This window comes from Ahaetulla prasina, chromosome 3 (assembly GCF_028640845.1).
Source record: "Ahaetulla prasina isolate Xishuangbanna chromosome 3, ASM2864084v1, whole genome shotgun sequence".
Lineage (NCBI taxonomy): Eukaryota > Metazoa > Chordata > Lepidosauria > Squamata > Colubridae > Ahaetulla > Ahaetulla prasina.
Window position 1 is genome coordinate 174,415,265 of NC_080541.1, and position 144,179 is coordinate 174,559,443.

The 144,179-nt window shown below is 36.1% G+C and overlaps 1 protein-coding gene and 1 long non-coding RNA gene across 4 annotated transcripts; one reads left to right on the plus strand and one right to left on the minus strand.

Moving 5' to 3' along the window:
- Positions 1 to 39,454: 39,454 nt before the first annotated feature.
- LOC131196308 (uncharacterized) lies at positions 39,455 to 58,909 on the minus strand. Of its 3 annotated transcripts, XR_009154693.1 has the most exons (6): positions 58,596 to 58,909; positions 52,803 to 52,867; positions 50,898 to 50,940; positions 45,368 to 45,467; positions 44,657 to 45,005; positions 39,455 to 43,618 (listed from the first exon to the last, which is right to left on the minus strand). It is a non-coding gene; the product is annotated as an uncharacterized LOC131196308 (long non-coding RNA). The 3 variants fall into 3 exon arrangements; XR_009154692.1 differs by lacking the exon at positions 45,368 to 45,467 and having other exon boundaries at positions 58,596 to 58,904; XR_009154694.1 differs by lacking the exons at positions 45,368 to 45,467; positions 52,803 to 52,867 and having other exon boundaries at positions 58,596 to 58,903.
- A 2,778-nt stretch (positions 58,910 to 61,687) lies between these two features.
- PIK3R3 (phosphoinositide-3-kinase regulatory subunit 3) lies at positions 61,688 to 105,393 on the plus strand. The gene is made up of 10 exons (XM_058178925.1): positions 61,688 to 62,590; positions 91,018 to 91,129; positions 92,350 to 92,448; positions 94,836 to 95,016; positions 95,792 to 95,917; positions 96,935 to 97,077; positions 98,321 to 98,497; positions 99,325 to 99,393; positions 99,911 to 100,081; positions 100,726 to 105,393. The coding sequence occupies exons 1-10, from the start codon at positions 62,485 to 62,487 to the stop codon at positions 100,922 to 100,924; spliced, it is 1,383 nt and encodes a 460-aa protein (XP_058034908.1). The 5' UTR covers positions 61,688 to 62,484; the 3' UTR covers positions 100,925 to 105,393.
- Positions 105,394 to 144,179: the final 38,786 nt, after the last annotated feature.

Sequence of the window (144,179 nt, forward strand, 5' to 3'; positions counted from 1 at the left end):
ATGGATTACCTTCTATCTTCTTGAGATAGAAGGAAAAAGAAAATGCAAGGGGAGAAGTAGCTGGAGGAAGGCAAGAAGAGTGGGGCTTACTATCTCCTCAAACAGCCCCTGATAAAACTCTGGACTCTCAAGGAATTTAAAATAATTTGAAGCAGAAAAAAATATCTCACACATAATTGCTACACTCATAGTTAACAGTCTAGCCAGGAAGTTGTGCTAGGTTTAATTTCTGTGCTACTGTGATTATTTCTTCTGTCTTTTATTTTTTTGTACCCCTTAAGAATTTATCTTCTCAGCCTTTCGATTTTTTTTCATGTTTGGCATGCTTTACAGTTCTTTTTACAGAGAAGCTAAGAATTTTAGGTGCCAAAAGGTACACCCAAAAAAGTGGGTTTAACTTATCTGCAAATATTTACAGGACTACATTTTTAAAATACATGTATATCCCATATATAATAATGTATCTGCCACCTGCAGATAAATCAGTTGAAAATGAAAACATATGAAAATGTTGACGGTCAACTTGTCCACAGATGGGCTGATACATGAGTATGTCTGTATAGTAACCTATTTTCTGATCCATAATAATAAATTGAAAATCTTCCCTAAAGTCTCTTTTTAAAGTCTGGTAAAATACTCACTTATAGCAAACCAGCAGCCTCACATCTTTTATCAAGAGCCAGTGGTGGGATTCAGTCGGTTCGCACCACTTCGGGTTGTTAACTTTCTCAGCAGTTTGGTAAATTGGTTGTTGGAATAAATCATTAGGGCAGAGAACCGGTTGTTAAATTACTTGACTCCCACCACTGCCAAGAGCCTTACATTTTCTTTTGTAAATTTTCTTTTTTAAATCAAACTCTCACTTTCCCATAACCAAAACAATTCCATAAAGACTCTTCTTCAATATTGAATTTTGCGGTTTGGATATTAAAAGGTTTTCATGTTATTTTCCTCATTTATTCTTTGTTTTAAAAAGTTTTATTTCCTTTATTTCTTGTGTGAGAAACAAGAACACATACTTTAATGCTGTATGTCCCAGGACATGATATTTATAGGAATTATTTCACTTTTTGGTTTTTATCCCTCCAGAAAAGTGGAATAAATTGTGACAACCCTATCCTTTTCAGAAACCCTTCATGTGAAGCCAAGTGGTAACAACAGGAAATAACAAGCAGGAGGTTGTGCTTCCAGGTTGTGAAGGCTCTAAAGACTTCTGAAAGAGGTTTGAAAATTTAGCCTTCCATCCTATCAGCTCAGCAGAGCCTATTGCATCCATAAAACTGGATAACAATATTAAAATGTTTAGCTGACAGGGATTTGAAATTGCGTAAGGTATTTCCACACCTATGACTGAAAACTACTGTCCTGTTTTTGCTCTTTGCTCCAACAAAATAGATAAATAGAAGATTCACGAGCATGTGACATCATGATCTTCTGTTTAGAATTTTTACATTTCTCCCTTGATGTTTTTAATATGTTGAAAAAGTAAATATCCTTCTCAGTTACTATTTTCCTTCTTTTTATCTAATCTGACATTATTTACCTTCTTTCTAAGTTATCAAGCAGATCAGAGGTGGCAGCAAGATTGCCTATATCAAGCTGCATTTTGCTGGTCCAGAATTAGTTTTAATTTAACTTACCAGAGTAAAAGAAAGGGGCCATTTCCCATTAAGGTAAACTGAATTCAGAATTCAGCAATGAATAAACACAACAAAAGTTTATTTCCTCTCTTCCATCTTTATGACTTATCTCTAAAAATTTGCAAATCATGTGCAATCTTCCATCATTCCCTACTACCATTACTAAACAAACTCTGTTCTGTTGCAATATCCTATAAATCTTATTTAATTCCATAAAAAAAAGGTCCTCCCCATTCCCAAGAGCCACCATAATTTTTCTAAATTTAAAGGGCTCAAGGACATGTTTCTGAAACTTCTCATAGGGCTTTAACATGAATAGTCCTTTGGTATATTTTTAATTAAAATGACATGGTTACAGGATACTGGCTAAAATATACCAACTTGTTTAAAGAAGACTGTCCTTGGAGAAGTAGAGCCAATACATTCATCTATTGATACAGACATTGATTTCCTTAGACAAAATGAGCATCAAACACATCAGTCATTTGGGGATGGGGGTAGGGAATGGGAAGAGAACTTATGGATATCTTGCAGTGTAGAAATTGAAGGATAAAGCTACCCAGAGACTTTTAAGTAATACCCAAATAGTCAGCTCTTAGCCATTAGTAATATCCTAAATGCACAGACACACCAACAACCATTATAGTTTATAAAAATTGTGGTTCTTCTTGTTTCTCTTCTAAAGTGTGAATGCTAATAAACAAAGACTGTTGGTGATGTTTTGTGTGTTTATTTCATGCTTATACTTATATATATTGTTTAGTATGTGTTTGACAAAATAAATAAATAAAATAAAATAAATATGTGAGTACATACAGCAGGACTGGAAACCAATATTATTAATAATAATCTTCTGGATAATAGGTATAAACAACTTGGTACACTACACACGTTTTTGTTACAATTCAGTATATTTGGAAAATAACATCTGGGGCTGCAGTAAATCATCAATGGAAAATTGATAATTTGGATATAATGTAACTTCATACTGGATGTAACTCCATATTCTATGGGACCTACCTTTAACCATTAACTGTGACTAACTATAAAAAGATAAACCAATGGCAAAAAGTCCCACATGTCAAAAGCCTAATTATCTGTAATGGGATGTGAAAATAATTTTAGGAGAAAAAAGGAATGTCTACAGTCAGGACAATGGTCAGATAAGAGATACAGCTAGTCCGTTTAATGCTAATTGAACCAGTGTGAGGACACTGCACTAGTTGTCATTCATAACTTCCACTCATTGAGTGCTGCTGTAAATTCAAATGGTCTCTAAATGAGTGGTTGTTTAATGATATCTGTATCTCAGTCCAAAAGAATGGGAGGTGGTTTCTATTTGGACTACTTCAAAGCAGTGGTGGGTTTCAAATTTTTTTACTACCGGTTCTGTGGGTGTGGCTTTGTGGGTGTGGCATGGCTTGTTGAGCATGGCTTGGTAGACATGGCAGGGGAAGGTTACTGCAAAATCCCCATTTCCTTTCGATCAGCTGGGACTTGGGAGGCAGAGAATAGATGGGGGTGGGGCCAGTCAGAATTTTTACTACCAGTTCTCTAAACTACTCAAAATTCCCGCTACCGGTTCTCCTGAACTGGTCAGAACCTGCTGAAACCCACATCTGCTTCAAAGGGTTGACGCCATCACAATGAAAAACAGTGAGATTGTCAACCCTGAACCCTGACAGAGATATGAGTCCCTTCATACATTTAAAGCTATAGCACCAGAGATTGTTTTTGGACAATAGAGACTTCTGGAAACCTGAAATTTTGCATCTTTGTTCACAAAAATCTGAACTGATTTCAAAATGGGGTGCATATCTAACTCATATAACTTATTCATATCACTCTTTTCTTGGTCTTGTGATTTACGCCTTGATTAATGGGCCCATACAGATGTTAACATGTTAAGATGAATGACTTCTAAATCAAGCCATGTTCAAAGTACAATTAATTGTGCTTCCACTTTTACTGAAGGAGGAACAATGGAAGTACAGGGTTCTTGTTTAAAATGCAATTATATAGTGTGGGGCAGATATGAGTTGCCCATGAGCATTTATTTGCATTCCTGCCAATCCTGAATCCAAAATTATTTGTGGAACAGATCATCATAAGATTTGTGTTAAGTTACAGAGTAAGGCATAATCAGAGCATACAATTGTTCACTTCTGTGAGTACCGTACAAGATGATGACTCATATGCTCTGGGAGTAGAGGATATTGTACCTTTACAACTTACTTCTGTTGTAACGGCTTCTGTTACCATTATTCAATAGGCTGAATACTAATCCATTTTGGGATGAAGAAAGTAATGGAATCGTATCAGAAAATGCTATAAAGAACAGTAAATTGCTCCCATATGAAGAGTTACTGAAAAGGAAATTGCCCTAACTTTTTGGCCTGGTTGGAATCCTTCTTCCCAGGCTGGCCACTAGGAGGAGTATAAGAAGGCCTTGGTTCAAGATGAGCCTTTTTGGCAATGCGGTCATCATGCATTGGGTTTCAATACTTGTTGGTCTGGACTGGAGTATTAGTTTATTCCAGGTTCATGAATTTTCCTTCTCTGTTGTCCATGCCCCAACCCAGGCACATGGAAATTTGGGATGAATTGTAAATCGATGGAGTTGGAGTTAGAAATTTGAGCAATACAAGGAAGTATTTACTTTCTGAAAGTTAATATTAAAGGCCCTGCTGACACATATGCTGAATTGGAATTTATTATATGTTATAATAAATGTTTCATTTAGCTCATGCCCATGCTGGATTACAAACTAAAAAGGTCACATCTGTCTAGTTTACTGCTTAATAGCTTAGGCAAATAGTGGTACATTTCTAAAGACAGGGTGAAAGGGTTTGGTGGGTTTTCTGTATGAATTTCTTTTCTGTTCTAGAAGGCTTGGTGCAGATATCAAATAGCAAAAAAGTAGAACACAGGAAGGCAAATGAAGAGGCACAGCAGATAACTTATGCCAGCCACTGCAGAGCAGCACAGAAATGGGAGGAATGTCTTGTCCTCCTATAGGTAGAAGATACACACCAGTGTTGGAAGTTAGATCAACATCACATAGCTGCATGACTGCTGAGAGACAATCGCTCCCCATATTAGTATATTTATTTATTTATTTATTTATTTATTTATTTATTTATTTATTTATTTATTTATTTATTTTATTAGATTTATAAACCGCCCTTCTCCCGAAGGACTCAGGGCGGTGTACAGCCAAGATAAAAAGAGACAATATACAATTAAAAAATAAATTAAAAAACTTATTACACAGTGTGGCCGAAATTAAAATAATTAACATCTAAAAACCCCAGTTAAAACTAAAAATTTAAAATTATAAACTAAACAATTAAGAAAGCCCCGCACGAACAAACAAGTATGTTTTCAGTTCGCGGCGAAAAGTCCGAAGGTCAGGTATTTGTCGTAAACCAGGGGGAAGTTCGTTCCAAAGAGTAGGGGCCCCCACAGAGAAGGATCTTCCCCTGGGGGCCGCCAGCCGACATTGTCTGGCGGACGGCACCCTGAGAAGGCCCTCTCTATGGGAGCGTACGGGTCGGTGGGAGGCATGAGGTAACAGCAGGCGGTCCCGTAAGTACCCAGGTCCCAAGCCATGGAGCGCTTTAAAGGTGGTAACCAAAACCTTGAAATGCACCCGAAAGGCAACAGGAAGCCAGTGCAGTCTGCGCAGGAGAGGTGTCACATGGGAGCTACGTGAGACTCCCTCTATCACCCGCGCAGCTGCATTCTGGACCAACTGAAGCCTCCGAGTGCATCTCAAGGGGAGCCCCATGTAGAGAGCATTGCAATAATCCAGGCGGGAGGTAACAAGAGCATGAGTGACTGTGCATAGGGCATCCCGATCAAGGAAGGGGCGCAACTGGCGAACCAGGCGAACCTTGTGAAAGGCTCTCCTGGAGACGGCCGCCACATGATCTTCAAGCGACAGCCGTGCATCCAGGAGAACACCCAAGTTGCGCACTCCCTCCTTTGGGGCCAATAACTCGCCCCCAACAGTCAGCTGCGGTTGCAGCTGACTGTATCGGGGTGCCGGCATCCACAGCCAGTATAGGCTGCTGGTAGGATTAGTAAGCATAAAGTGTTGGTAACAAGTCAGCACAGCGAATCAGCACAGTACTGACTTCTCAGTCCCTGCTTCCAGAACCTTTTGTAAAGCTTTGTTGGTTATTTATATCAATTTGCTGCACTATATCATTAGCCACTGCTATGGGAAAAGGACTGGCGCTACTATTATTAATGGGGTTGTATTATTTATTTATGACTAGGCTAGCTACTAGTGGTTCATTGACTTTACTGATCCTAGCCATACACATCTGCAAAAGAATCACTATATGTGATGTATCGATATAATAGATATAAAAAAGAATTTATTCCAACACTTGTTCTTGGTTTACCCACAAGAAGTAAAATCTGCAGCCGAGTTCATACATTTTTGCTCCTTTAAAAGTGGAATATAGAAATGTATAGGTCTTGTTGACCACGTGCACTGTTCCTATTCTTTAATGTTGTACTATGTAGGAGTGCAAAAATCTCTTTAATGTTTCTAAATATTACCAAATGGGGGGGGGGAAAGTATTCTGAATAATGACATATTGTTTTAATATTTATCAGTGTACAATGTGACTTTCAGGGATCATTTTCTGAATTAGTTTATGGCTAGCCAAATGTAATGCTCAGGAGAAAATTATATAAAATGTGGTCAAAGATTTGGATAAAGTATTTACATGTTAATTACATCTATCTATAACAGATAATTTACAGTTAATTACTAGGGCTATGCAGTTTTGCAGCTTTGATCTCCAAAAAGAGCTTCAAAGCCTGCAGGAGTGCAAACATCGTATCTGTGTTTCTCAAACTTAGCACTTTTAAGGACTTCAATTTCCAGAATTCCTCAGCCAGTCTCACATTCTGAGTATGGAATTCAAAGCACTTCACAGCCATAATAACTGGTACAATCATAATAGGAATTTGGTAAATCCATCCATTGGTACTTTGATTGGATATTTTGTACACAATTTTAGCCAGTTGCCTAATGGTTAACTTCAAGGCCCTTTGTTTCTTTTCATAGTGTTCTTTGCCTTTAAACTAGGCTTGGACTTGACATTTTTTCAAACAGAGCACTATCCTCGTAAGCTAGGCAGAAAACACTGCTACTAGATACTTATCTCTTATTTGGAACATTATTTAGACTAGAAAATAACCCTTAATTCATCACACTTCTGTTTCATAGCATCCAAACATTGTTACAGCTGCCATTCAATCTCCATTCAGCACCTCCATTGTTATTTAAATCCTACTATTCAAATACTTAATCTTTGGTTTCTGTTCATGCAGGCCTTACCTAGAGGATTTTTTTTTAGCAAGAAGTATATGACAACATCTGCAGGTGCATCCGGGTGGAGGTAGAATAGTGTCTATGATTGACATCATGACTTCTTTACTCTACCCCCCCCCCACACACACACACACGATATGTGTGCTGGACTATGCCTAATAAAACATGGATAAAGACACTAATCAGGTGAAGCTAAAGCCAAGCAGATTTTCATTGGTCTTGTTTTGCAATTTGGTAAGTTAAACAGAAGAATTCACTATTTTGAGGATCTATGGCATTGTGAATTAGCAAATTCTTAGTTGACGTCTGATCATTTTATTTGGAAATCATGTGAATTTCAATCAAAAACTCCACAAATACATTGTGAAGCAGTGTGCCAATATATTGTTAGAAGAGTGCTGCCCTCACACTGGTTGGCATTGTTGCCTATTCCTCCTATCTTCTTTCAATCCATTCAGGTCCCATTTTAGAAACTTTTAACTGTTTCTGGGATGCAGATGACTATATCAATACTCTTTTGTTGTCAACTGTGGTAAGCCACAGAACAGATTGTTGAAAGAAAATGGTTTCTTTCTCCTTAGGTATGTTCAACTTCCATTTGTCCTTTGCATGAAACTACCCATGTTCCATCAGCCAGTTCTAAGAATAAACATTTTTCAGTGCTGAAACATTTCCCAGTTCCTGCTGGACTCAACCACTTTAGACAAAATAACTACTTGAACCTTAAGAAGAGCCTACATGAGCTTTATTGAATTTTTAAAAATGATGCCATTTGTATTTCTGAAAGGATATTTACACCTCATTCCAAGGAGAATATATATATATATGCAGAAGGTAATTCCATTACAATTAGTGAAACAGTACAGTATCTTTATTTCTTTATTTTGTCCAGAAGTATCCTATCGCAGATTTGACAGTAAGAGAGCAGTGATTTATAGCAACTTATAGAATCACTCAAGCATTATTGTAGCAATAGAAAGCCTGTCTTTATTACGGTTATGTCAGAGGATGCTATAAGATGCTATAATTTACTACTGAGAAAATGGTTTCAGATCCAAATTCCTGCTTTTACACATAACTCTTATACTCACGCCAATTCTGTGAGGCTAAAATGAGAAGAGATGCTGCAATGAATCGGACTGAAGACCTTTCTAAATGACAAATACTTGCATGCAATAGTTGGTTCAAGTCCCAAGCAGCTACCATTTAAAAGCCACTGCTTCCTTTAATTGAGTTTAAATAACCATGGTAACGGTGAGTAATCATTGTTTTATTTTTATACGGCTGCTCCTCCAGCAGGAGTTTAGCAGCCACTCATTTTCTTCCATGGATTTGTCGTCTTCTCTTTAAAGGTCAAAGTTGGAGACATTGCCATATTTATGTGTGTGTGTTTTATTTAGATGCTAGATTTATATCCTACCTTCAATTCAGGAATTCACATCAGTGTATATATGGCAGAATTTCCCCCTGTTTTTCCCCACAATATTAACCCCGAGATATTGGTTGGAATAAAAGCGGGCAGCCCATTAAGCTTCTGGACCGAAGATGGGCCTGGATCCTGCTTCTAATCCAACAACCCAACCGCAACACCACACTGGCTCTCTTGTGGGTAGTGAATTGGTTTGGTAGCATTTTTTCTTACGACTCATCCTGAATCCCCCATTATTTAACTTAACTGGATGATCTCAAGTTCTGCTATTAGAAGCAGGAGGGGGGGATACTTCTCCATATCCTCTTTCTCTATACCAAGTGTAATTTTATGTATTGCTTTCATTTCCTCTCCCTCTTGTATTTTGTCTGTACCCAAACCCTATAATCTCTTCCCATTTAAGGATTAACAAGAAAGAAGCAAATACATTACCAACATACACAAACAGCACAGTATTTAACTGGATCGAGCAATTCCAGATTCAGTTTAGTTCTTTCACAAGTGTCTTCCTTGAGGATTAGTACCATAATCTGAACTGCTTTCTGAACTAAAGAATCCACTGCAGTCATTACTAAGAAAAGGAGGGGAAAACCTATTTTCATTTGTGTACTCTGCCCCCCCACCCCCAAAGAAAATACACCTGAATTTGAGCAGCCAAGGCTTATTCTCTCCGGCATCGTTGCTGCTGCTTGGCAATGGTTTGTTGCAGTTAATTGTAAAGGCTGCATGGCGGAAAGGTGCTCCGTGTTGGGGAGGGGAATTCATCCATAAGGCTGAGCTAATGTTCAGAAATTCAGCCTCTCAAATCTTTTCTCCTTGCCAGAAGGAGATATCTTGGAAGCAAACTTAAGAGCAGCTCCTGCACAGATTGGGGGAGGTGGGGAGGACAGCAGAAAGCAGGGAGAAAAAGAAACTGTGTTTAGTTAAGGACAAATTGTTCTCCTGGCATTTTTCCCCCCCTCCTCTCCCGCTGAATTTCAATCAGTTGTTGTGGGGGGGGAGGGAGAAGAAGAGGTTCTTTGGGTCAGTATGCAACAATAAAGATGAATGCCTGCAAAGATGGGTTTGTGCAGCACGCCCTTTGTTTTCCTGAGTGCTAACAAGGAAGCAGCCAGGAGCACAGACGCCTCATTAAGGGAGTTTTGCACAAGGCCAGGAGGGGAGGTCGCATTGCAGTTGAAGATGACATCACCGAGTTGGCAGCAGCTAGGAGAGTGCTCTAATGCCAGCAATCGCAGCGAAGGAGGTGGGCAGCTTTATTCCCCACGGTACATCGGAGCTAATGGAGCGAGCGCAGAGCTGAAACCTATTCCTCCGATAAGAATGAACAGCGCAATCCCCATCAATAAAGAGAAAACAGCCTTTTTGGAATGAAGTCAAGAGAAATCGTCATCCTTCACTCAGGCAACGGGTGGAAGGGGGGAGAGGAGAGAGAGAGAGAGAGAGAGAGAAAGAGAGAGGAGATTGGTGCATTCTCAAGGTTGAAAATAAAGTGAAGAGGGAAAATAACAACACCTGCCTTGTCCCAGAACAAAAGGGCTTCCACCAAAATTGCATCCTTCAGCAGCCACACATTGGCAAAAGGAGATGCCAAATTTGGCTAAGGAGTGAACAGAATTTGGATTACTATCCAGGCACGGTCTACCCCACACTGGTTTCTGCGAGATTCCTCCAAGCAGAAATAGGGTAAAAGAACCAGTTTTCCATTGGAACCCCTAGCAAGCTTTTATGGTACATATTTCTTTCTAAATATACATCCTGCAACTTGCTCTATGAAAAATATGCAGTTGAATTACCAAACTGCAAGCACACAATTTTCTTTGGGCTTTTAAAACTGGAGAAATAGAGTGACAGTATCCACACAGCTATTTGATGGACCACATCGGGGTGAAATCCAGCAGGTTCTGACAGGTTCTGGAGAACCGGTAGCGGAAATTTTGAGCAGTTCGGAGAACCAGCAAATACCACATGGCCAGAGTGGGGTGGGAATGGAGATTTTGTAATATCCTTCCCCCAGGAGTAGAGAGGGAATGGGGATTTTGCAATATCTTTCCCCTGCCATGCCCACCAAGCCCCACCACATCCACCAAGCCATGCCTACAGAACCGGTAGTAAAAAAAAAATTGGATTTCACCACTGGACCACATGCTTTGCAGGAAGAAGAAACCAGATCCATCTCCCTGTCTCCAGTTGGGGGGAACATGTTCAGAAGATGTTGTAGAAGAGACCCAGATTATGACATATTATGATTTCTTTGTGCAATACAGATTTCATTGATTGGATCCCAGACAGACCATCCCCTCTTGAATCCTTTTAGAACAATTAAAATTAAGTCAAGAAGCTCTGCCACCATCACCTCACTTCCATTCTGATTTATCTGAAAAAAGAAACTGCTCTATATAACCACTTCAGATAACTGCAAACATCATTCTATATACAGTCTTACAATGGCTGCTCATTCGGCAGGCTTAAACTGGCTACTGAATTACTTGATGCCTCACCAGATGTTTAGTAAAGACTGGCTACAACCACACTGCTGCCAGAAATGTAATTCAGAAGTTGGAACATTAATTAATATGGTTTGATTTTGTCCAATTATTATGCAGTTTGGGTTGACCATGAAATGGATCGTTAATATGTCCTACAGCAATTGCTAACTGTTAAAAACAAATATGCCCTTTGGGAGTTATTAACAAAAATCAAAAAATGGAATTTTTGGTCATGGTTGCTGTCTAAAGAGAGTAATTATGCAGCACTGGAAAGATAAATTTTCACTTGATTTGTAGTGATGGATTGTTGGTAGGTCTTTATCAACATTTTTTTGATAAAATGCAATCAAGTAGACAAAATTTTATATAGGATTTTTGAGTTGTACCATTTACTGCATATAGCGGTTCCAGGTTTCCTCCCTTCCCTCCTTTTGTTACTATAGTTATCAACTTTGTTGATCTTTGAATGTTGTTATATGTATCTATAGTTTTGTTTTGTTGATTAGTGTAATAAAAAAAACTTGTTACTGAATTTATTTATGTAATATATGCCAACTTGAACCAATGTAAAAGTTTACAAACATAACAAAAACAAACAATGAAGCGCTACAATAATAGAACAAAACAATGTTATACAGGTAGCCCTTGACTTACAACTGTTCACAGTGACCATTTGAAATTACAACAGCATTGAAAAAAGTGACTTATGACTGTTGTTCACAATTACGATCTTTCAGCATACCCATGATCATATGATCAAAATTCAGATGATTAACAACTGGTTTATATATATGACTGTGGCTGTGTCCCAGGGTCATATGTTCACCTTTTGCAAACTTCTGAGAAGCAAAGACAATGGGGAAGTCAGATTCACTTAACAAGCGTGCTATTAATTTAACAACTTCAGTGATTCACTTAACAAATGTGGCAAGAAAAGTTATAAATGGGACAAACTTAACAAATTTCTCACTTAATAACATCAATTTTGGGCTCAATTGTGGTCTTAGGTTGACAGATAGTCCTCGACTTACGACCACAGTTGAGGCTAGAAACTGGGAGACCATAAATTGTAGTCCCATCTTAGGCACTGAGCCAAAATCTAATTCTTGTCAAGAAAACTGCAGGGGCCTGTCCAAGTAGTCTCTGAGAATCAGACACAATTGAACAACCATAAAAAAAAAACATACAGAGGGAGCACAATCACTTTGTTTTCAAAATTTAAGGTGGGACTGCACAATCACAAACAATCCATGTGGGCTGATATTGGCAGAATGGTAACCGTGTAACTGGAAATGAAATGATAGCCCTAGAAATAAAGGCAAATATTTATGAGGGGAAAAAATCAGCATTTGAGCCAAATTGTATATTTAATCTAAAGCCAATGTAGCTTATAGTTTAAGCTTATCTGATATCTGATTTTTTTTCCTATTTGGAGCATGGCTTAAATCACAATCCCTCCCCTCAAAACAAACATATTTCAAAACCACATATTTAAAGTTGACAATAGGATTTATTTAAAAAAACAATTTAATCCAAGCATTAAAAACATAATTTCAATATATAATTAACACAAATATAAAGAAAACATCAGTTAGTTTTTAAAAAAAATAAATTTAATCGTTTTTAATGAACTGAGAGATACGACTTAAAAACCTCCTAGTTCTCACACTACTTCACCAAATCATCCTTAAAACCAAAGCAGTGAGCAAAACCTCTGAAGCGGATCTTAACGCTGGCATCACATGAATGTGGGTGGACCTCATGATAACTTTTAGTTAGCATTCAGATATAGCATACTGTGCAAGCAGATGTTTCCACTTTGAATCCCTAGCTAACAACTCCAGTCAAAGGAACTGGATGCTAGAAAAGCAGTATGTCGGAGACCTTGGGAAGCTACTTTTGTCAAACAGTTTGATTTGGTGTGAGACAGTTTTGTATCCTTTACTACTGGGATAAGATAGCTATGTCTGTTACCTCCTCTTTTGCAAGTCTGTAATAGATCCCTGCTTTACAGCCTGTAGTAATATGAAAAATGATGGGGAAAAAATCATTAGGTAGATAATTTAAAACCGCTAGCAAAAAAAAAATCCAGACAATTACAAATGATTACCAAGAGATACCAAAACGTTATCCTTTTACTTATGTTTCATGACCATTTGGATATTTGCAGCCCACATCTTTTTTTTTAAGTTTTTTATTTTTTCTTTTCTTATACACATTTTAAATGTACATTCTCTTGTCCATAAATAATCATACATATTTTCTCTGAAGAAAACACAAAGATAAAACATTTAAATTACATTTCAATTACATTTGGAGTTCCTCTTCTACCCTTTCTTTCCCTTCATTTCACAACAAACCTTCTTCTCCTCTTTTCCCTCCCTCCCTCTTCGCCTCTCCTACCTTCTTCGTCCTCCTCTCCCTCCTCCTTCCTCCTTCCCCTTCCTCACCCCCACTCCTCTCCTCTTTCCCTCCTTTCTCACCTTCTGTCCTACTCTTATCCCCTGGCCTATGCTATCTTCCTCTCCTTCTCCTTCCCTCCATCCCTCTCTCTCCTTCACCTCCTTTATCTTACCCTCTATTCCTCTCTTCTTTCTTTCTTCTTTTTGTATAATATTTCCCTTGTTTGGTAACTGAGCAACTCCAATTTTCTAATATTATATGCTTTCTTTTCAGTTTCTTTTCTATTTTACCCAATCTATCATTTCATAACTGTACATTTATATTTATAATCTTTTTTCCTCACCCCCATCCCCCTTTTCCATTTACTCTGGCAATATCTGGATTTCTATTTCTTTTTTTTCTTTTTTTTGCATTTATATCCCGCCCTTCTCCGAAGACTCAGGGCGGCTTACACTATGTCAAGCAATAGTCTTCATCCATTTGTATACTATATACAAAGTCAACTTATTGCCCCCCAACAATCTGGGTCCTCATTTTACCTACCTTATAAAGGATGGAAGGCTGAGTCAACCTTGGGCCTGGTGGGACTTGAACCTGCAATATTGCAAGCAGTTGCTGTTAATAATAGGCTGCATTAGCCTGTTGCGCCACCAGAGGCGCATTTATTTATTTATCATTTCCCTCATTTAATTTTCCATTATTAACATTGTTTATCTATCTATAGTCTTTTATTCATATCTCTTTTCTAACCATACATAGAATCTTTCCCATGTCTTGAAATACACCGATTCCTCTTTATCTTTTATTCTTAGAGTTACTATTCAAATTTGCAGCCCACATCTGATGATTTCTTGTTTGTTTATACCCCATCAAATCAGCCACACATTTCCTCCATTATGACCTGTCTAACTTGTTCCTGCAATGGTGCGCCAATCACCACTTGTAATATTCACTTTGCTGCTGTCCTCCTTATCGTTCCTTCTACCTTTCCCAGCATTAGAACCTTTTCCAGAGACCTGGGTCTTTGGGTAATATGTCCAAAGTGTAATAATTTGAGCCTGGTCATTAGTGCCTTGAGTGAGAATTCTGGGTTGATTTGTTCAATGATCCATCTATTTGTTTTCCTGGCTGCCTCCTCTCTGGAGTCTTTTCTGACACAGACATTCAAAAGCATCAATATTCTTTCTTCAAAGTCCAACTTTCACTTCTATTCAGATCTAACGGCTCTAATTAACTGATCCCTCAGCAGGAGCAAGCAGAGTACTGTTCTTTAATCAGTTAAGCAGCTTAGAAGTTGTAGCACTGGAAATATATGTTGTTTGTGTGTTTGTTTGTACATTTATAAATCTAAATTCAGTGACCATAATCATAGCTTTCAGTGACCATAAATCACTGAATCTCCCTTTGTGGTAAGGTTTGCCATGACATGCAAACTGTAGCTTATTCTTCTTACAAGCCAGAGTCAGATGCAAGCTTTTGGCTTCTAATTTATTATTTATTAATTTGGCTTTGTTTGTGTGTCACAATAAACACATATGGGAATCAGACACATGGTCCATTTAGCTATTTTTCTTGACAGGAAGAGCTAAGCAACTTATTCATGGGAAGCCAAACTAGTATAACTTGACTTACTATAAGATGCAAAAAATAGGCTTTGTGGCTTTCAGGTAAAATAACACAGCTGCAGAATGCAGAACTACAACCAATTGATGTGGTACACAACAAATTATTTGTATTAATCAACTCAATGTCTCTTTTCTTTTTTTAAGCTATAATATGGATAAAATAAACCCATCATTGGGATCAGAGTCTTTTCCTTTGTGAGATATTCATGAGTAATAGAAGACAATTATCCAGTCTGGTGTTCCAAGAATTCATTTCATTAGCCAGCACATCAGGGGGAAAACCTCACATGGTCTTTAAGCTAAACATCAACCAAGCATGCTGAATGCAGCTAATATATAACTCAGCTGATTCCCTGCTGTCACACACCTCATTGTATCCCCTCCTGAAACAATGGACGGAAACTCAGTTCAGTGCAAATGATCTCGGCTGAACAATGTGTCTCTGGATTAGCTGCCAGCACCAGTGGGTTTGACCGGTTGCTGCTGCCAGTCAGTCTGAGATCTCCATCTCCGGGTTGCTCTGAGTTCAGCTTTGGAAACAGAGGAAGATTAACAGATTAAAAGACCTTTGCATTGTGTAGACAGTCAACTCAATAGGCAAAGTGTTACAGATTTTCTATCATCCTGCAAAGTCCAGGACTTCCTTCTCTGAGCATGTTTAAACATCAAATCCTTGACATGTTCCCTGAATTGCAAAATATTATACAATCTACGTAGGTAGTATTTTGCAGTCAGTGATTGTTGAACATGTGTGTGTGTGTGGGGGGGGTGCAGAGCTATATGTAATGTATAATGATATATTTGTTGTGATTATATTTTCTCTAATAAACTTAGAATAGTCCAGGTATTTCCCCATCCAAGTACTGATCGTAAGGAGACCTTATTAATTTCATTGCTTGCTTTCAGACAATTTTTAGCATCAAATACTGTTTGTGCTGTTTATGGGGCCAAAGAGTCACTGTTGTAACTTTCTAGTGCAATAGTGACACAGACAAGACATAGTAACTTTCAAACACCATATTGAAAAATTTAGTATTAATTTTAATGGTAAATGATTTTAGGAATGCAGCGTGCTAGTCATTTAATAGTACTATTTTCTCCAACATCAGCAAAATGTTGAGGCTGATCTTGAAATTCAGGAATAGGAAGACATCCAAAGGAGAAAGTTTCAGAAAAATAAGTGACTCAAGTTAGTCTCACATACATCAGGCAAGTGCATATTAATGTCATTAACAATGACATTTCTAAAAAAATTAAATATCTCCATTATTTTATCTTCTGGTTGAAATCAAACTGCCTCCCTGCCTGATTTCATTTAGAAATTTTTTTAAAAAACTGAGTTCTCCTGCAGAATATTTGCAGTTGAAAATGACCCTATCAATGTGTGTTCGAAGAGTTAATATGATTATTATTAAAGTAATCACACTTTCATTCTTTCATGAATTCTTTTTCTTTCGTGAAAGTGATTACTCATCATATTATTCTGAGGAATTTATTGTGGATTTTTTTTTCCATATGAGTAACTGGGGTAACATTTTGCCTACATTTTGTAAATTACCAAGAATCCTATGGATTGTGGCAGGGGGAAAAATCAAATGAAATGAATGAATGAGTGAACAAATGAATAAAGTGGTTGGAATAACAGGTATATGTTTTATTGGAATACTGGCAATAACATCTGACAAGTCATAGCTGACTTCAAAAGAAAATGGTTTTAAAGTATTACAAGATTCATTTAAAAAAATAAACAGAAAAATGAGGGTAAAGTTTAATATTACAATAAAAGCTCAACTATTTAGATTAGATTAGGGGGAAAAATGCCACCATGGAAAACAACCAGCTTCAAGGAAGCCTTAAAAGTGTAGAAGATTTTCTTCAGCAATTGTTCAAATGAGAAAAAGAAAGTTAAATACCACACTCTGGCAAAATAAATATAAATTGATAATAAGGCAGGTGAAATAATGTATTGAGACATATTGCAAAAAGCAGTAACAGTAGCAGTAATTTATGATTTTTAAAAATATATTCGAAGCAGGAAATTGGCTATGGAGGAAGTTGCACTACAGCTGAACCAACTCTGAAATAGATATTGCAAATAATGACTAATCGATAAAAACAAAATTTAAAAAATAACTATTCATAAAATCTGGATGACATCCACCTAAACCTTCTTAACTTAATTTGAAACTGCTGAACTTCTAACAGAAATATGCAGCTTAGCCATGAAATTGGCACCTTTGTGTGAGAATTGGAAAGTAGCCATTACAATACTGATTTGATTTCTTTTTTAAGAAAAAAAGCCAAGGGAGATATATATTTTTAAAAAAACAACAGTCCTGTATATTATATATTCTGATATATTGATGAAAAGCATTGATAAAGTTGTGAAATAAGTTTGATGAAAAAAATTGTTTTGTTTTGAAAACTGAAGACTTATTTGTCTCACAGAACTTTTTTTTTTAAAGAAAGTATTAAAAAAAACAATATATCTAGTGCAGGGGTCTCCAACCTTGGTCACTTTAAGACTTGTGGACTTCAACTCCCAGAGTCCCTCAGCCAGCAAAGCTAACATCTAGTGTGATAAATCTTTGCTGGCTGAGGGACTCTGGGAGTTGAAGTCCACAAGTCTTAAAGGCACCAAGGTTGGAAACCCCTGATCTAGTGTGATAAATCTTGCCTGGGATCCAAAATTTTGCATGTTTTGCATGGCTTTTTAAGTTAGATAACTTATAAAGATATCACTGTGGTGTGTAACCACAATGTATCAGGCCAACATGTGAATTTAGCTAATTATATTTTTCAGGAAACCATGTCCAAGAAATCATGCCCTGGTATTTATGAACTCACAACCTTTGGACTTTGAAAAGGCCTCTTAATGATGTTTTTGTTCTATATCCTCTTATCTAGTTGTTTCTAGGTTTACACAGGAGTCTTTGGTGAAAGGACATTATAAAAATGTTTTCAGAAAACCAAGCAGGTAATGCTAGGCCATGGATTGTTTAAGTGTGGTTCACCAAATAAATCACTAATAATGGGAGTACGCTGACAAATAAGATAATAATCAGGAAGAAATGGAATTCCCAAGGATATCTTCAATTTTGTAAATTAAATTCTAGAATTAAGAGTTAACAGTGAGGGAGCCAAGATTTCTGATGAGAACAAAGGCAGACTGCCAAAGGCTTTGAAGATATCTCTTCAAACTGGATGACTGGCATTGGAATTCTGTGCAGATGTACTAAATCCCTCCCATGTAAAAGATTGAAGTTTGTTAAAATAACAAACAAGGTTTAATGTAATTAAATATAAGGGTGTATCAACATACCACTCGATTTTTATCCTGCTTAACTATTGGAATTGTTTATTACAATCACTTGAATTGGACTGAGCATATGGGTCAGTTGGAATCCATATTTGGAGACATTCAGATAGCCATCTGTTTACTTGAACTTTGTCTATCTTAATTTGTTATACTGTGGAGGAATTGCCTGGTTCTGCTTGGACATTTATAAAGTCTTCCTTGGAGAGAAAGTGATTCTTGTGCCTCAAAAAATGTTTTTCTTTAGGAGGGAAATAAAACCTTCCAATCTAGAAGACAGGACTGTCTTTGGGCTGCAAATACAAGTACTGGATCCCTATTTCAATGCCAGAGAATAGCAGTATAGATACCGTCCATCCATCAAGTTGATGAGGTCTTTGCTGACACATCATCTTCTCTACCACAGCAAAGGGAAGATATTGGTCACTGCCATGCTCTTCAACAATCCTTTGCCATCTTCCCCGGCCCCAAAAATAGGCCAGAACAAACAGCGCAGTTGGGCATTCCTTCCAGAAACATATGTTTAAGCAGATTGTTGCTTACCAATTCCATCATTCTTGGGTGAAAATTATTTTCTAGATCCATTTCACTTGAATTTCAAATTTAAGTTTGGAACAGAAACTGCTCTTTTCATCCTGAACTTTTGCTGTGAGAATATTTTGTGTGATTTTGCCCTGCTAGGCTTTCTTCTTACACAAGAGTTGCTCATCTGTTTTTGAAGATTCTTTGGAAAACCATGGTGCCTAAGTTAAAAAGAAAAAGAAAAATCTTAAATTCATATTCCTCATATGATATTGTGTAACCTACATAAAGAAAATATTACCTATTTTTCTTACATTACATTTTCACTCACAAGATCACTTTTAGAAATGGTGTTCTAAATGGTATACATGTTGTAAAGAATAAAGTAACACTTATGTTACTGTCTAGAATTATGATACTGTTATTGGTATTAGCAAATACATGGAATCTATTTCTTTACACTAAACTGGAACTAACTTGGCAAATATTTGAACAACAATAAAATAATTAAATAAAAATAAAAATAAAAGAATAATAATCAGTAATAATTTGTAGAGTTATTTCTTAATAGAGCCATGTTACAAACATCTACTTCTTATTGAAAAGCATTTTCACTATTTGAATGATACCAGATTGCTTTTGGGATTCCATGTAATTTGCACACCTGAATTTGCACTTCCCCTACATTAAAAAAAAAACCTACATGTTTCAGTTGGAGCAACTCAAGACAGCAGATCTCCACCTTTCTTGAGCACATGATTCCCAACAACATTAGCTACTCTACAGTTGCTATGGTATCCAAAAACGAATTGAATTAGAAAGACATCTCTGTGAAAAATAAAAAGGAACCGTTCTTTGTCAGAAAATGTTTTTCCCCATTGGCACAGCATAAGACTATCAGCTGTTTTAACCATTACTCTTGGATAAGTTCCAGGTAGTAGGATTTTTGAAAATTCAAATTTTAAACAGTAATTTTCAATTGCGTGTACTATTATTAGACCATTCCAAAAATCCCAGTTCATGTAAAATGTGAAGTTAGCTATTAAATATGTACTGCATTCATATTATAACTGATTATTTATATAATCCAGAATTACTTCAGAAAAATCAAATTTTCTCCTTGCCTGAGACTAGAGGGAAAGTATTTTTTATATGACAGTGATATTACCTTGCAAATATTGGCAGTATGAAATGACACTGGTATAAGACATTAAGTAGGTTTTAATCCCAGGAAAGAATCTTCCCTATAGCTATATATCATGTTGCATTTTTAACTTTTGGTTTAATACCAAATCCATCTTGTTGATATTCTAGCCTATAAGCAATGAGTCCAAATATTATTGAAGTCCATCTCTCCTTTGGATCAAAGGTGAAGGACCTCAAGTAGGCAGATGTTGCTGTTTGATGATGTTAAAGATACGATTGCATTGTATGGTTGCAACAGGTAAACGTCTTTTTTCCCCCAGAAGTACTACAGCTACTGGCCTGGTTGCTCAGCCAACAGTGCCAAGTCCTGTAGCCCATTTGTTGCCAGATGTCTAGGAACTCCAGCACATAGCACTGTCCTTGTTGAGCAATGTGATGATTGGTCCAGTATAGATCAGTATAAATTATGTCTCACCATATTAAGTTTGGAACAGAAACTGCTCTTTTCATCCTGAACTTTTGCTGTGAGAATATTTTGTGTGATTTTGCCCTGCTAGGCTTTCTTCTTACACAAGAGTTGCTCATCTGTTTTTGAAGATTCTTTGGAAAACCATGGTGCCTAAGTTAAAAAGAAAAAGAAAAATCTTAAATTCATATTCCTCATATGATATTGTGTAACCTACATAAAGAAAATATTACCTATTTTTCTTACATCACATTTTCACTCACAAGATCACTTTTAGAAATGGTGTTCTAAATGGTATACATGTTGTAAAGAATAAAGTAACACTTATGTTACTGTCTAGAATTATGATACTGTTATTGGTATTAGCAAATACATGGAATCTATTTCTTTACACTAAACTGGAACTAACTTGGCAAATATTTGAACAATAAAATAATTAAATAAAAATAAAAATAAAAGAATAATAATCAGTAATAATTTGTAGAGTTATTTCTTAATAGACCCATGTTACAAACATCTACTTCTTATTGAAAAGCATTTTCACTATTTGAATGATACCAGATTGCTTTTGGGATTCCATGTAATTTGCACACCTGAATTTGCACTTCCCCTACATTAAAAAAAAACCTACATGTTTCAGTTGGAGCAACTCAAGACAGCAGATCTCCACCTTTCTTGAGCACATGATTCCCAACAACATTAGCTACTCTACAGTTGCTATGGTATCCAAAAACGAATTGAATTAGAAAGACATCTCTGTGAAAAATAAAAAGGAACCGTTCTTTGTCAGAAAATGTTTTTCCCCCTTGGCACAGCATAAGACTATCAGCTGTTTTAACCATTACTCTTGGATAAGTTCCAGGTAGTAGGATTTTTGAAAATTCAAATTTTAAACAGTAATTTTCAATTGCATGTACTATTATTAGACCATTCCAAAAATCCCAGTTCATGTAAAATGTGAAGTTAGCTATTAAATATGTACTGCATTCATATTATAACTGATTATTTATATAATCCAGAATTACTTCAGAAAAATTAAATTTTCTCCTCGCCTGAGACTAGAGGGAAAGTATTTTTTATATGACAGTGATATTACCTTGCAAATATTGGCAGTATGAAATGACACTGGTATAAGACATTAAGTAGGTTTTAATCCCAGGAAAGAATCTTCCCTATAGCTATATATCATGTTGCATTTTTAACTTTTGGTTTAATACCAAATCCATCTTGTTGATATTCTAGCCTATAAGCAATGAGTCCAAATATTATTGAAGTCCATTTCTCCTTTGGATCAAAGGTGAAGGACCTAAAGTAGGCAGATGTTGCTGTTTGATGATGTTAAAGATACGATTGCATTGTACGTTTGCAACAGGTAAACATCTTTTTTTCCCCAGAAGTACTACAGCTACTGGCCTGGTTGCTCAGCCAACAGTCCCAAGTCCTGTAGCCCATTTGTTGCCAGATGTCTAGGAACTCCAGCACATAGCACTGTCCTTGATGAGCAATGTGATGATTGGTCCAGTATAGATCAGTATAAATTATGTCTCACCATATTATGTATGGGAGAGACACTCTTCATCTGGCTCCTCTGATGAGACCTATCCAGTATGGTTGAACCTCTGGCATAGCTCTCATCTTCTTCAGAGCACTTAACCTTCACAACCATATCAAGTAATGTCTAACTGGTGGGTTATTATTTTGGTTCATCACACAGTCAGCCAGATGTTCAGACTGGATTTGGCATTTTTGTCCACCTATTGAGTCTTTCCCATGGACTTAGGAAAGGCAGATGTTGTTGTCTGATGCTGTTAAAGGTATTGTTACAGGATGTAAGATGTTTCAAATAAAGCTACCTTTTGCAATTAACCGATGGTGATTTTGTCAAGGCCAATGGAGTTCAAGTGATGTTCCAGATGTTTGAGGATTACACCCCCAAAGGTGTCTATTAATACTATATTTGCTTTCTTTTTATAGTTTGTGATTTTTTCCCCAATTCTTTCTCTTCTCTTCTGCTGTTTCCAGGTACTACATTCATACATCTAGACTTTGTTTGTCTTTTTTATCAACAATTATTAAATCTGGAATGTGGCATGACAGATGCTTGAATTTTAAAGTCCCAGAGTACTTTAACTTCTTCACTTTCTATTACTGTATCTATTTTGTTTGCTTTGTTGGAGGGCTTCTGTAGCTGCTCTTTTCAAAGCAATTGGGCTGCCTGGGGAGGAGATTTTAAAGGGATGGGCACCATCAACCCAAGAGCTAGCTACTCTCAGATAGACTGGCCTTCCCTAAAGCTAGCTTACTTCTCTGCCATCTGTTTTTTGTTCCTTCCAGGCCACAAATTTCTGTTGTAGGTTGTAAAACTCTGTAGCACAGACTTTACTGACTGTATTAAGGAGGCTATTAGGTCTATAGTTGATAGGCTCATCCTTTTTCCTTTTTTAATGTATGCAGACAATGACTGCAAACCATTGATTCTAGGGGGTTTGCCTACAGGTGCCTATGCAGGTATAGACTGTATTACTGCCAGAATGGGGGCAGTAATCTGAATGCATGCAAAGTTAAATTCAGGAAATATTTATCATCCCATCAAGTGAATCAAAGAGAGATGGAGCTATTCATATTTTTGTTCGTAAAAAGTGTGAATGATAGAAAATAAATAACAGAAAAAAAGGAAAAGATCACGGTCTAGAATGGATTTAGAAGTTATTTATTCAAAGTTTTAGTCCTATATAACAGCAGTTTGACTTATGTGCAAGGAATGTTTCCCTTTTCTGTTTTATGACACTTAGATAACAGTAGAAACTGGATAAGAACAAATTATGATCTGATATTTTATTTATTTATTTATTTATTTATTTAGTCAATCATATATAAGATAACAGGTAAAAGTATAAACATAATTTGGATACATGAAAAGAATAAGTAAAAAAGGAATATTAGGACAGGGACGGTAGGCACGCAGGTACACTTATGTACGCCCCTTACAGACCTCTTAGGAATGGGGTGAGGTCAACAGTAGACAGTTTAAGCTTAAAGTTTTGGGGGTTTGGGGAAGAAACTGTAGAGTCAGGTAGTGTTGTGCCTCGTCCGCTTTCCCCGCAGCCAAGCCCGTCTTATCTGCTTCCGAACGCTGAGGAATGTCCTAGCATGCCTCCCGGCCCCAGCCCTGGCTCCATGCCCAGACAGGCCGAAGAAGAAGTGCCTCCAGCCCCCAGCCCTGGCTCCATGCCCAGGCAAATGGAGCAACTAGACCCCTCCTCCTCCCCCACAGCATGTGAGCCTGAGGAAGGTCAATTACCAACAGCTGCAGACTGGAGTGACCCTCGCTTCAGGAGAATTGATAGGCGGCGGCAACAGAAGGAAGGGAGGGGCAGGCCTGGATAAGTGCTGAGTCATGGAGCCACACCCCATGGCCTATATAAAGGATCTGCTTTCTGGCATTCTCTGAGTCAGGCAAAGTCTAAACATATCTTGCTGAAGTCACTTTCTGGTCTCCTGCCTGCCTTGAGAACTTTGCTAGGACTTTGGCAGAGCTGCAGAGGCACACCTGATTCGGATTTCCCTGACCCGGCCATCAGCGGAGGAGTGGGACACGATAGGTAGTGCATTCCAGGCATTGACCACTCTGTTACTGAAGTCATATTTTCTGCAATCAAGTTTGGAGTGGTTTACCTTGAGTTTGTATCTATTATTTGCTTGTGTATTGTTGTGGTTGAAGCTGAAGTAGTCATTGACAGGTAGGACATTGTGATAGATAATTTTATGTACTATGCTTAGGTCAGATTGAAGTCTGCATAGTACTAAATTGTCTAAGCCCAAAACTTGGAGTCTGGTGGCATAAGTTATTTTATTGAGAGCAGAGGAGTGGAGGACTCTTCTTGTGAAATATCTCTGAACTCTCTTGATTGTATTTATGTCCAATATGTAGTGCGGGTTCCAGACAGATGAGCTGTATTCAAGGATTGGTCTAGCAAATGTTTTGTATGCTCTAGTTAGTAGTACAATATTACCAGAGAACACGCTACACAAGATTAGGTTAACAACTCTTAGTGCCTTTTTGGCAATGTTGTTACAGTGAGCTCTGGCACTTAGATCATTTGAGATAAGTACTCCAAGGTCCTTGACAGAGTGAGGGTTGTCTATAAGGTCATGTCCATCTAATTTGTATTTTATGTTTTGATTTTTTTTGCCAATGTGCAAACTAGAGCATTTGTTTGTTGAGATTTGAAGTTGCTACTTGTTAGACCAATCTGCCACATAGTCAAGGTCTTTTTTAAGGTAGTTGCATTGTCTGTGGTGTTGAATAGTTTAACATCATCAGCAAAGAGAACACAGTTGCTTTTAATATGATCGCAAAGGTCATTTATGTAAAGTATGAAGAGTGTTGGACCTAAAACACTGCCTTGGAGAACACCACTATTAACAGGTACAGGATTTGATAGAGCGCTTCCTATTTTGACCACTTGTTGCCTGTTTGACAGGAAAGCAGCTATCCATTTAGTAGGAGTCCAGAAATGCCATAGGATTTTAGTTTTAGAAATAATTTGTCATGTACCACCGAATCAAAAGCTTTACAGAAGTCAATGTAAACTGCGTCTATTGCTTTGCCCTGATCAAGATGTGTAGTCCATATGTTTTTGCAATGTAGTAGTTGTAGATTACAGGATAATTTTTTTTAAACCAAATTGTTTGATAGAAAGTAGATTGTTTGTCTCTAGGGTAATAGATTGGTTAATGACTGATTCCATGACTTTGCAGGTGATGCAACATAAAGAGCTTCGTCTGTAATTTTCAACTAGGCTAGGGTCTCCCTTTTTGAAGATAGGTATGACCTTGGCTTGTGACCATAGGTAGGGGTTCTGTTTATGCTTAGGGGTTCTGCAATTGTTAAATATCCTTGTTAAATGTAGATACTGAAATTCTCACAGCAATACTAGTACAAAGTTTGTAGAAGAGAAATTCCTTCTATTGCATACACAACAGTAAAAGGAAGCCCAAGGCAGGACTCTGATAATATCAGAGAATTAGTATATATTTTAGAAATTGAATATGAACATCTTAGTTGTAGTGGCTTCTGTAGATGCAGAAAAAGTCTTTCTTGCAGATCAAATGTTTGAACAGCCTTTGGAAAGAATTGATTGTTCTCTGTTTCTACTCAATTGGATCAGAAAGTAATATTTTACTCTCTCAGCTAAGATCATTATATTAGTGTTATTTCTTTACCTATCAGGATATATCTTAAAACTGTATGAGGATATATTTTATTTTCTCTTATATATGATTTGGTTTTACAACTATCATCCTATAACGTTAGACAATCCAAGGAAAGTTCAGATATTTAGGTAGCTAGAATTTAACATATAACCTGCTATTGTAGGCAAAAGATATTATAATTATAATTAAACTATAATTATCAAGTACCTTTACCTAAACTTGTGAATTCTGAATTATAACATGATAAACTATCAGCATATTAACTAATCTAATAAATTTCTCTTTCAATCATATGGTATCTATGGAAATGTATATTAAAAAACAGGGATTTGTCTGTTGCTCGAAGTCTTGTTTAGTGCCTTGAAATAAATATTCCCAGACATCTTTGTTAGCAGAGTTAAAATATTTTAAACTGCATAAGAGAGATTTTTATTTATTTATTTATTTATTATTTAAATTTGTATACCGCCCTTCTCCCGAAGGACTCAGGGCGGTTCACAGCCAAGTAAAAATACAATACAATACAAAGATTATTCCACATATATCATAAGAGCTAGTTGAAAATTCTTATAAGATTATGGAAGAGAATAACTGTGGTCAGAATGAATACTACTTTTAAACTAATTTATACTTAAGTTATTGATACTTAACCGCGTTCTGTGCGCCTTTGGTGTTTAGTCATGCCGGCCAAATGACCACAGAGACATCTTTAGACAGCACTGGCTCTTCGGCTTTGAAACGGGGATGAGCACCGCCCCCTAGAGTCGGGAACGACTAGCACATATGTGCAAAGGGAACTTTACCTTCACCTATACTTTAAAAGGAATTCCTATGATAATTTCTTTTAGATATTTTAAATAGTTTGAAAAATATTGAGCATGTTTTTTAATGGAACAGCCATATATCCAGGGTTTTTTCCCTTTTCTTTTTTCTAAACTTAGATTTCCTTAAGAAAATTAGAGGTTACTTTCCTACATTTCCATTCATAATACTGAGCTTATATCCTTTTTTAATGTGGAATGTTAATAATATTGTATGTAAACCAATTTGAGGACAAAGGCTTAAGTTTTATCTGGCTTCCATGAGAAAATTATTCTTTAAATTAACTCTAATTAAAATTTTGTAAGATTTTTTTATTTTATGTTATTTTTTGTGGAATTTGGGCAAAAAAAGAAGAATCCATGAGTATTAAAGTTTCTTAAAGCTTGTGAGTCACTACCTAAATAATTTGGTTTATCAAAAAAGCTAGTGCAATAAATGAAAGCATTTGCTGATCCCATAATTTTGATCTAGTATGGTAGCAACCCAAAAAACTTATTTTAAAATAGAAAAATTTTGGCAGAATCTAGCTACGTAACAAATAAAGACTATTACTAAGATCAAATCTAATAAGAATTTACAAAATTTTTGAAATCTATTATAGTGAATCACTAGCCTTAAATGTATAAAAAAACATTAGACATTTGCCTTACAATGTTAAAATGCAATTAGTTAATTAAAAATGCTATTTTGTGTTTACTGGACATCCCAGAAGAAGTTTAAGAAAGGCTGGTGATCAGACTTTTATGCTGGAGATACAACAAATTGAAGGGTATTTAACATATTATTTGAAACTATACTTTGGTTTTCCCATCCTGACTTAATGTTTGTATTCTTATAAATAAGATATGGAGAAGAAAATTAATATTTAAGAATATAAATATAAAGTTAAGTTGTGTGCCAAAATTTGGAATTTCTTAGTTTAAGAGAACTGGGGTAGAGTAAAGATATTAATGTGTGGCTAGAATGAAGCTACATCCTAGATACAGCTTTCTGGATTGAATAAATGTATTTCCTTTCACATTTTGAATTGTGCCTTTATAGACTCAGTTAAAAAACTTGAGCTATATTATTCAGTACAATCAAAATGTAATCTGTTGTTCACATAATGATTTGCTTTAAAATGGTATAGCATTTTCTGTATACATGGTAATATATTTTGTTTTACTTTGATTATTTTTCCCCAATATTTCTAGTAATAAATCAATGTAAGTTAATAAAAAAAGAATAGACTGGATTGTCATTCTGATCCTTTCCATGCCTCAGTCCATTGAATATACTGTTAGTTATGTTAAAAAAGCAAATCAAACACAGATCCTTCTTGTCACAATTTACTACAGTTTATGCCACTAGCTGAGGGACAAGTGGTATGGCAGAAAGTTGGCCTTCTCAGTTGAAAAACAAAGTTTGGGAGATATGCATCAGAATCTTCTTCCTGAAGCAAGTTTTAGCAGCACTGCTAACTAAAACCTTATTTCGGGCATTTGCTGAGTACCCAGATTGTTTTCCTCCTTAAAGTACACCACTAAATTGCATATAGACACTCGGTGTAGAGGCAGTTTTCAACATGTAGGGTGGGACTCAAGATCAAGATCCATTTGTTCTATGTAACATAGTTCCTTTTTAATAGTGAAATATCATAGTTTGGGATGTGGGGATAATTGCTAGTTGGGGACTGAATTGATTAAATTATTAGGCTTATCAATCTTTTTCATTTCTGTGTTTAGCCATTGAAAACAGCAGTCAGGATTTTTATTTGCTATATTTGTGTCATGATGAATCAGGCATAGGGATGAAGGTAGAGGAATAGCTTTTCTATGATGGCATGGCCATGGTTATAATTCCAGGTTTCATTTTCCTTGGAATGAATTAATGGAATCTTAATGCAGGGATCTTAATGGAGGTTTTTTGTGACATGTTATTTTTTATTTACACCAAGTATATTTTGCAATGTGAAAATATTGTGTTATTTATTTGCAATGGACTCTCTGAGGACGTGGAATCATATGATAAAATTACCACAGTGAGCAGTGAGCTGGGTTTTGGGAGCCATTTGATGGTTTCCTTTGGGGAAAATGAGAAAAATCAAAACCCATGGATTCTGACACTAATTTTTCTGGTGTGCTCTAAGGGACCACAAATGCTGGGAAGCATATACATACTCATCACAGCAATATCCCTGTAACAGTTATCAGCTCCTCGATTTTTCAGATGAGTCTTTGTTTCTAAAGATCGTTTCAAAACTGAAATACAGTTCTTTGTAATATACTGCAGATGTATATAGCATTAAAACAAAGAAAGGATCCCACCATATGTAGTAGATAGCAATGTATAACTCATGAGTAATTCCATTACAGTAATATCCTAAGGTCCCTAAGCTGATTGCTAATTGCACTAGAAGGGAAGGGAGGGAGAGACCTTTTATAGATACAAACTATTGTGCTTATAATACTCTTTTATCTACTTTCAAAACAAAAGCATGATCAAGAGAGGCTGCATGTATTGTCCTCAATGCGAAAATTTAAATTCCACAGAAGGTCTGAAACTCATCCACGGCCATTACCCTAATTAAATGCTTCCTGGTTCATCTCTCTAATTGGTCCAATATGTGTCTATCAGAGTCAGTTTGGTCTAGGCACCAGGCTAGAAACTAGGAGATTGTGCGTTTCAGTCCCATTTTAGGCATAAAAACTGGCTGGGTGACTTTGGACCAGTCGCTATCTCTCAGCTCAACTCACTGCGGGGTGGGGGGTGGTTGTAGGGAAAATAGGAGAAGGAAGGAATATTAAGTGTGCTGAGTTATTTATAAAAATAATAAAGATAAGAGTTTTAAAACATTTTTTAAAATAGCTGCAATAAATAATCCAAACTCCAGCACGGTAAAAGCTGTGCTTGGTTCTCTCTAGGAGAATTCCTGCCCCAAACATTAGAAGTGTATTTTGATTTAATCAGTCACAAATAGATTTTCTCTGTGCATTAAAAGTAGTGATTACAGCTATCTTTGTTACTCTTCAAGATAATCTTTCCTAGAACTGCTTAGAAGCAAAATGCAATTGCTTAAAATTTCTTACAGAAGAAAAAAATATTTAAAAATACTAATTGCCTCATTTTGAATAAGTGGGTTGTGTGCGTGAATTTCTCCAATTTCTCTCATGATAGAAATAAATTTAATTTTCGCTTTACTGTTTATAATAATAATATGATTTATATATATTATAGGTGGTTTGTATAAATAGCAAATATTTTATATTTAATTAATTCAACCTCATCATATATAAACTGACATCATTATTCAAATCTATCTTCTGCAAAAAGAAATGTACATAAAAATAACTTTCCATGCAGTTTGATTGATTAATAGACAGACAGACAGACAGACAGACATAGATATCTCACAATGTGAAAGCAGGAAAATGAGAATTGGATGGGACTGGATCAATCTATCTGGTTTTTTTTTATAATGATTATTTCCAAAAAAAATTCCATATAAATACAAAGCTTATATAGAGTACACACTCTATATAGCTCAATTTTCTTCAAGGATGGTTGCTGCAAGGAAGTATTCAGCTTCTTTGTCATTTCTAAAAATAGTGTGTTCAGTAACTCTTGCACATCTTTGACCTCTTCCTTGGAAACAGGTCTCTCAATACTGATTGCTAGAGGACATGAACATAAGAAAGTTTCCTATAGCAATTGGTTGGCCAATCTGGGTACAGAACCTGAGTGAAGTAAGACTTTGACAACATGTCTTATTCTAGATCCAGTACAACACTCAGAATTAACTCTTGGTTTGTCTTCTTTCCTGTCAGTTCCATTACTAACAGTAATTTATCTAAAGCGGTTGTCTCTATCAAGCTGCAGTGTCATTTATTCAATCTGAAGATGGCAAAAGTCACCAGTTGTTAGATTTTCTCTTTTGGATGGTAACCTTGATTTTTTTTTCAATTTCAAGTTCATGCTTAGATTTCATTTTTGAGGTGAAGGAGGCTAACAATATGGTTGAAATTTTTAGACCTCCAAAACTTGGGATTTTTCTACGATTTTCTCAGAGCCAGTTCACATTGTCTGCTTTTTAAACTTGGATACAAAATATACTACTTTTAAAAGGCACACATGTACAACCTTGTTAGTTGTACATGGTGGCCTATGCATTTAATTATAATAAGCATTCCATGAGAGAGAAATTCAACCATCCAAGTGCACACTATTCAGAAATGTGGTATAGTAAATACGTTTTGACTGCTATTTCACCTTTTGTACAAATAGTTCTAAAATACGACATCTATACCAGGGGTCTCCGACCTTGGTCCCTTTAAGACTTGTGGACTTCAACTCCCAGAGTTCCTGGGAGTTGAAGTCCACAAGTCTTAAAGGGACCAAGGTTGGAGACCCCTGATCTATACCCTGGTCTTGGTCGACTTTTATCTTGAGTTCTATTTGCCATTCAGCTGCAGAGGTTTTCTTTGGTACCATAAACAAATGTAGAGTTGTGTGGTGTTTGGTGCTCTCCGATCTTGATTGTTTTCTTCAGACATTTAATTACCCAAACTAGGTAATAACATCAGTGCATCTAGTGGTCATTACCTAGTTTGGATAAAGAAATGTCTGCAAGAAAACAACCAAGCTCAGAGGATACCAAAGGATCCCTCATTTTACCCTGAGCTACAAATATTTTCCTTTAAATGTAGAGTTACTGTGTGGATGGCATATGAAAGCCATGTTTTTTTTTTCTTTTCTCTCTTTCTTTCCTTACAAAATAAGGTTTCATACGCCCATTTTTAATTAGTGATGTTAAAATATTATAAGAACATCTTTTCCTAATTGCCAATGCACAGATACCCCCACGTATTCAAACAGCTGAAAAGAGGTATGGATTATTAGTGGTAGGTAATGCAGCACTGCTCCATTTAAAAAAAAACACCTATTCTATTAAGCATTTTAAATGAGATAAAAGGACAACAAAGAATGTTCTTTCTGCGCCAACTCAGTAAGCTCAAACTGCCCAAGGAGCTGCTGATCCAATTCTACAGAGGAATTATTGAGTCTGTCATTTGCAACCACTGTCTGGTTCGGTTCTGCAACCCAACAAGAAAAACACAGACTTCAGAGGATAATTAGAACTGCAGAAAAAATAATTGCTACCAACCTGCCTTCCATTGAGGACCTGTATACTGCACGAATCAAGAAGAGGGCCGTGAAAATATTTGCAGATCACTCGCATCCTGGACATAAACTGTTTCAACTCCTACCCTCAAAACGACGCTATAGAGCACTGCACACCAGAACAACTAGACACAAGAACAGTTTTTTCCCAAAGGCCATCACTCTGCTAAACAAATAATTCCATCAACACCGTCAGACTATTTACTGAATCTGCACTATTATTAATCGTTTCATAGTTCCCATTACCAATCTGTTTCCACTTATGACTGTATGAGTATAACTTGTTGCTGGCAATCCTTATGATTTATATTGATATATTGACCATCAATTGTGTTGTAAATGTTGTACTTTGATGAACGTATCTTTTCTTTTATGTACACTGACAGCATATGCACCAAGACAAATTCCTTGTGTGTCCAATCACACTTGGCCAATAAAAATTCTATTCTATTCTATTCTATTCTAAAAGAAAGAAAAGAAAAAAAGGGTAGATAGTCAAAGGAAAAAAGAGGGGGGAAAGAAAGCACAGTAAAATAAGTAAAGTAAAATAAAGTAAAATAAAGCACAGAATAAATAAATAGGGAATTTACAAGCATCACAGAATTAGAGTATTTTTTTTACTATTTCATTGATTGGTTTTTAAATGACTGTATATATGATATCATTTTCAAAACTGCAGGTCTTACTTAAATGCAAACAATTTATGAATCTCAACAACAGTAGTCAGAACAATATAAATTGAAAAAGATCAACATTATAGTAAAGTATATCCAGGCTACTGAAGATTTATTCAAATTTATCAGTTCCAGTAGAGCTGAAATATTTAGAAGAAACCCAACTTTGGGATGTGGTACAAACCTATACAATTTTTTATTTGTATAATAAAGAGTTTACTCTAATTTAAGCTTGTAGCAAATTGGCAGCAAATGTATCTCTTTCAGAACAGATGTGATATCTTTGTAATAGGTTACTCCTTTAGTAACTTAACTCAGCATTATGTATCCGCTAAAGTTTCCAGGTTGCCATGCTTGATATGAAATTAGAACCAAACCATTTATGTTGCTTAGGTATGAAAGTATTTTTTCTTTATGTAAAGACAACAATAGCTTACGTGTATAATACAAGCAATATTTTTAAAGGCATTCTTTTGGGGATATGTCTCTATATAAAACATTTTTTCCAACACACTTCCACATGTGTTGAGGCTACATGTCCCTCAATCATTTGAAATTCTCAATCAATGTGACCAAAAGGCCTTTTCTAGCTAAGGGATTTTGAGAATTGGAATCCCAGCATACTTATAGGACATGAGATTAGGCAAGATCAGTGATAATACTAGATCCATGATTGTACAAAGCCAAAATTCAATCAGAAATGCCACAAGAGTGAGAGGAAATATATAGATGTTCACAATTTCCTCCATATAAATGATTAATCTTGAAATAAATAAAACTCCTTGAGAATATGTTCCAAGTTAAATTGTCAGATTTCTCAGACATAATCTAATATGGTCTAATCTAATTCAATGCCTGACTATCTGAAATTATGCTCATATATTAGAATAAGAGTTTGAGGATGTGCTAGAAAACCAAAAAGCCCCAATTCACAGAGTTCAATAAAATTCAAGTGCACATAAAGTTTAATTCTCATGCTATTGCTGAATAGTTAGTTAATGATTTTGAAGCAATTCAGTAAATAGCATTACCATTAAGTAGGGAAACAATAATCAAAGGTAGATGACATTAGATATCAATTATTTCAGAAAAGAGAGGGATGCTAGATTTGTCACTGACAGCCCTTTTTATTCATGTATGTATGTATGCATGCATGCATTTATTTATTTATTTGTTTATTTATTTATTTAATGGGTGACAGGCACTAAAGACTACAGAATGCAAGTTCAGAAAAGGTAAAGGAAAGGAGGGAGGGAGGGAGGGAGGGAGGGAGGGGGATGATGATAGATAGATAGATAGATAGATAGATAGATAGATAGATAGATAGATAGATAGATAGATAGATAGATAGATAGGCAGACAGGCAGAAACCTCTGTCTGACCAATCAGGAAATATTTTTTTTTTTGTAAAAGCAGACAGTGATGGCATCTGCTCTGGCTTCTGTTTTACAGACTCATACTTTGTTCAGAAAGTCCCGCTAGGAATTGCTGATCATGACCAACACATTTTTGCTATGTGCCTATTTCTGCTGCTTCAATGGAAGCCAAGTCAAGGATTAGTTCTGAGGATTCAGCAATATTGAAAGCTCTTCTCTGACACAGCAGAACAAGTTCACTTTACTCAACAGCCAGCAAGCCTATCTAATACATTTACAACCGGAACAGCATCTATGTAAATAACTGCACAGATGCAATTATTCTAACTTTTCTGTAGCTGTCTGCATTGATGTATTGGATCTGGCAAATGTCCATTCTATTTATACATAGATTAGATAAAGGGAAACCTTTTTGGGGAGAAAATTTCTAATGATACTGGTTACACCAAAGAATGTTTTCTATTCTGCTGAATGCCACAGCCATTAATTCAAAGATTACAAAAGTTCTATGGTTAATTTGCATTTCAATAGATTACAAGTGGAAGACTTGATTTCACTTATTATGAATGTTCTTAGATACCTGATCTTTAGTATAAGATGGAATGATATCAGGGCAGATTTAATTGGGAGTGCTATTCATTTATAGGCACCACAGAGGCAGGGACATTTTCAGTCGAAGTGAAAAGGCTGAAAGAAGTCACAACTAAGCAAGAAAAACCTGGAAATGTCACTGTAACTTTATATTGAAGGAAAGAATCATAAGTTATTGCTCAGTGGTTACCATTGGTTTTAGATTAGAGAGATGTCCCACACAGCAATAGGACACACTGAGTGATTGCCATACCCTTTCAATGTCAGTTGACATACAGTTCCCAAGTTAACAGCTTATGCTGCTGCAATGTTCATAAAATATTTGGGTTTAATATTCAGTGGGTTAACCAAGGATAACATTAACATGACTGGCTAGCCAGTATGTGCAGTCTTTTTTGTTGCGGTTGAATAGACAAGAAAACAACTCCTTAGGCTGTACTGCATCTACATATTGATTTCTGTTTAAGGACACTTGGCATCCCTTAGACACCAGACTTTATCCTGCATGAATGGCCTGATTCCTTTCTTTCACGTCACTAATGTCCAAACTACACATCCTTTAGAATAAATGATGGTGGTAAATGTGTTTTTAATTAGTTTGCCAATGAAAATCACAATTTGGTGGGAAGGATGTCAGTGATTAATTATGAGCTCTATAGCATCCTTTCCCAATCTACCGGCTATGAATTCTGAAAGTGGCTGACCCGTTATATTTGAAGAGCCCTGTGTTTGGGGGAAGGCAGCTCTAGATTGCTGCACTGTCAGAGCCCATCCCCAGCTCAAAAAGAACATAAACATCATCACAATTCAGAAATTGATTGGAACACATCAAAAGTTATATTTTAAGTAAAGATGTAAAATGAAATGGTTGACAATGTCGCTATAGGAGCTGATAATTTTTTTCAAAATTATGCAGGCTTATAATTCATGTTTACACGTTTGTCATTGGCTGGTAGTGAGAGCATAATAGAAAAATAGTGTATGTTGAAAGTAGCAAAAGGAAATGTCACGCAAGTCTGAAATAAATTGAAGATTGTGCTGTTTTATAGAGCTGCAAAAATAGCCAAATAGCAAAAAGTTTCACTGGCAGAATTATATAAAATTGTTTCTAATTAACTGTCTCCCACATAATATTGGACTTTTAAATGCTGACTAAAATGTGACAAAGATTCCAATTTACATATATCTTTCTCTTGCACATTAGCTAAATTTCAAAAATTAAACTTAAGAATACTAAATTCTCTAAGGAGTTGAAATATTAAATATGACACTTAGGTGAGTAAAATTTAAAATACAAATATTCTTTAAAATGGTAGAAAATATAAAAATAATTTAAAGGCTAAAAAGCTATTTAAAACATTTTTAAAGATTACAAAATACTTAGAATGTTTTGAAGAAATATAAAATTTTGACATAATTATGTGTTTCCCTTTTATATACCTGTAATACATTGAAATAAGTTACAGAAAACATTATGGATATTGTGCTCATTCAAGGCTTTGAGTTTTCCCATTCACATTATAAAGGAAATCATAATTCACAGAAATAAGAACCACCAGGATGTAGTCTGATGGATTCAGAAGAATCATTCAAGGGTTTGAGTTTTCCCATTCACAGGCTATTTGAAGAATCAGTCCAGATATCACGCTAGATCAGACTAGCTTTTCCTAATTCAGTTTTTTAAATATGGGTATCATTTGGAAAACCACTATTGCAGAAACCCCATTGCCACTCTAGAGCATGAAAAAATATAATCTCACTATTTCTAAAACTATTTTCCGATAGGACATTGATCTTTAACTATATGGGCTTCCTTCTGCCATTTTCCCATAATTACTACTGATGTTTGGGAAAGAGTTTAGCAGGGAGGACAAATCATGAAGAAGCTTTCCTAGACCTGGTGTAATTAAGCTAGGTAGATTATGTCTCAGACAAATAAATCAAAAATTATTTTGCATTGAGATTCCTTCTAAATTAAACCAAAATTATTTTTATTTAAAGGGATATTTTGCCTTTTCCAGAAAAATAGCCACTCAAGGTCTTGACCTATAACAGTCTTCCAAGCCTGGTACCCTCTGTATGTATTGGGCTAACAGGTTGTATTTTACATTGTCCACTCATCCTTTCTAACATAACCTTTCATTTGACTATTGGACCTCTTCCATTTTTGCTTGGTTGACTCTTGCATTAGCCCTTCCTCCCAGCTATCCTCAATTGACTGGTTAATATTCTCTGGCAGTAATTTCCTTCCCATTTATATCACCAGAGAGGTCTGTCCTCTCAAAGTGCAAGAAATAGAAATCAGTACTCAGAGGGGGAAAGACCATTAGCCTTGAACCCCTCAAGCTAACTTTATCCCCATCTCACTCTCACCCTGAGACAACTTGAGGACAGTTCCTTCTATGTTACAGAAAAATGATTCAACTATCTTGAAATAATTAGAAACAGAATCAGGGTGTATTATGGCCTTCCCCAAACTGGTATCCTCCAGATATGTTGGAGTTTAACATCTGTCACCAATGCTGCTTGGCCAATAGGTTGACAAGATACATTCTAACACATCTGGAAGGTATCAGGTTGCAGAAAGCTGAGATTATGAAATCTCAGTGAAGCATTCACAGGAGACTTTCCCAGCTGACTATGACTGTAAATTGTAACAGAAGTTTAGAATGTCTCTAATTACTTGTGACTCTTAGTGGAACTGTGATCCTGAAAGATAAAAATGTTAGGAGGTACTCTTATTGTTTGAGAAACTGTTAGAGTCCAGCTATGTTTAAAAGATTAAAGAGGGAGAGGGAGGAGGCAGGATGTCACTCTTGCTACTTTCTCCCACATTCAATTGTTTCTCATCACAGCTTTAAATTAAGTATTTTAATATAATTTTAATATGGAATTCATCAATTCTCTGCCATTTCCAGGTAAAAGGGATAGAAGTTCATCCACGAGTATGGCAATAATTGTTCTAAAAGTGAGCCCATCTTATTTTTTTTTCTAGCAGAGAAGAAAATAAAAATAAATTATACTGAACACCTGAACTAGAGAATATTTGCAAATAATCTTAGCTTATGTAGGTATTATCAGTTTGAAACTCTTATCAGGAACATTAAATTCTACTCCCTTCCAACACTGTTCAGATGACAACTTCCTACACTTGTGCATTCACTCCAAATGCCTGTGGAAAAGAATTTCAATCTTCCACATGAGCAAAGACCCTGATAATTGAAGTTCCTAACTTATGCACAAGCCAAAAGGCATGTACAGCTGTATACATGAAGGTTTCTTTACTGCAGGCAGTTGTACTCAGACATGTGACAACATTCAAGCAATGTCAGCAGGGGTCAGTCTTATCTGGAACAAGTACATAAATGGACCTATTTAGATTTTGCTGTGGGAGAACAGCAGTGATGGAATGTCTCCAATTATTCTTTCTGTCAGCATCCCTGCAATGACTCCCGGAATCCCGTTCCCAAGACTGAAAGAGCTTCAAGGATCACATTCGAAAATCTCATCAAATCTCACAAGGGTTCAGCTTTTTCAGTCCAAACCTCAGCAATGAAGTGATTTTTTTAAAGCATTGTTTTAAGATTTCACACTGCTGTTCTCTACTGATATTTAGTGAAATGATTTATATTCAGCTTTCAGGATCCTATCATCATTTGTGCCCGACTCCAACATCTGTCCTATGAAGAGGAATACTCTTAGGGCTGGGTGAAATTTAAACACCAGCCACCCTTACTTTCCAATAATCAAATGATTAGGAAATGTCATTCCCCAGATGGAAAAAAAATATGCTAGCAGCTAAACACATTTCAAAACTTCAAGCTGAAATAAGGACTTTGTCTTTTGGCAAAAATCTAAAAATGGAAGGATGGCAGAGGTGATTAATTATCTTTTTGCATTCTGAGGCAGTTACTGTAAAAAAAAAAGTTTAAGAAACAGTTTCTCATAGATTGATCTTACTGCAGATTCAGCACTTCAAGGCTATATCTGGAATTGTCAAACAGATGAAAAGCCACATTAACTTATTTCAAAAAACATTCCAAAATTCCCTTCTGACCCCTGTGGTATGCGTCTTCCTCAATTTCAGGTCCTCTACCAGAGGCCTGGGAGCAGGACCTTCTACAGCTCAGTATCTTAGCTGTTTCTAACACTGCACTCTTCCAGACAGAGGCCTCCGACTTCATTCCTGAGATCCGTTGCAGCTATTCTCCCAGCTTAGGAGTTACAGGATTACAAGTGGTGTAGTTTTGTATACCAGTTCATTGGTTTGAATTATGGTGGTAGTAGGGATTATCGTGAGGACTCTATTGGCATCTTCTAGCATACTGATGGTGTTTCTCCACTGAGCATTGGTACTGGTCTTCTGCGTTGATATAGCTAGTTTATCCATGATCTTATGCCTCATATGAGCAGCTGTGGTCTTTAACAGAGAGGATGGCAGTAACATTCCTGCTTCAGGTGTTGGCTGCACATCCAGTTGTTCTTCCTGATCTTCTTGAATCTGGGATGTATGGTATAGTTGATCCAGCTCAGGGGTGTTAAACTTGCGGCCTGTGGGCTGGATGCGTCAGGCGCAGGTCATGCCCAGCCCGGTTTAGCAAAGCGGGAAGTTGCTATACATCATGTGATATGATGCTGCAAGTTTGACACCCCTGATCTATCTCCAAGTTGTGGGAGCAGCTTCCTGTTCACTATGTTGAAGCTTTGGGTAGCTAGCTGTTTCTGACTTAGCATGGATGCAGGTCTTCTGTCCATTCATAGTTCCCTCATACACTTTATATATTTTCTCTCATAAGGTCTGATATTGTAGTAGCATTCCATCAATTACAAGTTCTATTGTCTCATCGCTATATGGTTTGTCCCAGTAGCCCACTTATGAATCAGACTGTACTGTTCCTCAACATCTGATGCAAACCTTGTTAATCAAAGCAATGTCTCAGCCAGCATGACTCTCCTTGTTCATCTCATTCTCATGTTTGAAGTAGGCAGGTAAAGTGTTAGGAGGTCTTTGCCCAAGGACCTTTCCTGGTAAATTAGGTACCAACATGGTATCCTACATCAAAGGTGGCACTGTAACCACTATGCTACCCAGCCACCAATATAGTTAGTGTGTGTGCATGTGCGTATGCGTGTCCTCTATGTAGGTGAAACTTTGGGAATATTAGATCACATAAACAAAGCAATAATCATTTGGAGATTTATTTCAACAGTTATCGTAGTTCAAGTTTCAGGCTGTTTCTCCAAGTAACACAGTATTCTTTAGTACATAAAATGGTAGCTGTAACAAAAGCAGACAAAGCAACTCTCCATACAGAAGAGCATGAAGCAAAGAAGCAAGTTCCAGGGATGAATCTAGAAACAGGAAATGTAGAAGACACTTTCTGACCCATGCAAAAGAAATAAGTAACTAAACTTTCTGGGGAAGGAAAGGACACTATCAGAGAAAAGATAGGATTTTGAATCTGTAGAAATCAAAGGGAATATAGCTGCAGCCTATGAGAAGGTAAGGAGTCATGATAATTGGTGACTTATTGATACAAATGTGTGCCAATTGGATCCATCAGCTCATGAGCTATGCTACTGGCCAAAAACAAGGACCAGGAATGTACCAGAATCACTTACAAGAATTATCAAAAACTGAAAGTTATCCTTTTCTGTACAGACAAATAATACCACATAAAGTAACTTTTATTAATTTATGGCATTTCTACATTGCTCATCTCACCTAAGTGACTATATAATTGTATAACATAAACCTTAAAGGTCTAGGAATAAGTTCAAGAACCTAAAGGATGAAATAGTGTTCTCATCCATACTTCATAAAAGAAGGCTGAAAAAGAAAAAAAGGAATACTGAAAATGAATGACTGGCTATTCAAATTATGTTGACAGCAATTATTTGGTTCATGGTCTCAGTTATGAATGATGGATTGCTGGCATGAGATGAGATGTAGTTCACATAGACTAATAAAAATATGCTTGGAGAAAGCTTGTTAAGTTTGCTCAGGAGAGTCTTAAATTGAAACCTGTGGGGTTTGAAAGACAAACATTCTGAACAAGAACTTTGGACAAAGACTTATGTAGAAGAAATGGGAGTGTTGCTGTTACTATGGCTCACTAAATCTCTCAGTGAAAAAATCAGAAAGAACATTGGCTCATAAAGTTCATGGCCTTCATTTTTTTATACAATAATGCTCATAGTATGGGAAATAAGATTTAATAGTTATAATAGAGTCCTTGTGGGATGACTGCTGTGATTGGAATATGACAATTGAAGTATGAAGTTTGTTCAAGAGGAACAAAAGCAAAAGAAAAGAAAATGCATTCTTTTTAAAGGGAAACATACTATTCTTTAACCTGAGTATGGTAGAGATAGATCTTGGATTTCAAAAAAGTAGATGTTGATCAGCTCAGGTAAATAGGTAAACATCAGGAGAGATTGGAGGAACTGAATATGTACAATGTTATAAGATTCTATCCTGCAATTGTATTTCTTAACATTTTTATTCACTGGATGGGTAAAATGGGTGGGATAATTCGTAACTTGAAGCTTGAAATAAAATTCAAATTCTTATTCAAGAGACTTTTCTAAAAGGGCTTGCTGTAGCATGTTCATAAAAATATATTTTCTATGCCTACATGAATTCTCTTTCCAAGCAATCCCATCACTGTAGCTTGGGATGACAGTGATTTCCCTGCCTTTCTTGGCATATTTACCAATTTCCTTTTCACTTCCTCATCAACACCTCACCTCAAGTGAAAACTTAGTGTTGCCCAGCTAAGATTATTTTACTTATATAATGCTGCAGAAGTATGCAACTGCAACTTATGAAAATAATGAAGCAAATTCTATGCCAAGGATAAGAGTGAAGTATTTTAAGATGACACTTTGTCATCCAATTTTCAGATTAAATTTTCTTCCCATAATGTCCTAAGAATTGCCTAATATAAATAGAGATAGTGGAAAATACAGATGCTTTCATACAGGCCAAGTAATGCACCTTTTAATACTTGAAACAGTTTTTTCACAAATAATAAAAAGTAATCACACGTATATCCACACACAAAACATATTCAGCAACTTTCAACAAATGTTAGTTATGTAGAAGAATGAATCATATATAGTGGAAATACAACATTTCTAAAAATGCAAAGGTTTAGGGAATACCTTATTTATCCTTTATTATTATTATTCATTCATTTAATTTGTACAACTGCCCATCTCACATTTGTGACTCCGGGTGGCTCATATAATTAAAACAACCATTGCAATGTCCTCTTCAAAAATACTTTACTTTTATATGAATTTATAAACTATTTTAAAACTACATTAAAACCATAAAATACAAGGACAAAGCCATGTCTTCAGAGTTTTTTTTAAAAAATAAAAGAGTTGTGGATGATTTAACTAATAATATTTCAGAGTGGGCACTGCCAGTAAAGACTCTTTTCCTGAATCCCGTCAGATGGCACTGAACCCCTAATGTGTCTCTTCTGCTAGACCTGGTGAGATAGGTAAAAATATAACTCAGAAAATAACCTGGCCCCATACCATGAAGGGTTTTATGGATCATTACCATAACACATTATCATTGTATTGAACCCAGAAGCAAACTGGCAATTAATGCAGCTCACAGAGCAGAGATGTAACATGCACTAATTAAGGAATCCACATAATTGCCCATGTCAGTACATGTTGCATCCGCTGAAACTTCTGGATACTTTTCAAGGGCAGCCCCATACAATAATCCATTCAGGATGTGACCAGGGCATGAATGACTGAGTACAACCTCCTGGTGCAGGAGACAGGAATCAGTCGTCTCCTTATAGGATTATCTGTGACCTGGATGGGCTATTGAAGCAATGCAATCCAAATTAGGGTAGATCTATGTGGAACTATTTTTCATTAGCATTTGTGGTTTTCTCACTAATTAATTTCTAATTAGTAGCTAATAATTTACCTTGCTTTGCCTGTTTGCACATAGAATTCAATCTGAAGCCATTTTCCTAGTTCTCTCTTATAGACTGCACATGTTGATATAGTTAAGTGCACTTCAGTGTTCTTTTTCTGATAATGAACAATACGATACTCCAACACAATCCCCCAGAAATGGGGTGAGATGAAGTATGTCTTTTAAATATCAAGATTACCTAGTAAAGTAACCTGATGTTTTCCATTTGTCCCATTCAGCACTATATAGCTAATTCTATTGAAATCAATGTGATACACTTAGAGTTCAGAGTTTGGATTTTAACAAGTTATTGTGCAGTTTTAGACTGTTGTTTCTCATCCGCATAAACCACATGACACTGTTGATTTAGTAGGCATATGGTATTTATCACACATACTTTTCTTTAAATGCAATACTGTATCAAACACACTATGGTTATGCAATTAATAAGTGGGGAGAATCACACTTACCAAAACCTGCTGCAGAATTATATTAAACCTGTGCAAAATTGGCCTAATTTTAGGTTAAGAGTTCCACCATAATGTTGCCGATTTCTGTTTCAGATACCCAATATTTCATTTTATTTCTCCCTTGCTATATTGTTTTCTGATGTATAATCAGAACCATTAACCATAGAATGCAATACTATGGTACCTACATATAAACTCTTCCCAGTCCAAAACCTATATTGTTTGAATTTTGATTGACTAGAAAAAGTGTTTCAGAGACCTAGATAATAATTATGAGGTTCTTCAAGAGCTATTAGGTTTTTCAAGAGCTTTTACCATTCCAATTCAAAAGGGTAATGTATTAACCTACTTATTTTGATTAGAATAGGAATAATTCAGAATAGCATAAGAATAATTGTTAATATCCAATTCTTGGACTAGGAGCTATTGTTATTAAAACCTACATTTCTATGTCGGTATATTAATCAGCACTACAATGTTTATATTGTCTTTCCTCACAGACAACAACAATCTCATGATTACTTAATCCAATCTAAACTTAAAGCTTGTTTGTGGTTTCATAATCCTTTGAACTAATTTTAAAAACATCAGTTCCCTTGGGGTTTGAGAGTTTATTAGTCAAACGAATGCATTTATTCTATAGTAATGACCTTTCTTTGCCCTTGGCCATAGTGAGAAATGGTCAAGCTGAACCTGTAAATAAAACTGATAAACCCTCAGATGAACATCTATGATTGGAGATAAGATTGGGGCTTATCTCTATTGATGGGGACTGGTTTATATATCTCAGTCTTCTCAATCCAATGCCTTCCAGATTTTGTTGGATTCTAGTTTTCAGAATTTGTAGTCAGTGGACTTTCGGCTGTTCTTGTAGAAATTCAAAGAAATTAATTCCAATGTCCATGATTCTTAGCTGGATAGCACTATAAATTATGATAGGAAGGTGCAGCATTGCAAAATTTCAGAATCTGGAGAATGATATCAAAAAGAAAGTCATTTTATAACACCATACTATACTTATAAGCACAGGGGCTTCAAATAAATCTTGAACTTGAGTTTACATAGACTACTCAAAATAATTCTGGACAGTGATCAGCTTTTAAAATAAATTGTGGAAGGGCAAGTTTACATAGAATCAGCAATGCAGAATAGTTCCAAATGTGTAGGGACATGACTCTGATTTCTCATTGATAGACTATCAAAGCATTTGAAAGAAATGTTTTGCAACATGCCAAAGCACAAACAGAATAATTCTTTTGACATATTAACAGAGCCATGTATTGGCAATCAAATGCTGCCCTTGGTCATTCCCATTCTGATGTGTATGTACAGCTATTTTTGAACCATATTTGAAGCATAAGAATATATATGTGTATGTATGTATATATATATGTGTGTGTGTGTGTGTAGTGTGTATGTGTGTATGTATATGTGTGTATGTGTGTGTATATGTGTGTGTATGTGTGTGTATACACACACATATATTAAAAGTTTTACAGAGAACATGAAAACTAAAACAAGTAAAACTAATTACAAGTAAAGTAATAAAGAAATGAAGAAAACAGGCAACAGTGCAGACAGAAAGAAAAAAAAGGAACAGTAAGAAGCTTGTGATTTCCTTTGCGGCAAATATAAATACAATTACAAAATTAACCCTTAATCTATGGTTACAAAAAAACCTTTCCCTCTTTTGTCTATTATCCAGACTTTTTTTCTAATCAGCAAAACCAAAATATTTTTTTCTAATCATCAAAACCAAAAAAAATGCATTTTTCCATTTCATGCAAAAAGTTTATAAAAGGTTTCCAGTCAAACATAAATGTAAATACTGTTTTTTTCTCTCTAATCAAAGAGGTTAATCCATGTCCACGGGAAGAGGGAGGACTGGGGTGGGAAACAAGTAACAAAAAGAAGTTATATTTCAATGACACAAATTCTCCACTCTTTTTGTGAATGTGTTTTGATGCCACGTGACATACATTCATGCATAAGGGCATAACACTTACTTGTAACTTTATTAATTTACATCCCAGAATTTCTCTGTTGCCTAATCTTCAGGCTTTAGGCTCTAGACAGTTTACATCACAGGAAATAAAATGTCAATACAATTACAAGCTATCAGGTTCTGCAGGTCCTGAAGCTGAGATTCTTCATTAGCAGTCCAGCATGTTGCAAAGATTTGTTTCCTATGATTTGCACAGCCCTCTTAAACAAACCTTTCATGTAATCAGAGACAAAAATTCTAGGACCAGGGCACTCAGTTTACACCTGATTCTGGGTTTCCCATCAAAACATAATTTATTCAGAAAAATATTTTTCAGCACGCTCTTCAGTCTTTGGATGTGCTGTACTCTTCTGAAGAGAAAAAAGAACACATATTTTCATGCAATTTACAAAAGTGAATGCAAGCACTAAGTATACTTTAGGTTCTCCAACTGTGTATTAAAATTTGATACATCCAACTGAATGTACTAAATGTATGTATCATATTTTTATATAATGGCTAGATTTCAAAATGATGTTCCTATTTTTAATAAAAAGACAAAATCAGAAAGAATATAGCCAGTGAAATAATTTAATTTTGCAAAAGGCTATATTTCTTTGCAGAATTTTAATCTGAATGATAATCAAGCTCAGATCTGCAAAAAGTATTATTTCTAGTACTGTTGTTGCAAGTTACTGTTTAAATTTTAAAATAAAGGGAACGGGTGTCAAACCTGCTTGTGAAAATTATTTTTCCTCCATTTCCAGGTGAAGAAAGTCTCCTTACTATAGCCCAGAAAATATCTCTGAATAAATGTATCTTTTTCAGCCATGCTGTAATAAAATTTATTTTATTAATTGAGCTATTATGGTTGATATATCTTGAGTTACAAACTAGCATTTTGCAAACTAGTATTTTGCAAAATGCTTGCAAACTAGCATTTTGCAAGATCAAACCATTATTAGTATAAGAATAAGCAACATTTTGGAATGGTGGACATATTTGGAGTGTTCAGTGCATGTTATAAAAGCTTTCACAAAAAAATATCATTAAGAAGCTGGCCTGTTCAAAAAATTGCTGTTATGGTTATAGCCAGTTAAAACATTAATTGATTAAGAATCAAAATTGTATCTAATCTATTTCCCCTTTCTTTCTAACCTACCTTTGTCTTTTTCGCTGGGCAAATCATTATGTTAAATGTATTTTTTGCAAAGTCTAGGCATTTCTAAATAAAGCGTGGACTACAACAGCCACCAAATGTTTTAATATATTAAATATGCTTATATGTTGGAAGCAATGTATGGTAATTTGTTTACAGCTTGCTCTAAGCTGGCTCTAGGCTTTACAGTTTGCCTGGTTTCCTTTTTAATTATTTAATTAACAGAATCTAAAAATAAAATTAAGATCAGGTAGGGTAAGGTGCCAAGAAAAATCCTTTTGGGCACCATTCATTATCTCTGAATTAAGCCTGATATATAAACCCACTTTTTCTGTCAGACAATATGTCTCACACTTACACTGAGTATTGTTTAGTAAGTTTCAACTGTATTCTTCCTTCTCCCCCACTCCCAGGGTTACCATTGTGATAAGTCATATCTAATATCTTATATTTCAAATGAAAGAATTAAAGTTTCATTAAGCAACTGCAATTTTCACCTCATGTTAAGAGATCCTCTGCCTCATTTCCTGACTGTTTCTTAGGAAAAGAAAGCCAAAAAAAATGCATTTTCTACAGATAGGAGAAACCTTGTAACATTTTTAAAATGTACTAAAAGAATGACTGAAACAGGACAACTGTGCATTGTAGAATAATGGGCCATTTTGAAAGATCAAACTGAAAGAATGCTACTGAAAGCAATATGCTACTTTCAATGTAAGAATTGTTTGTGATGTATGCCTCTGAATATTTAGTTCAACATATTATGAAGTAATGTGCCCTTTTTTTACTTTTTTAAATCCTCAAGGCCTTTTTTTCTTAGATTTGTTTATTACCCACTTAGATCAGATATTTAGCCTTCTTGTTAGAAAAGATGTCAAAATAATAGATCTGTCAGTGGGATCTGAATGGCACTCTTCTCTTCCAAGGCCTTCTTAATACTTAATACTTTGATAATACTTAAAATCAAACTCTGGTTTGACCTATCACTATAATCTCAGTATTATCAAATTATGGTACTCAAAATATAACTGAATCTTTATCACAGCATTTCAAAAGTAGGGTTCCTACTTTCCATTCCTAAATTTGGGTCACATCTCTTAAATGAAGCATTCTAAATGGCATATTCTACAAACTGAGAAACATGATATAGTGGTGAAAATGTCAGATTAAGGCCTGAGAGATTCAAGGGCCACCTTTCTCTTATAGTCACTCTCTTAACTCAAAGGTGCTTTTTTTCAAAAGTCAACTGGACTTTCTTGGGTTTTTGATTTTTTTTTTAAGATGTTTTGCTTCTCATCCAAGAAGCTTCTTTAGCTCTGACTGGATGGTGGGGAATGGAAGGATTTTTATCAGGGGTGAAATCTAAAAAATTTTGCTTGGTGTGGCTTGGTGGGTGGGTGTGTCCTGTGACTGAGTGGGCGTGGCCAACTAAATGTCACTCACAGCCATGCCCACTCAGTCACAACCCCCCCACCAAGCCACGCCTACAGAACCCAGTAGGGAAAAAAATTAATTTCTATTCTGCCTTTTCCCTTTTTGCGAGATGTCTGCAGCTGCAGCCTCTCTGCCCGCTTGCCACCCACTCACCACCTGTTCTCCCTTCACCTAGGGTCGGGGGCCGGGGCCCAGGGATGCGCCATTCCCCTAAGCCCCGGAGCTGCCACCTGCCTCAACGGGGTCGGGGAATGCACCATTCCCCAACTCCGGCCTTTCTCTGGAGCTACCATCCACTCACTGTTTGCTTGCCGCCTGCTCACCCTTCGGTTTTGGTCAGGGGCCGGGGCCCAGGGATGCCCCATTCCCTGAGGCCCCGAAGTTGCCCCCTGCTCGCCGCCTCCTCAACCGGGTCGGGGAATGCACCATTCCCCGACACCAGGCTTGTCCCGGAGCCGCTGCCCGCTCTTCCTTCACTACGCAGCATTACTTACTTTCCTCCAGTGGCTGGCTGCCAAGAAAGCAAGCGTCCAAAAGTTATTGGAGTTTCTCTCCTTGAATATGCCACCTTGTTCTATGCGCTGGCTGCGCAAGCGCATACCCAACCTGCCGCTGATAAATAAATGAAATAAACGGTGTGCGCTTGCACAGCCGGAGCATGGAACAAGCAGCAATGGCGGCAGCATATTCAAGGAGAGGGACTCCAGTAACTTTTGGACGCTTGCCTTTCCTGGCAGCCAGCCGCTGGAAGAAAGTAAGTATACGCTGCGTGGTGAAGGAAGAGCGGGCGGCGGCTCCGGGACAAGCCTGGTGTCGGGGAATGGTGCATTCCCTGACCCGGATGAGGCAGGCGGCCAGCAGGGAGTGGCTCCAGGGTCTCAAGGGAATGAGGTATCCCTTTGCCCTGACCAAAGGCAAAGGGCAAACAGGTGGCAAGTGGGCAGCAAGTGGGCGAAGGAAGAGTGGGCGGCAGCTCCAGGGTAAGGCCAGAGTTGGGGAATGGTGCATTCCCTGACCCGGCTAGGGCAGGTGGCGGCTCCGGGGCCTCAGGGAATGGGCCCTGGCCCCTGACCTAAGGGCGAGCAGGTGGTGAGCTGCCTTCCCAGTGTTCTGGTATCCAGCTTGCGAAGGCTGGACTGCGGGCCGTGGACTGGTTCAGGGGCGTGGCCAGCCAGCGATTGCTACCGGATCTCCGCTACCTACTCGCCTGATCCGGTCCGAGAACCAATCTCCGCTACCTACTCGCCTGATCCGGTCCGATCCGGTAGCATTTCACCCCTGATTTATATTCCTTGCACCCCTGATTTATATTCCTTGCAGACGGCTGGTCATTTGCATTCTTTTCTCAAACTGAAGTTTGAGAATGGTTCCTGTAGTCTACAATTTTTCTGGAAATCCATTCATACTCCCGCACCATTCAAAGGGTGTTCATCCCAAAAAACATAGCTAAATATCTATGGAGATTCTCAGTCATCCAGGTCATGGTTGAGAAAAGGGAAAAAAGGCACTTTTGAGACAACCATGACCTGGATGACTGAGACTCTCCATAGACATCTTTTAGTCCAATATATGTCACAGAACTAATACACCTACACACTTTATACACACATACAAATATATGGTTTCTACTCATATATAGAAACATATATATGGTTTCTACTCATCCAAGCCTTTTTGTTGGATTAAAATGGGGAAAAAGCACTTAAGATTCTATCGCTATTAAATTCATTTATTAAAAATTCATGCAAAAAATCAGGGTTTTTTAGATATGAAAACACAAAATAATGCAATTGGATACATCAAAGAAAGGCATTGATGAAACCACACAGTCAAATAAACTCTATTTAACGCTTTCTGGAGGACTCTGGGATCAAAGACTACAAATAAAACAATAATATTCCATGTGTGTGAAAATCTAACATATTCCAAAAACAGCAGGAATTTAGGCTTACAAAGATCCCATAAAACAAGTGATTTCTTTTTAAAATGCATCTTATCTTAACATGCTAAATTACTGAGAGTGTGGATAACTTTTCAAATAATTTATCTATCACTGATTATGCTGTCATGGGACTAAAGGAAATTACATATCAAAATGGAGAATTTATATAATCAGATTATTCTCTCTATAATCTATAAAAATATGGGATAGTACATTTGCTATTGTTCAAGATATTGTTCAAGATTTTTTGTTTTAGAAATAAAGTACTGTGATTTATTTCATTTGTTACCAAACATTCCAAAAGTTCCTTTAAATTATAGGGGGTGGATTCATAATGTATAAAAGGTGAATTGGAGATGAAAATGTGGCTGAGGAACATGACTGGCGTAACTATTATTCATGCTTTAGTTAATCTGGACTACTGCAATATTGTCTGTGTAGGACTGCTCCTTTATAACAACCTAGAAGCTTCAGCAAGTCCAGAATGCAGCAGCTCAAGCAGTTATGGGCACAAATTGCTTTGCCTGTGTGACTTTGTATTATGAATTCAGAATGAGATATTACCTTTAAAGGCTTTTATACCTTAAGACCTGGTTCTTTTCAGGAGTTCTTACTCCTGATAGCTTCTGCCCATCTAAAAAAAAGTGACAGAACAAGACCTTCTTGATCCCTATATCTGTAGTGGATATCTCGAGCAATCACAGAATTTGGTCTTCTCAGTCACAGACCATTTCTGGAACACTATTTTCCAGTGAACCCCAATTCATGGATTTTTCCTAAACTGGTAATACATGGTTTTTCAGCAAGCCACTGGAGTCTGATGTGTTTAATTTTTCCTTCTTGCAGGGGAATATTATATGTATTTGAACCATTTATTACGCATTTATTACGATTTTTTAAAAATTAGTTTTATGTTTTTAATCCAATTACTGTATTCAGGTCTATAAGCCTGTCAGAGTTGGGTGTTATGACCAGAATGGCACACAAGTCAAGGAAGGAAGGAAAGGAAGGAAGGAAATAAGGCATTCATCTATTTCCCTCTCTTGCTACTGCATTAATGAAATAGCCTTAAAAATCAATCTCATTCTTGCTAATATAGGAGTAAGTCTGGGTGAATTTAGCAATACTTATTTCTGAATAACATATATAGGATTGTATTGTTAATATCTATTTTGAACAACACTATTTAGCATTTTAAGTTTTTATGAACTGCATGAAACATCACCTCATTGTACAATCTGCAGCCATTAGTACTTCTCCAACTTGGAAGAGGATATATAGTAGCAATATTGTATAATCTGTATTGGAATGAAGTGATGTATAATGATACATGTGTTGGATTAGATTGAGAAGATCATTTTAGCCTCAAAAACTCAGGATTACTATTTCTCAACTCAACCTACCTCATAAGCATGCTATTGTGGGATTAAAATGAAGGAAGATCCCCATAAAAAAACTCTTTTGAGTTCTTGGAAAAGAGAATAGGATAGAATGACGATTAAAATCAAATTTGGAAAATTTGAAAATAGACCCTTTCAAAATTCCAATGAAAACCTGTGATCAAAGTAGACTGTCAAAAAAATTAATTGCCCATGTTACTTACAACTTCCATTGACAGTATAACTGATGGCAATGCTAGAGATTGCAATTAAATTGTAGCTGCTAATAAATACCCACACCTACATCCTACCAGGCATGCAATAAAGAACTTGTTCTTACAAAACTCACTTTTTCTTTCCTTCTTTCCCCCAACTCCCATCTCTTTGTGGTTCTAGGTGGAGGAGAAAGAGAGAGATAATGCCGTGACATACAATATACAGAAAAGAAATATTGGATAGAGTAGGTTATTGTTACACTGCTTCAAAAATTTTCATTTTTCTTTAATCAGTGCGTTTATTTTCACAATTAGAGTAGGTATATCTATACACAGGAAGGACATTTATCATAGATTACATCAATTGATCTCATTCTGAGGAAGTTTTGCTTTCCTCTCTAGTACTGTACTTACAATGGTTTACCTGTCTAGGTCAAAGTAAAAAGATTTGAGTTTTTGTTATATACATTTTTTCTACTAAAAATGGGAGGCAACCTGAGTCAGAACTTTTTCAAGAACAAGAGAATTTATGGCTTATATGTATGGCTATCTTTTTGAAAAACTGACATATTAGAAAATTGTGAGCATTCTGTATATAATGTGTGTAATCCACAATATTATTACACCTAAATACAGTTTAGCAAAGGTTATATATGCTTTAGTTAACACTAACTAATTAACATAAAGAGATTTAAATTAATTTTACTTTCCAGTTTTAACTATTTTAAAGGACAATTAACTCTTTTCACACATGGGAAATTTCATTCTTTGGATAAACAAGGGCACCAAAGAAAAGCATTTAAAAGGCTTTATTCGGTTTTCCATTCTGATGTTGGTGATCGACCTACTAACATGATTGATTATATGCCATCAAGTCAGTGTTAACCACATAGATTTTCTCCATGACAATATGTCTCTAACCAGGTCTTTCAGCAGTACACCCATAACTTCTATAGCTGAATCCATGTATAGTATGTTGCTGCTAGTTATCCTCTTCTCTTCCCTTCCATTTCCCCCAGTATCAGAACTTTCTCTAGGGAACTGGGTCTTTCAATCATGTGCCACACTGACATTAACTGTTATCCCACTGTTAGTTTTCAGATTCTAAATGTGATCCACCTAGCTGTAATTTCAATAGACAGTGTTTTGCTATATGTATAAATGCCATTATATTTTGGGCTTTATGAATTCCCTTCTGCTTTACCAGGCAGGTTACAGATCCTAAATTTCCTCAAGAAGCTAGTGTGAAAATTAGAGAGCTTAAAGACTTGTGAATCTAAGCCCAAGGCATGCAAAGCATGATTTATGACTTAAGGTATAAAAACCTAATTGTAGTGATTTACTTAACAAGCTTTGGTTAAAATTAAACTCTGTTTAACATAATATACAAATGTTGGATTACTTCCCTATGAATTCACTGCACAGCTTGTTTTCTTCTATTGAATCTATGCTCTATGAGCTTGCCAAAGCTAAAATAGGTTATTGGTTATCATATTCTTGTAGTACTATCCAAAAGGAATCCAAAATATGTTCTGCATATTCTGTTAAAAGTTCTTCTGGCTTTTTCTAAATTACAGTCATGAAAATGCTCAAGCCTTTAAAATTTAATGTCACCTCAAAGTAAAAATTGTTAGATGAAAGGAAATGAAAAAGAATTTGAGTTCTCTTGTTGTTGTATCAGAGAGCAGGCAGATTGTTGATTTTATTGATTTTATATCTTTTAAGATCATCATCATCATATTATTATAGAAACCCAAAGACCATGGACTTCTGCAGTAACAGAGCATTCCCTAGTAAAAGAAATCTGACAAATTTGGGCTGCGTAAAATAGAAGAAATTATCTATTAACAAGATATTTGGATATTATTCAAAATTTACTTGGATGCATTTACACTGATAAGAATTTAAATTTACATATTCTTAAATGTTACTGGTATTGTAATTATAGTATCACCATAAAGTATAGTAAAATATACTGTAAGGTTTGACCAGAACTGGGAAGATTCAGAATTAAGTCTACTGTAGCCATGGAAGCTCACCTGTCTTTAAGCCAACCAGTATCTGTGCAATCTCTTTCACGGAGCATGTATGTCACTTTGAATTCCTGTGGAAAAACAGGATGTGAAATACACACACACACACACACATTCTATTATCTTTTCAGACATATATACCTATGACTACATATATACATATACATATACATATACATATACATACATACATACATACATACATACATACATACATACATACATACATACATATATATATATATTTATATATATGTAGGTCTTTGGTTGTTCGGGTTTTCTCCTGTGTAAAATTGGAAGTGTCTTGGCGACTTTTCGACGAAGTCTCATTCGTCATCTTCAGGCTTCAGCTTCATGCTTCTGGGAGCAATGTGTGATCACAGCTGTTTCTTCCTTTTTAACTGCTAGTGGGGGTTTGAACTGATTGGGTGGGAGCTTGGCTGTGCTCTGATTGGATGGGGTTTTTTGTGCTCTGATTGGCTGGGGGTGTGTCCTGTTTGGGTCGGGGTTTGGTTGTGCTCAGTTTAGTCTGTGTTGCAGGGGGATTTGAGCTGGTGAGCCGCATTGCTGTTGTTTGGCTTCGTGGTCGTGCTACATCTTCATAGTGCGTGTCAGTCTGCTGCATGTATGGATTGGAGGGGTTTGAAATGGCTAATGTTGCAGCTGCGGTCTGGCTTCTGGTCCTTGGTCGTGCTTCATGATCAGTGTGGGTTTGGGTCTGCTTTCTGGGTGGATGTGCGGTGGTGACATCCTGTGTGGACCTCGTGAGTGTGGGTCTGGTGTCATTCCTCATGTTAGGGACTTGTTTGTCAATAAAGACGGGTTTCCAAATGGCTGGTAGGCGGGAGGTATCATCCCCAGCCAATCAGAGCACAAAAAACAAAAATCTCCAGCCAATCACACCCCCAGCCAATCAGAGCACAAAAAAAACCCCATCCAATCAGAGCACAGCCAAGTTCCCACCCAATCAGTTCAAACCCCCACTAGCAGTTAAAAGAAAGAAACAGCTGCGATCACACATTGCTCCCAGAAGCACGGAGCTGAAGCCTGAAGATGACGAATGAGACTTCATTGAAACGTCGCCAAGACACTTCCAATTTTACACGGGAGAAAACCTGAACAACCAAAGACCTACATACAAACACGCGTGAAAACCTCAGAATATATATATATAGGACCAGAAGCCAGACCGCAGCTGCAACATTAGCCATTTCAAACCCCTCCAATCCATACATGCAGCAGACTGACACCCACTATGAAGATGTAGCACGACCACGACCACGAAGCCAAACAGCAGCAGTGCAGCTCACCAGCTCAAATCCCCCTGCAACTCAGACTAATCTGATCATAACCAAGCCCCCACCCAAACAGGACACATCCCCATCCAATCAGAGCACAAAACCCCCCCCATCCAATCAGAGCACAGCCAAGCTCCCACCCAATCAGTTCAAACCCCCACTAGCAGTTAAAAAGGAAGAAACAGCTGCAATCACACATTGCTCCCAGAAGCACGAAGCTGAAGCCTGAAGATGATGAATGAGACTTCGTCGAAACGTCGCCAAGACACTTCCAATTTTACGCGGGAGAAAACCTGAATAACCAAAGACACACACACACACACACACGCATCTATGACCATCATTTGTGTTGTAAATGTTGTATCTTTGATGTATTTTTTTCTCTTTTTTCTTTTGCTTTTATGTATACTGAGAGCATATGTACCAAAACAGATTCCTTGTGTGTCCAATCACACTTGGCAAATAAAATTCTATTCTATTCTATTCTATTCTAAATCCTTTGGCCGTTGCCATGAAATAAAGTTCTCTTGAACTTTGTGTTTTTACTTTGATCAGACATTTATAGAAGTCTAATATCCATTCTACGTAAGAGATGAAAAACTGTAGCTATTGCTAAAAATACAACCAATAGAAAATTAACTACAGTGAAAATGACCTGACCTAAATTCAGTGAACATTTCTAGGGCTAGTACAGAACATTTGATATGTTCATAATAGAAGGTCAACAATGATTCAATGCAAATCATGTCAGTTTTCCTATTATTTATTATATTTTAATGAAAAGGACATATTATTACTAGATAAGCAATAAATACATGACATCTAAAAATATCAACAGATTGTGATAAAAAAAATCAGCATAAAGGCACTTGATCTTGCATGGATGAATCGTATATGGAATTCAAATGTAAGCTCTTAAGTTTATGTCATCCTGCTCTTTCAGCAAAATAGCTTTTATTATAGTTACACATATAAGTAATAACAATAATCAGTTAGAACTAGATGTAAAAAGTAATAAAAATAATGTAAGTTGAATCCTTCTGTGGAAAAATGAGGCCAGACATTGAGCGGTGGGGAAGTGATGCCTCTGCTTTACTTTCATCTCATATGAAGTAATCTCCACCTTACAAACACATTTTCTGCCTAGTAACTAGTATCCAAATTAGTGTAAAGCAAAATATATTCAAGTAATGATTAGCATTATTCTTTCTATCTAGGATGCATAGTCTACAAGAGCTGTGGGAGTTATAAAAACAGTCTTAGAAAGATATCAAACTTGCTTAAGAATTTTATATGACTGTTGTATAAATATATACTGAAGTCCATATATTAGAAATCTCATCAATGTTATCTAATCTCAGAAATATCTTTGCATTAACTGGCATCTTCTTATTAACTGTAGTTTTCATCAGAGAATGACAAGTAAATTTTAAATTTAAATTTTAAATTTTTTAATCTTTTGTAATTTTATATGGGGTATTTTAGGTTGGTCAATCTGACGGTTTTAATTCGGCCACTATTGAATAGGTATTTTAAATTGATATTTTTAACTTTGTATATTTACTGTTTTTTATCCTGGCTGTACACCGCCCTGAGTCCTTCGGGAGAAGGGCGGTATAAAAATTTAAATAAATAAATAAATAATAAATAAATAAATAAGTAAAAAAACACTGAAATAATTTTTGAAGAATGTACAAAAAGACTTAGTAGCCAATCACAGATTCACTAAAGAGTAAATAATGATACATAATTTATTTAGTGGAATTATTTTGACTCAAACTCTGAACTTTTAAGCAATTCGCCTATAAAGTATCAGTTTAGTATAGCAACATAGTTCTTTTAATAACTTTCTAAGTGAATTATTTAAGCAGTAGTTTTAAACTTCAAATTCTCTATTGCCATGATTTTGAAAAGTGAACGTAGGCTTCTAAATATTCAGCAGAATATTTGCTCACTTTAATCATACATCAAAACTTCAACTTTGGATTAGCAAGAGGCTTATTCACTCACTATATCTTGCTGCTTTATGTTTTCAGAAATATATGATTGGAAAAAGTATGGGTTTCTTAATTTTCACAGCAATAAACTATAGTGCATAAAGAAGCAACACTTTCAATGTTTTAAGACACATGTTAATTAGGCTTTGTGTCTTGGATGTGGACATTTCTTTGCAGATAACTTGAACAGAGATGTACAGAGATACATTCTGTGAATTTTGCAAATATTTCAGTCAGGCATTTTCAGACTATAAAATTATAAGCTACGCCCTACCCTATTCAACGCCACTTTGATTCCAACTCTTGCTAAATAGATGCATTCAATCTACAATCTGCTCCATTATTCTTCAGAAATGTGCAAGACTCCTGTTTTTTTCTCAGAGTTAATTTATTTAGATCCACCTTTACTTGGTCATAAAACATTCTAGTATTAAATTGAGGTTGATTAGATGTTCAGCTTGCACCTTTACTTTTGGATTAGCTGCAACAAGATGGCAAAGTGTATAAATGCTGCATAAAGTTGCTAATTGTGTTGTAAATGTTGTACAATTGTGTTGTAAATGTTGTACCTTGATGAACGCTGAGAGCATATGCACCAAGACAAATTCCTTGTGTGTCCAATCACACTTGGCCAATAAAAATTCTATTCTATTCTATTCTAATCATGTTTATACTTATATCTGTTATCTTATACACACTTGACAAAAAATTAATTAATTTTTTTAAATGTATTCAAATATGCTTTCTTACAGTTACTATTGAATTCAGTGAAATTTACTTTAAAATAAATAAATAAATAATAAATAAATAAATAAGTAAAAAAACACTGAAATAATTTTTGAAGAATGTACAAAAAGACTTGGTAGCCAATCACAGATTCACTAAAGAGTAAATAATGATACATAATTTATTTAGTGGAATTATTTTGACTCAAACTCTGAACTTTTAAGCAATTCGCCTATAAAGTATCAGTTTAGTATAGCAACATAGTTCTTTTAATAACTTTCTAAGTGAATTATTTAAGCAGTAGTTTTAAACTTCAAATTCTCTATTGCCATGATTTTGAAAAGTGAACGTAGGCTTCTAAATATTCAGCAGAATATTTGCTCACTTTAATCATACATCAAAACTTCAACTTTGGATTAGCAAGAGGCTTATTCACTCACTATATCTTGCTGCTTTATGTTTTCAGAAATATATGATTGGAAAAAGTATGGGTTTCTTAATTTTCACAGCAATAAACTACAGTGCATAAAGAAGCAACACTTTTAATGTTTTAAGACACATGTTAATTAGGCTTTGTGTCTTGGATGTGGACTTTTCTTTGCAGATAACTTGAACAGAGATGTACAGAGATACATTCTGTGAATTTTGCAAATATTTCAGTCAGGCATTTTCAGACAACTATAAAATTATAAGCTACGCCCTACCCTATTCAACGCCACTTTGATTCCATCTCTTGCTAAATAGATGCATTCAATCTACAATCTGCTCCATTATTCTTCAGAAATGTGCAAGACTCCTGTTTTTTTCTCAGAGTTAATTTATTTAGATCCACCTTTACTTGGTCATAAAACATTCTAGTATTAAATTGAGGTTGATTAGATGTTCAGCTTGCACCTTTACTTTGGATTAGCTGCAACAAGATGGCAAAGTGTATAAATGCTGCATAAAGTTGCTAATTGTGTTGTAAATGTTGTACAATTGTGTTGTAAATGTTGTACCTTGATGAACGCTGAGAGCATATGCACCAAGACAAATTCCTTGTGTGTCCAATCACACTTGGCCAATAAAAATTCTATTCTATTCTATTCTAATCATGTTTATACTTATATCTGTTATCTTATACACACTTGACAAAAAATTAATTAATTTTTTTAAAAAAATGTATTCCAAATATGCTTTCTTACAGTTACTATTGAATTCAGTGAAATTTACTTTAAAATAAATATACTTAGGGCATAGATTTGGGTAAGAAAAAGTAAATATGTATACAAAGGAAGCTGCATTTAGAAGTCTCTCTCTATGAACTCAGATGACATTTACTTATGAAGAAACGTGGCCAGGATTATTTTAGTTGTCTCCTAACTATCAATCTATTTCAGACCTGTAGGGGCAAATGCAGAATATCCTCTTTCCTCTCTTTAGTTATTTTAATTGAGGATATTGTTCCCTCCAATAGCAGCCTATTTAAGACTCCATTATCTATGATTAATCTCTCTATTTTTGAAATCTCATAACACATTAAAAAAATCTCTCAGTCCCAGGACCGGAGTTCAATTGAAACCATAGTGGGATTTAAGATTATCCTGCTAGAACCAAACTTGTCACTTTCTGTAAAGCCATATAGTTTTATCATCATCATCATCATCATCTCTGTTGTCAAGGGCACCGGGGCTCCTAGGATGAGTGTGAAAACGGTGGAAAGCGAGGCTATCGTGTAGACGGGGCCATCTGACATGAGCTTGAAACCGTGGTCCCCGTCAACACTGCCCTCCACTCACCATTCAGGTACTTTCGTATCTCTTATATGGGACGGTCCGAGCGGGAAGGCTACCAATGTCCAGAGGAGTATTCAAATTTCATGGCTGCCATTCGACACGTACCACTTGGTCTATTTGTTCGTGTTGCTGCTGAAAGACCTTTGGGTAAAACGGGGCAGAAAAGAACTGATTGAGGACAAGGGGAGATGGGCTCCGTAAGCATTTTCGCTCCTACTTCTACGCAACCCCCCGCACCTTCGTCCTCCTTTTCGGTCCCGCTTAGTAACTGAGACGGCCAACCAATCCTCAAACTACCAGCCGGCTTCCCGGCCTTGCCATTGGCTGCTTCTGTTGGAGGCCTTTTAGCGAATCCCCGAGCTCGTTGCTTCTTCCCAGACAAAAGACAGGCGCGGGGGCTCTGGCAAGCGGGGCTAACTAATACGCGCTCTCCCCCTCCCCCTCACGACATTCACTTTCCACCGCCGCCACCCCGCCGACCTGGCGTCCATCCTGGAAGCGAGCCAGGAACGCAATATGCAACTTTGCCTTTTCTTGAAATAAGGAGAGCAGAGAGGAGAAGTGAAAATGCCCACATATATTCAACAACAAATAAAACCCCTCTCCTCCCTATCAAATAATGCTGTTGCTCCATAAACTATAATAAAGCAAGCAGGCTCTCTACTGTCACAAAGAACTTGAAAGTTTTAACAATGTATCTAAAGCTATTTAAATATCTGCTTAAACAACTAATCTCCACCTCGATCATAAGATATCTGGACTTTAAGATACCTAAACTCTTTGCTTATTAACACTAAACTAGTGGAAAGGATAGCAACAAGCCGGTCCTGGAATTGAATTTTTCACAACTTTGTCATTGTTAAACTAAAGCAGATTCTCATCAAGAGACTTTGGTATAACCTTAGTGAAGTGAGGATATTAGCTAGATGATATGTTAAATCTGTTACTAATTAGAAACCTAATTAGAAAGACTGCAGGTGTCATTGACTTTACTCCAGTTGTAAATAATGGCATGATAGGCCAACACTTCCATCATATATATTCTGTATAAACATGAAGCAAAATAAATATACATGTACCAGATGTAATAGGGCAGATAATTCTTCCATATGATAACCTTATTACCACAAATAATCCTGCAAGGCTTCGCTATGGATCACAAATATTACAGTGAGTGACCATGTCAATAATTCATAATGTGCTCCAAGAGAATTGTAGTTATGGGTGAAGGGGAGCATTCTGATTCTACATATACAGAATACATCACAAACATAATGGATGAAAGTAAGTGTTATTAGTACACTATCCTTCAGTACTATATAGCCATTCTTCCAAATATTGTCTTATGATCAAATCATGATGATTAGATTTTGAATTTTAAGGGACACAGCACTGAAATTTAACAAACCTCAATATCTGAATGGGGAGATCAACTTTATATATATATAAATATATATATTCAACTTTATATATATATAAATATATATATTCAGATTCTATGCTGGAAAGTATTTTAACTAGTATAAGGTGAACATAAACTTTTTATATTTTTGAAAATCATTAACATACTCTGCCAATTAATCACACTACTTGAATTTGACAACAATCCAAGCAGACAGCACTATCATAATGAGACCAATCCTACATCTTTAGAGTAACCCAACTGATGAGAATAAGATTTATTTAAAATAAGAATATCTCTCTGAGCAGTTGTATAGTCCCAAAATTTCTGTAAATCATCCAACTGTCAGTTACACATTAACTTTAATCATAATTCTGAAATACACTGAGACACTGGTGAGGGTCCATGTATTTATAAGCATGTATCATAAAGGTATAAAATAATTAAAGACTGACAATATTTTCACTTGACCAACCCTTGCTCTACACAAGACATACATTTAAACTTGAAGTTTGTTAGAGGTAAAAGAAATACCAACTGTTCAAAGCCTTTTCAACTTCAACTACTACCATCACTAGTCATGAAAACCCAATTGACAGTGTACTTTTCTCTTTGAAAAACCATCTTCCCTCTATTTATGCATTGAGATTTACTGGTATACCTGTGTGGATTGTTACACAAGACTTGAATAAAATACACTGAATCCTAGCTTCAGTTTTGATAATCATTCTTAAACTAAGTACTTAAGAATATTAAAGTGCTTAGTTATTAGCTTGATACCCAGTGGACACTTTTCACATTCTGAACTATCATATGTGCATCATTCAAAGCTATTCATAAAGTACACATGTCTAGAGTTTCCATATTTTACATCAGTCATTCAAATGATAGACTGTTGAGGGTAGTATCCCTCAACACTATATATATACACACATACTATCATATAGTATCGAGAATACACACAGAATTCCATACTGAAATATTATGCACATTCCAGGTTCTCCCTGTTCTTTGTGTATATTAAAGAGCTGTAGAGTCACCCATGCAACAGAACAGCATCATCATCTGCAAACAGTCCCAGCCCCAGCAGCAGGCACACAACCCCCAAATATTGTCTATATAACCAACCGAAAATGCAGGAAATACGTGGTGAAAGATAAAACCTACCATTTACTTTGCTACGCGTTGTCAAATCATGACAGGAATCAAGTGGACCCTTTGGGGAGGGGGGGGATTTGCATCTTTTGTGTGCCGTCTGAGAAAAAAATGGGGGGGAGCGGGAAGAAGGGTCTCCTATCTCTGAATATTCTGGCGGCTTTACAGCTGAGCGGGCGGGGGGGGGTATACATTCACATGGCGCAAACCGGTGATGGAGGGGCATCTGCTCCAGCTGGAGGCATAGCTTCCTCGCACCACTGCCACTTGCACTATATATATACACACATATATATGAAATCTCAAAAACAATTAGAGGTAAAACTGGAAGCCGACTCTCCCCGCTTTCTAGCAGCTTTTGTTTCATGGCACGGCCAAGGTACTTCGCCAGAAGCATCAAAAAAAAAAAGAAGAAGAAAAGGAAGCCCTTCGGCTCAATCTCCAGCCCGAGCACGAGCGAGTTAAACCGAGGGGGCGTGGCTTCGCTCTCGCTTGGCCCTCTCTTTGCCCACCTCGGAGGCGGAGCTTATCCCCGGCATAGAGGCGGTTAGCGACGGTTGGGGCCCTGGGTGCCTCTTTAAAATGAAACTGGCCGGGGTTGGGAACAGCCGAGCAGCAAAGTGCGCGCGCGAGCTGAGCCTGGGCTGGCTTGGAGCGAGAAGCCGGTCAGGAGCCGCTGCTTGCAGCAGTGAGCGCCGCCGAGCGCTGGGGCTTCGAGGGGGACAGAAGCGTCGCTGAACCGGCGGCGGTGACGGCGAGCTTTGCCCCTGAAGGGGTAGAGAAGCGAGGCGTGTCTGCCCGCCGGGGCTGCCTTGCTGGCTTTAGGGAGCACCGAGAGGGTTTTGTTATAGACCTGTCTTAAAACTTTGCTTTTTAAGAACAAGCCCCCCCCACGCCCCACTCTCATCTGCTAACTGCCTCCAAGCAGCTCCGTTCCCCCAAATTTCGATCTCTCTCATCTTAAAACATTCTCTCTTTTTGTGTCTGTGTCTACCCCCCCATCTTTTATTTTGGATCTGCGGAAGAAGCTGAAATAAGCGGCTCCGTTCCCTCGAAGCAAAGGGGGAAATTGAAAGAGGGGGACATTTCTTTTGCTTCCTGAGAGGGGAGTGGTTTTCCTGAAGAGGAAGCCATCGAGCTATTCTTAAAGAAAGTTTCTTCTCTACCCCCTCCCGGTTTTTTTCCCTCTTTCTCTCTCTTTTTTTGTACATGCTTCGGGGGGCTAGGCTTTTTACTTCGTCCTGTGCCAGACTTGTATATTTTTTTTAAAAAAAGTAAAGAGTCCTGGCAAAGAGAGCTCCCGAGCGATCGTCGCCCACCTGCCTGTTTGTCACAATGTACAATACAGTGTGGGATATGGATCGCGATGATACGGACTGGAGAGAAGTGATGATGCCGTATTCCACGGAGCTGATATTTTATATCGAAATGGACCCTCCAGGTAAAGAGCAGTTTTTACTTTGCGTTCAGGTTTAGAGTCGTGGTGCTTTTTTTTTTTTTTTTGCCCCAGTGTCAGCCATCTGCAGAAGTTCATTGTTCTCTTTTCCCCAATGGTGCAGGCTTTAGCTTTCCTTTCTGAAGGTGAGGGGGGGGACCTATGCTCGAATGGAAGTCTGTAAACTTTTGCTCTTCTTCTATTGTAGTGACCGTTTTCAAAGGACTATATTTTGTAAAGGTGGAAAACGCTCTAAAATTCCAAAATCTAGGGCATCCGGTTTTCCTAAATCCTTCAAAATTCGATTTAGTGGATTTATTACCTAGATTACATTATAATCTAACCTGCAGCCTTTTTTTAAAGAGTTGGTTGATGTGCCAGCTAACTAAATATTTAGTTGTAAACATTTAATATTGCTTTTTTCTAACACTTTCTGTTTTTAGTTTTCAATTCTATATTGGGTGTTCTGGGCAAAAAATAATAATATCTGGTATCTAATTTGAAAATCTGTCCCACTAAGTTCATTGGGCTTTTAAGACCAAGTAAGCATGCATATCATCACAGTTTAAGTATCTTAGAACAGTTAAAGGCATTATAACATTTAATGTTGAGTATTTCCATTGTTTGAGAACTTACTTTGCTCTCACATAGTGCTTCTTTTGTGCCTAGGAAGGAATAAGATACAAGAGGAGCCAGAGGTTGGTAATGTGTTTAGAATTATGATTGTGAGAGTTTCACAGTTCTTGAAGCTTCCACTTTGGTGAAATCCTCAATATGAAAAATATATCTCTATACATTTTCTTAAATATCATTTTTGTTTAGGAAAATACAATATTGAAATAAATTTAAATAGAGAAAACATTCTTGCCGTTACTTGGTATTGCACGGGTGGTGCAGAGGGGGGGTCATTATATTGTAAAGCAAAAGTAATAACAGAAATCCTTGTGAAGCAGATGTAATAGCATTATACTATAGACTTTAACCATGGTGATGATGCTTGTTTCTCCTTCATTCATTTCTCTGGAGAAAAGTATTCAGTAGGTTACTAAGAAAACTTAATTGGCTGAATGCATGTTAATAAGAGAATTTTCAGGTATCCAAAGTTTATAAAATTAGTGCTTCAATATTTCAGTGAGTTTAAGCCTCTGATTCTTATAATAAATTTTCTGGGTTTGTTTTTTTAGAATAGTCTTTTATACACTGAAAAACTCCCACTCTGATTCTTTCATTAATATAGTATTATAATCTCAGTGTTTGAGTCCCATTGAATTAAGAAGAATTTTCTTAAAAGTAATCGTATGTAAGAATTCTGCTGATAACTAAATGTACTTAGTTTTTCACTGATTTCTTACATGCCATGAACTTTGCAGGCTATTATCTTTGTTTTATTAATATTTGGAATTTGATAGTTGTGGTTCAGCATGGCAACAAAATTAGGTACTATAGCAGTTTAGGATAGCTCAGACTGTCAAAACTCTAGAAATTTATATTTTAAGACATTATTTTTAATATATCACAATGCATAACTGAGATCTGCAAATGCATCTAAGTAATCCAACAAAGCTAAAATTCATTGTAAACCAGACTGTTACATTCATAGTCTTTCTGGGCTACTAGTTTTTATAACCTAGAGAGAGAAAAAAGTTGTATTTCTTTGAAATAAAATGCAAATGAAGCAGATTCTGCATGGGATAATTTTGCAGTGTGCACTTCAACTTGAAGATGTCTTAAGGGATAATACAAGTTTAGATAGCAGAATGTAACAGCTGGTAATGGAGAGTGGCATTAAAGTACTAGTTATAAGTTCATATTTTTAGCTGAGAGCAGGTAATACTGCTAAGAATAGACCAAGCAAATGATTAGAAAGATTGTTGCAGTTCTGATAGGCAGCGTGGTATATCTGTATCTATAGGTGTATTCTTAATGCCCTTCAACTCCTTATGCTCTCAATTTTTTAGATTGCTTGAATTAAAAATGGGGAGCTGGCACATTGTAATGTGAAGCTCCAGCCTGTGGCATCATATTTGTTTAGAATAATTTCTCTGAGCTGAGTGGGTATTCAGAGGACTAGTAAAAATGATAGATAGTACAGCTCAGTGCTTTGTTTGGAAGTTTGCTCACCTGTTCAGGAAAAAAAGACAAAGATAGGTTGGATGGATAGAGAACATTCTGGGGGATAGAGGAATAGTGTGGAGAGCAACTTCATTTCTTTCTGTTCTGGTAAAATATATGTTGTGTGGCTGATTATGAACAGTGTTACAGTTAGCTATTTAATGAATAGACAAACTCCCCACCCATATTAATCATTTTGTGAACATGTCTATAATATGCTCTCAGAAATTTATTTTTCCCCAAAAAGTTCATTATGATCCAGTTATTTGGATTTAAGCATTTGTCTGTTGAATGCAAGTCTTCATTTAAGCTTTAATTTAATAATACTTTTATTTGTGAATGTAGAGCTGTATTATTTTTTTCAAATATGAGATGCTTTGGTGGGAGGGGAGCTTTTGTCAAGAAGGTGTTTCATTATAAGGTATATAACTGGACCCTAGAATCATGTACTCTGTTTTACTGATTTGTTTAGAAAAAAGTTTGTGATTTATAACAGAATAGTTTTACTAAAGCTTAACATTAGACTTCTTCAGAAAAAAACACTATATTCTGCATTTCAGAGGACTTTGTTGAGTGTTTACTAAATGTTTGAATAGTTAATACCAGCAAGTTCATGGAAAATGAGATGCAGATCCTAAAAGGTTTTTTTAGGTGGATAAGTCTGATAAAGAGAAATAAAAACTAAATGCATAGAATAGAGAAAATAATATTCGAAGTATTCAGAATGACTATTTGTGAGAATAGGATATTTGTCTGTAAATTATCCTTTAAAACATGCATGTTGAATCATTTAAAATTAAAACTTTTTAAAGCACAGTTTAAACAGATTAATGCAGCACATGAGTGGAGAACAAGGACACACTGAGTAATTCCACCCCTGATGTCTTGGTTGAATAATTGTTCCTCTGATACCTGTATGTATGATGCAATCATGAAAACCAGAAAAAGCCATATTAGGGGTAGACAATTTGAAATGGCCCCATTTCTCTGCTTGATCATTGCCATCCACTTCAGATAATGCCGGACTAGGGCTTTATTGGATTTAAATTAATATAGTTAAGACAACTTCATCTTTTTTTTTAAAAAAAAAACAAGTTTATTATAATGTTCCTTATTGTTGTTTCTTCTACCATTCTGTATAAATTGTTTGCAAAATGCAAGACTGAAAAAATGTAGGCCCAATAGTAGTTATTTCCAGGATTTTTCTAATAGGTGAAAACTGTTGTGTATTTTAATTGAAGATTTTGAGGATGAACAACAAATCCAATGGATCTAGTCCTGATAGAGAAGCTCCACTCATTTCAGCGGACTAAAAAAATGCAGAACTTCAGAACAGCAATCTGCATTGCTGATGACATAATTTACTTATTTACAAAAGCAGTATGCCATTTCAAGTACTGACACTAAACAGCTTCCTACAGTACAATGAAATAAATACAGTAGAATACAAACATAATTATTGAATGAGAAGATCAATTATAATATTAAAAAAGTAATAAAATCTGTTATAAAAACTTACCAGGTAACACACCTATAATTTAAACATAGCATAAAGCTTATTCCATAAAAACTACATGAAACAGCAGTATTTTAACTTCCTGAATTTTAACAGGAAGGGAGCTGTTAAAATTTAAAGGCAAAATGTTCCAGATGTTGAAGGCCATCTCAAAGGAGTAGCATTTTGGGGAACCTATCCCACCTCTATCCCAAATGGCAGGGAATTATAATTTCAAATCTGCTTGTTGAAGTCAAATGAGCAGATTTTACATGATCTGTAAAAGTTCAGAACCAAAGCCATATAAGTCACTAGACAATCCATGACCCATTGGATTATCATTTCAGAGATATTTCCTTATCTAAATAGAGAAACAGAATTACAAGAAGAAAAAAAACAATGGGAATGGAAGCCACTTTTGACTGCTTGCTAGCTTGTCTGCAGCTGACTGCCCTAAAGCAGCTGATGTGGGAGATTCCTTCCCAATCTCCAGAGAGCTAATGTGGGACTGACATGATCTCCAGAGGCGGACGGAGGACCCAGTTCACCTGGCCTCCAGAGAATTAGGGTGGGACTGATTTACTGAATCTCTGGGTGGCGACAACACAGCAGCACCGAAGCAATTTGAGCTTTGTCAAATTTCAATTCTGTGGAAGTCATGGTCCCAGATTTCAAATGCATTCTATACATTAACTCATTTGAGGTACCTTGATTCTAAAATTGTAGCTGTATGATGCACTGTACCACCTTATTAAAGATTACAGACATGAGAATTTGAGTAGTGCGTAGATTAGATGGTACTTGGAAGCAAAACTGAAGCCAGTGTAGTTCCCATATTAAAAATGCAATGTGGCGGTAATAGCTCTCCTCTACTAATTATAAGCAGTTGCATTTTTTACCAGCTACAGTCCCTGATCCTCAAAGCTAGTCCCATACAGAGTGAACTGTAGTAGCCCAATTACAAGGTGACAGGGATGTAAAATATTGTTACTTATGCTTCCCATTCCAAGAACAACCTCAACTAACATACCAACTGAAGCTAGCAAAGGCTTTCTTGCTCATGGTTTAAGCAGGAGCTTGCTGGAAGTTCAGGAGGATTTCTATTGCAGATCATCTCTTAGGGAGCGTCAAACCTGCCCAGAATTAAAGATGGAATGGAATACATACATATGTACATATGTGCTTATTAATTACATATCACCCAATGCCAGCTGATGACCTCTCTAGCAAGTTCATGTAACTATTAAACAATGTGAGAGAGATCTGAACTCTAGATCACCCCACATTGCAGTAACCAAGAGCTTGGCTTCTCTTCTACCATGCTCCTGACTGAAGCCCCTCACTTAAGAAGGAACAGAACAATGCCTCTGATCCCAGCTAGTGGTATTGAAGGCTGCTCAGAAATCCAGGAAGACCAAAGAGATTAGGCTTTTTCTCTCCAGATCCAATCATAAATCATACACAGGAGCAACCAGTGTAATTTCCATCCCATGTCCAGGTGTGACCAAAAGGGACCCTGCATTCTCTATGATCTCTGCTGATGACTTCCCTTAAAAGAGAAGATAGGGAATGTGACAGAAGCTGTCCATCTTTGCTGTATGAGGGAAGCTTCTTGAGGAAATGTTCAGTCTCCAAGTGATGGTGATTGTTTTTAGGTCAGGTGTATTCAACCCTTGTTTTTAATGAGCATTACTTTAGGCATACCACATTTTATCTTCTGGAGGTCTTTCAATATGAAATAGAATTTTGTCAACGAATACAATTTGCTCAGAGGCAATTATTGTAAAAATCAAGTATAGTTTTACAGTAATTACCTAACTCCCATTCTCCACTCTCTTCAGAAGCCGGAACCCGCTCAGCAGTCCAGCACATACACCCCCACCCCATTTTTAGTGTAAATATAACATTTGTGTCCTACTAGCATTCACTTACCTGATTAGTCTTTGGATGGGAGACCACAGGATATATTTGAGCTGCAGACTTACATGTAGAGTAAAAAAAAAATTCAAGAAGAAAACAATGCCAAATAACTTCTATATTGTTTGCCAGGAAAACTGTATGAGCATGTCTGTGAAGTCACCAGGAACTGAATTTAAGAAAAAGCTTTGTTTAGACTAGAGGGATCTGTAAACTAGCTCTCTAATCCCACAGAAATTAGCCATGTCTGTAGCAAATCTAACATAAACAAACTAACCTTTTCCCAGTTGTGTTCCTCTACAATTAGTATGTGAAAGTAGAGACAATGTGAATATGGCTTCCAGAAACTTGTGATAACCTTACCTTTAATTCTATTATATATTTAAATAGAGGTACAACCTATCTTTTCTCAAAGGTTCCTATACATATAACATGTTTGTCTAAATTCAGTATTGTCTTTTATTGTAATTGAACTTTCTGCTAATATTGTTTTCAGTTTTTTTTAAATAGTAAGTGAAATGATAGACAAATATTTTAAATAGTATAGAATAAATGTATGGACCTGATATAAATTGCCCAACTATCTTGCTTCATTAATATTTAATAAACGGAGTCTCAAATAATGTTTTGGTTGTGATTATTAGTATCATAAATGAGAACCACCAGACTTACAAAATAGGGACTAACAGTAAGTTTAAATATCTTTTTACATATTAATAGCTGCAATTTTCAATCTTTTGGTCAAAAAATTACTGCCATTTAGAATGATGGGATATAATATAGGCTGTTGACTTTTTTTCTATAGCCTTCATAGATAATTTTTAACTTTGACATTTTATTTTAAATAGCTACTGTATTTTGCAGCTCTTGAAAAATCTTCAGAGGTACCAAAACATATTGATTATTGATTAAAAACACTACTATAGCTTAAATGTAGAGTTTAGAAGCTTCTTGTTTCATCTTACATGTTTGTATTTCTTCAATTAAAAGCTTTTTAAGAACTGCAAATACTATATGTGCACATAGTGTTAGGTAGAATTAGGAGTTTCCCCAAATAGTCTGTAAGCTCTGTAAACAATGGCGCCAGCTAAGCTTTAAGAAGGAAGTTGGGTTTATCTTTTCTCCTTCCTTCTCCCTAGAGGGCACAACCACATTCCGGAAGCTTCAGTGCTAATCTAAAATCATCGCTTTAAACAAAAGAAAATGTCCATATTAAAAACAGAGGTCAGTTTCCTCACTCTTAGAAGTTCAAGTTTGCTCCATTTGAAGTTAAAGCCTCTGGGGTTTTCAGCAAACCAATCTGTTTGATGCTCAGTTGTCCATAGTTTGCAGAGATGCTAGCTCCTCCAAGAGAGATATGCCTTCTGAGGGAGGCTCACAGATGTGCAACTCTGTTTGTTTGGCTGTTAGCCATTAATTTGCAAAGTTGTTAATTATTCTCTCACAACATGAAGCTTCTCAGTATCTTCCAGCTCTCCTCCGCTTTCCTGTGTTTCTAGTAGTTAATTTGGCCCTTGAAACAAAAATCTTATCTCTTCTAATCCAAGGACAGAGCTGCTTGTAAGTCTTTCTACAATGTTTCCCTTCCCTCATAATCCTTTTTATAAAGCACAGCTAGAAGACTAGCTGATTCATTCTATCAAAACTTATTTTCAAATCCAGATGAGAAAGCTGGTGCTTCTTCTCTACCACATCATCTTTTCCTTAGTTCCCAAATAGCCTAGTGCAGGGGTCTGCAAACTTGGCTCTTTTTAAGACTTATGGGCTTCAACTCCCAGAGTTCCTCAGCCAGCTTTGCTGGCTGAGAAACTCTGGGAGTTGAAGTCCACAAGTCTTAAAAGAGCCAAGTTTGCAGACCCCTGGCCTAGTGGTATGAGCTACTGAAGATTAGTATATCGGAGAAGAATGTATCAGCTAAACTTGTCTTTGGAACTTGGAGCATTTTTTCATTAGATTTGTTACAGGGTTTTTTGAGATGTGTTTCTTTTGAAGTATGGATTGCAGGTCTATTGGGAGGTTTAGCTACTTTCAATAAAGTTTTTATCATTAATGGCAGCACCTTTCTCTTTTAATTCAGAACAAATCATATTTCATTACTTGGGTCATGCGTAGTGTTGAACCAATGGGGTTAAAGTGCTAAAGACCAATGCATGAGCTGTGGATTTGTTGATTGCATGGCCCGCAGCCATCTCAGAGTCTCATGGCTAAAGGGCTTTCATTATTCTACCAATAATTATTCTACCACCTACTTAAATAGCTATGACTTCATAATAGAGTATGTAATTTCTCATGTAGTAACTTCTGACTGATCGCCATTAGGTTGTGCCTCTGGGTGGCACCTGCTCAAATCTTCCCACTTCCAGTGTGTGCATCTTCATTAAAATATAAAGAGCTGTGAAGAATTGGGCTGTTTAGTATTGAAGCTTGAGCAAAGATGGATTTCAAATTCTGAACATTTTTTCACACATCCATTGCACTTGTGTTGGTTTTGATTTATGAGTTGAGAAGAGCATTTTACTTGAGAATTAAAGGATGAAACTGCCTATACCAACCACCATTCTCAGAAATTTCCAGATATTTAATAAGCCAGATTTAATTTGATGGCCATCTTCCATGTATGAATATTTCATAATTTAGACCCAGTACACTATATTACACTGAGAAGACCTTGTCAGTTGTGCTAGAAAGAAGCAAAAGAAATACTTTTATGTCCAAGATGGAAATAATTTAGTATTTTACTCCAATAGCATTTTCTGTTGCCTCTTCTTTCTTATTCTCATTTGGTCCAAAGTTTCCTGCATTTTCAAAACATATTTTGTAATATTTGTAATAGGTTTGGGATTTTTCTCTCAGCTGCCTTTGACCATTTGGAGAAATTTTCTGATGTCGTTTGTATAATAATTCAAAAGGGAAAAACACCTATGAATGCTTTTGGTACTTCTCAATAAGCAAATGAAAATAAAAGCCACCTGTGTCCGTTGAAGCTGATTCTGATAGTGTACTTTATAATGGTACTGATTTCTTGTACTCTATTTTTTTCTCTATTTTTTCTGTAAGCTGCTCAGAATCACCATGAGCAAGTAGGCAGCCATATAAATTTTCCAAAATAAATAAATAACATAGAGGAGTTTTATAACTTGACTAATAAAGTTTTTATTATTGGTAATCAGTTCCTTCCACATTCTAATCTGCAAGAACAATGCAAACAATGCCAACCACACTGCCTGCACGGACTAATTCTGATACCTAATAACATAATTACACAGGCTAACAATAAACTTGAACCCTCTTTGACTTTTTCCCATTATGTCCATAGCTTTTCAGTGAAAGGCAACAACCATCACTGGGGATTTTATGTAGTACTCAAGACTGCACTACTTCTGCATTGTTTGCAGAAATTGTCTATCACAATTGTCTATCACAATTATCAGCTGACATCCACAAATCTGCCCAGGCACCAAAACATGGTATAGAGACTATATAGGGAGTTGCAGTTGCGAGTTGAGGGCCGTGATAGCTCAGGCTGGTAAGAAGCCTGTTATTAGAACACAGCAGCCTGCAATTACTGCAGGTTCAAGCCCGGCCCAAGGTTGACTCAGCCTTCCATCCTTTATAAGGTAGGTAAAATGAGGACCTAGATTGTTGGGGGGGGCAATAAGTTGACTTTGTAAATATACAAATAGAATGAGACTATTGCCTTATACACTGTAAGCCGCCCTGAGTCTTCGGAGAAGGGCGGGATATAAATGTAAATTTAAAAAAAAATTTATATAAACAAGAATGAATGAATGAATGAATGAATGAATGAATGAATGAAATAGGCAGACATAGTTATATACATAGACATTGCGATACCAGGGAGACTCACTCCATCTCTTCTTTGACTCCAAGGGTCAGACTGAAACTTCTTCTGTGGTGGTCCAATTGCCCTCTTCTGTTCTTTGTACCTTCTGCATTTCCAAGGTTTCTCACTTACAGTTTTCTGTGGATCTTCAAGTGCATTGAACAAGTGACACATTTGGTAATAACTGAGAAATCAATCTGGGGGTCATTAAAATTCTTTAATAAGATACTGTGTTCATAAAGCAATTTGGGATTCCCACTCTCAAAGAAAATCCTTTCTCCAACCTCTGCTGGTACACTCACTATCATATAAAGTCAGGACTCTTTGAATTCAAAATCTTTACACTTTCTCTTGGGAGAAACAATTTTAACAGAAACCTATCCCTGATAAAACTGGAAACAGCCTGTATCTAAAAATGCTTCTAATGACACTTGGCTGTGGTGACCACTGTTTGATGTTTAGTTTCTAAAAGATTAGGTGCATCATTTCATTTCACATAGTGAACATTCTTTTTTTTAAAGGTTACAGTCCTGTCTCATACTTTAATAAGGCATTATTCATTGTTTCAGCTATTTAACCTCTTGCTCCCTTATCAGAGTAGTGTTTAATATGTTCAGGGATATTCTTAGTCAGTCAGATCTTACAGATTTGAGTCATGTATCCTCCTTTTCTATAATAATTGTACATTTCTTCCCATTTCTTGGCTTGCGATTTTCTTTTAACCTCCAAGAAGTTCCTTTTCTTCTAGAAATCTTTTCCTTTTGAGGTCCAGTTGTGGTTGTTGTTTTTCCCTATAAAAACCCCTAGGATTAGACCTGCCACCCTTGCCACCTTGAAATCTTCAGCCAGTTTCAAAGCACAGGTACAGCTATTTGAGTGTATTCTGAAGCATGCTGCCATATAGCCTCCAATAAAATGGGCGCAAATTGACAAGAGAGCTAATGACCTTCTTCACCATAAGATAGATAGATAGATAGATAGATAGATAGATAGATAGATAGATAGATAGATAGATAGATAGATATTGGTTCTATCAAAGTATTTGTTGTTGAAAACTCATCAATTGAAAATTAGTCAACATAGATTGATCTTGCTGGATTAAAATCAAAAGTGTATATAGATGCTTAAACCCCTCCACCACAAGTCGAAAGATTTACATTTTTTTAAAAAAAGAAGTATCCATTTTGATGAAGGAAAAATCAAATCTGTGACGAAAGTTCATTTTTAGATCAACTGAAATGTTATGATTTCATCCATTTAAGTCTTCATATTGCACATCTGCCTGCCAAACATACCTAAAGCATGCAGCAACATATTCTCCCTATCCCCAGATATTACCAAGCATGATTAGATAATTTCATTCAACAGGTGTTTTTTTATAATATGCAAAGTAAAAGGTAAGGGTAAATTTTCCTTTAATCCTTTACCTTTGTATTAATGAACTGTTCTGTGTTGCATTAGATGTTGGTATATGGGGACCTTGGTGCTCTCTGAGCCCTTGCTGATAATGTTACCTAATTTGATGATGAAATGTCTGCAAGAAAACAACCATGCTAAGAGAGCATCAAGGACCCCACAGTTCAACCCTGAGCTAGAAATATTCTATTGATCTTGGAATAAGATTTGCTATAGCACATTCACTTTGCTAAAATGAATGAACATAAATATATGTGTCCCAGGATAATGTTGCATATTCTGGGGAGACAGAAGTTCCCTGATGATGGGCTCCAGTAGGATCCCAAAAGCCTGGAAGAATAAACCTTTGGTCCTGCTGATGTACTCAGGTTGGATTCTGCATAACTAAACTAGCTTCAATAAAGTGAATTATAAAATAAAATTTTAACATGTTTGTGTTAAGGAAAAAATGAGGGGGGGAATGTTTTGCAGAAATTTTACCATTTTCTAAGAATAATCCTTTTGTAAAGATGTGTGAAGATTAGATGTCATAGTTGCTGAGTCCACATAAATGACAGAGAACACAATGTAAAGTATAAATGTGTCTTTAATAAGATTCATAAGGCTGTTGGACGAAATAGTCTCCTAAAATTCTGTGGTGTGAATCATGACTGTATTCATTGAATTTGAGCTCTATAGATTTTTTTAGTCAGATAATGAAAGTTAGCTCGTGAAACATATTTTTCTGTTATTTATCTTTCAATTCAACTTACGACAGAATACTCTGACTTCACTGTTTTGTTGTAAATTTTTCCAACATTAATAGAGAACATATAAGCACATTATAGTTGTGGCATAATGCTGCTGTAGAACATTTCAACCATTGTTATTGTTAATATTTTATTTACACACCCGATAAAAATAAATAATTGTAGATGACAGGTTGTTGGTCTTACATGTTTCACATTATTTAAGATTTTTTCTTTTCTATACCTACTATTGATATGACATGATTACAACATTCAGAATGTCATTATGTTCTTAGCAACTGTAGTTCCTTATTAGTTTCCTATTATTTGTAGAATTAATGTATCTTGTTAAACTTGGATCCTAAAATTTAGGGATGTCCTAATAGACATCCCCTGATAATAAGCCCAATTGGGCTTTTGAGCACATGGCAATAAGGCCAAGCACTTATTTCAGGGTTCAAAAAAATATAAGACAGGGTCTTATTTTTGGGAAAACATGGTATTTTGATTTGGGTTAGATTTCATAATTCTTTTCTGTGGGATTGTTAAAAGATACAGGGAATCTTTGAAACTTCTTTCTTATACCACAAAAATAGAAGGGAGGATTAGGAAGTGGTGTACTTCTTAAATCAGAGATGTAATATGGGATGGTTCATGCCTGACCCTTTCTAAAATCATGTACATACCAGAAAAGCAGTTGCAATATCAGTCTTGGTGCTGCATTATAGATGTTTTGAATCAGTGGCACAACAGCATGTAGTAAATTATAATGGCATCAACTGCATGTCAATGTGGGGTTTAACTTAAATAAAAGGGCATGTTTGCACTTACATATCTTGGCATAGATATATATTCATCTTCTTAACTGTTTTTTAAATGTTAGCTGTAATGTTTTCTACTTGGGATATTACAGTTGATATTACAATTTAAAAGCAAAAAAAATATTATTTTTTAAATTCCAGTGGCAAAATTGAAGCGGGCAAATTGTTCTTTTGGTTATCTTAGTTACAGTAATGAAATAGCCATATGATGATATTTGTTAATCAGAAGTGGATAACTTACTGGAAAAACAGCCAATTTGGAGCCATTTATCTGTTTTTGTAAAATGAACTACCTCTAGCTATACTTTATTTACTATATTCAGCTTTTAATCTGAATGAAATTAAACAGCATTTATGGCATTATGTCTTCTTCAACAGATAACCAGTGTGCCCTAATAAAACAGCCAGACTTTGATATCTTTTGCTTGTGATAAGGTAATCAAATGAACACAAGAGCAGCAGGTTTTGGCAAAACTCACACCCCTGTGGCTGTACATGACAGCCTATTGATTTGCCCTGTGCAGGACTCTGTGGTGAGATACACTGCCCTACGCTGCAAACATCTGCTGACTTTACCTACCAAGTATTTAACTGAGTAGCCTGTAATAGATAATGACTTTTGTGTGTGGATATGGCTAGATTGAGATTTAAAGGAAGATGAATCTAGACGCTAAGATAACTTTTTTTTAAAAAAATCATTTGTACACATTTATCTACTGAACTATAGTATATTTCATTAATCACTGCTACCTTCAGAATGTTAAATTAGCTAAATAATGGTCTTTTTCCAAATCAAAATCAATATAAGTTCTCTTTAGAAAAATCCTATGGAATTTCTCTATATACATGTTTGTTTTAGTCAGCATAAAACATTCCCCATTATATTATTGACTAGATCATTTATTTTATTTTGTCATAGCGAAGTATGGCTGCTACTTGGAGACTAGCAAAAGTTAGGTACATATTGATTTAAGGCCTGTAACTGTACCTCAGCCCAGTCTATCAAATAAAGTAATTGCTGTATTGTTCAGAATGCTATATATACACACATGTTGTGTTGAATTTCTAGAAGATAAGAATTCATTAATTGCATTAAAGGAAATAATGCAATTTCCATTCCAGGGAAAAATTGTTTAAAAATCAGAATATAAATAACTTGTCAAATGTTAATTTTATTTATCTCAATGATTGTAATACACATTTAGAAAGCTGACAAATCCTGCCATCATTCTTCACAAATTTTGGCAACTTCTTTGTTTAGGCAACTTCTTTGTTTAGGCAACTTCTATGCCAATCTTAAGTAACTGATCATCTGCTTCATGATAAAGTCATTCTCACTAGCTCAAGGTTGACTCAGCCTTCCATCCTTCCAAGGTTAGTAAAATGAGGATTCAGATTTTGGGAGGGAATATGCTGACTCTGTAAACTGCTTAGAGAGAGCCCATAGTGTAAAGCACTATGAAGTGGTATATAAGTCTCAATGCTATATCTCAATGCTATATCTTTAAATGTAGCACCATCTTTCTCCTGAAGTCAAGTAAGGAGCCCTTGCCTCCTTAGATTTAGATGTATGGAAAATCACGTCTTAACATTCTCCTGATATCTGGGGCTCATATGAGGAGAATGTTAGTTGTGATTTTGCATTCATCTAAATCTAAGGAGATAAGGGCTGCAACTTGACTTCAGGAGAAAAAAGATGTTAGTCATTAAAATGTTTGATAAAACAAAAAAGAAACTACATTTTAGGGCATCATAAGGCAGCAAATGTGCCATTATTCTCTTATGCTTGGTTGAAATAAAGATTGCATTCCAGTTCCTTTTTCTTCTACATATTGAGGGAAACCATGTTTTTAGGACTATTTGTTTTCTGCTTTTCTAAACCTCTCATCTGGTAGAAGCAGAATGCACACTAGCATTAATTCTAGACCACTTTTATGGTCTATCATTCTTACTTTTGATGATTAGACTGTGGAGAAATAGAGGAGACCTAGCTGAAAAAATTGCTACAGTGCTATCAAGAATCGCTTTTGTCAGTCTTAAAAGTCTGAAAAATGAATCGGCAGAAGTGTTGTCCTACTGTTCCATCACTCCCCAAAAAATTGCAGAGGAATGCATGTCTCATTCTTTTGATACTACTATCATAATATTGCAGGAAAGACAAATAAGCAAAAAACAAAACAAAAACAGAACCAGAAAACAGAGACTATAATGGTTCATTAATGATTTTCAGAATTAGTTGAAGCAATTAGAGAAGTTCTTCATAAGTGCAAATTAATGAGAACAGTGAAAATGTTCTCTAGAGGTACCTTTTAGTGCAAAAAATACAATCTTTCATTGGCTTCCTTATTATAAACAATAACATCTTGGAGAATATTTTGAAAAAGACAACCAGAATGTTTTATGATTATTGGATTTTTGCTTACATCCCAGCCACATTTATTTTACAAGTGTTCATTTGGAATGAAATAATAAAGATTCCAAATGCTTCAATACATGCATGTAATATATATCTTGTCTTCTTCTACCAGTTTTGTTTTGTTTTGTGCAATAATGTGGCTATTTGGCTCTGAGCACATACTAATACTGCTTCAGTCCTTCCCCTCATCTTAGGGATGAATATATTTTAGATTGTACCCTGAGGAAAAAGACTCTCTTTTTATGCCTCTGTATGCTGCAATGAGAGACTCTCCTGCTAAAGTGTGAGATATTAAATAAATAGTACTTTTCCCCCAATTGAGGCATATTCAGTCATTTATTTTCATCTTATTTAATGTTTTATTTTACAGCTTGCATTTTATTATATTGACCTGCAAGATGTTTGGAAACCCTCTTTGGAAGGGGCATGTCTTAAAAGGCAGGGACAAAATCATAAATAAATTGGTTCCTAAGAAAGACTGACTTTTAAAATACCTTGCAATATTGCATAGAATAGAATGGTTTTGTAATAGTCAGAATGCTGCTAATCAACATTGTACAGTTGGCCTTTACCAGGAACAAGAAAAACTAATTGGTTGCTTAATGCATCTGGAAAAGCTAGTATGTCTGAAGAAAATGACTTCAGTTAGGGTCACAGCAAATTTGTATTTAAGATATCTATATACAGTTAAAAAAAACAAATAACACGTTATAATTTACCGTAGGATCTTGAAACAAAATTCACAAAATGATTTTAAAAATGTATATATAGCCTGTTTTTCATGCCACTTTTGCAAGTTAAATTGTCCTTCTTCCCCTTGGTTGCTATGCGGTAAGGATATAGATATCCTCCATGAAACATAGAAGACATTTAATAGCTTTAGTTTAAGCTAAAGATACAAGTCTCTATTGAATATCCAGATTACTTTTACCTTAGGGATAAACAGGCAGAAGAGACTAATTAATATTATTCTAGGTATTGTTATAACGCTTCTTTCTTAATCTCCGAGGCCTGTTCCCTTATATGAAAACAAATTACAATAGTTATAAAAATGAGAAAAGTAAATTCTATTTTTTTGGCTGTTCCAGTTCTTGATTAGCCTACTATTGACATGTTTCTACCATTAAATATAAGTATTCCTTTTCACTCTTTCCCATTACTGTTTGGATCAGATTTGTTTTGTTACAAGGTAACAAATGCACTATAAGCATTGTGTAAAGCCATCTCCTTCAAATATTCAGTTGCAAAAAAAAAAAAAAAGCAAAGAAAAGGATTATCTTGTTTCAGAAGAACATGAAAGCAAAATAGCTGAACTAAATGTTTTGCTTAGCGAGTTTTGAAATGAAAGGATGCAACATAAGCCAGTGTGGTGTATCGGTTAGATTAAGCTTAGAGAGTTGCACTTCCAATCCACTCTTTAAATTGTTCATGTAGATCCTGTTATTCAGCTGGTTTGATCTTTTGATGGGAAATGCTCATGTCCAGAGCTGGACTGAAACATTGGCCTCCTAACTTCTGAATGTAGTTCATACTATGTATGAAGCAAGAAATATGTAATTTATTCAATAGTCTTTGGTACCTAAAAGAATTGCAAATATGATATTAATGTTTTGTTTGGATACAGTAAAGTATATGTGCCTTAATAATTCTTTCATTTTGCATTTGTAAGTAGGCTTGATTACTTTGCTATAATGAAATAATACTCATTAAACCTCAAAGAAATAATTAGGTAGCTACCGTATGTTTCGGAGTATAAGACATTCTGAACTATAAGACGTACCTACCTTTTTTGGTGAGGAAAACAAGAAAAAGAAATCTACCTCTGCCTCCCAGCAATTTTATCTTGTTGCAGCAAACAGAAAATAGCCTACTTTACTTTCATTTTCATTTTCAGCATAGCTTGATTAGCACAAGAAAAATATATATGCTCCCAGCAATTTACCTCCTTGCAGCAAGCAGCAGAGGCCTGTGCAGCAATAGGTAATGGCAATCACTGCAGCCTGAAACAGCTGAGTGTCGGGATGCCGATCCAACAGACAATCAAGTTGTGCTAATTAGGCTGTGCTGAAGCTGAAATGGGCTGTTTCTTGCTGCTTGCTTCAAGGAGGTAAATTGCTGGGAGGCAAAGGCCAAAGGGTGGGGGCCAGTGGGTGGGCGGGGCTACATTCGGTATATAAGATGCACCTAAATTTTCACCCCGTTTTAGGAGGGAAAAGGGTGTCTCTTATACTCAAAAAAAAATACAGTAATTTGGTGAATATATTGCTCCGTATTTGTATAATCAAACATGGTTCTAGAGGATTTGGAACATTGTAGATGTTATCACTTGTTTATTTAATATGAATTTGATATCACTATACAAAATTCTGAGCTATTAAAGGGATTTTTTTAGTTTCTTTAATGAAACTATTAGGAAAATTCTGAAATGGGCAAGTTAACTCATTATTTAACACAGTCATAGTAATAGTTATTCTTGCTGATTTATTTATTTATTTATTTTGTCACACAGTATATATAAGCATAAGCATGAAATAACTATACAATATATAAGGGACGCGGTGGCTCAGGGGCTAAGACAGCTGAGCTTGTCGATCGAAAGGTCGGCAGTTTGGCAGTTCGAATCCCTTGTGCTGCTGTGTAACGGGGTGAGCTCCCATTACTAGTCCCAGCTTCTGCCAACCTAGCAGTTTCGAAAGCACGTAAAAATGCAAGTAGAAAAAATAGGGACCACCTTTGGTGGGAAGGTAATAGCGTTCCGTGTGCCTTTGGCGTTGAGTCATGCCAGCCACATGACCACGGAAACGTCTTCGGACAGCGCTGGCTCTTCGGCTTTGAAACGGAGATGAGCACCGCCCCCTAGAGTCGGCAATGACTAGCACGTATGTGCTAGGGGAACCTTTACCTTTACCTTTATATAAGCATATATATAAGTACGAGTATGTAATAACTATATTAATTGGATATAACGAAAGGAAACAATAGGACAGGAACGGTAGGCACGCTTGTGCTCTAATGCACGCCCCTTATACAATAACTGTTTAAAGTTTGTTGCATTGTGCAGCAACAATAAATGTATATTGTGCCTAACACTTACTTTGTTCATTAAATTATGTTTTCCTAAAAGTGGTAGTAATAGAATACTTAGTAATAACTGTAAATAACTGTAAAATCAATGTATGAACTAATAACATGTTTCCTATTGATGAATTTTAGGATTCAACTTCTTGAAACAGAATAAATTCTAAATAAAAGCTAGAATAAATTCTAAATGAAAGTACAGCAAAAGTAGTCAGCACTGTTATGTTTAATCACATTGTGCAACAAGCCTGCATTACTCTTCATCATGATGAACTGATCATTACACAAATGTTACAATATGGTTAAACGCAATCACAATCTCTGAATTAATCTACAGAATAAAATGAGTGCTTTCTCTTATAAGTGTAGAATTAATTTAATATTTTCATGCAATCATCTTAAGACAATTTAAATAGCATTTTCATTATGTCCAGTTATTTTAAGCTTTTTAACATATATAACAGTCACATCAACAGTTAATACTGAACTAAATGGTAGAATTATTGAATAGTTATGTCTGTTTTCTTTAATATGTAGAACACATGGTTAAAAGACACATGTCCATGCATGACATGCATCATCTGTACAGCCTTGTAGGCCCAAGAAGAAGAAGAATGCCCAGGCCTTCGTGTGACTGCTCTTTCGTAATGTCCTGGCACTTTGAGGCAGCAGTCTATATGCAGCTTAATAGTAGTTGACAAAGCATCTGAGTAATTTTAGTCATTATTTTAATTACTTGTTTAACTCTTTGCATTAATATTACAGTTAAAATTACTAACCATGATAATACTGTTCATAATAAGATATTGTTTAATTTTGTCTTTATCAGTGTTACAATGTGAAGTTGCAGAAATATTTCTTCTCTAAAGTCTATTGTATGATTTAGAATATTTTCCATGCTGCCATTATTAACTCCAATTCCTCCAAAATAATAATGCAATAGAATAGAATAGAATAGAATAGAATAGAATTTTTTATTGGCCAAGTGTGATTGGACACACAAGGAATATGTCTTGATGCATATGCTCTCAGTGTACATAAAAGAAAAGATACGTTCATTAGGTACAACATTTACAACACAAATGATGGTCAATATATCAATATAAATCATAAGGATTGCCAGCAACAAAGTTACAGTCATACAGTCATAAATGGAAAGAGATTGGTAATGGGAACAATGAGAAGATTAATAGTAGTGCAGATTTAGTAAATAGTTTGACAGTGTTGAGGGAATTATTTGTTTAGCAGAGTGATGGCCTTCGGGAAAAAACTGTTCTTGTGTCTAGTTATTCCAGTGTGCAGTGCTCTATAGTGTCGTTTTGAGGGTAGGAGTTGAAACAGTTTATGTCCTGGATGTGAGGGATCTGTAAATATTTTCACGGCCCTCTTCTTGATTCGTGCAGTTTACAGGTCCTCAATAGAAGGCAGGTTGGTAGCAATTATTTTTTCTGCAGTTCTAATTATCCTCTGAAGTCTGTGTCTGTCTTGTTGGGTTGCAGAACTGAACCAGACAGTTATAGAGGTGCAAATGACAGACTCAATAATTCCTCTGTAGAACTGAATCAGCAGCTCCTTGGGCAGTTTGAGCTTACTGAGTTGGCGCAGAAAGAACATTCTTTGTTGTCCTTTTTTGATGATGTTTTTGATGTTAGCTGTCCATTTTAGATCTTGCGATATGATAGAACATAGAAATTTAAAGGTTTCTACTGTTGATACTGTATTTATCTTATTTTCTGCCAATTAAACAACACAAAATATGCGTTTTTACATACATGGAAAAAAAAATCCTCCCTTTTGACAACCTTGTGATGCCTTAGTTCAGGGAAGAGTTGGAGAGACTGGATGGAACCGAGCTGGCCGGGTGCCCTTCCTGATGCCACAGGGCATTCACAACAGATATTTTTTTCTTTATGCCCCAGGGGAAAAACATTGGCAGCTACCTAGGACTGACTCTCAGCCTTCCAAGTTGGGAGGCAAGCATCTTCACCACTATTCACTGCTTTAAGCCCTGATTTTCTCAGGTGTTTTCTGCATATTCAGGTATAACAATGTGCAGAAAACAAACTGAGAAAATCAGAGCTTAAAGAGGTGACAAATAATAGTTTAAACAATTAAATTAATTTTCCATTTTCTGAGCTACAACTGAATAGCAACAACAGACTCCGCTCATCCCTACTCCACTTGATACTATTTCCCACTTGATATTAATCCATATTGAATGTATTTGGTCATTTGTAAGGAAAGAAAACCCAGTCGCTCTGAAATAACCTTTCTGGTTATAAAGTTGCTTTTCTCCTGTATTTAAAATCATTTTACAAAAGATGATGATGAAAGAATAACATACCAACATTTTGGCAACAACATATTTTACCTGCAACCTCTAATCATGGACTCCATACTGCTGTGGTAAACCAGAGAAGGGAAAGATCTTTGTCAATAGGCATTGTCAAGAGGCTATCAGAAACAGGATGCTGAAGCTAAAAATCAAGTGACAGGATGAGGCAAGAATTCCTGCCAATGGGAAAACAAACAACTCTCAATTTCTGCAGAACATCAGCATTGTAGAAGATAATACTAGCTTTAGTTTCAGTGTGATGTAAGTCACACAGAACTAGGAAAAATGTGGCTCGACACTCACAATACAGTCCATACTATGGGAACTCTGGAATTTGAAGCAGATTCTAAATTATCATAAAAGTTAATATAGAAATGTCTTGGTATGCTAGAAGTTCCAACCTTTATAGTCTAAATGATTGCAATAACATATTTTTGAAACTTAGATTTCTACTGTATACATAATATTAAGGAATACCGTTGGAAAAACCTGCCTGATCTTCTGTTACATTTATATGCCATTTTATATGCCTGTGACAATCATAGTTAGTAGAGAAGGCAGAAGTAAAATTGTAAATCGCCATCACATGTTATTTTAATAACTACAGTGATTTGCTTAACAACTGAAGGGAAAGTATAAGTCCATCATGATAATGTGATGTTTCACTTAGTGACGATAGTGCTTAGCAATGGACTTGCTAGTCCCAATTATGGCTGCTAAGTGAGGACTACCTGAAGTGTCAAATAATAGTATAACTACCTTTTAGTAACACTTTCTTTTTGCTCTCTGAAGCTTCAGTTTGTTTCATATTTTGAGGTAATAAGACTGCAGTCTTGTGCAAACTTTATGTATACATGAAAGTCCACTGAATGAAAAAGGCCATTATTTTATTATTTATTATTATTATTTATTGAATTTTTATACCGCCCTTCTCCCGAAGGACTCAGGGCGGTGTACAGCCGGAATATATTTCTATGTAGATAATACATTTCACACAAAAATTGAATTCTTGAGCTAAATTATGTGTACGGAAAAGGAAAATAATTTGCAAAGCATGAGTAGCTGTGCTAAAGCTCCTTGATAGAAAGTCATAAATAGTCAGAATACTGACATCACTAACATATGAATTTAAGCACATTTCATATTTGACTGAAATGCTGTTTCTTTCGAAATTCAGTTTCCGATGTTCAGTTAGAATCGTTGGAATTCTGAATGCAGCAGGTTGGTTGGTGATGCTGACTTTAAGAATGGAAGTACCGTTGCAGATACGTTTTAGAGCTTTATTGCATTGTACAAAGTTGTGTTTCTTATTGTGAGAAATCATCTAATTTAGCTTGCATATGCCTAGCTAGCTCCCGAAATCTGAAATTTATTGTATTGATTCTCAGGTATAGAAAAATAAATATTTGTCAAATCATAAACATGGTATGCAAAACTAGAGTTGGGTATTGTTATTCAGACTCGCTTTTGTTGTACTGATTTTTTTTCCCCAGAAGGAAAAAGTTAAACTGTAAAAATTGAAAAAGTTCAAGGGTAGACAACATTCCTATCAATGAAAATTATTGCTACAATTTTTAATATTGTGTTTTCAAATAGATTTATGCATTAAAGAAAAACCAAAATACAGTATTTAAAATTATATCAGGTGACCACCAAAGGAAAAGAATTATTTATACATTTATTCACTATATTCATATTTGTATATAATTTATATTTATTGCATTAAAGATGCATTAAATGAGGGAATCTTATTTTTGAAGGGAAATATTTTTCCATGTACATTTTTTATCCTCCCACTCTCCATCCACTACATTAAACTGTTCTATATTTGTCAACTATAAATTACATTTTAAGGTTTATTTTAAAGTGCACACACTATGTGGCAATACTGTTCTTCATCAGTGTAGTTTTTAACAGTTACTTAAAGTTGTTGTGTGATACTTCTAGAGCATTGATACCAGGTGCCCTACTATTGCTGTATTCCAAAGACTAGAGATTTGTTATATCAGCAGATCAGATACTTTGTTCATAATGTTTTATGGGAGAAAGAATCTAAATTACTTTATACAGTACATCCATTGCTTGGTTCAAACAGATGCTAATTTAACCTAGAACTGTCAGATTTTATTAGCTGGCCAAATAATAACTAAGGTTGCATGTGTCTTGCAAATTTAAGAACTTAGTCTTGAGGGCCCTTCATGTGATTCTTCCCGCTTTCTATGAATAGTAAATACTGTGTTAATTTCCAGAAATCTATCTAAAGTAATAAACTAAGATAGTTTGAAAAATATGCATCATTTACAGCCAATTAATAATGCTTTATTTCAAATGATTTTCAAAAATATGGATTTTTAAAATACAGATTTTCAAACTCAAATTATGCTTTTTTTACTTTAATAGTGGGAGTAAGGCTGCTGATTTATTAATTTTGGAACAGTAGATCACTAATCAAAAACGATGGGTTTGGGGTTATACAAAGTTGCTCAAAGATGTAGTAATGTTTTCTTTAACATTTCCTTTGATAAAAGGATATTCCATGTTGAATTAGATCCATCAGCTAGATGTAAGTTTTTTTTCTGGTGGTGGGGAAGGAGTTACATGTTCACTTTCCATCCAGTATTACCTTTAGAGGAAGTTGTGTCCCTCCATATCTTGTTTGAACTAAGTTATAGCATTTTTTATATTGGCCATGCAGACTGTAAATTGAATTTTGAAATGTTTGAGATGTTTAGTATGTTTAGTATGGCTAAAAGATCTATATCTCTGCCAGAAATAGTAGTTTTCCTGATACGCCTGAGGCCAAAGAGTACCTGTACTACTCAGCAGATCAGGGAGAAGAATATTTCTGCTTATTCCTTAAGAATGTTCTGCCTTGCCCATTTGATCCATTTATTTGAATTTTTAAAAACTACACAAAATCAGAGTTCTATAATGTAGAACTGTTATTTTAGTATTTTGCAGTTTACCTTTTTAATTATATTGTATAGTTTTCCTTTAAAGTTAAAGAGGTTAAAATTAAATGTAGAAGTTTTGTTCTCAGTTATTATTTATATTGTTTTAAAATGCAGTGAAATAATATATACCGGTAATTTGAAAAGTTGGTACTCTATTAAATAAAGCAATGGGATGTTTTGGCCGAGTTTTAGTTCTATTGGACAAGCTTTATCTGGACATATTTGCTTTTGGTTTCTTGGCATCACTTGATAATCGCATAACAGCTGGTATTTGATTGGTTTTTCCCTGTTAGTAAAATATTGGAAGTTGACACCTGGCCTCAGAGACCAAAAAAAATCCACAGCAGTTAATAAAAACCTCTGCTACTTGTATGAAAGCCATTGAATGCAATTGCCTAGATTCTAGAACTTTCAAATGCAAGTTCTTTCACATTTAAATCCCTATTTTTCATAGAATTTTAGAACTAGAAAGAAACTTTTACAATACTTTAACAAAGAAACCATTCTGAATCTGTATTTGGAAACTTTGTTCAGGGTGATGTGGGTTATAAAAGATACAATAAAACTATGAGTGAGTTGTTAATGTATGTAAACTATTTACCATTAGTAATTTAGTTATGTGTTATCAACCTGGGCCGAAACTCCTGGCAGCTTTATAGATAGATGCCAGGACCTGTGCCAGCAATAATTTATAGCTCTTTCAAGTGCATTCCAGTAATGATTTTTGATCTCTGTCTTTTCTATTGCCTTCTCATTCTCTCACTTTCCTAAATTTTCCAAGTTAAGGGAGCATCAGTCTTCGTTTCATTCAGAACCAATTGATTAATTTTTGCCATTCATAATGCTGTCAGTAAACATCTCTAAATTTGTAAGTTGAAGGTGACTATCTTTTCTATCTCATTTTTTCTTAAAGTTTTGATTTTACATTTCTATATCACTGGAATAACAGTTACTTTCACTTGTTTGGATCTTTTGTGGAGTGCGGATCGTAGAAACGATCATACCTTAATTTGTTGTTGCTTCCTTCTTAGTAAATCTCTTTACCTTTCCTAGAACAATGCACACTGTTTTTCCTTGGTCCCAAGAAAACTAAAATATATGTCAAGCTTTTCCATCAACTGCTTCAATAAACAGTTTTTTAAAAATATTTAACACCAACCCAGATTTTTCAGTTTTTATTTTGAACTGTTCTAAAGCTTCTTTACTTTCAGTTAACGAAGTGGTGTCATCTCAGATCTTAAACTGTTAGCGATTTTACCTCAAATTTTGGTCCAAGCCATCATCTTCTATTTTTCAGATGTATTTGCTATACAAGTTAAATAGATATGAGGACAATGTGCATTCTTTCTCAATCTATTCCTTATTCTCAACTACCCTGATTCTCCAATTCAGTTCTTACAGTAGCTTTCTTGATCATTGTAAAGTTTTCTCAGAAGAATAATTGGGTCTTCGAACACTTTGATTAGCTATAATGTAGGACACGTTCTGGTATGATCTACACAAAAGCCTTGCTGTAGTCAATAAAGAAAAGGTAATTTTCTTTTTTTACTTTCTCTTCCTTCCTCTGTTATCCATTTTATGTTTGTTATCTGATCTTGTGACCCTCTATCTTTTCTGAAAACTCTCTGTCCATTCATTTTGCTGTCTCCCGGTATAGCTTTGTTCTTTGTAAAATTTTAAGCAAAACTTTGTTGTATGAGAAATTACTATGACAGGTTAGTAATTTCAAGGATTTATTTTTTTTTTGCATCCCTTCTTTAGGATGATTATATAACCTGATAGTTTTTCTGTCTTGGCTATACTGTAAATATTCCTATAATTAATTCAAAACATTTTTCATTTTTATTATTTTCCTTGTTTTATATTCTTGATTGAGATATAGTCTTATTCCTCTCTTGCTTGATTCTGAAAATCATCATCAATTACTACACAGGCTTGTTCAATTCTTTCCCGTTTCAAATTTTGAGAATATTTTTTTCACTTTGTTTTTTCTAATGTCTCTACACATAGCTCCTAGAGTCTCTTTCACTTGTTAAACATATTTAACCTATTATTTATATTGACCATGAGTTCTAACTGTGCCAGCTCAAATCTTTCTGGGACATGTTTTATCTTTCATTTTTTAAAGGTAATCCATACATTTGGCACCTAAAATTGATGCCATGTTCCACAATCTATACCTGGATGTATTCTTACTGTATGTTCTCTTTCATATTATAGAGCTGATTTCGTTCATTCAAATTAAATTGTCAACTGCTTTTAGCCCACCAGAGTAACCAGAGCAGCTCGCAGATTATTAAAAATAGCCTGCTAACAATAAAGCTGCCTTTAGCAGCATACAGGTCCTCTTGTCTCTTTATGAACTGCAAAAAACTCGGGAAGTATTCTTATCCTTCTAAAGAGACAAATCCAGTACATTGCATTGGGATTTGTAACGATGCTGTAAAAGATTATGAGAGAGGTTTCTGCTCTGGTCTTCTTAGTTCTTTGGCATCTACACTGACCATTGAGCCAAGCTCAGTCTTCAAACTCTGTGTGGCTGCTTAGATTGTGACTTTGTATACTTGCAAATTATTCTTTGTATAGCAAGTAGTAAATTGCAACTGGCATACTTTGTTCTTAATTCTCTCAATCCTTTTCCATTTATAGCAGGACATAGTTCAGAGTAACTGTATCCTAGCATGCTATTGTTTATTTCATGGAATCATAAAACTGAAAGGGACCATTTAAACCAATCAGTCTAGCCCTTGTTCAGTGCATAAATTCAATTAAAAGTGCCCATAACTGTCCAGCCTGTTTCAATACATCCAGGGAAATGGAGCTCACATTCTTATTGGTTATTGATTTCTACTGTTAAAGTGCTCTTACTGTTGAATTTTTCCTAATATTCAAACAGAAATCTGCCTCCCTGATACTTAAGACCCCTATTCCTGGTTTTATATTCATAATTTATAGTATGTTCTCTCCATTGATAGCATGTGAAGCCATTTTTCCTTAAATATTGTGTACTTATATTCACAATTTGTTCTGTGAAACAGTGATGGTTTCATATAGAACTAATGTGAACATCCCCTATTTATATAATATATAAATAAATACAATATAATGCAAAATTCTGGAGTTTCCACTGTGATTGAAAGTATGACTGATTAATGATCACATGATACTTTTTGTGAGCCCAGTGCCTAGCAGATATATGATGAGTGTCCCCGGATCGGAACAGAAATTGAAATAAGAATCCTAAATTTGTCATATCAATAATTATTTAAATTTTATGGTGGCAGAAATATTCAAATATGTTTTATTTATGTATCAGAAAGATATAATGACATCCTGTGAATCTGCAACATTATCTTCTGTAATTTGACTGCTCCGTAGGTACAGAATGCTAACGACTAACGTTGGTGTTTAGAAAATAGTTGTACACTATCACAGTTCCTGTTGCATTCTTGTTCTAAATATATAGGAATTCATTCCAAACCTACACCCCCATGCACCCCCTTTTCTAAATCTTCTGTTACGCCCATCTTCTAACTATCATCAACATGGCTAATAGAGATACTTGTTTTCACTCTTCAAGTCAAGTTTAGAAACGTATTGTGGGATAGGAAACATTTAGAAACAGGAACCAGGAAGGAGTCTCCGAGGTCTAGTCCACTGGAACAAAGTTAATCTCTAAACAAAGAATACAGAATCTTAACAAGGCAACTCCACCAGCTTTAAGATAATCAATTCCATTTTTGAATAGCTGCTGCTAAAAAATGTTTCCTGACGTTTAGTTAAAACCCCATGTCTTAGGACTTGAGTTTATTGGTTTGTTTTCTGCCCTCTGGAGTAAACAGAGAATAAATTTGCTGCATTTACATTAAAGTCCTAAAATATTAGCACGCAGTTTGACCTCAGCATTGTTACTTGTTTTCCCTTTAGCTATATTAGTGTAGCTACATTAGGATTTACTTTTCTTACTTATGAACATGCATAGCTGTATTAAAAGCATCAGGGGACATTGTTTCTCATAGGCCATCTATTTTATCTTAAAATTCCCTGACCCCGTTAGGATAGGGTAATTTTAAATGGGGATGTCAGGAGCTTTATGCATCCAAACCATGTGTTTTTGTGGCAGTATATTATCAAGTTCCTTAGGATGCAGACCTCAAATGTACTCCTGAAACTAAACACAGCTTTTATTTTGTGCAGTATATTACATAGTACTAAACATCTGTGGGAAAGGATTTAGGAAATATTTTATATGAGATCTTCAATGGTTAGTGTATGTTTTTCTTTTTGCCAGTGCTGTATTGAAAAGGCATGGTTCATCCCTCATAAAATTGTGTCTCCTTTGAGTCAACCTTAGCTCCAAATGACTTCATGGATATGTCCAAGTAGTTTTCTTGGCAATGATATAAATGTGATTTGCAATTGCCTTTTCATATGTGGTATTTTTTGTTATTCTTCTATCTGAGTATTAATCAAATGTAATTGTGTATGTTTTTGAGGTCAGGGAGACCAGACCTGAACTCAGTGTGTGTGTGTGTGTGTGTGTTTGTAAGTGTGCATGCATATTAAATAATCTTAAATAATCTTCCATGGCTCTTTTTTAATTGGCTTTCCATTAATCCCAGCCAGAAAAGTTCTGGTTTCAGTTGAATGTTGATCTTTAAAATTCTTTGTATCGTTTTATGTATTTGAATCCAAAAATTTCTGGCTTTTTTACAAGTCTACCAATCATCATAAAATGACCCTTCTTACTGTCCATATTTCCAAAATAAATTTGAAATACCTTTATACATTCAAGACAATTTTTCTGGAATCAACCAACAGCATATAACTTTCCAAAAGTTCTTTTTTAAGTTATAACAATGTAAACGTCAGTCCTTCTAAGCACATATATTCCCCCACTGTTCCATCAATATGTTATATCCAGAGTCCTAGCCCCATTTTATCATACAGTGCTTCTTCCATTTCAACATACAATTCATATTGCTGAGAGCCTTTTGACTGGCTGTAACAACTGATTGAACTCAAAATGCAAGATAACTGTATGTTGTGTTATGGCAAAGATATTAATGTAATTTATTTAATTCAAGCACTACCTAATTCCGGAATAAAATTTGCAGATGAAATAATTTTATGTGTAATCAAATAACAGCTAAACAAAATGTATCTTAAATTTCAGGAAGGACACTTTTGTTTTTAGTTTCTTGCATGTTATTAATAATTGTGTTCTTAAATTGTCTTATTCCCACTTGAATCTTCTCTTTAAATTGTTTTGATTGTACTATGCGGTCAGAAATAATAGACCAAATTTCTCTTTCAGCGCTTCCTCCAAAGCCCTCCAAACCAATAACTCCTATCAATACAAATGAGATAAAAGAGAACTGCAGCTCGCCATTGCAGGAAGCAGAATGGTACTGGGGAGACATCTCAAGGTAAAGAATATTAAATAATATGCAATTATGTAGGCAATATTGTGAAGATAGTAAGCTTGGTGAAAAGTTTTTTTTACTCAATGTTAAAATTACAATTTTGCTACTTGTTAAACCATAATGAAATCAAGAAATGGACACTTACTTTAATTTTTGAAAACTACATTTTCATAACTAAAAACTGATTTTTATCTTAAAATCAAATGTCTAAAATAGCCTAATTTCAAGTGAATTTGATCTTAAACCATTTTGCATTTAATATAACTGTCTAATTTAAAAAAGAATCAGGAGAAAAGGTATTTGATTAGATAATGCAGAATATATGATTCAGTAGGTCATGTGCAGTGCACTCTTACAGAGGTGGCAGGGGAGTAGCAATGCTTCTTTTCCACTGGCAGAGCTACAGTTGCTATTATGGCTACATTACAACCATTATTGTGCAAATTAGAAATATTGTGATTATCAATAAAGCATTTGCAGATCTCCTTTTATTTCATTTTTAAAAAAAATCTCTTTTGCTCAGTAACTGCCACACATCAGTGTCATTCTTCAAATAATTGATTTTGTAGTTTTCTTAAATTGGTTCATAAAACCAACAAAAAAGTAGACTACTATTTAGGTAAAGTCCCATGCATCTTAATCATTTATTACAACCAAGTATATGTTCAGGAAATAATCAGTTACAAAACAAAAGTTGATACATTGTATACATTTAATTAATGTAAAATTGTCCTTGGATTCAGGTAATTTAAAAGTATCAACAATAAATAACCTGATGTGAAGCAATCCTTAGTTACTGCACTTATCGGTAATATAACTAATCAGAAGTAACTAGTACAAATATTAGCTTGTGTTTTTTTTTTAACTTTAATTAAAGCTTCAAACCATATAAGTAAATTCTAAAAATTGGCTGCAAACTATATTAGGCAATAGTGTTCTGAAAGTTTTAAGTAGGAAGCGTGTAATTGTTTTGGAAGGAAAGAAAACAAAAGTACCTACCGTGTTTCCCCGAAAATAAGAGCCTGTCTTATATTTTTTTTGAACCCTGAAATAAGCGCTTGGCTTTATTGCCCTGCGCTCAAAAGCCCGATTGGGCTTATTATTAGGGGATGTCTTATTTTGGGGAAAAGAGGGTAGATGTTTTTGGAATTAACATTGGTATTACGATCTAATCCCATTAAAAGTAAAAGTAAATGTATTTTATTTACTTCTTATATTTCCAGAGAAGAGGTAAATGACAAACTCCGAGACATGCCAGATGGAACATTCTTGGTGCGAGATGCATCAACAAAGAAACAGGGAGACTATACACTCACACTCCGGTAAATAACTGAGATATTATCATATAATTTGTCCTGTCCGTTCTAAAGTTCTGTTTAACACTTGCTAGTAAACCGATGTGTTGCAATCAGTGAATGTGAATGGTAAATATTCTTTATTGTCCTAGAACGTTTTTTTATGTACTATATGTGCTGGGCTATAAAAGTGCCGCATAATACGAAGGAGTAACATCCTCTGTGCCAGAGCATTTGCAAACTCTATGGAAATTGGCAGCCTAGCACTTTTTTCTTTCTCTATAAAACCAGGTTCTGGAGGTGATGGTTTCAGTTTCAAAGGATGTCAGATTTGAGCTGCTTTTCATTCTTGGTTGTTATAATTATCTTTAGCAGTTTCCCTATAGCTATTGTCCACACCTTTTCTTTTGTCCCAGAAAGTTATCTGAAGGCAAATTAAAGATCTCAAAATAAGCAATGATACATAATGGTTCTCTTTAATAGTAATAGTAATAATAATACTTGCCTTTCCTTGGAATAACTAGCACAATTACAATAGCACTTAGACTGATGTACCACTTCACAGTATTTTACAGCCCTCTCTAAGCGGTTTATAGAGTCAGCATATTGCGCCCAACAATCTGGGTCCACATTTTACTGACCTCGGAAGGATGGAAGGCTGAGTCAACCTCGAGCCGGTGAGACTCGAATTGACTTCACAAAAAGTTAACTGTGCAGGGGAAAGGAAGATGTGAAATTTCTCAGTCTTTTATATACTTCCAGTCTCTTGATATCTCTCACATACAGGTAATCCTTGATTTACAACCATTCGCTTAGTGACAGTTCAACGTTAAAAAGGCACTAAAAAGTGACTTGCGACATTTTTCACACATGACTGTTGCAGCATCCCCATGGTCAAATGATCAAAATTTAAACATGTGACCTTCTGACAGTAAAGTCCATGGGGAAGCCAGATTAATTTAACAACTGTATCACTAACTTAACAATTCCAGTGACCTACTTAACAAGAAAGGTTTTAAAGTGTGGCAAAACTCACTTAACAACTTTCTTGTTTAACACCAGAAATTTTGGCCTCAACTGTGGTCGTAAATCGAGGACTACCTGTGTGTTTCATGTATACTATTTCTATAGCCAGGACAAGCAAGTGAACCATGCCTTAAAAAAAATAATCTTCCATTCAATCATGACCAATTCTCAGAGATGGCCTGAACAATGGCTTGCGGTTTTTTTGGCAAGGTTTTCAGGAGTGGCTTGCCAGTGCCTTTTTCCTAGGCCTGAGAAAAAATAACTAAGTTCACCCAGCTGGCCTTTTATCCAAGGTAGGAGAAGAACTCATGGTCTTTCAGTTTCTAGCTGATACCTTAATCACTACTTCAAATTGTTTCACAAACCAAACAAACTCAAATCAAAAGTTATTTTCAAGGAGTGTTGTTTTGCATTGAATACTTCTCTTGTATTTAACTCCTAATCTGGGATGATTTACCCTCATAAATTAGATCTATCTTCTTATGGGATTCCTGTTTATGTCTATCTTTCATTATTAAAAAAAATATTTGTTTTTTCTTTGCTTCTTTGTCATCAAATACAGTGTTTTATTTTGCTTTCGTAAAATTAATGGCAGCTGTTGGTTTTTTTAGTAAATGCGGGATAGGTCAAACAAGAATGCAAAAGCTAAAGGCTGGCTTCTGCTCTCTGCTTCAAACATTTTCTTGACCAGCCATTAATATTTTTAGTTTTGTTACATATATATGTGCAACAACCACATGATTAAAAACTATTGAGAATTATATTCTCATATTTATCTTAACTGTTTTTAAGATACTAATTCTTCAAAAAAAGTACATTACAGTAAAATAATATCTGGAAATAGAAAGGATTGAATTTTCCAGATTCACCCAACCAATTGTTTTAATATATTGAATCCAGAAGAATTGTTTTATTTGCCTATAGCAATGCAGATATACAAATGGTTTCAGTATATTTGAGGCCAGCTAAATTATTTTCCTTGTAGTTCTGTAGAACATCTGACCATATAATTAGGCAAAGAAGCCAAATCGTGCCTTATAAAATTTCACAGGTTCAAAGAATAATGTTTTCTATAATTCCTAAAAAAACTTTCTCTACCAAATTTTAAATTAAAATTTTAATTTAATGCATTTAATTTAATGTTCTTAACAGTTAGTGAGGTTTGGGTGTAGCTCTACTTAGGATGCATTTTCATATAATTTTTAAAATACTAATATTAAAGAAATGAATGAAGTGTTACAGATGAAAATGAAAATTTATGGTGCAAAATAATTAGGCAGGAATTGTTCTATTTGGCTTTCTGTTCTAGCATAAAGTATGTTATGATTTGTATGCATCATCAATGAAATGTGCTATGTACCTGATGATTGTTATTATCTACCTTCTAGGAAGGGTGGCAACAATAAATTAATTAAAATCTATCATCTGGATGGGAAATATGGCTTTTCTGATCCACTGACATTTAATTCTGTTGTGGAGTTGATTAATCACTATCATCATGAATCTCTTGCCCAATATAATCCTAAACTTGATGTGAAGCTGATGTATCCTGTATCTAAATATCAGCAGGTAAGTTTTCAAAGAGTGTATAGGTGGATTTCTTTGAATGTTTATGGAAAAATAGGCTATGAACAAACTTTTCTACTCCTATTTGAACACTTTAATTTACCACAGCTAAAATATGATTGTTTCAAGAGCTTTTACTTTAGAGTACCCATTTCCTTAATTATTTAATGTAAAAATAAAAGTTTACTATTTCAACGTAAATAAATGCAGACGCTTTTTAGATGTTAATAATTTATCTTTGCACCATGTATATCAATTATTTGGCATTATTTTTAAACTGTAATGGTTGAGATCTGTTCATCTAATATAATTTCACATCAAGTTTTTCAAAAAGTGTATCTAAATGAATCTTGATGCAAAACTAAGATGAACAGATTATAATTTTATCTACTCACCATAAAATTTGCATTTGATATCTTTTTTTTAAGAAAAAAAAGACCCAATTTCATTGATGAAAACCTATCATGCTTTATAATGAGATTAAACAATTAATTAAGAAGTTGGTGTTGGGCCTTTATTCAAAAAAAAGTTGATCTCCAAAAAAGTCCCAAAACTATATCAACTTTAGACCTAAAGATTTCCTTAGGAATTGAAACAGTCAGCATTTAAAATCTGGGTGGAGAAATGTTGGTAATTGAGAAGACTTTGTCTTCTTTGTACTACAGGGTTTGACTTTGTACTACGGGGTTAAGAAAATTGATGTGTTTTCTCCGAGGTAGAAAGAAGCATCTGAATTTCTTTCGTAGAAAATTCTATCTATTTTCTGCTCTGTATGCAGGATCAGCTGGTAAAAGAAGATAATATTGATGCTGTGGGCAAAAAGCTTCAGGAATACCACACTCAATATCAAGAGAAAAGTAAAGAATATGACAGATTATATGAAGAATATACCAGAACATCACAGGTATAATTGCAAGTTGATTACATTCTCATGGTGACCTATGCAAAAAATAGAATATGACAGTAAAAGCCCATGCAAACCAAAGGGGTGCTTGATTTTCAATATATAGTTTTCCTCACTATATTCTGAAACATACGTGTGTCAATTTGACCACTAAAACTGCTATGGGAAGGGTTTGGGGTTTTTTTTAAAGCATTTGTTTTACTCTTTTTCATCCCGCACATGCCATTTTACTATATATCACAGGCCAATATGAAATTAGAATTTGTGACTTGAACCAAGCTGCTCTATTAATAGTTATGTATAGTTCCTTTACAAAATTTACATTCCCTCTAAACTGAGATTATATCATCATATATATGAAAAGTCTATGTTCCAGGTGGGAACTATTCTTGCAGAATGCAAGAATTACAGAGTGGTTTTTAGTTTTGACAATAAACCTTCTGGAACAGGAAACATTTTCGTTTGTGCTAGACATTTTGAGATACAACCACATCTGGAATGCTACTTCCTATTCTTTATTTCTTAAAAAAAATCTCAGATTGGCACATTCAAAAGAAAAACAGAATATGCATTGTTGCAAAACACATTAGAAAAGTTATCACATCATCTATGAAAGCTCCTTCTCATATCTTATCACTATTTCATGCAAATAGACCTGCGTTTACATTATTTTTGCTTTTCAAGTTGCTTCCCTCCTTAAACTTTCTTGTGCTTCTACATTAAGATCTAGAGCTGGAGGATTCATATTTGGTTTTAGGGGTTAGGTTCACTTAGTTCTTCATGATTGAGGCCACTTTAATTTCTTTACTTATATAGTTGCTTTTTTCATCATTTAAGGTAACAAATCTGAATTTGAATCAATTTTAACAAAATTTAAAGTGTTAAAAAAGCTCAAATTTTATAAATTTTGCCCCCTAAATTAATAGTGTGCTGTATTTTTATGTATAAGAAGTCCTTCTAATAGCTTTATGCTTCTGGTTGTAAACTATTATCTTTTAAATGGACTGCTTTGTACAGGAAATTCAGATGAAGAGGACAGCAATAGAAGCTTTTAATGAAACAATTAAAATATTTGAAGAGCAATGCCACACCCAAGAACGGTATAGCAAAGAATACATTGAAAGATTTCGAAGAGAAGGGAATGAAAAAGAAATTGAACGGTAAGTCTACCAAATACTATATCTACTAATAATATTTAGTTCAGTATGGTAATTACATTGTCAGCCCCATATTGTTTAATTGTTCTCCAAAGTAGCTAACATTAAATATTAAAGAGTACCTAAATAACTAATCTGGAGTCATTTCATAGGTATGCAGTTTCCAGCTATGAATTACAGGGATATTTTTTTGACTAATGAAAGCTTAATGGTTTTAACATATAGTCTTTAAAAAATATTTTGAATTTCCATTTTCTAAATTAAGGGACAAACAGTTCAGGTATATATTAATTGTAATTTTAAAAACTTAATTATGCTGTTTGAAGTCAGCAGAATCTTTACAGGACAGAGATACAACCAAGCAGGAAAATTTAATAACACAATCGTGTTGAATGATATTTTTACATATTCTAGAGGCATAATTATAGCAGCAGAACAATACTCAATTATATAACTGGATTTCCTTTTAGTTCAGATTCTGATACCATATGCCAAAATCATTTTTACACAGCATGTCATCTGTCTTCCTCACAATATCATTTAAATATTATCTGAAAGAAGGACATGGTCAGACTGAGGAGAAAACAAGCCCCTTCTTGGTAACAGGAACGTTTGAAAGCCGGGGCCAATGTCAGCTGCTGACACTTTTTTCTTTGAAAACTCTGTGTGCTCATCTGATCATTGCCTTGGTCATGGATCCTTCCACTGTCCTTCAGAGACATTCTCTACACTCTCTACATCAGGCTTAGCATCTTATTCTCAGCCCTCTTTCATATTTGTGCTAGGACTTTCCTGGATCAAGATATTTCATCTTGTCAAAGACCTAGCATTGGAGGCTGGCAAAAAGGCAAGAAGAGACCTCAGGGTTTCCCTCTGAGATCAGAGTTCTGTTTTCTGTCTCATCACTTCTATCACCTGAGACACATCAAAGCAGTTTGTAGGAATCTAGGTACATTATAGATACCATAAGGGTTTTTCCTGATATAATGAAGATAATTTAGCTGATTGAGGTTGACACGAGTATATACTATTAGTTAAACTTTAAGGCTTTTTTTTTAAAAAAAGGAGGAATTGGAAATGGGATGTTTTCAAGTCGGACAAGAATTATTCTGTGGAGAGCATACTATTGATTTGGGTACTATATAATTATGGATAAAATATGTGCATACTTTTAAAATTAGAACTTAATATTTTAGTTTGAGAAGTGTATTTGTAACTTTTAAAAACACTAGATTTTGTTTTATAGGATTATGATAAATTATGAAAAATTGAAATTGCGCCTGGGTGAGATTCATGATAGTAAGATGCGACTGGAACAAGATTTAAAGAAGCAAGCCCTGGACAACCGAGAAACAGACAAGAAAATGAACAGTATCAAACCTGATTTTATCCAGCTACGCAAAATCAGAGATCAGTACCTTGTGTAAGTAAGCACAAGCTAAGCACTTAACCATTATTCACTACCTACTACAACACCCAGTCTCTGCTTTAATTCCAAGAGAATGGTAACAAAACTAAACAAGATATTACAAAAGGATTTTTAAAATGTTTGAATAGTTTTTAATTAATACAAAAGGTCCTGATTCAGAGTGGGATTTTAATTAGAAGCAAAAAAAACAATGGCCAACCAGGTCAATTTCCCCACTACCACTTGCCTCTACTAATAACGTAGTATAAGATAAGTGAGTTTCTTGACACAAAAGAATTATAAATTTAGCTAACCTTTTCAGCGCTTGTTCAATACCATTCCTGTTCCATATTCCCAGACAATTTGAAATGAAAGGCAATGCAATGCTCATAGACTAATTAGTTCAATTATGCCATTCTGCAATATGGTGACTTCGTGCATTAGAGTTATGATGATTGGGGGCATCATTGAATAAATCAACCATTCTTACTTGTTATTGAGGAAGAAGAAGGAAGGGTAGTTCTTACATACCACAAATATTTTCTATGCCATAATCGGCTGTTTTTGCCAAGAAAGAAAATGTCACATAATGTACAAACACATAAAAGAAGCACAACTGTCTTCTTCTCCATTAAAACATTATTGTTGGGGATAGTTCTGTGATAAAACCATTTATATTGATAAAATAATAGGTCTAGTATTGTTGGGGATAGTTCTGTGATAAAACCATTTATATTGATAAAATAATAGGTCTAGTATTCTTGGGATCTTGGAGAGGCATTTGATGGAATGATCCAAATCATTATAGAAAGTTAATAACTAGTATTGTCTCTCTTTGGCAGTTGGCTTAATCATAAAGGAGTAAGGCAGAAACGAATTAATGACTGGCTGGGAATCAAAAATGTTGATGAGTAAGTGCAATTGCTTAATGTTTTATTGTTGTCAAACTGTATTTAAAATCCTAGCAGAGGTGCGTACAGATCTGTGCTAGAATAATGTCATCACCACATAAATATGTATATTTTCTTAGTCAAAGACCATGTCTAAAATCCATAAGAACAGCCAAATAACAGATATTTTCTGTTTTATTATATTTATTTATTATATTTATATTCTGTTTCATTAAAAAGTAAACTTTATTATTGTAATGGATTTTACCATATGTAGAATATAGCACAAAAATGTAACTAATACTTCAGTGCTTTCTTCTTTCATTATTTTAATTATACACATGCACATTTACATATCAGACGCCCGATACCTACTCCACAGTTTGTGTTCTGCTTCTAACAAAAGTTGATGGCAGTAGTGTTGCGTGCACTTTTTAAGGCAAGGCATTGCTGATGTTTGTATACATTGTTTTATTCAAGAATAAGTATTATAAAAAGTAAACCCACATTAAGGAAAAAGGATTTGTTGTTTTCCTAGTACATATTTTATGAATGAGGAAGATGAAAATCTGCCACATTATGATGAAAAGACTTGGTTTGTGGGAGACATCAATCGCATCCAGGCAGAAGATTTGCTTTGCGGGAAACCTGATGGAGCATTTTTAATTCGAGAAAGTAGCAAGAAAGGCTGCTATGCTTGTTCTGTGGTGTAAGTATTGGCTTTATGAATTACTTGAAAGCTCTCAATACACTTGCAAAGCGTAACTATATTAGAAGAGCTTGCTTTAGAGTGGGATCTTTTTGCTGTAAGGATATTTTCTTTTTTAATTCTTAAAAACTTTTTAAAGATAATACCAGCATGTTTTAACTTGACTTTTTATAATGGACTTCCCCAGCAACAATTCCCCTAATGTTTCTCTTTTTGGTGAACTTATTGTTTTATCCAATTAGAAAATCACTAGAACAAGCAGTGAGATACAAATTTTTTAATGAAATAAATGATATAATTAATTGAGATTTGGGGCTGTTTTTTAAAACTGGGTTTTTCTTCATTCTCACTCATTCTTTTGACAAAATATTTCATTCTTCAGTTTCCCCCATTGGTCTAAATTCTATTACTTAAAAACAAAACTATTTTGGTAGAAATGATACACATGTAATCTCTTAGATACAGCTCCACATTTGTTAAAAGTATAGATGTCTTAATGGTCTGAAAATCTTCTTAAAAATAGCTTGCATTACAGAGCTAAAAAATTATTCTTAAACTATATGGTCCATTAATTTCTGAATCCTTTTTTATTGTAATCTTCTAGCTGATTTATCACGTTAAATGTTATTTCTTTTTCTTAACAGAACTGAAGGTGAAGTTAAACACTGTGTGATCTACAGCACTCCAAGAGGTTATGGGTTTGCAGAGCCGTATAACCTATATAGCACCCTTAAAGAATTAGTCCTGCATTATCAGCATACCTCTCTCGTCCAACACAACGACTCTCTAAATGTCCGTCTTGCTTATCCTGTCTACGCACAGATGCCCTCCCTTTGTAGATAAATTTTAGGAAGATGAAGTATAGGTGAAGTGTTGGTTATCTCGAATTTCTTTTCTACAATTTTTATTAGAACCCAGAGGGCATTCTTTCTCCTTAGACTGCTTGTTTTGCACAAGAAGTTATATGATGAATGTGAATCGGAAACTTAGCAGCAACAGCTTCGGGATAGGTACCATAGTGCTACCTGAAGATCAGCTGTGTTCATAAGGAGACTGCCTCTTGATTTCCCAAAAAGAACAAGAAAACTCTTTCAAATTCTGTGTTTAAAAATCCATTGAAGCAGAATTGTAGGAACATTTTTGCCTGGCACCATCAATGGAATTTCTACATGGATTTTTCTTTTCTGAGGTATTGGTAACGTCTTTCAGTCTTAAACTCCAGGAAATAGGAGAAAGGCTCACCTAAAAAAGCTTTTCCGTGTTAATTTTAGCAACTTTGCTGCAAGTTAGAATAACTTACAAATGAGGGCTCATCTTGATGTAGCATGGTATTTGGTGAGAGGAGACCAAAGGAATTTTGGGGGAAGTTTCAGGTTCATTCTTAAAAGAATATCCTCAAAGAAATGTTGCTTTATATATTACCAACAATAACAAAGTTTCAGTTTCAACAGCACTACTGATCTTCAAATTTGAAAAAGCAAACTTTATCCAACAAAACTTCTCTCATTGCTGGACTGAGCACTTATGGGGATAATTGCATTTGCAATCGCACACTTGCCAAAACTTGAAGAGAAAATTATGAAAGCTAAAACTTTCTCATGTCATTTTTATAACTGACCTGATGTAACTGCACCACTTTTTCCCCATTAGTTTTTAACATTTTTCTTTTCTTATAACTATTTCAGATGTTCTTTTTAAAAGATACTAAGCTTTGGAATGTATACCAGAATGAAGCGGGCTCTTGGCATGTTTTTTAAAATGCTTAATAATTTTTGCTGTTTTGAAAATATTGTTTGATTTTGTTTTTATAAAAAAAATTCTTGAAAAGTGCAATGGATTGCTTCTCAGTGGCTTGCTAAACCAAAAAAAAAAATTCCTATGAGTGCAGTCTATAATTGTTGAAACTGGCTACAATAATTTTACTTGTAATATGTTTGACTTGCACCCTAAATCATTAATTCCATTGCACAGATTGTATACGTATCCTTATGATTCATTGTTGTTTTACCATCAAGCAAATATTTGGGTAACTGAATTTTGTCAGACTGCTCAAGCTATAAAAGTGGTAGAATTTATTGGAATATAAACAGCTGTGCTTGGTTTTCTGCTGTCATCAGATCCATCTAGATTCTGTGTAACATCAAATAATAATTGCAAATAATGAGAACTGGGTCCACTAGACTAAGAATTTGTGTTCCTAAAAATGCTGTCCTTTTTTCACTCCACATATAATTTTCTTGAATTTTCTCTGTATACTTGAGCTAGAACAACTGCTTACACAAAGGAAGGGGGAAACAAGCAAATTCAGCATGAAGTGCATGCCAGGGGATTGGGACATGGACCTCTTCTGTCTTTACCTTGCTGTCATGACATCTTGAGCCCCCAGACTGTTACAATTGTTTACATATAGCAGAATGCACTACAGAAAGCATATGTATTATGCAGAATATGAAATTGCTGAAGAGGAGTTGAAAAATCTTGAATTCTACCATCAGCTGGAGGGGCCAAAGTAGACTGCTTAATATCTCCCCAACAGCACTTCTGATTTGCACTATTCTACTGTTATTTAAGCCAAGAGCTGCAGTAGTGTCTTTAGAAAAAAACTGGATTGACTGTAGTTCTTTGTGAAAAGAACTGTAGCTGTGTAATCCCTAGGCTTCTGCAAAGATAATGAATGATCCTTTCCCATCCTCTTAAATAAAGCCTGGACACCACACTTTACTTTTACTCACCAGCAAAGTTTCTACTGCTAAATGTGTCGTTGAATTTGCTAGTTTTCAGAAATAGCACGGAGATCCTCTGGATGCCAGGCGGGTTGTACAGTCTGATCTGGCGCTTGCACATTTTTCAAGTAGTGGTTAGGCTACAAAAGTCATATGTCAACATCAGTGGAACTTTTCTGGGCCTTTAGTAATCAGTCTTGTTATTTAAAATATAAACATAAAATGGATTGCCAGTATAAAATCTACCAACTCCCATTATTATGAATAAATTTCACCTTGTTTATCCATTCGAACTCCATGGAATTCGTTGATTTCAGTAATTCTGAAATGTACACTTCCTTTAAGCATTATCTATTTCATGTACACCTCAGGAGCCACCTTGATCCAGTTTATGAATATGGCTCTATTGTTTTCCACTCCTTAAAACCTAATTGAAATATATAGAGAATATGTTTTACCATCTACATTCAGCTTCAGCAGGAGTTCTTGATTTAATGTCCTTGACCGCAATAATTTTTTTATGTTAGTGAGACTTAGCTGACCTCAAGTGGCAGTGTTCTTAATTCTCCTGCTTGATTGTTAGGATTAGCTGCCCTACAAGCATCACTGGCTAACAGCAAAGCTGAAATGAACAGAACACAACAAAATTCCAGAAGTCAAATTAATGAACGAATAAGTACATCCAAAAAGCAAAGCAAGATATTTGCTTCTGAAAACGAAAATATTTGGCTTGTTAAAAAGTATGATTTTTTTAAAAATGCTGATCTTGATGATCCATTCTTTGTTTTTACAGTGTTAAATGGTAATTGGGGTGGACGAAATAATGTTGTCTAATATTCAGAGTTATGATTGAGAATTTTACAGTATTTTGTTTTCTCACAAGTTCATCTTTTATGCAATTGCTAAATTTGCTGTGATGCTCAGTGGGTCAGGTTAAAAACAATTGAAATGCCAGTACGTAATTAATTTCTTTGCCAGTGGTACTTAATAAGAACTAATGCATACATTTAATTGGAGGTTTCAAAAAGCAGTAATATCTGGGGTATAACGTCTCTTTTGCAGTCTTAGCCCTAAGCAGAACCCTGAACCATTCATTTAATCATATGAATAGTTTATGAACTATAGTCCCATTTTAAATATATACAAGGGCTCATATGAGCAAACGAGCTGTTTATTTTTCCATTCTCTCTTACACTGCCTCAAAGTACTTTTGTATATTTTTATTTTTCAAAAAGGTCATATAAACTACCACTGTTACCAACTTCTTGCACATCCATAGGATTCATTGGGATCATGGTCTAAGCATGACATTTTTATGCTGGAATACAGTACTCCAATTTCCAGCTATATCTATCAAATCCATCTACACTGAACTCATTTATATGCAATTAATCCAGTCGTATTTTTCTAATATAATGTAGCACTTGGATTAAAATAAAAGAAACCACATTAATTCGACAAGACACCAACCTGCATAATCTCAGGAATAGAGACAGGTCATTCAATCTGTCTTGGAACAGGTAGATAGTGGTTTGTTTAAAGAAATAGGGACATGTTTAGTGCTATGCTACAGATTTGGGGGATAAACATTGGCACTCACTATGGAAAGTCTTGACAAGATGTACAGTGACTTAATACAGTGTTTGTTCATGTAGCAATTTTGCTTTTTTGCTCTTTCAAATTTGGAAAAGCCCTTTTTGGTACTTGATTTTTTTTTCCTGATGAAATGTATGGTTGTTGGTTTTTTTGTTTGTTTTTGTTTTAAATTTTGTGTACCTTAAATTTACAGTTAATGGGGAATAAAAAGCTAAAGTGGTAGTGTGTATTGTGGCAAACTTTTTTTTAGGTTACAGTTTATGTGTGATTGTAGCCAAGCATTTGAATATATGGTCAACCATTGGTTTCTTATTTTTATTTGTGCACATTAATTCTTAAACCAGTGATTTATGGCTTGGGATATTTGGATGTTTCTGAGATAATTTTACACACAGTCTTCTTTTGCCCTTTAAAGAAAATTGAAGTTGGGAACATAATTCTTCTTTTCATTTCTTGAAACTCCCTATTTGCTTAGAGTATAGCCAAAATTAATTGTAGATTTGATTGTCAGCAATTTTAATAGTAAAAGTTATATATAAAAAACAAAACTGAAGATCTTACTCCAAGGATAGGATTGTTTTCAAACACTACAGTGGAAATACGTTACAGCATAAATCAATTTTTTTTTAAAGTATAATGGTTTGTTCTTTCTGGATTGATTAGGCAGATGGTAAATTCAACATTAAGAATGGGAAGCCACCATTAGTTTCTGTGTTGCTATCTTTGCCTTTTCTTTATACCTGAGCCATCAGTCCTTCTCTTCAAACCCAGGCTTTTCTCCACCTTCCTAAAAGATTTAGGAATGTCACAATACTTCCTGGAATTCACCTCTTGCTTCTTCATTGCTTATGAAAGCAATGAAGAAGAAAATATTCTGTGTCATCAAAAAGTTGGGCTCTGCAAATCTTGTTGCTGTTGTACTTAGGCCAACACTCTACCTTAGCATACTTTTAGTGGCTATATTTCTTTGCCAGTGGTAGATGTCTTCGCTACCAACAGTGCCTCCTTTCCATTCTCCTATGTTTTCATTGCTCTACAATCTTCCATTATCTCACATTAGGGGATGGGTAGACAGTGAAATAGAAGTGGCAGTTAACTAATGCTATGGAAATGCTGGGCGGGGGGTGGGGAAAGCTTCTCTTCCTTTGGGATATTAACACCCTCACAAAACTAAAACAATAGAAATAAATTTCAGTGAAAATTAGAGAAAACAGTATTTTACAGATGATACTTAATGTCAAGGAAACTTAACATGATAAATTCTACTATAAGCCCCATGTTGGAGAAAATGTAAAGAAATATAAAAAGATTGTGAAGTTGTTCAATCTTTTTGGATTGAATTTCTTGTTCCAATGGGATAGATCACCACCCAGGTACTTGATTTTATATTAGTTGGCCTTACAAAGTTTTTTTTGAAAATGCAAAAGTCACACTGAAATACAAAGAATCAGTTGTTTTCTTAATGGTCATAGATCGACATGATTCTGGAAAAGAAAAAAGGATTTTAATATTTCTACGTATAGCAAATATGCAGAATTACTTTAATGATAACAAATGATTTTTACTTCACCTCATATTAATAATCTGACTTTTCACAAAAAAAAAAGTTTCAAGCACTGCCATTTTGGCTGTGCACCATCATTTTTAAGCCAGTTTTTTCTATTTAATATGTTTTCAGCAACATGTCTTGATACAAATAACTCCTGTTAACTTAGAATATAATTTAAAGAGCTCTCCAGAGCAAATAGCACAGAAGCAACTCTGAGTTCAACAGAAGTGAACTGAAACACTAAAAATAAAATAATGGGTCATTTAGAGTCTACGTTGATTTTCCATATGATTTGGTAATCTGCCTTCAACGGTGGAAGGATTGCAGTTAACACCTTGCAGCCTTTTTTAAGGCAGGTAACATTTGTAGGAAAACAGAACTATTTCCAGGAATTTTTAGGGGACAATATTCTCCATATCCCTTTGTCCCAGCTGTTTGCACCTCTACTCCAGGCTCTATAGAGAGTTTGAGTTCGGGGCGACTATTTAATGAATGAATTAATTTTGTTAACAAAAACAATTAATGAATTAATTGTTTTTGTTAACAATTAATTGCTTGATTGTTTTGCCACTTTTCAGCCCCATCCATCTATTGCTCTGCAACCTTTTCTGTTTGTGTATTTGAGTGCGAGCAAGTGTACTACATGTATATAGATAGATGCATTAGCCATGACATTGCCCCAGAGTCCAAATTGCCCACCTGCTTTTACTGGAACCATTTAGCCTGAAACTAGGATCATATTTTGACTGCCCTCGCTACAAAAAGTAAAGTGAATCTTATCTCACTTCAAATAAAGCAAAGTTGTAATGCTTTTACAAACCCACAACTCTTTTGAGATAAAGTAACATTTGCATTTTTTAAAGTGAAAGCCACATCATCTAGAAATAGTGTGCAAAGGAGAGCAGTACTGTAGCATTAATTGCAACATATGGAAACAGTTATATCTATAGATATAAATAGAATATAATTTTCCCTAAGAATATGCAGTTATTAATTTTAATGGAGTATGCTAGGAATGTGCACTCCTTTGTACATCTCACATCTAAGCACTGCATTCTTGAAATACATTTTGGTTTCCTCTTAAGGGATACTCTTTATCAAAAGATTTGCTTCTCACGAAGCCACAACTATTGTTTTTATTTTTATTCTTTTTAATATGAATTCCAGCATGTAACTATGGTATTCGTGTTGGTCTGTAAAACCTGTTCTGTCATTTTATGATGTAGCCCAATTCATGTTGTTTAACTTTTGAAAAGAAACTGCTTCATGAAGAAAACAGTTGTATGTTAATCATATTGTAGTTTCTAGATGAGTAATGCAACATCATATGTGTCACCAAGTGTACTATGATGTTTTATGTTTTTTATTTTTTAAAAAATAGATGGTTGAGCTTTGGAATTCCAGACACTAAGCATTCTGGCCTATTTTGCTTTAAAATAAAAATGCAATAAAAATTGCAATAAAGCACATTTAAATGTAATGTTTTAGAAGGATGTACTGACCGCTGTTTCTAATAAATTCAGAAATACAGCCTAGTTGGTATGATGTGATCGTAAAAGTATGTTGGCATTCTTTTTAAAATGTAATATTTGATTTCTTAAAGATAAATTCTTACAAATCATGATACTTCAGTATATTATTGCGGAATCTCCAAATCCAAATCTTACCAATTTAAAATCCTGATTACTAAACGCTTTGTTACTTAGTTAGAATACCAACATCAAGTTTTTTCTTGCTTCAAAATTTCAAATCCATCTGTAGCATCCTATCTTCAAGCATTTTGCAGTTGGAGGGAGCATTATAATAACCTAATATAATATGACAAAGTTAGAACTCTAATATTTCTTAAAGAGGGATACTTGGATCCATTTTACCATAAGAGGGCTGCCCAGAATCACTTGGTAGTGAGATAGGCAGCATATAAATTAAATCAATTCAGTTCAATGGGGTTTATTATCCCTTGTGTTCTGACCGAAATCCACTAGCTTTCGTAATAAAAACTAATATTTCTAAAACTCTATCAAGCAACTAATGGAGTTACATACTACCTCTATCCTGACCACATTAATGCATACTTCAAAGCTAATTACAGGAACTCTCTCTTCAGTTAAGAGAGTCTTTACTGGATATAGTCTACTGCAATTTTGCTGTTACTAATAAAATTCTAAAGATGTCCTATTCCTGCAGTTCTATTCCATTTGCAATGTGCTTCCAAGATCATTCTATATCTGTCTGTCTGTCTGTCTGTCTGTCTGTCATCTATAAATCACAAAACAGACTTATTTGCTCCATTTTGACAAGCTTCAGGTTTTGGTTTAAATTGCACCTATCAGATGATTATTTAAGTAGTCTCTGATTTGGCTTCAACGCAATGCTAAGATTAAATGCCAAATGTTATGAATGTTGATTTTAATGAGTGTGAATTGCATCCTTAAATGTTTTGATACGTAATAAGATTTCTCCCAAAGAGTAAAGTGCACACACATTTGAACTAAAATGCTTGGTTTTTTATTCAATATATAGAGGGGTCTGCACTTCCTAAAGTCATGCTGTTTGCAGTCAATGTTTGCATTATATTAGACTGAAAACTATCAGCAAAATTATAGGTGAGGATGAGGAAAAGCTTGACTCTGATGAAAGAAAGCTGACAAAATTTTATTTATTCTGATTCAAGCACACTTCCAAATATTGAATTTTCTGATCTGCAAAGTAGAAAAATATATCAAGCCAAGGTCCATAATAATCCAGCATTTTGTTTCTTAAAACAGTCAGAAGGCTCTAGGGTGCTCACAAATAAGAGGTGGAAATATGCCTCACTCCTACCACTGTTTTCTTAGAACTGGAATCTGTCAAATGCTGACCTCAAATGTAAGACAAAACTGTATCTTCAAGGCCAACGGCCCTTGATAAGTTTGTTCTCCATGAATTTATCCAGTTCTGTTTTAAGACCACCTCTTATGGCAATGAAAGCCATAGGTAGTAAGGTCAATGTGACAAATAATTTCTTTTATCTGTTCTAAATCTTTCAGTCAATTTCATTAGATGATTACTGGTCCCATTATTTTTAGAGGGAGAAAATACTTCTTCCTCTGTACTTTTTCCATGTCAGGTATGATTGTACATCTTGAAAGTGTCTATCTTCACTCACCTTTTTTGCAAACAAAATGGTCCCAAATACTGTAGACTTTTCTCACATTGTAATTGTTTGACCTCCCTGATTGTTTTGGTAGATCGTTTCATTTTTTCTAGCTCTGATATGTCCTTTGCCAATTCAACAAACAGAACTGCACAAATACTACAGATGTGGGTGTATCAAATAATTATTTATTTATTATAGTGATGATATTTTTTATTTATATTCCTTTTCCTAATGAACCTGGATGGAATTTGAGATTTTTTCATACCAGCCACATACCTGCTTCACATTTTAACTGAGCAATCTATTTTAACACTATTTTTAAAAAAATTTACATCTGCCATTATTATAAGTAACTCAAGACAGTGAACATATCCAACATACCTTCCTCTTATTTTTCTCACAACAACAACCCTGTGAGGTGCATTGGACTGAGAGAGTGATTGGCCCAAAGTTTTTCCTGGGTAGATACAAACAGCTTAAATCCCATTAGTTCATATAAGAAGTTAAGAGATTTTTCCCAATCTTGCTGTTATACAATGAAATTTAATCAAATCTGCTGTTTTCTTGACCATTCACAAAGTTCGTTTTGGATCTTTTTACATTTTTTTTTTTGTCTTACCACCCTGAATAATTCGGTATTATTTATAAACATGGCCATCTTGCTGTTTATCCCTTATTTCCAGATAATTTATGAACTTAAAAAAGCAACAATCCCAACAGAGTCCTAATGTTCTTATCCCATGACTATTAAGTTTACTCAAGGGCCACCGTGAATAATTTTGTCAAAGGCTTTTTGAATATTCAAGAATACAATGTCACCTTCATCCATACTCTCTCTTCATGTCCTTTAAAATTCCAGAAGATTGGGGAAATTCGTTTGCAGAACTCATCCAGTTTTTTCTTTGTTTGTATTTCTGGTTGATTTTCTTTAATGATTATATCATGCAGTTTGTCTGTTACAAACATTAAGCCAACTGGCTTATAATTACTTGAATCTACTGCTATGTTCTTTAAAACTGGTGCCACATTCACTTTCCAGGTCTTTAGTATAATGCACAATCTGAGGGAGAGATTAGTTTTGCTAGGTCAGCAATTTCATATTTTAGCCCTTTTCAGAACATCAGGTAGATGTTCTCTGGGTATGTGCAGCCACATCCATGTCATGGGTCATCCACAGTTCACAAACCAGCACTGCCACAGTGTAAATATTTAAAACCTCCAATTCTCCAGGAAACAAGTTGCTCTCTTTTTCTTCTGTGTTTTGGAGAGAGTATCCTGTTTGTGGCAACTGTTTTCTCATTGGAGAGATCATCTGCTTCTGAGCTAGTGTCCACTGGGGTTAAAACCCTCAAATGCCATTTAGCTTATATATTACACAAAATGTTTATGGTCATCCAACTCTGTCAAGTTATCTTGGGGCAACACATTTCATACGCCCATTAGAATGCTTCCTCTTAGGGCTTACAGAAATCCCACCATAATGTTTAGAAAACTTTTGAGACTTCTCAATGAATTTACTAATAGTTTCAAAAGTCAATCTTCCCTTGCAAATCTCCAAAGCATTCTGAAGAAATGTTTGCAAAGGGCCAGATTATATTACATCTGGATAAATGCACCGGCTGCATGGAGGGACCATTTCGAAATTTGTTTCTTATCGTTCTGTGAAGGAAAGGGGAAAGAGTTATATGGTCATTCACAAAACAGACGTCAGTTTGATATAAGAAGAGGGAACACAGGTTGACTTATGCTCTGTTTGTCAGTTCAGATCTGAAAGAACTCTTTACCAGATCCAGACTCACAAGCAAGTGGACAGGGCCCTGCTGAAGGCACTTTAAATCTGCAGATAGTGAGGTCAAATTACAGATTGGTTTACGCTGTGAAAAAAAAATCTCAGCTGGAAAAGCCAGTGTGGTGTGGCAATTTACTAATAATTCCACCCATCAAATTTTCCTGAACTGAAATAAGCATTTATTCACAGCACCTATGACAGAGAGGCTCTAAGCACTGTTTATTTGTCCAATGTCTAGTACACTTGTTCACACTAAACCGGGTCAAGACAGGGCTTAGCAAGTAAACTTAAAGTTAACCCCAGTCAGTGGGAGAAATAAAAGGAGTTTGGGCCTAAACTACATCCTCTTTTCAAGTCTCTTTTCTCAACAAGTTAAGCATGAACCCTTTCTCCCTGCTTGTGAAACTCTTGTCAAAATACTTGAGTATATCTGCAAAACTGGGCACATGCAAGTGGGAGAAAAGGGCGAGATGGAATAAACAAGGATGGAATAACAAAAATCCGCCTCCCCAATTCTGACTTTGAAGATGTCAGTTCACACCAGGCTCTGTCTTAAATATTTTCCTGAACAATCAGAAAGGGATTCACTTAGTGCTTCCTTTTTTAAGGCTGGGACTCCTCTTTTCTTGACAGCATGCATCATCTTGTCTTGGGTGTGAGCCAATTGCCTTGTGGTGTGGCTGACTTTGATTAGACATTCTGTGAGCACAGACATCGAGAACTACATGTACATATTTCAATAGTCCCTTTTTTCCTCCTTTAGTTGGCATTTTGCTGAATCCTGTTTGCCGTCCCTCAGAGTCAGCGAAGACTATAAATCCGACAATGCAGGCATTGTCACCTACTTAGGGATCTATACCACAAATGCAATTTGGAACTTTTTCATAAAACACACGGTCAGGTTTAGGGTTATTTTAGATTTAGTATGTTTATTGGTGTTTGCCTCTTGTATTCCACTCTAACATATTTGGCTGCATCCCAGCACAACTCCTGTACTGCAAAAAAAGAGAAGTATCTTACAGTTCTACAGCAATAGGTCAAGATAAGCACAGAGACCGATCATTTGTTTCCCTTTCGAAAGAGTTTCCCCCCCCCCCCACTTGCTTCCCTTCAAACTCTGCACATTAAATTTACAGGGAACAATGTCCTTGAATAGCTTCAAGAAGGACTTTAATTTATACCGAAGCTTAAGTCATGGTTTTAAATAAAGTAAAGATGTAGTCTAGGTTACCAGCCTATAGCACATAAAGAAGTCTCTGTGAGTAATGATATTATTGGTCAGTTTGGGCACATTTTGGCCGGTATGCCATAAACACAAACAAAGCCCAGTGACAGTTTTATTCCAAGTATTCTTACCCTATTCTATGCAAGTTAGGACCTCTAATCTAAATACCCCTTTGCAAATAAACATGTTGCTCACATCCCATCAATTGCTCGCAAGCAAAGACTGACATTTAATTTGATGAGGGGAGGGGCTGAATAGAAAATCTCCAGGTTCTTGCTATGGTTTTTTTGATTCCATGATTTTAAAAATGCAGAGAAAATGAAGAATGATTTTGATGCAAATAAATGTTTTGGAAATAAAGAAGGGTTAGCAAGGACATCACCACCCTGAAGAATGAATGGGAAAAAATAATATAGTAGATGGATTTGGAATGAAAGTGAGATAATGTGAGAGAGCGCTAGAAGAATATTTTAGAAAACAGAAAAAAGCAGAAAACTTTAGAAAGTGATATGCTGAACAATTTGTACAATTCACATGGCCATCCATCTGAAATATACGACTGTGGGCAGATAAGAAATTAAAAAAATACAGGTAAAAATCACCACAACAAAAACAATAAATGAAGACAACAATACATTAAGAGAAAACTAACCAGCACAATCAGCGCAATATGGACTCAATCACATTGTTATTAATGTTAGCATACCAAGAGGAAAAAATGATGAAAAGGAAATGATAAATGTGTTGTTGGTATGTTACAAAATTGTAGACCTAGAAAGTGTTACTGGAAAAATGCAAAAATGTATACATAGTTTGTTATGGAATGACCAGGCAACTTATTTAAAGACTATATCTATGGCTGATAATTGGAAGAATGCTGTTACTATTCTTCTATATAAACAAAAAAACTGGCAAGAGTCCATGCAAAAACTACGGAGGGATTTGTTTGATGCTTGGAAAGATGTCTGACAGAATTGTGATTGAAAGGGTACAAGAAGCAATCAAAAGCAAAATTTAGGAAGCACAATACAGCTTTATGCTAAGCAGGTGATGAGCACATTAGAGTGTAGCTTTTTCAGTAGCTGCCTAAGCAATGCAGGAATATGAGAAAGCTTATTGAACATTTGCTGATTTAAAGAAATCATGAGAGAAAGTGAATAGGCTCTGTGAATTGATATTTTGCTTGAAGATGAAATTGAGGCTTGGCTGCTGAATGAAGAATGATATGTGACAGAAATAAAACAGGCATGAAAATAAACAGAATGCTTAGTAAATAGCACAGCACTGCTGGAAGAAAGAGAATAATGTGTATTGGTTGTTTAATGTATTTATGAATAAATGCATAATTAATGCTTGTAGTATTGTTAAAGGTGTATGGGTTGGAGACATTATTGTACATGAACCTTTATATACAGATCATGCTGTGTTAGAGAAACCAATGACTTTCAGCAAATGCTAGACAGATTGTCTGATGCCACAAGGAAAATGGATTTGAACATTAATGTAATAAAAGATAGCTGCTTGTGACAAGAAAATTATTTGCAGTTATACCAAATGGAGAAAAATTTAGAGCAAGTAGATAAAGTTGTATGTTTTGAATGAAATCTTAGTAAGGGTGAAAAAATGGAAAAATGTTTAATATCTATGAATACTGGTAGGAAAACAGGGGATAGTATGTGATCTAATTAGAAGTGGGCAGCACATTTTTTTGTTGAAATAAGTAAAAATGGTTGTGAATAAGAGCATACTCTCTCAGCACATAGAATTAAGTACGGTATATCAGGAGAAATACAGGTAGTCGTCGACTTACGATCACAATTGAGCCCAAAATTTCTGTTGCTAAGCGAAGTATTTATTAAGTGAATTTTCCCCCATTTTATAACCTCCAGGGCCTCCAGAAAAAAATGGCCGGCAGGGCTGACACGTTGCTTGCCACAATTGTTTAATGAATCATTACAGCTGTTAAATTAGTAACATGGTTTTAAGTGAATCTGGCTTTTCCATTGACTTTGCTTATCAGAAGGTTGCAAAAGATGATTTACATAATCCCGGGACATTACAACCATCATAAATATGAGTCAGTTGCCAAATGTCTGAATTTTGATCAGATGACCATGGGGATGCTGCAATAGTCATAAGTGTGAAAAATGGTCATAAGTCACTTTTTCCAGTGACGTTGTAACTTTGAACGGTCACTAAATGAAGTGTTGTAAGTCGAGGACTACCTGTATAAAGATAAGTTGAATGGACTAGGTATGGATTACTTATTTCGACTATTAAACCGAGACGAGACGGGACCAAGGGTGAATGCCAAATGAAAGTGGACTGAAATGAGTGACCCAATACCGATGGTGGTTTGATCAACCTGAAAAATGAAGATGATTCAATTTGTGGACAAACACATGAAGAGTGAATGGCTTAAGATGAAGTAAAAAAACCTGAGAATAATGGTTGCAATTAATGTTGATGGAAACTTGTTTTCTCTATGAAACCAAAACTTTTTTTGCTGGGATTAATGGACAATTAGAAAAGAGCCATGGAAGGCCATTCTTATATATTATTGCTCCAAGAGTATTATATCAAAAAATGGAAAGACTTTGAAATATCACAATGGAGTAATGATTTCTAAAAATGATGGAACTAGCAGAAGTGACAAAATTGTTTGCTTCGAGATACATGAACTACTACATGTATTAGTGACTGGAAACCATTTATGGACTCTTTGTTGAAAAAAAAATTGAACTTGTGATCTTTCAGTTTGATCATAAGAAAGAATAGATTACTGAAAGAAGGAAATTATGCTGTAACCTTAATTTACTTTTCCTTTATTTTTTTCCTTTAAATTTGAATTATTTTTACTTTGAAAGACACTTCTTTAATGAAAATTAATTTTTAAAAAGAAATTAGTTTTATCTTTTTTGTACCGTATTAAATAATTTCTTTCTTATCCATTTTTACATTTTGCACAGCAATGGTTATCTTGAATCAACAAGAAAGTATATTGATAGGCAAGCTTTATTCTATTCCGAACTATTTAAATATAATCAACACTTAAGAAACAGTTGTTTAGCAGATAAGAACTGTAACCCTATTATTACTTTCCTTGAAATACAGAACAAATCAAATCTTACATTTCTTAAGTGCTTTTTGATATTGGTAATACTGCTCAGCTAAAGAGCACTTCATAACGAACTAAATGTATGATTTATTTCCCAATAAAAGAACAAAATATATACTTAGTTTTCCCACAAAGATCAGTTCTAGCCATCTCCCCAAATACTAACATGTTCCAGTTGCATGGATGGGACTCTTCTAAACAGCTCTGCACAGAGTGACTCCTTTCTCAGCTATAGCCATTCAGGCACTCATCCAAACATCATTTCTTTCTGATGATATAAAATGCAACAGCATAAAGGGACCAAAGCTTTCTTTACTTCCCCCTCCCCCTCCAAACTAACATTGGAAAGGCCTTCTTTGATCAGTATTAAAATTACATGAAATGACGTTTCTAATCTGGGCAATTTATTAGTGCTTATCTTTTTGGAAACTCTGATAGTTCTATCTATTTAATATTAGTACTATAGTACTTGTTACTATTAGCAATGTATAGCATTATAAATATATATGCAGTATATCTTTTTTAAAGTTACATGTTTAATAGAATGGGGAAATCTCATGGACATAAATGTACTGTGATCTCAGCAAAGCATTCAAGAAAGTCAGTCATCATATCCTAATTAATAAAATGGTACATACAAGTTAGATAATAAAACTGTTAAGAAGGATTGGTTGAATAACTGTACCCAGAGAGTACTTATAAATGGTTCCATGTCAGCTTGGAAAGTAGTATTGAACAGAATTGCCATAGTGCTCAGTCCTAGCTTTTATGTTTAATATTTTTAACAAGGATGTAGATGTATGGGTTGTATGGATTATCAAATGTGCAGATGACATGAAATTAGGAATGACTAACATTACGGAAGATGAGACACAAAAAATAAGGAAGAAGTCATAAATCTAGGAAGAAGAAATGAAAAGCTTGAGTACAGACCAAACACAGTTGGATAGTAATACCTGTGAAAGGAATCCAAGTGTTCTAGCTTGTTGAATATGAGCACATGTTGAATATGAGCCAATAGCATGATACAAATGCTTAAAAGGCAAACACTTTTTCAGGATTTATTAACAATAGCACAGAGCCAGTATCATAAGAACTAAATGTCCAATTCTACTCTACCTTGCTCAGGGTCCACTTGAAATATTGTGTCCAGATCTCAGCACTGCAGTTTAAAAAAGACATCAACTAACTAGACCAAGTTTTTAAAAGGGGGTACTGAAAGATAAAAGGGACAATCCTAACCAAGTCCTATGGGGAATGCTAAATAAAATACGGTATATTTTGCCTGGATAAGAATTAGGGACAATCTGATAGTAGTATTTCAGAGAATTCAAAGGATGAAGGCAGTGGTTGGAATGCAGTATTGCAGGCTGACTCTGCTCACTGCCAGGATTTCAATCCTGACTGGTTTCATCTTTCCCTTTCAAGAGGAGGAGGATGATAATGATTGTCAATGATGATGTAATGATTACCGTTATTCTAGTAATAATGATTTTATTACCAGAAAATCATTACCTTCCGACCCAGATATTAGTTTAAAAAGTACATTTCAGCTGAATTTGCTTTGGAGTTCATGCTGAATAAACTCCACCAGCATCCCTAACTGTAAGATAAATTAAATATTCAGAAGGAAAGGAAATCGCACCTTCACTCAGAATATATATATAAAAAATCTGTTTTGCAATTTTGGTATTAGACAGAGAAAACAAAATTGCAAAGTCAATATGTATATATATGTGGCATTTCATTTTTTTAAAATTTAAAAATGCCCTGTGAGCTAGAGAGAGCCCTCTCGTGTAGAAAGGATTGCCCCCATTTCTTTATTAAAACTGGGCAGCTGCCTCGACAGACTCTGAATTAACACTTCCTCAACATGATAGACAGACACAATACAGCTTTGGTGCACTTTAATCAATATATGCAAATGAAGTCCCCTCTTTGCACCTCTACTCCATCAGTGGGCACAGATGAAAGTGCAAGTAATTAAGAACTTGCTTCAGTGATATTGAATTGAAATCAGTTTAATAAGAAATTGTCAGACTTGAAGTCTTTTGGGTAAGCAGTACATGAGCAGGACTGAGTTAGCATACAAAAAAAATATATTCCAACCTTCTTTCTATATGGATGTTGTTCCCTTGGGCTTCTACAGAAGACAAGCTAGAAACTTTTAAGGTCACCGTTCAAAAGATCTAAAGATGACTCTGTGCCCTCTTCAAAATTACTGAATTACTGAGTTATTGCTCTATCAATCTAGCACCCAATCAAAATTGATCATAGGGTCAATGAATGCCTAAGAGCAAAAACTTATAACCAAGAGGCAATAAAAGCCCATGTATCAGAATGAATTGCTGTTGAAATTCGCCATGCTATTGATAGCAATAACAAGACTTAACATAATAAATAGGGGCTGTCCATGCTTTGAAATGATTCATAAGAAAGCTTTCAGAACTTGAACAAGCACAGCCCTTCTTCACTTATTAAATAGTTCAAATTTGTATAGGCCTCTAAATGAGCCTGAAAAATAAAACCTGCAGCTTTTTTTAAAGATTTGCATTAACTATAAGTGGATTAAACAGTGGCATTTAGATAATTTAGAAAATATGTAGCAAGAATGTTGCATCTTCCACTAAGTTTCCTTATTTTCCATTGTTTTGTGGGGAACTGGATATTTTGCAATCTAAGCCATCTGTGCAATTCTTTTTTTCTTATCAAACACCAACGACATCAGAGAGCATTTCTTAGGAGCTGAAAACGTTCATGTGGACAATTGAAAAAGGTCAGGTTGCTTTAATAAACAGCAGAGAAGGTCTGCACTTGGATGTGATGCAAAGCACTTCCTCTAAATTATTTTTGAAGTGTGCACCACCATACTGAAATACATAGTTAACCCCTTTTAATGATAGTCCAAGCCTCTCCTAGCCCACACTGCAGTAGGACAAAAATAAAAAAAACCGATTACATGCTGCAATTGAGGTAGAAAACCTGTCTGGATCCTTCCACCTCATTCAAGAGAAGGCTCAGGTGATAACTTACCCACCACCAACCTCAGAAAACTATCATATCAAATATTCTCACAACAGAATATTTTCTATGTGTGCATTGATTGATTTATAGAATGGAAGAGAATTCAGTCATGTAAAGTTGCCAATTACAGCATGAAGTAATATAGTCCAACATTTGCCAAAATATATGCTGTTTACAACTATCAGCAATTGTTCCACCTTTATTTTGGGAGTTTGGGGTGTTTGAGGAAAATAAATCTGGAAGAGCTACACCTAGGAAAGGAAGGAAATATTTGTAAACTCAAAATTCTGGTGCCTAATTTAATTCACACAGTAGGTCTATTTTACATGGGAGAAGAAATCTGTTTGGATTCTGAAATTCAGGAAAGTAGAAATAGTGACAGGGCTGCAGTTGAGATGAGATTATCCACAGTGGAAAGATGATTAAGGTAAAATGCCTGCTGTTCACAAAAACATCAGTGGCCCCAAAACAATGGAAAATAAATCTTACAGGTGTTATCCATCCTGGTATCTTATTCATTATTGGGAGAAAACAAGAAAGATAACAGGCAAATCAGAAGACAGGAAAAATTTGGAGGCACTGGGGACAGAGGGTGATTAAATGTAAATAAACATTAAATATTAATTTGTGAATGAGTTGTACCTTCCTATCAAAAACCCTGCAAAAACACCTCTCCCCAAATCTCTCACATTTGAACTACTGTACTCTAACTTTGATCCTTCCTGGTTGCCAACATTAACTTGCTGATCTGAAATTTCATGTTAATATCATTCTATTCTGCCAACTGTATCATAATTTTTGTTGTCCTCTTTTTATGACTGAACATGTGTTGTAATTTTTCATTAGTCATATTGCAGATATTGAGTGGCAAATATATTTTATGGTTTTGCTTCTCTCTATTAACAGCCTTTCCTAAAAACGGTATTTTATGTCCTCCTATCTAAACGTTCATTGGTGTCATTCATTACTGACTGGCAGGGAAGAAATGTTTTCTTCAGAATGTTCATTTCTGTATCTCATAGGTATTAATGGTATATAAGTCTAAATGCTATTACTCTTAAGCATCGGTCGTCTCAGCTCATATGACTTGGGGGGGAGGGGAATATGGCATTGAGATGTTTCCCAGCATCCCTGAATGCCTCTCATACCCCTCAACAGTACTTGCAAAGGCCCAATGGTATCCACATGTACTTAAGCAGGCAGCAGCACCAACCACAGATTAGACTGCTGGATGCTGACAGAAATTATCCTTGGAGACCCACAAGACAATTTTAGCAGTTATAATAAAAGTCACATTAAATTCAGCTCTGCACACTCCCAAGTAATTATATTCTGGAAGAACATTCCAATTAAAAAATAAAAAATAAAAACTTTCAGTTGCCTATTCCACCTGCCCCACCACATAGAAAACATCCACATTCAAGAAAAAAGTGTCAGAAATTTCAGAATTTTACTTTCAAACAGCATCATCAAGCCCATGACTTAAATCTGGCAATCAAAGAGAAAATGCAAATAATCCCTTACACCCAATTAAAACTGTTAATCTCTTTTCTCCCCAAAACATAAACTATGTATTAATTCATCTGTCATGCTTTACAGAAAAAGATTAATCACGACAAAATGAGAAGCATTAGCAGGAGTGGGTACCCTTGAGTAAGTATTCAAAGGTGCTGCAGAAGCACTATAGAGTATTTCTGATGCTTTGGAAACCAACTAGGATAGCTGAAAATAGAAGCAGCTTAATCTGGCATTTGCTGATGAACCGAAATGCACCAGGAATTAGAAGGTCAATAAAACAGGAGATGGAACCTGGAATATTAGTTTTACTCATTTGGCATCAAATAATAAATCAACCGATTTCTAATGCAGGTAAGGTGATATAGTTGTGCAAAAGAATCATGTCAAACATGATTTTGCTGGTTGGAGACAAACATAGGGGTATAAAACAAGATTAGTTCAGAGGTTACACTTTAAGGGAAGTAGCTTCACACAAGAGTATAGGACTCAAATGCAAGCATTTGTGTCAGGTAAGCTGCCAGGACACAGTACTTTAGCAGGATTACTGATGATTGAGAAATTTAAAAGGTGGCAAACCAACCAACTTGGCATTGCTTAGGTTGCTCTACCAAGATAACTACCAGGGTCTATTTGAATCCGTGTTTTTATCCTCCATGCAGCTTAAGGCTATCAGTAGCAACTAGCACTGAAGACTGAAGACTATAGGGGACCTTCAGTATCAGTGGTAACAAGTCAGTTGCTGAGCCAAAATGCCAGAATGCCCATGTTTTGCTTGGCCTTCTCAAGCTGATTTTGCTGATTAACCAACAGAGGAAGCAGCAAGATGGGAACAGGTGGTAGCAGAATCAACGGGGGCCAAGAGGTACCTGAGAGCTTCTTCCCTCAGGAGATCTCAGACCTAGAAGTGCCACTGTAGATATTTGATTTGGTCTAACAAAGCTCTTGTTAATGTTTTTAAGAATGAGTGATGTGGAAAAGAATCAGTGTAATAAAGAAATGAAAAGCTAATTAGGAAAAAAACAGAATGTGAATGCTGCTGAAACAAAACAAAAAATAGAATTGAAGAGGCTTTAAGGTAACAACCTTGGACAGCAAAGCAGTAAGTGGAGAGACTGAAATGTACATATTGATTTGAACTAAGCAGAATATTTGGCTCAAAATCCCCAGTTTGATATTCAGGTGAGTTATGACAGATTTCAAGTGTTCCCAGCTGGCCACTTCCAAGGGCAAAGGAGTATATTATGTTTGTACAGCAACCACAGAATACAACTCTGAAAATGCAATCAAGGTTTTTGATTTACATATACTTGAAAATTTCATCCTGCTATTTCTAAACTACTGAAAGTTGTTTCCATTGTAACCAATAAAACAATTGATTATGGATCAATGGAAAACAGCAGGTATGGCTCAATAAATATGATTAGAATCTAGGAAAAAATTGAGCGTACAGTAAGTGAATGTAAAAATGTAGAAAAAGTAACTCTAAATTAATCCCTCAAAAGGAAACATTTGAATGGAATAAGAATTGTATTCAGTCCTTCCAAAAGCTGAAAACTGAACTTTTCACATGTAATTTTATTTAATAATTTTTATTATTGTATTTTATTTTACATATTACTAAGGAAGTGTTCGATTGCTTTGAACATTAGGATAAGCTGTCTCAGCAAACAGCAATAAACTCATACTTAGGAGTAAATCTCACTAAATTTACTGGACTTATATCCCAACACAGTGATCTCAATGTCATTCGTACAATACAGTTCACATGCAGGCCTTTCAAAGCTGGGATTTAAAGATCACATGGCAACTTTAATTTTACCCTTTCTTCTCTACAGTGAAGTACTCAGTATTGCCAACCCCATTAATGACATACCCCATTAATTACTATTTAAAAAAAGAAACATTAATTCCAAGAACCCTAAAGAAAATTCCAGCAAAGAATAGAATTTTTTTTTAGAATAGAATAGAATTTTTATTGGCCAAGTGTGATTGGACACACAAGGAATTTGTCTTGGTGCATATGCTCTCAGTGTACATAAAAGAAAAGATAGGTCAAAGGGCTATTGGAGGATATAAACAAAGAAAACTTCAGGTGCTATTAAATAAATTTTCCAACCATATAGTGTTCATGCTGGCTGGGAACTGTAATCCAAGAGATATGGAGAATATGGTTCAGAGTCAGTTGGAGTCCATATTCTGCACACTAAGAAAATACAATCCCCTCTTTATTTCCCAACAGCAAAATGCATCTGGAGTTGTCATTGATGAACATCCGAATTCCAGTATGAAGACTGAAATCCTATCACAATTAACCTCTCTCTGGGCTCATAGCATGGTAATGCAGCTAGCCCTCAACTTATAACAGTTCGTTTAATGACCGTTCAAAGTTATAATGGCACTGAAAAAAAGTAACGACTGTTTTTCACACTTATGACTGTTACAGCATACCCCTGGTCACATGATCAAAATTCAGATGCTTGGCAACTGATTCATATTTATGAGGCCATGTCCTGAGACCATGTGAACAGTTATTGTGTCCTTCTGACAAGGAAAGCCAATGGGGAAGCCAGATTCACTTAACAAACACGTTAGTAACTTAACAACTGTAGTGATTCATTGTGGCAAGAAAGGTCGTAAAATGGGGCAAAACTCACTTAGCAACAGAATTTTTTGGGCTCAATTGTGGTTGTAAGTCAAGGACTACCTGTACTCCCTCTAGAGAAAACAAATGTATCTTTTCACTATAAAGGCAATAAAGATAAATAATATTTTCAAAAACGGTTTCTCTTTCCTTCCTCCAATTTCAGAGACCAGACTAAATTGCATCTGATCAGTCATTTCTTTAAAAAAAACAAGACTCAAAATTCCACTATCAATACTAATATTCAGTGTAGAACTGCAGATGCTACTTTATTTGTATAGGAGTAATATATTCTGTTTAAAAACAGACTTTATACAACTTTGCAGATTTCATTTTCTATTGCTTACTAGTCTTTTTATAAGATTTTAGATAGGATATTTAAAAGTAGTTCTTCATCCAAAATCACTGGTCTCCATATAAAGTTACAATTACTGTATTAATTCTATGGTAAATTATGATCAGTTGGAGCTACATACTTCTAACAGAGCAATTCTATTCATGCTTTCTCATAACTGAGATCCCACAAGTCAATGTGGCTTACACACTAATAATTGTGTTTAATGTTGAGGTATTGTGGAGTTAAAACATCAGCATGAAAAGCTTCAAAAGGAGGCTTTCTCAAACAACCCACTGACTACTTTTCAAGTTATGTACACAACCACACAGGGATGAATTTTTCAAAACAAGGAAATGAAAATTGGCCATGCTGTGTCAAATTCTTTGAAGTGTGAGAGAAACTGCATACTTGATAATATTATAAAAACCCAAGATAGGAAAAACAAATCTTTCACTCTTAATAAATATTTTTGTCATGTTTGTCAAATGAAATATACAGGTTGATTGATTCAAATATTTGATTTAGAAACAGTTCTTTTCTAAGTGATACCGTGAATGTTAAAATGAGCTTGTGAACAGAGGAGAAACAATTTATTTGATAGGCCAATCTTTAGAGAAAATAAAATACATAAATAAAGCCTAAACTGACAATTTGACTTTCATTAATCTTTTCTTCTGCTAAAATAACAAAAACCAAAAAAGGAAAAGGAGGCCTAAGCTGGACTGGATAACACATCAAAAACAAGCACAAATACTGGTTTGAAAAAATCAGATACCATAATTAAGGGCAAGAGAATAGGACATTGTTTATTAGGCAGGTATTTTTTTTGCTCATGTGGAACTGACTGCCACCAAATCCTGCTTTTGACTTTGTAGCTAAAGTAATGGTGCTGCTGTTAAAGATTAAACATGAACATGCTATAGGTAACAAGGTTATTTCATTGTAACTCAAACGTTGGAGTATATGATAATGTATGTATATAACATTCACAGAAATATTACTATTAGAATAACAGAATAATAGACTTAGAAGGGATCTTGGAGGTCTTCTAGTCAGTGGTCACCACCAGTGGTCCACGAGAAAATTTTGGTGGTCCACAGAAAAATTATTTGCATTTTTATATTGTACTAAATACTATTTATCTTTTTAAAAAAATCGTATTACTGGTCCACAGGATTTAAAATTATGAATTTAGTGGTCCCTGAGATCTGAAAGGTTGGTGACCCCTGTTCTAGTCCAATCCCCTGCTCAAGCAGGAGACCCTCTAACATTCCAGACAAGTGGCTGTCCAGTCTCGTCTTAAAAGCCTCCAGTGCTGAAACACCCACAACTTCTGAATGCAAGCTGTTCCATTAGTTAATTGTTCTCCCTGTTAGGAAATTTCTGTTTAGTTCTAGGTTTCTCCTCTGCTTCATTGGTTTCCATCCATTTTTTCTTGTCTTGCCTTCTGGTGCTTTAGAACAGGAGTCTCCGACCTTGGTCCCTTTAAGACTTGTGGAGTTCAACTCCCAGAGTTCCTCAGCCAGCTTTGGAAGTTGAAGTCCACAAGTCTTAAAGGGACCAACATTGGAGACCCCTGCTTTAGAAAATAAGTTTATAACCCCCTTCTTTGTCGTAGTGTCTAAAATACTGGAACACTGCTAATCATGTCACCCTGGCCTTCTTTTCTCTACACCAGACATACTTGATTCCTGCAATTGTTCTTCATATATTAAAAGGGGTTTTTGCCCCTCTAATCATCTGTTGCTCTTTTCTGCACTCAACATCTTTTTTATAATATGGTGACCCAAAACTGCATGCAGTATTCTAAGTGTGGTCTTACTAAGGATTTATAAAGTACTAGTACTCATGTGATCTTGATTCTATCTTCTGTTAATGCAGCCTATGATTGCATTGGCTTTTTTGGCTGCTGCTGCACACTGCTGGCTGGCTCGTATTTAAATGACTGTCCACTAGGACTCCAAGATCCCTCTCACAGTTACTGCTATTGAGCCAGGTTTCACCTAATCTGTATCTGTACATTTGGTTTTTCTTGTCTGGTACTTTTCCTAAAATTGTTTTCGGCTTATGAATTTCAGAAACAAGAAAAACAGAAGAGAGAATGTGAGTGATATTAGAGCAAGTAATAATGTCTGAAAATAGAGGACAGATAGTCTTCACCTTACACCCATGATTGGGACTGGAACTTTTGTCAGTAAATGAGAGTTAAGTGATCTGATTTTACAACCTTTTTTGCTGAGGTCATAAAGTGAATCACATGGTGATTAAGCAAATTTGGCTTTCTTCATTGATTTTCCGTGTTGGAAAGCAGCTGGGAAAGTCACAAATGGCCCCAGTAGTGACCCTAGGACTCTGCAACCTTACATGCCAATTGTCAAATGCCTGAATGTAGATCATGGGACTACAGGGACACTGCAATTAATGTAAGTGCAAGGACCGGGCTTTTTTCAATGTGGTCATAACTTTTTCAGCATGGTCAAGGACTTACCTAAGACTGCTAGGAAAGAAGCAGAAAGGCAATGCTTGAAGGCTTTCCAGTTTTCATATTTCCTCCAGTTAAAGTTAAAACTCTTTCCTTCATATAGAATGGTGGGGAAAAAAGAAGAGAAACTAAGAAGGCAATTTTTTATTATGAATAAAACCAAACACACTTTGAGTTGCTATACTTAGATGGGAGATGACCTGGTATCGGCTCCTTATTTGGACAGGAGAACTCCCAGGAATACAGACTACTCTTGGAATTTTTAAAAAAATCCAGGAAGAAAACAATGGCAAGGCACTTCTATATTTCTGTTACAAACCAATATAATCATTTCTGCATAATCACCAGAAATTACATTAGATTCAAGAGGAACTTTATTAGATAAAAAGAGCCACTAAAGATGGAAGCATTCTTGTATGCATACATCATCAATTACAATTTCGTTAATATTGTTTCATAGTCAGATATTCTAGGTCAGGGCTGTCAAATTCGTGTCATCATGGCAGCGTCACATGATGTATCGGGACTTTTTTCCCCTTTGCTAAACCAGGAGTGGATGTGGCCAGCGCATGACGCATTCGGTCTGCGGGTCACGAGTTTGACAGCCCTGTTCTAGGTTATACTAACAAGACATAATGTTTTGTTTTTGTTTTTTATTTTGTCACATTATATACAGGAACATATATTGAAAGGAAACAATAGGACAGGAACGGTAGGCACTTTTGTGCACTTATGCACGCCCCATGTTCAGATAGGGTATCACAATTTAACCCAAAACATCCAAATTCAACATTGCCTATCTCATTGTTTCTATTTTTCAGTAGAGTTAAAGGTAGAGTTAATCAATACTTTCTCAGCTCAACCTACCAACAAGGCTTTCCTTACTACTGACATCTAACTGCAGCTATAGACAACTGCAGCTGTCTATGGTCTCCTGACGTTGCCTATATCTGATTCCTTGTTTGCAGCCGAGACATTTCCAAGTCATCCTTCACTGCATCAGAGTTATTCCCCCCTTATCCTGCCACAATTTTGCCATAGATATACATGATACACTTCACTCATATTCTGTCAGAGGTGCAATCAAATGGCAATTACGGAGTAATAATCCTCTTGTCTATTGGCTGATTTAAGCTAGGATGGGCACACCACCTTCTACTACAGTTCCTATGCAATCTTTGATGGTCTTTCTATTTCAGGTATTAGGAGAGCCCAGTTCTTTTATACTGGATTTTGGATGAAAAGGCAGGCACAAAACTAGGAGAATTCAGCAATCCCATACACCCTGTGCATCAGTGTTTCTCAGCCTCAGCAGCTTTAAAACATATGGACTTTTAGAAGGTGACTAGGGAATTCTGGGAGTAGAAATCCACACACATGGGCTGAGGAATTCTGGGAGTTGAAGACCATAAATCTTAAGATTGCTCAGGTTGAGAAACATCACTGTATATCACAAATACGGGCAGTATCATTTGTCAGCCTTATTTTATTTATTATTTAAATTTATTTATGCCTGTGGTTCACTAAATGGGGCAGCAAATGTTAAGTCATTATATCCCAAATGTGCTTTTTCAAGAGGCAACTGGACTTTCTTTAAAGATGTTTCACTTCTAATCCAAGAAGCTTCTTCAGAGCTGAAGCTGAAGAAGCTTCTTGGATGAGAAGCAAAACATCTTCAAAGAAAAACCAGAAAGTCCAGTTGCCTCTTGAAAAAGCACCTTTGGGACCTTTGGGACAACCATGACCTGGATGCCCGAGAATCTCAAAGACATTAAGTCAATATAGTTTTCTGCAACTTCAGGGATGGGTTGAATTCACATTAAGCTGACATTGTGGAGCAGCCCATCATTTCTTTCTGTGAAATTTATCCTTATTTATCCATCAAACCTGTCCTGTTGCTGGGTTTCACCAATTTGATGGAATACAGAGATGGTGCCCATTTAAAGTGAAAACTGCTTTATTCCTTAAATAGCAGCAACCACAATGTTTAAAAGCAACTTAAGTCTGCACAGAATAAAGACATTGGGGGGGCCCATTTCCCACATTTGCACAAGTCATTCAAACACCCTGTTTTGAAAGGGGCCCACCTTACTCCATACCAAAGCCCATAAAGCACAATGGGAAACTCCTTATTCAGACTCCCAATGTTCTGCACACCAGAACAACTAGACACAAGAACAGTTTCTTCCCAAATGCCATCACCCTGCTAAACAAATAATTCCCTCAACACTGTCAAACTATTTATTAAATCTGCATTACTATTAATCTTCTCATCGTTCCTATCACCCCTCTCCTTCCACTTATGACTGTAACTTTGTTGCTTGCATCCTTACGATTTATATTGATATTGTTTCCTGATTATTTGTACCCTATAATTAAGTGTTGTATGTTAGAATTGTTGATGAACGTATCTTTTCTTTTATGTACACTGAGAGTATATGCACCAAGACAAATTCCTTGTGTGTCCAATCACACTTGGACAATAAAAAATGCAATGCAATGCTATGCTATTCTATTCTATTCTATTCTGGGGGTCAAGTCAAGAGCACCTGTGGGTTGGTTTTTTGCTTTGTTTTGTTTTTTGGAACTAGTTAATCCTCCAACCCGAACAACAGGTAATATTTATAATTCCCAGTGTGTAGTAAGCCTTGGCGATCTGCCCAAGAATGTAGGTTCCGGATTTAAAGGAGAATTGGAGCCTCCTTCCCCGTTCCCCACCCCCACCCCCTACGAGACACAACTGGGAAGGGAACGCGGAGGGAAGCAAAAGCGCTGACACAGCACCCAAAGCGGCTTTTTTTCCGCCCCCCTCAGCTCCGGTGAAAACTGCTTAGCAACTTGGCCTGCCTGTCGGCGGCGGCGGGCCCATCGCTGAGCGCAATCCCTGATACCCGCTGCCTGCAGCCCCTAGCAACCAGCCCAGCCAGTGACTGCTTAGCACGTTGCAGCCCCTTCGCCCCCCGAAGCCCCCTCCCCAGTTCAGCCGACGTGCCAGACACGCCTGCCTCACGCCACATTAATCCCCCCCCCCCTTCTTTGGAAAGCGGGGCGGCTTTTGAATGGCAGCCCTGGAACAGTTTCCGTGTGAACAAGGCAGGCTTGCCTCTCTCCCCCTCCCCCGCCCCGTCCCCTCTTTCTCTCGCTCTCCATACGCTGGAAGAAAACGAAAGCTATAGGGGACTGGGGAGGGGGGAACAAATCCGGGAGCGCTGCGTGGCTGTTCTCGTGACCAGCCAGAAAGCCATGGCAACAGCAGAGCTGGAACCCGAGACGCGGGAGGGAAGGCAGAGCCTGGAAGGGCCAGCGCGCTCTTCGCTTGTGACAGCTTTGAAATTTACTCGCTCAGGACATCAGGCAGCAACACAGTGAAAGGCACACTCACAGACACACACACACACGCCCAACTGTGTGCCAGCCGAACCTGGAGTGATACAATTTAATAGCTGTGCAAAGTGCCTTCGGAAAGAGAAAAGTTTAGACCGAATTCAAAACTTTCAGGAAAGGGGAAGAGAGCGGCAGGAAATTCAGAAAAAAAAAGACCCAAGCCATCTCAAAGGCTTGGCTTAAAGGGGGTCGAGAGGGTCACAACAAACTTTCAGAAAGGTTCGAGCGATCTCGTTGCTGCGGGGCAGAATTCAAGAAAATGAGAAAATGGCAGAAGCTTTGCAATTAAAAAAAAAAAGCAATCAACGGGGCTTCTACCGTTGACTGTTTTTGAAAGGGACAACCTTGGAAAGGTGCTTGGGGTTTACCCCAACCATTTCCCCATGCAATGGGAAACTTCTGGCATGATGTTTCCAAATGTTACGAAATATTATGTGACAGGAGGTCTTTGCAATTCTCTTTACATATGTATAAAGCACAGCAGAGGTATACCACTTCCACAAGTCAGTAGGGCAGCCCTAATCAGACTTTCAAAATACCTTCAAAAAGTATAGATGATATGGCCTCTGCCAGCTCACAATTTATTTATCTTTTGTCTGATTCTGCTTCAGATTTAACTACAAACTCAATCCAAACAATTTCTCTACAGTAGGATGTGCATACATGATCCTTCTACATTCCACTGGGTATTAACAGTCTCAAAAATTATAAATAGCCCATATCTGTGATGGTAAACCTATGGCATGCATGCCAGAGATGGCATGCAAAGCCCCCTCTGTGGGCACGTGTGCTGTCGCCAGCTGCTCTTCTGGTTTCCAGCGCGCAGATGTGCGCTGGCCAGGTGGTCTTTGCGGGCACCAGAGCACCTGAAAATGGTCCAAAAAAACGGTCAAAAATGGCCAAAAAACAGGCATGCACGCACCGGCCAGCTGATCTTCAGGTTTCTGGCATTCCGACGTGCACACGTACGTTCCGGTTTGGGCACTCAGTGCCAACAAGGTTCGCCATCACTGCCCTATATCTCCCTAAACTCTTACAAATCCATTGGATAACAAAAATGGCTGCTCCACATCTATATGTTGGAAACAGAATTGCAACAAACAGCTGAAGCAAAAATCTTCATATAGGCAGAAGCATTACTTACTGATCTTTTTCACAAATATACAAACTCTACACAAAGTCACTTCAATGCATTAATTAATTACATCGCTAGCTTTAAAAAACAGTGGTATCTCCTTCAAACCAAGCTTGAATCTTAAAATGAATACATTGATATAATGGTCATGGCAACATTGGAAGTATCTGTTTTCTTCCAGAATGGTTTTCAACTTCCCAGCTGAGTCTACAGTCCTGAAATTCCCTATCCCTAAGCAGTATTCTGTAAGAAGGCTCATTGAAGTCAATTTCAGCTTGAAGGACAAGTCTTGATACTATATTGTATATAAACAATGGTTATAGCCAAACCCTTTAGTTATGGTATAAAAAAATCCAAAACCTTATTGTGCAAGTTTTCATGTTCATCAGAATTTTTAAAGCAAGATATTTTTTTATGGGAGGGCAAATGGATAGAAGCAAGGAAGTCTACAGAGCAGGGCACATGTTTTACCCATACAACTTGCAATGAAAAATATGTTTCAAATTAGAAATTATAGTGAATGAGTAAAACAAGGCAGGTCAGTCAATTGGGAAGGTAGTGGGGAAGATTGCAAGTTACTCCCATAAGTTACTGCTACCACTATTTCTCCTGAGGAGTCCTACATGTGCCCACAATGCTCCCGCAGCTGCCTGTGCCCCCCCAGTCCACCCACACTCCATAGTGCCCATCTCCACCCTCCCTTTGAGCTGCCAATGACCCCTACCAACCCACCAGAAGCTCTGATGGCATACCACAACACCCCTACAACCCCCATGCTCGTTGCCTAGGACTCTCAGCTGTACACACTTAACAGACCTGGGGTTACAATGGCGACCAGAATTGCTATTATTAAGCAATGCAGTCATGTGACATCATGCTATGTAACCATATCAGTTAGCGACTTAAACTCCAATCCAGTTGCCCTTGTATGCAAATTGGGGGCAATATCTTGGAGGTTAGAGTTTCTCAGATCAAGAAGGCCCTTTCCCCTCCTCCACTATTCAGCTACCTCCTAGTGTTGTGGTCCACCAATAGCCTGCAGAGCTGGCAGCGGAGTCAGACAGTGAGGAGGCTGTGGAAGAACATGGGCCAGTCCTGGGGAAGGCCCAGACAAGGGCTCTCACCAGGGCCATCTGGGAGTTATGTGCAGACTAAGAGCCTCCAGAGTCGGACAACAGAGAGGCAGAGAAACAGGAGGAGCCTGTTCCTAGTGCAGGCATGCGCAGAAGTGCCAGAAGACAAGAACAGTTAAAACAAAAGGGACGACTCAGGAGTAAAGCCTGGAGATGATTGGCCCCTCCCATAAGGCTTAAAAGAGAAGCAAAGACACGTGGGCCCTTTGCAGGAAAGCAACATTGTTAATTCTGTTCCCAGTCGGTATCTTTGTTTGATTCTGGACTCCATGTGGCTTTGCCAAGTAGGTCTTTGGCAGCGTGTCTGGGGAGATAAAGATTGGTGGTTATCCTGAAGGACTTCTCCCAAAGGACTTTTTGCAACTAACTGGGACTCAGCTGTGAATGAAAGTAATCCACAGCTATTGCAATAAAAGAAGTTTTTGGGACTACTCGTGTGTTTTAATGACTCAGGAAGCCTAAATCACCACACCTAACACTAAGGCTAGACATCTGATATGTCTACAGTATTATTAGGATATATGGATCATATTATACAAAAGTTAAGAGAATACATCTTCCAAATGTGCTGGTTTGAAATAGAGTCCAACACATCTGGATGGTTTCAGATATAGGATGTCTGACTCAGGTAAATTTATAGAGAACTGCATTCAGTATAGAAATCCTAAAATGCAAGCTAGCAGTCCTAATGACAAACCACATGCTCTGGTAGAGAGCACATTCTACATGTTGTTCTCTGTGTTCATATTGGTATTTTTCTTGGGCAACTACAGCATGGTTAGCCCTCCTACAGCTGAAGTGATTGATACAATTTCTCCAAAATGCGAATCAAGCCACAGGAATTTAAAGATCTTTTTGGTTTGGGTGGCGACTTTTCCTCTATGAAAGTTTACAGTTCGTGAGAAGTTGCTCAGGGGCTGGGCTCATTAAACCATAATGTGGTGTGTGGTTGGTTTCTGTCCAAAATATACTCATGCATTTCTCTGTTTATATTAACTTATGTTAAAGAAAACCAAATCCTTCTACAACAGATTTTGTTGCACAGCAAAATATTTTAATACTGTTACTTTAAAGAATCGTACATAATATCCCTGTAGCTAAAAATCAAATTTGTTTTTAATGTAACTAAAAATAATATAATTTTATTTGAATGAAAGAAGAAAATTTCACATGTTGTGAGATAAATAATTTGAAATGGGGAAAATCTCACTATTTGATTAAATTTTCGGTGCTATTGTGCTTTGCAACATAAGGCAGGAAAAATTACATCAATTTCAATCCAAATGAGCAAACAACTGTAGCAGAGCAATTTTCTAGCATTTGTGAATGCTGACAGATACAGCTTGTAAAACAGAAGAGCTTTTTTTCTGTGCCTACATCATTGTTTCCAGACTAAACAGCTGTCCTTTTTGACCAAAATGCTTCTTGAATTGTCTCTGCTTATGTATATCAGTTTTTTGACTATTGAGTTGTTATCTGATATTTTGATGTTGTACAATATTGTAGTTTTACTGTAATTTAAAGATGTAATTTGCTCTTATAGTTGGGATTATGGTGATATGATGTCCATTTTTCTGAAGTCTGAATAGCAGCAGCATTTCAAGTACTGTATACTTCTGTGGTGAATTACAGCTATAAGGCTTTGTGGCAGGACTTTTTCCAGAATTATAGAAAAGAGTTCTCAGCCAAACATATCAAATTTTAATTTTAAATGTAAAAGACTTTTATGCAAACTTTCAATTTTATAGTAATGAAATGAAACTGGGTTCTGGAAAATGTCCACCATACAGTTATGGTTGGATTGGACATCAGTACCAGGAAAAGAAAATATTAAGAAAGTAGTATAAAACAACTTTCTGGAGAAGACAATAGATTATGTGACCTCATTAAGAACTGTTGGTGGGCCTTTTTAACTTGGTATTTGTTCCAGAATATTTTGTCTTGAAGAATAATTATATACTACTTCCTTGAAATGATTCCAAGTAAGGCATTTATTCTGCCATCACCCAGCTTGGTCTGCAGAATTTGGGGGTAGATTCAGGCATCTTTTGGCCTGTCAGGTAGATGGCTCATTCTTTGAATAATATTTGAACAGAAAACTGTTCATCCCTTGAACTTTTAAATGATTTTGATAAGTATATTTTTCTTGGGAAAACGTGGCATACATGTAGTTTATTTTATTACATCGCCTAGCTCTGTCAACCATCAGATTGTATTTGGATTTAATACAAAAATAAATGCAGCTGAACTCGAGGACCTGGTTCACATTCAGATTAAGTCTTAGCAAGAGTTAAAGTATTTGGTTTGGGGCTGGCACATTGCACAAACCCTGACACTGTGGTTTCTAAGCCATACTTTTTAGTGTGTTTTTTGAAGGAAGCCAATTATAGTTTAGTCAATAAATTACGGATCAGTACAGTAAGTGACTGAAGGAAATAAAGCTTACTCCTGAGTAAACATATATCAAGGTCTACAAAAACAAAGCACTGTAACAGAAATAGGTGACACTATCAATGCTGATTTCTCTGGGTTTTTTGTACAAATCTGTCAAGTTCAATTTTTTGTGCTGTTCATTTTTGTCAATATTCGCCAAGGAAGCAAACTGTCCTGCTGCACTGATGGGGTTTTGTGCAAACACTGCACCTAGAAGACTTGGCTTAAGGAAACACACTAAGTTTCAATGTACTTACTGGTTCAAAACTGAGAAATTAGGTGCCCATTCCTACCAAGTTAACAGCAGCACCAATCTCATTCCAGAAATCATACCAAGGAATAATCTACATTACGGTTTCAACAATAGAGAAGAAAGCCTCTTTAGTTATCCTTGATAAGCAATTAGGAATGCAGTTTTACAATGCTGTACAGTAGTCTGCTTCTAGATTACTGTAATACTGTCTGCCTACCTTTCTCTATTTTAAGTAACACTGCCATCTACTGGCAGCTATATGTTAACATCCTACAATTCATCTATTTTTGAGCAAAGGTTGACTAGTCAAAGGAGCAATAAAGTGGCTTCCTTTTTTTCTTTATATATTCCAGTATCAAATAATAGAAAAACATGCTGCTTTTTTCCTGTATTATTAATTAAATAAAATCAAAGATTCTCTCTGATGAATGATAAAAAGGTGACAGACTCAATGATGCATCATTGCCCAAAATAACTCTAATCTGCAGCTAAATTAATGCTGCTAGACAGCTAATACAAAATGTGGCAGTTCTGGTGGAACCTCCCATTTACAAGATGAAATTTGTTCTATCTCTCTTGTTTTGCTGCGTACCTTTGTCTGGTTTAAAACAGAACATTCCTGTCCACACGTGGGACAATGAGCTGCAAAGAATGGAAAGTGGAAGGATCCCTCTTAGCTCTCATCCAATTGTGGCTCAGGTTGCTTCACCAGCTGTCTTTAAAAGACATCCTCATGATGTTGTTTCCCCTCCTCTCCAAGCTGTAGCCAAGGAAGCCCAATTTCATTGTTAGCTCTTCTGGAGTTGCAATTAAAGATCTCAAGGACGGTGCTGATGGTAGAGATGGTATGCAGAGGTGGGTTTCAGCAGGTTCTGACCAGTTCTGGAGAACCGGTAGCAGAAATTTTGAGTAGTTCGGAGAACTGGTAGTAAAAATTCTGACTGGCCCTGCCCCCATCTATTCTCTGCCTCTCAAGTCCCATCTGATCGAGAGGAAATGGGGATTTTGCAGTATCCTTCCCCTGGAGTGGGGTGGGAATGGAGATTTTACAGTATCCTTCCCCTGGAGTGGGGTGGGAATGGGGATTTTGCCGGGGGTGAAATCTAAATATTTTCCTTACCGGTTCTGTGGGCGTGGCTTAATTGGTCAGATGACTGGGTGGGCGTGACCAATAACAATAAATAATAAAATAATAAACAAAGTATACAAAACAATAAGAGGTACCAAAACCAACTTTCACACTTTACACACACACAACACAACACAACACAACTGACTCACACACAATGTAAAAGCAGCTGCACTTCACCCAAAATGGCCCCTGCAACAAGCAGGAACCTCACTCTTTCACACTTTACACACACACAACACAACTGACTCACACACACACAAAATGCCACATACAGCTTTGTGAGATTTTGTGTGTTTGTGTAGTTAGAGTGAAACACTACAGAAACACACCAAATCTCAGAAGGGTGCACAAATATTTTATTTTATTATTTTTATTTATTTTTTTAGATCAGGGGTCTCCAACTTTAGTAGCTTTAGGTTTGTGGACTTCAACTCCCAGAGTTCCTCATTCAGCAAAGCAGGAAGTCAAAGCAGGCTGTAATCAGTAGCCGAAGTAAGCATTGCGTTGCCAGCCCGAAAGGAGCAGTGTGCAGTAATTATAGGTAAGTGAGGAGGGGGCATTGGGTGGGCATGGGTGGGGGCTCTTGTAAGTGGGGGCTGTTAAAAAGTGATTTTAAAAGCCTGCTAGGATCAGGAAACTCCTCTGGGATCGCCAGAGGAAAAAAGTTTTAAAGTCAGCTCCTCTGAAGATCTCAGCTGAAATTCCCTCATAGCAGCCCAGAACCTCTTAAAATAATTGTTTTAACATGTAGAAAACATGTTTTTTAAGGTTCTGGTGATGAGGAACTCAGCTGGGATGGCCAGAGGAGCCTTTTAAAGCCCCCCCCTTTTTTTTCCTTTTTTCCCCCTTTGGCTGAAGAGGGTTTTTTTAAAAAAACTTTTAAAGTGTTCTGATGATCTCTGCTCAGCCCCGCGATCATCAGAGGGTGTTTTTTTTACTTTTAAAGGCATGTTTTCGGCTGAAGAAAATCTTTTAAAAGTAAAAAAAAAAAACTCTGCTGATGGTGCGGCTGAACAGAAGCAGGGGGGCGGGGCCAGGGATTTTTGCTACCGGTCCTCCGAACCAGCAGCTGCCATCGCTACCTAATCGGGCGAGCCGGTGCGAACCGGGAGCATTTCACCCCTGGATTTTACCGTAAACTTCCCCTGGATTGAGGAGGGAATGAGATTTTACAGTATCCTTCCCCTGGAGTGAGGTGGGAAAGTAGATTTTACAGTATCCTTCCCCTGTCATGCCCACCAAGCCATGCCATGCCCACCAAGCCACATCCACGGAACCGATAGTCAAAATTTTTGAAACCCACCACTAATGGTAGGGGCTCAGAACTGCACCACTGCTACTGGTCACTTGAGCTGGCCTTTCTGGTTGCTGAGCACTGCCCTCCTGGCCATTTGATGCATGCTTCAGGGAAAACTGGACTCTTGATTTCCCCAGTAGCATCTGCAGCACTTCGCAGAGCACCATTTGAAGCTTTCAGATGCACCATTACAGAGGCATCTAATAAATATAGGCAGAGGCGGTCTTTGAGTTATGACCAATGGTTTCCCAAGGCTACAGCTTTGCCAAAAGCTGGAAGTTAATGCCGATTTTTGTAAAAACAAAACAAAACAAACCTGTCATAAAATATGGTCACATGACTGCAAGATGCTGAGAATGACTGTAGGTGTAGCCCAGTTGCCAAGAGATTGAAGTGTGGTCACGTGATCACGAGAATTTCCATCAGAATTTTGAACCAGCAAGACTAGCTAAGATGTTCAAGGATATGTCTGCTAAGTGCTGGAAATGTAACCAGGCACTGGTCTTGTATTACCACATTTGGTGGATGTGCCCAAAGGCAAAAAAATATTGGACAAAAATACACACTTGGATAGAAAAAAATGACAAAAGAACACATAGTCTTAAAACCAGAAATATTTCTGTTGGGTATCATACCAGAAAAATATAATAAAGGCAATATGTACTTAATACGATATATGTTAACAGCAGCTGGAATTGTATTTGCACAACATTGGAAGAGCATAGAGATCCTTATAGAAGAGAACGTAATAAAAAATACTGGAATGTGCATAAATGGATAGATTAACACTTAAAATTAAAGACAAAGAAGACACTCAATATTTCTTAATATGGGATTCATTCTATCAATGGTTAATGAGGAGAAACAGAGGTTAGATTTCAAAAACATACAAGCGAATGACTAATTTTGTAAAAAAAATGGTTTATCAAATGGATAAGTAAACACTATTGTCATTATATGTTTATTATCAATGTTATGATGAGACATCCTTGTTACTATATGATTATTACTAATGTTATGAATGCTATTGTTATTATCATGATGGTGATTGCTCAAACTAACTATACCCAGACAACACACTGTTTATATAGACGTTGAAATTTTTGCTCTTTTTATATTTAATAAAAATTAAAAATACAAAAAAAATTAATTTTGTATCTGGATCGGAATTTCAAATGGTCACTAAGAGACCAGTTGTAAGTCGAGGACAGCCTGTTTTTGTTTTTAAGTGGGTTTAGCAATCTTTTTAAAGAGTGCTAGACCTGTCTGTACAAAAAGTATTAGGATTCTGGTTGATTTAAAATGGGGAAGAGAGCCAGTTTTTGCCAGCTCAGTTACTGCATCTGCTGATAAGGGTTTTTTCTTTTTCTTTTTTTTTATTACTTTGGGAATGTGCCATTGTTTCGTTCTCCAATGCCACTGTGAATATTCCATTGGCTACTTCAGATGCTGCCAGACAAATGCTACACTGCCAGCTCTGCCTCCTTTGCAGTGCTTATCAATTTAGGATACAGGGAGCTGGGGTGAAATTGGCAAGAATTCTTTTTTTGAATTTTTTTAAAATTAATATTTAAAGACATAATTGAGGGCAAAAAACAGAAAAAAGGCATGAAAAACAAAAAATTGAAACAATAGAATAGAATAATAGAGTTGGAAGGGACCTTGGAGGTCTTCTAGTCCAACCCCCTGCCTAGACAGGAAACCCTACACCACTTCAGACAAATGGTTATCCAACACCGTCTTAAAAACTTCCAGTGTTGGAGTGTTCACAACTTCCGCAGGCAAGTTGTTCCACCGGTTAATTGTCCCAGCTGTCTGGAAATTTCTCCTTAGTTCTAAGTTGCTTCTCTCCTTGATTAGTTTCCACCTCAGGTGCTTTGGAGAATAGCCTGACTCCCTCTTCTTTGTGGCAACCCCTGAGATATTGAAACACTGCTATCATGTCTCCCCTAGTCCTTCTTTCCATTAAACTAGGCATACCGAGTTCCTGCAACCGTTCTTCATATGTTTTAGCCTCCAGTCCCCTAATCCAGTCTCCTAATCATATTATATAGATTTATAACATTAAATTAAAAACCTCAGAATAACATTAGTTTGGTCCTACTAATTAAAATACCTCAGGTCAATGTCAAACTTCAACTAATGATTTGAAACAAGATAACAAGGGATAATTAATGACAACCATTATAGTATGAATTAGAAATCAATGTAAGTGATTATAATTTCTACTGTCTAAAACTCATTTTTATATACAAAGCTTTATTCATATTTTTAAAGAAGATAAAAACTAATACAAACTAATAAAAAGTTAAAACAAAGAAAAAGAAATCAAAGAGAAAGCTAAAAGTGCAAGATAGGAAAAAATAGTAAAAGAAAAATACATAAAGAAGTGAATTCCCATCTTGTTTATAGCAGTTATAAGTACAATCATAAATTTACCTCTTTCTCTAAGGTTATAATATGTCCCTCTTTCTATAATCTATCCCATCTAGTCATCAAAACCATAAATCATAAGTTCAATTTTTTCATTTTCCCCAAAAAGTCTGTTAGGGGTTTCCAGTCAGCAATAAATATAGTTATTGTCTTTTTCCTAATCAAAAAAATTAATTTGGTGATCTCAGCAAATTCTATCATCTTCACCAACCATTCCTCTGTTGTAGGTATTGCCAAGTTTTTCTATCTTAATGCACATAATAATATCACTGCAGTTTTTATATGCAAAAATGAAGTTCCATAACTTTTTCCCAACGGTTTGGCCATCAGTCCCAAAAGAAAAACATCTGGTTTCAATTGTATGTTAATGGAGTGTATGTAATGAATGCATTCTATTTCTCTAGTGACCTAAACCTAATGAAATACAGCATTTCATAAAAATTCTCTCTAAAATTATGACCTAGCATAAATTTCCAATCCTTTCAACAACATATTTTCCCATCTTCATCCTATAGGTCAGGGGTCTCCAATCTTGGCAACTTTAAGACTTGTGGACTTCAACTCCCAGAGTTCCTCAGCCCGCAAAGTTGCCAAGGTTGGAGATCCCTGCTATAGATAGTCCTTGACCATTTGTCTATGACTGTTCAAAGTTACAATGTCACTGAAAAAAGTGACTTATGACCATTTTTCATACTTCCAGCATCCCCACAGCCACGTGATTCGGAAATTCGGAAGCTTGGCAACTGGCATGCAGTTGTGACAATTGCACTGTCCCTGGATCATGTCGTCACTTTTGAGAACTTCTAACAAGCAAAGTCAAATGGGGAAGCCAGATTCATTTAATAACCACCAATAACTAAATAACTGCAGTGAGTCACATAACAACTGTGGCCAGAAAGGTTGTAAAAACTCACTTAACAACTGCCTTGCCTAGCAATACAAATTCTGGGCTCAGTTGTGGTTGTAGCAACAGCAACAGCACTTAGTCTTATACATTGCTTCACAGTGCTTTACAGCCCTCTCTAAGTGGTTTACAGAGGCAGCATGTTGCCCTGAACAACAATCTGGGTCCTCATTTTACCGACCTCGGAAGGATGGAAGGCTGAGTCAACCTTGAGCCAGTGTGAATCGAACTGGCAGCCGGCAGTCAGCAGAATCAGCCTGCAGTACTGGATTCTAACCACTGCACCACCATGGCTCATTGTAAGTCAAGGACTACCTGTATAACCAAAATATTCAGCCCGTTTTAGCAACATTTTTCCTCTCTTTCAAATGTCAATAGAAGTTCATCGTTTGTAGATAATTTCGATGTTCGAAATCATAAGTTTTCAATCTTCCTAATAACTGTAAATAAGAAAACCATTGGAAATTACACCTAGATTAAAATTTCTATCCTTATTTTGCAAGTGGTAAAGAAACTCAAATACTGAAACCTTATGTTAAAAGAAATCCAATATTCAGATACAATATAAGACCATGTATGTAGAAATATGCAGGTAGCCCTTGTTTAGCAACTGCCTGGTTTAACAATGGTTCACAGTTGTGATGGTGATGAAAAAGTTACTTCACAACTTATCCTCACATTTGCAACCTTCACAGGTTTGTACAGGTATTTCTTGAGTTAGGATCATATTGGAGCCTACCCATTATGGTCATAAGTTGTGGTCATAAGTTGTGGTCTGGATGGGGACGAACAGGCTCTGACTCAACCCATCCAAGACAGAGTGGCTGTGGATGCCGGCGTCCCGGCACAGTCAGCTTACTCCATTGCTGACTGTAGGGGACTAATCATTAGCCCCCAGGGAATCAGTGCGCAATTTAGGAGTTCTCCTGGATGCACGGCTGTCTTTAGAAGACCATTTGACAGCCGTCACCAGGGGAGCTTTTCATCAGGTTCGCCTGATTCGCCAATTTCGCCCTTTCCTGGACCGGGACGCATTATGCACGGTCACTTATGCCCTCGTCACTTCCTGTCTGGATTACTGCAATGCTCTCTACATGGGGCTCCCCTGAGGAGCACCCGGAGGCTCCAACTGGTGCAGAATGCAGCCGTGCGGGCGATTGAGGGAGCTCCTCGTAGCTCCCATGTAACACCTCTCCTGCGCAGGCTGCATTGGTTGCTGGTGGTCTTCCGGGTGCGCTTCAAGGTGTTGGTTATCACCTTTAAAGCGCTCCATGGCATTGGACCGGGATATTTACGGGACCGCCTGCTGCCGACAGTTACCTCCCATTGTCTGGTACGTCCAGTGCGCTCCCACAGGGAGGGTCTTCTTAGGGTGCCGTCGGCTAGCCAATGTCGGCTGGCAGCCCCCAGGGGAAGGGCGTTCTCTGTGGGGGCCCCGGCTCTACGGAATGAGCTGCTGGTGGGACTCCGTCTCCTCCCTGATCTCCGGACCTTTAAACGCGAGCTCAAGACTTTCTTCTTTCACCAAGCGGGGCTGGCCTGATTGATTTTAGTATGGGGGGTTTTAGTGGGTTTTAATAGGGTTTTACTAAGGTTTTAGTTTTGATAAATTTTAGCTAATATTTTAAGTATACAGCGATTGAATTAGTTTTTTAAATTTGATATTTTATTTTAATTTGTTAGGTTTCTTGTCGTTTTATTTGCTGTACACCGCCCTGAGTCTTCGGAGAAGGGCGGTATAAAAATATGAATAAATAAATAAAAATAAATAAATAAATAAAATGTCAACGATTTTATGATCCTTTTTTTTTTGGCAGTCATTAAGCAAATGGCAAGGTATCAAGCAAACCCATTGCTCACAGTAGCACAGTTTTGCCAGAAAACCCAGTTGATTTTTGGCAAAACCATTGTAAAATGCAATCATGTGACCTCAGAATTCTGAAAATGCATCTGTGTTGTTGGGGCACCCAAAGTACAGCCATGTGACTATGAGGTGGGGAGAAGGATGACCATTGGAACTTTGGATCTGGGTCATAAGTCTCCTTTTTCAGGTAGGTCATAACTTTGAATGGTCAGTAAGCTGCCGTTTGTAAACCGAAGACTGTAGACCAAGGAAAGCTGAAATAAGGTCATAAGCATAGTCATGGTTTCATTTAGTGAATACTTTAGCAACTAAGTTGTGAGTCCCAACTGTGATCACTAAACGAGGATTAGCTATAATCCAGGCAAAGTTTCAATGTCAAATTGAATTCCATATCAGATTTCTCTTTCAGATGTAAAGCTACTTTCAACATTAATGCATATTTCCAAAACTTAATTTGCTATTCTTCTATAAAAGGGACCAAATGTGATTTCCAGTGAGAACTATAAAGTATCTTAATAGCTCTTACTATATACAAAATGAATTTGTTATACTTTGTGGAAATACGATGTTTGGTAATATTTAATAAAAAAAATAGTAGGATGGAAAAAAGTATGCAACCTTTAGGTTTTGTTTCATTCTGTGTAGAATGTGTAGAATGTCAGGCATCATTAGCAGTGGTTTGCCTTTTGCTAACAGTTCTTTGTTTTGCTTTAATGAATTGGCTATGCCATATGGTGAATTCTGAGGATGAAGCTAAAAGTCCAGAAATGATCCAGTGGCAAAATGTTGAAAGTCAGCCTAAGAAATCATCTTCCAGAATTATTGAGATTCACAGTATTGCCATCAAGTATTTTTAAAAATGACCTGATCTAATTACTATATTTCTAACAATTTTGAATGATATATTTTAGCAAGAATAGCTAAAATATAGCATTGATAATGCATTTTTGCAATATACACTATATATTTAATATCTTTTCTTCCACATACCCATGCTGCATACCATCTGTTCCATTTAAATTCTGCATCCATTTAATCACACCTTGACTTTCTGAATTGTATTTCAGGAACAACTTGTAAATAAACCCCAGCAAAAGTTCTGAATTGTGTATTATAAATTTTTCAAGTCCAGCTAGGTCTATAAGTGTTTGATCTTGTTTGTAATCCTTTTAGAACTATACAGCTAATTTGGAGATATTGAAATGAATGAGATGATTCACACCATTTGAAGAATTTTATCTTTGTCTTATTAGAACTTGCAGCCTGAACAATTTATTGTCTTTCCACTGCTCAAATTTCCTTTCTACGTTTATTTTCATGTGAATACACTGTATGTATATTGAAGCCCCCTTAATATTGAAGCAAGAAGTTATGGATCTGGGCTGCTTTAATCCCATACTTTTAATCCACTGCTCATTCTGTAAGATGTATATGAAATCAGAGGTATTTGGGTAAAGTTACCTAGAAGTCCTGCTTTTTCAATAGAAGCAAGCCAACCAAACCCAGTCCATAATCCAAGTTAAAACAAGTTAATTTAACAATACCATTTGAAATTTGGTCCTTTTGTTGCCTGTGGGACAGGTCACAAGCATAGAGTAGCAAAGGCTGAAATGAGGCTGCCTGATGCTGTTTGCAATCCCTCTGTTGTGTCAATGACTTGACACCCAAACTATTTCTGAATGCTAAACTGCGTTCCAAAACAGGCCAATTAACCAGTCAATGGAGCAGAAGAGAAGTCCTAAAGCAACTTTCTTAAGAGATGTCCCTTCCATTTTACTCCACAACTCTCTTTTATTCCACCAACCTGTCAGGCAGGTAGGTTGAAAGGTGATTATAGACCTTGGGAACCTACACGCAACTGGTCAAACCTCCACTCCAGCTTAAAAAGAGTAATTGGTGGTTTGTTTTCCTGCCAATGGTGGGAAAAGAAATGCAGTTGGAGAAAGCCACCAATTGTTGCCTTTAAATTGGCCATGTAAGGACAGCACTGACCAGCCTCATCAGTGAAGCAGAAAGCAAAATAAGAGTTTGGCACGCAGGACGCCTTATGTCAGACTCCCTTTGTGCCAACTAAGGAGAGGGAATGTATGCCAATATTGCTGTAAAGAAGAGCCCTGGATTACTGTCTGGTATACATTGGTTAACATTACAGGCTATTCTGTTCTTTAAATGATAAGTAAGGCCTAGCAAATAAAAGTGTTGTCGTGCCATCCATTTGGAACGCTTTTTCACTTAAAACTAAAGGAAGCCCTGGTCCAGATTCTGACTTTTTGAAAACATAAGACTGGAGCAGGGCCTTTTCTTCAGAAGCCTTGATCGTATGGAAGGAGATGCTTCTATGCCTCTCGCAGTTCCTGCAAAGCTCAGCCCTATCACCTGGTGGAGTAAGGTAACCAACTCCAGCAACACATTCCAAGTTTCACGAAAGTGCAGCGAGCTATTAATTATTAACCCCAGTATCATTGTGTTTTGACTGTCAGGAAAGAAGAGAGATACTTGTGCAATTTTCTACCTCACCGGTAACGTGGCCAGGTTTTATTCTGATGTGCCTTTCCTGAGCTTCAAATGCAATTGACTTCTCTGCTTTAAGAAGCAAAATATCTCAAGGTGGCCATGCTCTGCTGGTTTCTTGATGACATCACTTTGTTTCAAGAGGCTTTGAGAACCTGTGACTTGGCATGCCTTTTATTTTACCTCTTTTACTGCTGCAGCAATTCTGAGACAATTGATGGCAACAGCCTTATAGGGAAGCAGGGAGGAGTGGGCTGTCCAGTAGTTCATCTCAGACTCTCAAACAGAAGCTACTGCCAAAACAGAGAGGTTAGAATAAATTAGAATCTATAGTAAATTACTTCCAAATATATATATAAGGTAAAGGTAAAAGTTCCCTTCGCACATATGTGCTAGTCGTTCCCGACTCTAGGGGGCGGTGCTCATCTCCGTTTCAAAGCTGAAGAGCCAGCGCTATCTGATGACAATTCTGTGGATA

What these genes read in the sequence shown, in the direction of transcription:
- PIK3R3 (XM_058178925.1), top strand. Translation starts at nt 62,485, where the DNA reads ATGTACAATACAGTGTGGGATATGGATCGCGATGATACGGACTGGAGA. An exon ending in TATCGAAATGGACCCTCCAG is followed by an intron (nt 62,591 to 91,017) that starts GTAAAGAGCAGT and finishes TTTCTCTTTCAG; the next exon opens with CGCTTCCTCCAAAGCCCTCC. An exon ending in ATCAGAGATCAGTACCTTGT is followed by an intron (nt 98,498 to 99,324) that starts GTAAGTAAGCAC and finishes TCTCTTTGGCAG; the next exon opens with TTGGCTTAATCATAAAGGAG.